We start from the raw sequence: 105,911 nt of genomic DNA, 5'->3' as shown, positions 1-105,911 counted from the left end.
GAACGAGACAAGCTCTCATTCATTTATCTATGGCATGACATTTTCCTACTGACCAAAATATTTACAGATTGACACTGAATTGGTGAAAAATCGACCTACCATGTCTATATTTTGGATTTTTTTTAACAGAAAAGCTCAACAGGAAAAACCAGTAAACTTTTTACTAGCTTAACCATTTATTTGAGATTTGATGGTTTACCAGGCGTGCTTTGTATATTCATTAATTTCCTTGTCTAACTTTATAAAAATCGTAATACGTTAGGTGGTTACGTGTGGAAAATCATATTCTCATCGAAAGCGGATAGCTGTCCCAATGATATAATCATTAAGCATTTATTTGTGCGTTTAGTTAGACAAGTTTCTTTACACCCATTTGGTATGAAATGAAACGTTAGCTAAAGGTTACATAACGGTCACAAGAAATGAATGTTTTACCATAACTCCATCTTCAAAATTCTAATTTTGTAGCTCTAATCTCTAATTTAATGATAATTTTTACACATTATATATCATTATAAATTTATAGCGTTGTTTTAACCCTTTAACGGAACTGATCATCGTTTAGAATAAATGAATTCTTCTGCGTGCAAATCATTTAAGTTTGATCATAAACCATACTGATTGAACACTTATCATTGATTAATAGTTATGTTTTGACATGTAAGATAAAAAAAATATTAGTTTATAGTATCTAATTTGAATTAACCGTTAAATGAGATAAAGGTGCAAAAGATACAGAATTTAACAAAACAACCTTGGATTTATTTTGAAGTTCGAGACGAAAATATTATTGATTTTAACAAGTCTCTAATTTCATTTTTTCCCGTAGAAATGCAATAAAAACGTACGATACAAGTTTTTTTACTAATAAATCTGTCAATACAAATGTCAGGAAAATCCAGATACTAGCAATAGACAATACAGAATACACACTAGATAGCTATGTGGTATGTGTTTCCTTATACGGTACTTTTATTGTGTTAGTGCAACAAGATTACATTGATAAGTAGTGCATTCATAAAGCCTTGAACGGAAACTAGAGTAAACCATGTAAATAGATACATAATATGTTAATTGTGTTTCATTTCTTTGTTTTCTCTGAATCAATCATAAAGTAGCACGTTCTTCTGTTGTAATCTCGGGATTTCCCTTTAACATCAAACTAATATCATAGACGGAAATATTGGTGTGATGATGCTTGGAACGTTTAAAACAAATTGCCTTTTATTTTATAAGATTTTTTTATACAATTTCACACCACTTTTCATCTATTGACGAAGACAGTCAGGCATATGACCGTTGTTTTCCATTCATTTAATGTGTTCGAGGTTTGGATTTTGTCATTTGATGAGGAACTTTCCGATTTAAATTTCCCTTGGAGTTTGGTTTTTTTGGTATTTTACTTTTTTACATATTTTAAAGTCAGAAGCATTTAATTCAATGGTTGTGGTTAGTTTCTACCTGTCGTATTAATGTTTCGTTTTTTCTCTCTCTCATGATTTTTTGAATTGCTACTACGCAATTCCAGATTCTCTTCAACCTTAACATTCGATAAATATTTTGCATGACCTAACGTAAGGGAAACACCAAAACCCAAATTTACGAATTCTACTAACAAATGTGCATTGTTCATTATCTTTGAAAGTATTTGTTACAGATTTGAATAACACATGGTTGGAAATGTCCATTATTACATTGGTTGCAATGAATTACATTGGTTTCCCAGTGAAATAAAAACCGATATTTTCACATGTGAAATAAAAGTGGTTATTTAACTCCTCTGACGTCATACAAGAATAGGCGTTGTCAAGACGTCGATAACGTCGGATCAAAACAAACAGGGAATGCGTAGAAAAAGATACAGTTCCTTACATTTTCTACTTTAATTTCATAAAAAAAGCCTTTTGACAATGTAATAAAAAGAATAACTAATCAAAGAATTCAAATATCGAATAACTCGTGACCGAACAACACTGATAATTAACTCATGCACTGCGCGCATTCGTTAATTAATGTGTTGTTTGTTCACTCATTGAATATTTTTCTCTATTTGAATACTTCGATTAGTTATTCTATAATTATTATTGTAACTAGTCTGCAAATAGCAGAATTGATATCAATATCGAAAATTAGTCAAACCTATGAAAATGTTAATTGAGCTTTTATGATGGTTACGTACAGTTAATATAATGCATAGAAACGAAAAAGTGTATATTTTTTACTGACCGTGACTCTTGTTGCGTCATGGAGAGTTGTTTATTAATTCGTACTAGTATTTGTCGTTTCAAATACATCCGGGAGTAGACACACTATTATGTCGTTGCATCCGTAAGAATTTTTTTCAAAAAATACCTGTACTTAGTCACAAATATGGCAGATATTTCCTTTAGTTTGACTTTGACAGTTGGTAATGACGTTTTTTTTAAGCTTTGGAGATCAGTATTTTGATATCGTTTTTCTAAGGTACTAAGGAATGATCAAGTTGGGAAAAGTGTTAGGAATTTTAATGTTATCAGAATCGTTAGAATAAACCGATGATTATTTTTCTTTCATTAAATATCTGTCATTTTTGAACAACTTAGATCAGGCTTTTAAGAAATAATTCAATACCGTAAACTATATTAGAAGCAATACCATGTAGTTTCTCAAATGAAATAGTTGCTATAAGAATAAATAACTTTTAATTTACAGTCAGTATGTAACATAACATATAGACATACGACAGTACATAAAACATAGACAAAAAAGTTATAGAATTAAAGTTAACAGTAGTTTACCGATGTCCAATAGTCATAATGCGACCAAGTGAAAAAACAAACCGGGTAGCAAACAAAAACCGAGAGAAACACTAAAGACACGTTAAATTGTTTTCGTGTATAATACAGAAAGAACTAATGACATACGTAATAATAGATTTACCATTATGATTATTAGGCGTAATCAATAATGTGTTTTGAACGCGACGAAGCGATTTGTTCATGGGTATCCTTTTGTAATTATCACCAATCCGGGGTTCTGATGTTCTGTGTAAAGTTTCTCTTAAACTACTTGAATGTACATGTCACTCCATCAAAATGATTTACTGATTGATTTGTTTAAAGAACAGTGGCAATTATTTCCAGTAAAAGAAAACAAATGTTATGTCAGTCTCATCATCAGTACTTAATTTCAAGATGTTGTGTATATAAGTTAAATGTGAAAGCTTTGCATCATTTAGCAAAGTAAGAAACTATAATTAAAATCTTTACTGTTTCGAACCAATAACTACTAGGTGGATGGTAACATTTTTGGATACAAAATCTGTGCACCGAAATCGCTTTTATACATGAAGATATGATATGAATAAACTAATAATAGATACCAGGATTGAAATTTTATATTTACGTAAGACGCGCGTTTCGTCTACAAAAGACTCATCAATGACGCTCGAATCTAAAAAGATTGTTTGTTATTGGAAGATATTAACTATGATTGTGTATTTTTTATGATAACATATTTGTGTATATATCAAAAATACAAAAATGCATCTTGCTCGAGAAGAGCCTACACTCGTGATAATCATAAGACAAACAATACCTATTTATTTAGAAATAAAATAGTAAAGACCAACAAACGTGTTTGTGTGTTGTTGATGACACTTGTACCAATTTTTTTCCATAAAGAGCGCTGGTGTATCCGATGAGTTTTGAACATTATGGACCTGATTGCTTTTCCACGTTTCTTGTAAACGGGATGTTCGAGAGAAATGATTTTGTCATTGTGGTAAATAGGTGAATGCAAAGGTGTCTTTATTATAATGTTTGTCACATGAAACAATTTTATTTTCGAAGTTTCGACCATAAACATTGTCATACCAGCAAACGACAATATATGTGGTATAAAATAATACTATGATCTGGTTAGTGTTACGTGAAGCACTCTTAATGGTTTTTCCATAGTTTATATCTCAGCATACATTGTTACATATGACGTCAAAACCATCTTTTCTTTCAAGTAACCAATCAATTATTGAAATGTGAATAAAAATTATCTTATTTTTGTAAAGAGTCTGCCGAATTATAATAATTATGAATCATAAACTGAGATTTTGAAAACATTATATTTTATAATTTAAAAATTTTGACATTGATCGATGTTAAATACAATGATCTATAAATGATTGCTATGATAGAATACATATAACATATCAAATAAATTCTTTAAAATTTATGTCGTCTGATTTAACAAGCAAGGTCAATTTGTCGCCGAATAAGTAATACCTGATTCAGCTTTATCACACTTTGATTTGAAAATTGTCTGGAGCCCTGTGTTCCAGTATAGCTGATTGAAGAATTTTGCAAATTAGTCATAAGGTTTAAAAATGTTTTTGCATTTTCTTTTTTCTTTTTAAATGCATTTATTTTTTGAAAAAGTAAATCTCTGTCAGATTTTAATGTAGGTACGTCTTAATACTACATGAAGAATAAAATACAGTTTTCAAATTAATGCATGTACTTCCGCCCAATCTGTATTCTGATTCTCTTCCATGCCATGCTTCAAACTTGTTTTTACACAGGTAGGTTATATTTTTATCAATATCTTTATACCGAACATTAGGGAGGTGTAAAATTTTGACTTATAAAATTGCATGGCATGACAGAATTGGTTAAATTGTAATACAAAATCAGAAATTATGTACTTCGAAGGGATCCGTTAAGACAAGTTCGAAAGGCAACCATTTTTATTTGACAAAGATCGGCAGCGCACGTGTCTCCTGCTATGCATACAATTCTCGCATGTTGAAGGAATTTGTATCTACGATTCCTATGTTTGTACATAAATGTATATTTTAATAAAACAATGTAGTCGATCTTTCAATTGTGCATTGGGAATAGAATTTGGACGAGTCTGGTGTACAAAATTATAAGCCTTTGATGATATTTGTTTAAGTACTGTCAGAGGTTATCAGAGGAAAGGTGGCGGAAACATATCTTCGTACTTACGTCCTCGATATATTTAAATTCAAATAATGACCTCTAACTGCGATTTGACAATTACATATTTTTGTCTCAAAATATCGATTGATTACAATCGTAGTAAAATTTCTTAAGATTATAACACAATGTTGACTGTTGTACCCCTATTTCTAACATTTTTATCTATAATGTCTGTTTGTTCACGCATCGTTGTCAATATAAATGAATACGACTGTCAGCCAAGTGAGAGAGATTCAGCTAGCTATAAAACCAGGTTTAATCCACCATTCCCTACATAAGAAAATGCATGTTCGAATTTAGGAATTTGATAGTTGTTATCCATTCGTTTGATGTGTTTGAGCTTTTGATTTTGTCATTTTATTTTAGACTTTTGTATTTTCATCGGAGTTCAGTATTTTTGCGATTTTTTTTAAAACGTCGGTTGATTTTTGAAAGAGATAGTATTTCAGTAAATTGAGTTTTTGTGTATGTCTGTGGTATTTGTTATTGCTTGTTTTTTTTTTATTTTTGAAAAGTAACACCTTGTCAAATTAAACATTTTTGATTTCCTAGTTGTTTTTATATGGCAGCAATAAACAATAAAAACAAGTCATAAATTATATCCAAATAGTCATAAACTTTAAATTCAACATAAACCATTGATGCATTTTTATATCTATACCAAATAGTCTTGATAAATTGATGAATTGATGGAAATAAAAACAAACAAGAATTGCAAAATTTACATGTTGTTGTTTTTGATATATTTAGTCAGATCGTAGGTGTTAGCTTGTATAATTTATTATCTATTTTAAGCAAGATATCACTATTTTTATCATTATTAATTTTTCAAATATAACTTGTGTAATGTATCAACTGTATGACTAAATGTAAGGGAATTCAACCACAACTATCAGGCGTCCTAGATATTTCAATCAATTCAGTAAAATTGATTTTTGATCAGAGAGACGTCCCTTACTGGCAACGAAAAACATATATGAATCATAACAACAGATATTTCCAGTGTATTAACAAACCATTATGATTTTGTATGATATTTTCGAAAAATATTAATATTTAATAATTGCATAAATTCCTATGCCAAAGAAAAAGGCAGCAAAAAAAAACAACATCATAAAATCTATTCAAAACATCGGTTTCAATATATATGGCCAATGTTTATTAACTTTAATTGATATCTCCATATCATGAAATAGTTTGATATTCAAAACGCATTGCAATTCATTCTAAATAACGACAATTGGTTATAAAAGTAGAACTCACATTCATGGCGGATTTTTTCTATTTTCAATATCCATGGCACATTCTATGCAAAATGAGGACATGCCAGTACATATCTTATCGATACCTTGCTTTAAATAAGTGCCTTTCTCAAGAAATTTACATTTTCCATCATATATTTGACACAAATATAGCTAAAAAAGATGTAGATAGTTATCAAAAATTTATGACAGCCAATAATTTATAGTTTACAAATATCACTAGAAAGCATTTTCTTCAATAGTACACTTAGTCGCTGTAATGTAGCTTATATACCCGAAAAATGCATGAAAGAAAAGCAAAAAGCATATCAAAGTTCACATTAAAAATATGGAAAAGGCAACACTTGGATATATACGAAGATAAGAAAACAAAAAGCAGAAACAAACACGAAATACAAACCACGAAAACACCCCCTAAAATTAATAATGAGAATTATCATGATGCCATGAGCAAATTCAGGTGATTAGGAACAAGACAGTCTTTATCTGTGACGTCTTCTTTCATGGTCGCCTTTTTCGTGGCCTTATAACATTGTACAATGGAAAAAGTAAAATCACAAACATACTGAACTTCAAGGAAAATTCAAAACAGAAAGTCCCTAATCAAATGGCAAAATCAAAAGCTCCAATATATCAAACGAATAGTTAACAACTGTCACATACCTGACTTTGAACAAGCATTTTATTAAGTAGAAAATGGTGGATAAAACCTACTTTTATAGCTAGCTAAACCTCTCACTTGCACGACAGTCGTATAAAATTCCGTTATATTGACAACGATATGTGAATAGAACAAACAGACATAATAGGTAAAAAAGTCAAATATACAGCGGTCTAACTTTTTGTTATAATCTCAATCAGTATGAAACCAAACAAATATGTAACAACGAATTTCAAAATTCACAAATGACGTCGTAATTCAAATTTGACAAAGAACTGAGATCAAACGATTAGATTAAAAAAATCAATACACCAGGTCATGAAAAGTAAACATCATCTAAGAATTAGAGAAATATATTGATACATTTTTGCATTCAACCTAGAAATGTATATTGTTTAATGTGTAGTAGGTAAAATGAGTATGAAAATTTATAAGACAATATAGGAAGGGTGCACTGACATAAAAGGTCTGTAAACACACTAGTTCCAAATGGAGCTTTCGTAAGTAGAAGCCATACTAATCATGTGTATCAGTTTGGAATAAAATATTACCGTATCTATATAAATAAGGTGCAAATCTACTTCTGCTTCTGATGAAGGTCCCTTTTGAACCGAAACCGGTAAGGTTATGAAACAACATCAGGCGCTGTTAAATATGTGTATAGGCATACACTAGTTGTTTATTCTTTCATATGAAGATTTATTAACATGGATGAGACTTGGCCAATAAAAGTACATTGTTTGATTTATAATTATGTCCTTTTTTATTTAAAGTACACATAAATCAAACTTGTTACACGTGTATTTGGATTTTAATTTTAAAATAAACATTGTTATAAATCTAACCAACTGGTGGTTCTTTATTTCTCAACTTTGTTTCTCTGAACTTTGTCTTGTATTATGTTTTGGATTTCTTGCATGTTTTTGTCTGTATTTCAACGATTGATATTTTTTTTTCTGTCTCCAAGGAATCTTTTTTACTGTCTTTTATGTCTACAGTGATGCAAAGAACTAAACTTTGCATAATGTAAAAGTAAAGAAGAAATTACCAAGCTAATACCCATGAATCTTATGCACCACCACGGTATAAAGTTCCAATGTTGCCTAATTATTCATGTTCGATAAAGGGATTCCATGATTACATGGCAGTAGAGCATCATGCTAAGTATAACCACGATGACGAAGATGGCGAATGATGTAATGTCTCATTGTGGTAACCCACAGAACATGCTTTATTTAGCAATTCCTACACTTTTCATAGATCAGGTCAAATTTAAATATGGCTCTTCTGTGGTTTTTCGATTTTTTAAAACATTTTTCAAATAACAAAGCTTCATTTGAATTTTATTTTCGCACGTCGGTGGTTTTGTGGTAAGGAAAACTTTTACAATGCAACACCTATTTTGTATTCCTTTGTTTAGATCTAAACTGAGGCGAATTAGGAGGAAATAAACATGTTCGTGTGACAATAGTACGTTTTCACACTGTTTGTTTCATGGCGGTTTACTGTATCATGATTGATTGAGTTGGGTTTTTTTTTAAACTTTAAAACAAAGGTTCTATAAGTTTCTAACACCTCACCATAACATCAAGTTAGCCGCAAAAACCATTTTCTTCTTATTCAGATTCAAAGTACACAAAATATGTAAGAAACAAAACTCAGACTTTCTTTAGAAAAATATTAAAGCATAAGAATCCGAACAAAGGCTACATTTTCTTTGCTTGATTTCCTTAGTTAAAAAAAGTTGTTGAAATCTGAAATCTGAAATATTAAAAAAACAAATACGGACTTCTCTGTAATGGTGTGTGATAAATGAATATCCAAGTTTTCTCTCTGTGCTACACATAAAACCGAGCTAATCACACAAAAACAAAAGATTAACCAGGGACGGAAGATTACAAGGGTACATTCAAACTCACAAAACAGAGGTGAAAGATACCAAGAAATATCCAAGTTTATAAGCCGGAAAAAAACAATAGCATGGCAAAAAAAAGGTACAAAAATCACAACATAGACTTTAAAGAATGAAAAACACGAATCCCACTAAAACAGATGATAATCTCAGGTACTCCTGAAGAGTAACCATATCCTACTCCTCTGTGGCACATTTTGTGATGCTCATGTAACTACAAAAAAAGCATAAATCTAAATGGTATGTCATATTCAAGAACAAGAAGTCAACATTTTTGTTACGACAAATGAAACATATCTGTCATCATCTTGGAAACAGATATTCCATAACGGTCAATCAACTTGTCAATTTACTCGTAACGTTTATGATAGGATAATGTCAACTTCACCACATACAACTCTTGGTCTAAAATCTTCCTTGTAAGCAGCAACTCTCTATCAAGACATAATGTTATGAAATTCAATCTCTTGAAATCGTATAAACTAGCAGATGTATAATCTATATGCAGACGTTGCCAAAATGGTGATACACAGAATGGAAAGTTTATAAAATCATCTATGTGACCTTAAAGTTTGTTCTCAATCAACCCACATAAAAATCATAAAATCAGACAGAATAAACTTTATAAGTTGTATTCTTTGATTCCAATTCGATGGGAAACATGCGTTCAACATAATCACCAACCTTTGAATTATTTAGTGATATGTCATCATCTATACATTCTACTATATAAAGTCAGCCAAATATAGTTATAGGAACAAGTTAATCAGAGGATCACGGATGTATATCAAGGGAATGCACAATGAAAAACATGTCCTTATAACAAATAGTTTGTCAATCAAGGAATCAAGCATCTTGATAAAGTCATATTCAATGTTTTTTTTTGTTGGATTCAGTTTGATTTTTTTTTCTTCAGAATACGACTTTTACCTCTCCAAAACAATATACTTTTATCTTTGTTGGTCATTCTTATTTAATGAGATAAGGCAGTAACTTCTGTTTCTTTTTGTCTTTTAGATGGAAGTTGGATAACTTGTCTAAAGGGTAGGAAAATAAAATGACCTAATAGTATTGTAAGAGGAAATATACTTCGATTGGATGTACTCATATCTTTCGAATTTTTAAGTATCCACATCTGATTAACACCGACCCAAGATAAGTTAATTTCACAATAACGTTGACACCGGCTTTGATTGCTGTAAAAAATTTAGAGAGGTTTCGTAGAGCACCTTGAAGATCGCGCAATATTACAATGTTAGTAAGGATGCTTACGTTTAGGAATCTAATACAATGAAACAAAAGCCGTGATTACTAACACTTGGTCGATTCCCGTTCCGGGATGAATATTTCAGGGAGTGAATTTTTGGCTCTCCCATGACACAATTTGCGAGTATGGTCTTAAGAAAACGATGATAATTTGTCAGAAGGGGGCGATAAATGGCGGACATGTGTTAAGAGAGAGCCATATCTCTTGCACGTAAAAGACACCCTTCATTATTCCTGACTTACTCTTTTGCGGCTGTCGTTAGGTAAATAAACCCTTAATGAATACAAGATTTGAAATTTTGTAATTGCGCATGACACGCGTTTCGTCTACAAAGGAATCGATAAAAAAGATAAGATGACTAAATAAAGTACAAAGATGAAGAGCATTTAGGATAAAAAATATCCTAAAAGTTTTGCCAAGCTAAGGTAATTTATTCCTTAGGTAAAAAAAAAACTTTATATTTTTGACCAAACCAATGATAATTCGTGAAACATAGAAGTGTCGACTAATTGGCTAGTAATACCCTCGGGAATAAAACTCCACCAGAAGTGGCAACGACCCAGTGGTTGTAAATAAACTCATCATATATATACCAGTGTTGGAATTTTATAATTGCGACAAAAGATTACCAGACCAGGTGATTGATGAGTTTCTAAGTGATTTGTCAATCTTATTTCTTTAGTAAACAGCTTCAGTAAACTAGTTACACAAAAACAAGAACGCCATGGCGAAAGGACCAACAAATGCCTCGAACACTTCATAGAAAATAAAGACTGTGCAACCCCAAAAACTAAGGGTGTTTTCAGGTTCTCAATCTATGTAAGCAGATACTGCATCATTAGCAACACCTGTCATGCAATTTAGAGCGAGTGTAAATTTGTTGAAGATTCCCAATTTCAAACTATGAATAGAAGGTTATACCCTCAAACCAACACACATACATAGACCCAACGAAACTTTGCAATGCAGTTTGAAAATGAAAAACAGAACAGAAAATTAAATATAGATGCAGGAATTTTTAGTCATAAATTGCAGTTAATAATTTCGATGCCTTCGAATTGCTTTTCAATATTAAGCATCTCATGGAATGCTTGAAAGAAAAAGATATTTAAATACTTGAGGAGATTAGAAATAGCCCAAATCTACAAAGACAATTGCCAGAGAGAGCTGAAACATTCCTTAATCATTTCGTTTCTTTATCATTTCGTTACATATCAAGGAAAAAGTTACGTTATAAATCTAGTAAGCTGCATAGCACTGACAACTGAGCGAATGATGCTCTCAGGGACTAACAGTTAAACACCAACGGTATCATCCAGGTACTAGTTAATAATGGTTAATATTAGTTACACTTTATTAATTTGATACAACCAAAGGGTTTTTCTGGATTTAACAGGAACACTCACACTTTGAAGCCGTGGATTTGTGAATACTTGATGTATACTAGTAGTGCAACTAAAGTAAGCAGCCTACCAAAAACCAACAACAACAATAATAGTACAACTAAACAGAATGAAATGCGGAGTATACAATAACAGGGCGTTGTTTTAGTAACATTTATTCGATGCCGTTGATTCAATTTGAAGAAACGCAAGTCGTATCATGTATTTTTATTAAACAAAAGATAAGTTTCTAAAACTATAATGATAAGTGTACACAATTGTAGATGCTATGATAATATCAATGTTCTATTTACAGCTGCTATATGAGGTACAAAATAAAACATCGTTTACTAAAATGAAAGCAAAGAATCTTGGGACGCATAATAAATCAATCAAGGTGATCGACTGTAACAATTAGATACATCAGTAAGCATTTGATACCTTATGCTCGCATTTAACTTCAACAAATTAATATATACATAAATGAAATAACATTTTATACATATAAACAATAGAATATCACAGACGTGTTATTTGGAATTTACTTAAAGGAGATCATTACCTTCTTTTATCATAAACTTCATAGGTTCATCAAATCTCTAATTCTTTATCCAATTTAATACTTTTCATTCATATTTATCTTGATTTATTTACAGATGTGAAGGTCTACACAGATAGACTGCTACATAGTCTATTAATCCTGTAAAATTTTTAAAAAGTCTTCCAGCTCCTATTTGTAATCCAGCTTTTGTTTTCTTTATTTTACCAACTGCATAATCTTCATGTCTTATACCATTACTTCTACCTTCCAGTCTCAAACTGTCATGTATATAATAAACCTCATTCCAGTTATTATGAGGATCAGCCTGAAATTAAAATAACAATGTTATCTGTCTATATAATATTGCATATGATGAAATAATGAGCAAAATTAAACCAAATTGACTTAGAAGCGATAAAGAGTGACCGCCAAATAGGCATACCCTCAATGTATAGCTGATCGCAACTGCTCTCTGTATGCCTAATTGGAGTTCTTTTGTATTTATTCATGTTACGTTTTATATTGGTGTTACGCGTTTAATTTATTGTGTAGTTGCAACTATTGTTTCTTTTACTGAATCGTAATTTTTTTAAATTTCGAAGGATTTTTACATCGAATAAATCTCTCAGTTGACATCTTTAAAGAATTTCTATTACAATATCCGATAAAATATATTTTATCTTAATATACTAGCATGCTTAACAGGTGTTGTGTAATGGTTTAGGACACGAAGTCTGTTCTCATAAAGATAAATAATTCTGTTCATTCATTTTTTTCCAAGACATTGTTGCATTTGGCTATTCCACATCAATTTCTCATGATATTTGAATATTATACGAAATGATATATATCGATTAATACTTACGATTGATGGAAGATGGAAGGTGGACACTGAATCCTCTCTCGTCTTTTCATCGACTGTCTTTATCATGTAATGAACATTACGTCTACTTTTGACCAAAGCCATGGACGGGACATTGTCGCAACAGTCATCGCCATTACTAATCAGGGACTCTAATCTATCATTTGGAGTGTGTGAATAGTTCATCTTTATAACAAAGTCTGTTGACTCAAAATTGGCAAATCTTGGAATAACAATTTTGGAATTTCCATCAAAGTAACCATAACTACTACCATTGATCTTCCTTATTGAAACGTTATGGTTTTCTATATAATTGTTTTTACCGGAATCATCTTTGATTTCTGTACCATCGAATGATATGAACAACTCGGGTTTACATTCTGCCAAAAAAATCAAACTGTTTATTAGTATACATATATTTTGAAAAGGTGTTTAACTATTTATTTGAGAGTATTTATTTTCTTTCGTATGCTATAAAGTTTAGTATAAAAAATTGTCTGGTGTTACATTCTTAACATCATATTTTCGGTAATTTGACAAAGTTTGACACAATCCATCGCTGATATCTCGAGGTTTTTTTTTTAAAGTATTTAGTCATACGAATTTAAATAATCATAAGTAAACGTTTTAAAGTTGAAGGTTATTTGTTTATGAAATATTAAAAACGTATAATAAATATGCCCTTAAATAACAGTTTTATTATAATTATTACATTCTATGATTAAAATAGATTGCTATATACGGAATGTTTCAAAGTTACCAGAATAAAATAATCAATGTGGCGATGTGTACCATGTTAAACAAATCGATAAATGTCAATCATAATATCAAATCGGCTTTTAATAAAATATTTTCGACAACTGGTGTAAAAAGATATAATATATGGCATTCTTCTAATTGTTTTCTTCAATGCAAATTAAGACGCGTAAAACTCATTATAAACATCAAAAATCATAACAAAAGTACGCCCACAATACTAAGAAATAATACAAAAATCAGGTCACAATCAGTGTGCTATTGTGGTAAAAAATCCTTATTATTCCAATAGAAAACAAATGATGAAGTTCAAGGGGATACGACGCAACAAAGGACAAAAAGTTCAACAACCTCATGTATATCCAGCGTTATACTATACCAACTTGAAAACGAATAGAACAGAAAGTAAGAAAACTAGACAAACGCACATTTAGGTTTGAAAACTTATCAGAATCAAGTTGTGACAAATGTATGTTTATCTTGTTTATATCATCACCGTGTTGAAAAGTAAATAGTTGGAGCCGTATTGAGTACATGCATGTGCAGATATAGAAAGGCACGATATACTCGAGGCTTGTCAGACGGCTTAACTTTTTAAGAATTTCGATTACCAAACTGTCGATAACTAGATGCATATGTTTTGCCACTGGAATATGTAACACATCAATATTTTGAAACTTCCTACATTTACTGGCGAAAAACATACATATACATAAAATGCATACCATTGCTTATGTATGTTGGATAAAACAAACTGCATGCGCATTCGGTTGGATCATAGTGAGTCCCTGGTGCACATGGCATTCTTATCCAGTTTCCGTGAACTATTCTTTCGTAGTAAGTTGCATTTCCAAACACTGGTCTCATATCACAGGCTCCCTCGTGATAAACAATCGGAGGACAGGTTTCAGTTTTACCATTGAACTCAACACATCCTTGATATGGTCTGTACAAGTATCCCTCAGGACAACACAGAGAAACAGACTTTCCAAGGTTACATTTCCAATAAGCACGGTTGTTTTTTATATTACCGTAAGGATAGGACAACAAACCAGGCAGTCTGCATTTCTCTACAATAAAATAAATACAATTTAATTGACTCATTAAAATAATTTAACCTTTCATTCTGGTAAATAACATCCTCATCATTAACTAAGTTTCCCTCAAGTAACATTTAGCAGTACGGGATAATAATTGTCCTTGTAAATTGAGTTAAAGCAAAACGTTCAAAGTATTTATTTTAAATCACAAATGACTTAAATAAATAAACACGCTTCTCAAGTATGCCATTTGCATAGAAAAGGATACGACAATTAGCATTGAATGTATATATTACATACCCTTATGACAGACAACATTTTCAGCAGGTCTACAGGTGAGAACTTCTTGGTCCCAATATTGTCCCCATGGACACTGCCTGTAAGCGCCAACTATCTCATTATTTTCACCAAAGTAACATTGGATAAACTTATCACAGTCTTCTGGATGTGGATTGTAGCCGACTCCATTCCTCAATTCACAATGCTCACAAGGGCCTATAAGGATATACAGAAGTTGAAATTATATTGATACATAATTTAAAAAGTAACTACATGTACATTGTATTATGATAAGTGGCAATGATTATAAGAATTAGTAATAACATTATGCACCTTATTATTTAGCACATTTGAATTAAGGACTATTCTTCATTCTGTAATGCTGTCTTTGCATACAATTTATATCATTAAATCAATGAACTTGTAATGTAATTTCGTAAAATTTTCCTTTAAATTGCATTTTCCGCTTCCTTTATGTGTCTTTAATCAATATATGGGATTACATTACGATATAAAAGAGTTGAACGAGTCAGTGCCGGTATCATATAAAAGACGTGGTACTCACCAGATATAGGCGACCGTTTGGTACGTGAAGGTGTTGTTGTTTGAGGAGCCTGGGTGGTAGTTGTCGATGTAGTCGTAGTAGAGGGAATCCATGTGGTTAAATTTTGTGCTATAAACAAAATAAAAAAAGTATATTAATTAAAACAGTTCCTTTATTTTTGAAAATGTGTTTCTTAAAACAGCTTTGAGTTTATACATTTATAAATGTTGATAAATCAAGAGGCAATTTCTTCTCTTTTTCTATTTACAGAAAACCAAATACAGCATGGATTTAAGATAAGTGAGCATTATATACAGGGATAAAACAACCATATTACAATACAGACTAATCAAAACACCATGACATATAGCTAAAATAAATTTGTCATGGTATAAACAAGCAAAAATAAAACATCATTGAAGACAGATACAACAAATCCGTAAAAGCTTACAGGTAGAACAAAATCACCATGACATGCACATTAAACAATACCGCATTTGTTAATCCATCGTGTCATACAGGGAAAACAAAAGTCGTTATAAACAGGTAGAACAATTCCATCATTGCAAACATATAAAACTAAACCATACAGACGTATAGGTAAAAAGACCATAATGGCATACAGGTTAAACAAAATCGATATTGATTACATGTAAAACCAAACCATTAGTTCATTCAGGTACAACAAAACGATAATACCATTCAGGGTAAACAAAACGAACATGTCATACAGGTAAAACGAAACAATCATAGCAATATACTGGTTAAACAGAGCAATAGTGTGTGTTGATATTGGAAATTTTGAAAGAAACCAAGCACTTTACGAGTGGCACTTATCAAACTTTGCCCACAGGCTTAAAATTATGTCCAAATAAAATGGTCCGTTCGAATACTATTAGTTACACAGTGTGCAATTGTCCTAATACGAGAATTTATCGGGTCAATAAAATTCATATCGGGTGAGGCGAAGCCAAACCCGATATGAATTTTATTGACCCGATAAATTCCGTATTAGGACAATTGAACACTGTGTAACGAATTTATCCTGATTTTGTTATATTACATATTATTATATTCAAATTCAATGTTAGGACAATATCAATAAATATATTTTAGATATTAAATAAAAAAATGTGAAAAATAAAAAATATTATGACTACAAAGCAACTCAATTGTTTTTTTTTTCTATTAGGTCAATGGTATAAGGGAGATAATTCCAATTGACGTAATAAATAAGGGAGATAATTCCAATTGACGTAATAAATAAGGGAGATAATTCCAATTGACGTGATAAAAAATTGTACTGAAATTTATTAGGACAATATCAGCCAATCAAATTGCGAGAAATTACTCTAAATCAGGATAAATGTATTGCCGTCCCATAAAATATATCAACATGATACTATGAAGTAAAAATAGCAATTATCGATTACACACAAAACAGTTAGTCGGAGAGGAGAGTCCAAGACAAGAGTAAGTTATATATACATGTACTTGTCAAACGAAGATAAAGTAACAATGGCTTAAACAATAATGAAATAAGTGACAAAATAGCTATACAAGTGTTGTTCTTATGATAAACAATATTCACATATTTATATATCATATATGAACTGATACACCTTTTTCCTTGTATATTATCTCCTCTTGGTACTTAGTATTACAAATAATTGTATTTATATATCAAATGTTTGTAAAGGTCATTCCATTCACCAGTCTCTTTGCTTTTAAATCGTTTTGGCCTCTACATTCTTAGTTTTTTTTCCCTCTCTTAATTTACGTTACATTGCTGTTTCGTCTCCACACTAAATGAAACTTTTCAAAAGTGATAAACTTTATAATGAACCGATATGATAACAGACCAAAACTTTTCAATATCTAAAATGACTATTGGATTACATAACGACTAACCTGGACACACCATCGTGACAACATTTCCAACAGCATCTGCTAGGTCCTGGTACGTGTTGACCATCAGTACTTTGTCATCGGCATTAGCTACACCAGATAGTTCCGTCCTATCTGCGAAAGTAGATACTCCAATAGAATTCATACGAATTCCTTCATTTTTAGCTTCAAATGCAACTCCTATTGTTTGTCCAGGATCAGTAGAACGTTCGGTGGCAATAACAGTCCCTATTTTAGGTACACCTACACTTTTGTAAGTATCCGTGAACATTTTAATCATAGTTTGAAGTCCTGTAGCTATATTAACTCCTGTGCCGATCTGTTTAAGGTTACTTATCTCCCTTTTAAGTAATGCTTGGTTTCCGGTAACTGTGATTTCCTTTGTTACAGTCTGACTGAAAACAATAAGTCCCATCCTTGCTCCGCCTTGGCCGATGTGAAGTCGTTCTACTAGCTCAATAAGGGTGTCTTTGAGAATGTTAAAGTCTGATGGAGTATTGTGATCGGATCCATCTACCACGAATATCATATCCATTTTACCCTGGCATCCTGGAAAAAGATGGATGAAATAAGTTTTTGTGAATAAATATATAAATAATGTTTTGAAATCTTAAGCAAGAGAAGAACTTTGACATTTTAGAAATATTACCATTGGAATAACGAAGCTGTAAATTAGCTTAGTATCAAAAGAAAAAAAATCAACAAAATTTTATATACATGATTATATGTAATCTTACCTTTCAGCGGTATTGTATTTGAAGATACTTTACCATATAAAAATATAAAAGAACAAAACAATACTTTCATACATGGTAAGTTTAACATATTGTTAAAGTTAAAATAAATCTCTACTATGAAAAAATAATGTTTAAAGTTTAACTTTCAAGAAGAATATGATTTGTTTCAATTTTGGGGGAGAAATTTATATCAGAAACTATTCAATTAGCTTGCAGTTTTCTTTTTCCTTGTTCCTGTACAAGTCCAGTCATTTTAGCACACCTTGACGTAATTCCGTGGCTAATGTTACGTCAGGTGGACCAAACACAATAACCATGCTTCAATGCTCTATATTGATGACATACATGTATTTTTTAAAATCTTGTTTTCACATTACAGGTAAAATACACGTTATTGGAATAAACGATCTTAAAATAGTCACGTATCTATCTTAATCAACATTAAACAATTATCGAGACATTTTTCAAATTTGACAGTCCCCTAAATATTTTGTAGATTAAGATGAGGTCATGGAAAAGCCATAACAAATGTAGGAGGATTATTATTTATTATGATAATAATACAAACATGATTAAAACGACCGCTGAACTTTTGACGCTATTTTGTTCACCTGAAAATTTACCTGTTTAATAGTTTGTTAAAAACAAAACAGGATTTGCATTAATCTAAAAAGTCCCTAGGATTCACTATCTATTTATATGTCAGTCTTAGAAGGAGGTTGGTCGTCGCTGTAATGTTAAAAACCAATGTAATAATATCTGTCCATAAACGGAAAATTAAAACAAAGAATTACAAGAGTCCACAAATTAAAAAAGTAAAGAAAAAAAAAGAAAAAAATATAGATAAACAACCCGATCCGACGCTGAACTCATGTGCTACGAAAAGATAGACAGTTCCTGCTTCATAAATGACAACCGTTAAATTTCAGAATGAAATTCACAGAACGTGTGACCTGAATATACAATAATGTTTTTGTAAACGTTCGAAAATGACACAGACATTTGTACTTTAACGGTAAAAAAATATAGATATATAAATTCGTGTCAAGCCACTTAATCTTGTATTGGTACATTTATTACTGACTTGTTCAAAGATTGTCCGAAAAATGGCCAATTGATGATGCTAAGAGATAATCTGTTAGCTGGTAAATGTTATAGTTCTACGAATTTTTTTGCCACAAATGGTAGAATTTCTGGGAAAATCATCCAGGTGTTAACTGCAATGATTGATTAAATTTACTTATTTCTTTGCAAGACATTCATACATGTGTATATGCATATAATGGTTATTGATGAATAAAGGCAATAGTAGTATACCGCTGTTCGAAACTCATAAATCGATAGAAAAAAAATCCGGGTTACAAACTTAAACTGAGGGAAATGCATTAAATATAAGAGGAGAACAATGACACAACATTAAAATGTAACACACACAGAAACGAACTTAGCATTAGACAAAATACGATGAGAATAACAAATATAACATCAAAACTAAAGACATGAATTTCGGATAGAAAAGTACCATGACACGTATTATATCAATGCGAATTCACACTCAAATATAAGAGGAAACAAACTACAAACAGAAACACAACGTAAAATGTAACACACACAGAAACGATCTATAATATAACAATGGCCATATTCCTGACTTGGTACAGGACATTTTTTTAAAGAAAAAAATATGATTGGTTGAACCTGGTTTTATGGCATGCCAAACCTCCCGCTTTAATGGCAATATTAAATATAACATTAAAATGACAACATAACATTACAGGACTACAATACAAATAAATAGGAGAACATATTGGACAAAGAAACACACGAATAATAACTAACAAAGGGCACAAGTTTTAAAATTTAATACGCTTTGTCCACACAAGACTAACTAGTGACGCCCAGATACAAAAAAAAATGAAAGACAAAACAAGTACAAAGTTGAACAGCACCGAGGACCAAAAGTTCAAAAAAGTTGTGCAAAATACGGCTAGGGTTTTCTGCTTGGGATAAGAAAATCCTTATTATTTAGAATAATTTATACTTTTGCAAACAATAGATTTTATAAAATGACTATATATATGATATACATGATAAAATTGAAGTATTAACTAATTACAGAATAAAAACGGATATATTACATAAACCAACATAATCCAACACAAAAAAAAAAAAAAAAAAAAAAAACACCCGAGAGACAAAGCCTCAATGCAAAAAGTGACGTCACATTTGAAATTGTAAAAAAGCACAAACAATGACGTCATATTAAAAATTCTAAAACGGGGATGTGCCAAAAATATGGGTCATAATTTTGCGAGATTTTATATAAAAATGACCCTCCTTTTTAATGACATCCTATATTAAAATGCATTTACGTTTGATAACTGTATATTGATTTGGGGTATGATCTACATATCATATATAAATATGCTATTGATATGCACCAAACGATGTCAATTCATATATAAAAACTTAAGGGTAGCTGGTATATTTATGAATTATGAGTGATGATGAGTTAGTGCTTATATAAGCATGGGTCATATTTTAAATATTGTGTATAAGTATGGGTCATTCTTTCTTAAATATTTATATAACTATCGGTACTGAATTTCAGTGAATGTTATATTAAAATGGGTACGTTTTTTGAGGCAAAAATGGCACACCCCTAACAAAAAAATATCGACGTTACCCCCCCCCCCCGTGAGGCATCCCCGAAAAAAGTAAAAGCACAAAAATACTGAACTTAGAGGAAAATCAATTCGAAAAGTCCATAATCAATGACCGTCAGAAAGCTATTGGAATGGTTGATGCCGGAAGAGTGTTACTGACATCGTGGATCGATTTAATGTGAATAAGGCAACAGTTTAAGGACTGACAAACAGATATCGACAAATTGCATTTGCACAAGATAGGCCGATATCTCGTAGACCAAAAAAAAAAATATTGTCAAGGGAGGAGCGCTTCCTTCGCTTTACGTCAACACGTGACAAGTTTTTTTTCCGGCCACAAAAGTAGTGCATTGACTAAGGGCAGCTGCTGTTATGTCTGTCAATCCTTCATTGGTACACTTAGGGCATGGCTGAGAATTTGATTTTGAATAACACTATATTCATTTCCGCATTTTGACCCTCCCGCGCTACATAAGAAAATGTGAGTGATAAACATTCAGTTACTTCTGACATGTCATAATTCCATTTGTTATTATTAAAATTATGTGTTGCTATGATTTTGTAATAGAATAAAATTTCACATGTTTGCTGCTAAACTTTTTTGGCTCAGTATATTTGTACTAAATACTGATATTACATTTAATAACAATGATGAGTTCAGAACAAGCCGACGACACGTTTTAAGCTCAGAAATACCCAATTTACAGATTTCAGTATAATTATATGCTGAAGAATAGCAATGAAACCGCTGCTTTTCTATATATTGTCTTTTCTTGAAAAGATTTGTGTCTTGTGTAAATATTTTCTTTCCTTCTAGTTGAAAACTTGTTATGAATTCGATTCGTGCTTTGCAAAACTTTTCGGAATTTTCATATATCAATATTCTTCAACTTTGTATTTGATTTATCTTTTAAATCGTTTAGAATCGAGTGTCACTGATGAGTCTTATCTATCAACGCGAATCTGGCGTACCAAAAGAGGGACGAAAGATACCAAAAGGACAGTCAAACTCATAAATCTAAAACAAACTGACAACGCCATGGCTAAAAATGAAAAAGACAAACAAACAACAGCACACACGACACAACATAGAAAACTAAAGAATAAACAACACGAACCCCACCAAAAAAAACTAGGGGTGATCTCAGGTGCTCCGGAAGGGTAAGCAGATCCTGCTCCACATATGGCACTCGTCGTGTTGCTTATGTGATAACAAATCCGGTAAATAGTCTAATTCTGTAGGTCACATTCATGAAAGGGAAGGGGATTGTAGTTACGATGTAAGGAACATATCCGATATCATTTGTGAAACGGTTATTCCATAACGGTCAACCAACTCGTGATGGCGTCCGTAAAATTTACGAAGGGATGATTTCAACTTCACCATTTGGAACTCTTGGTTTAATAGCTTCCTTGTGAGCAGCAACCCTCTATCAAGAAAATCATGACAGGAAATGCAAGCACGGGAATATCGTATCAATTGGGAGATATATACCCCGTATCCAAGTGCTGCTGGAATGATGCTACTTAGAAATGGAAAGTTCACAATTGGAAAGCTGAAATCCTGTCTTTTGTCGTAAAGTTTTGTTTTCAACCGACCCTCATTGTCAATTTCTAGATGTAAGTCAATATATGAGGCCGACTTAACTGTATCTGTAGTATCCTTTATCTCTAGCTCGATTGGATAGATGCGTTCCACATAGTCACCAAATTTTGAATTATTTAGTGAAAGAACATCATCTATATAGAGAAAAGTAGAGTTAAAGGATATTGCTAACTTCTTATCTTTGTTCCTCAGAAGTTCCTGCATGAAGTCAGCCTCATAATAATAGAGTAACAAGTCGGCAAGTAGAGGGGCACAGTTTGTCCCATTAGAATGCCGACAGTCTGTTGAAAAACACGTCCTCCGTACCAAATTTGTACCAAATTATAATCCTTGTATTCTTGACTAGTTTTTACAAGCACTTGGTAGCCCACTTGTCAACACTTTTGTAAATTTACTCTTTATTAAGTGTTGGAAATATTGAAAATTCTATGGGTTTTCTACCCTAAGGTAAAGTTTTGGATATACGGATTTTTGCTATAGCAAAACATTTCGGATTTTTTTTTATTATGAATACTCATAAATTTTGTATTTGATTTTGCTTTCCTACTGTTTTTATTCGGGTGCCATTGATGAGTGTTATGTAGACGAGACGCGCGACTGGCGTACCAAATTATAAGGCTGGTGTCTTTGATGAGTTTCTATACCTCAACAAAATAAAAAAAAATCAATTCTTAAGTTATTTGTAAATACCAGAACTGAAGTTAAAACATATACAAAGAAAGAAATGAACATTTCTGACATAACTTTGTTTTGATATGCTTGTAGTTTTCACAAGAATGCCATCTGTTTGCTAATTTTATTTTATATATGACAGATTGAAATTAAAAGATGTTTAAGTTCAAACAAATCTAGGTAAACATTGCCAAATGTGTGTCATGTGTTTGTTCTAAACATCATCAACGGTAATCATTAATTCCACATGTAACTTAATGGTTTGTCTCTAAAGAAATTTGTTTGTTTTTATTAGTATTAAGATGTTTGTGGTACTTGTACATTATGTCATTAATGTTTATAATTTTCTCGTATTCTTGTCCTTCATTAAGCTAATGTGCTTTGTCTGTATGCCATTTGGTGTTTCTTTTAATACATGCTTGTTGCTCGTCTTTCATTTTTGCTATGTGCTTTGTTTATATACTTGTTTTTTGTTTCTTCATTACATATATGACGTTGCTCTGTACTTATACATACCGTTAATGTGTTATTGTACGCTTGGTCTGTATGCCATTTTGTGCTTTAGTTACATGTTTGTATGGTTCTTATTTTAGTGATAATGATTATAGTAAAACATTGACTGCTGTATTATTGACATTTTTTTTTCTTCACGCATCGTAGTCAATATCATGGAATTTAATGCGGCTGTCATACAAGTGAGAGGTGTAGCTAGCTATAAAACCAGGTTCAATCCACAATTTTCTCACAAGAAAATTTCTGTACCAAGTTAGGAATATGACAGTTGTTATCCATTCTTTTGAGCTTTTGATTTTGTCATTTGATTTGGGACTTTCCGTTTTGAATTTTCCACGGAGTTCAGTATTTTTTGTGATTTTACTTTGCACCAAGCACCAGTGTTATCCGTTAACTATAGACATTTTTGGACAATGGGCACTGTTCTACAAGTTCCCCGGCGATGGCTTATATATTAAGGTGTGATGGTATGCATAAAACCAAAAAAGCCGTTATATCCGAGAAGCTTTCTAAACTGTCTAAATCAACTTTGCCTGAGATTGTTGCAGTTACATAATTTAATGATCTGAAATTTGCATTCAAAATATCATTTAAACCGTAGTCTAATGTATATATTATATCATTTTTGATATCATAGGAAATATATCATTGTTGTTATTATATCAATCACTTATGGAATCTCTTAAAAAAGGTATTTTTGTAAGAATAGTTCAATGTCTTTTAGACTATGTAGATTATACTATTTCGCTTTCGTCATGCTCATTATCATTTTAATAAACATGGTAATTATGTCATGTATGAGAGGTTAGACCTGACATTAAATTGAAAATGATTGGTTCGTAGTTTTACTGTAAACAAAAACACATATGAGTTACTACAATGTTGATAATATTTTCATATTTGTGGCCTGTAAATTTTCAAAAATTAAAATATTAAGTGCATTTGCTGGTTTAAGAAAGAACAAGCGTGGTTTACAATATCTGTGACAACAATTTGCGTACATTTAATTCTGAAGGGCTACCGTTCCTGATTAAAAATATAGTAACTTGGCCAGAAGTTTCCACCTTTTAGTCCGAACTGATTAAAAAGATAATAACTTGGCTAGAAGTTGATACATTTGATCTACTACCCTAACTACTAATAAATGAGTTGATGTATTTTTACCAAATAAGTAAAAATTGGAAGATGAAATCAAATGACCGTGTTTAATAGAATTGTTCTTGAGCAATTGAACAATTGAACATATATAATTAGCATTTATGTATAGAGAAGTTAAATGTAAAAAGGGGAAAATATGTTCAAGAACTACAAAATAAAATCATAATCAACCTCAATAGATTTTGAGGTTGAAAACTGCAGTAGATACTATTTTCCCCAAATCAAGTGTTTTTCCATAAATTCTGCTAACAATTGCTTTGTTATAAATAATCCTCAATAGCTTCAATACTAGCTAGCTGATTTTTAACCTTAAAATGTGTACAATTTTCTTTTGAGTTTTAAAGAATCAATGTTGAAACTATAGGCAAATTTGTTTATACAAATGAGGTACCGTCTGTTAGTAAATTCTACCTAAAAGTGACCAAAATTCCAAATGAGGAAAATGGAAACAAATCATAATGCAGTTCCATGATAACAAGTGGATAACTTCAATATCTGTGCAATCTATCTTTGATAGTTTGACCTAGGTAAAACTGTCGAAGGAGTTCATAACCAAACTGATTCCCAATCCCACTGACCGTCCACACAATCGCAAGACATCACCATACTATAAACCGGATGTACACTATGTGCAAACAGGCCATAAACAGTCCATCAGCCAATCAAAGCATATTCATGTGATAAAAATCTGTATCATCCTGCATGAATGATTATTTGGTACATTTAAAAAAAACCTGCAGCAGTATACTTAACAGAGCACACAATTATATTGTACAGATCTAACATAACCATTTGGACGTCATATTAGGGAAAAAAATGAAACTAGAACGTCTGATTTATACTTAATTTTTTCATCAGATTCTCATACTTTGACATTGCAAAAGGACCTATGTGTCTGTCCAAAGTCAAGAACCTGTAATTTAGTTGTTGTCGTTTGTTACTCTCATACATATTTGATTTTTGTTCCATTATTTTTTACATAAATTAGGCTTTTGATCTTCTCGTTTGAATTGTTTTTCATTCGTCATTTCGGTGACTTTTATAGCTAAATATCTTGGAAGGGCTTATCGCATTGTTAAAAGCCGTACAAGTATATATACTTGTTAACTTCTGTGTCATTTGGTCCATTATGGAATGTTATCTTATTGGCAATCGTATCACATATTCTGTTTATATTAAGTAGTTCATTTTTCAGACTGATTATTAAGTCTTTTCTCTTTACCGCCCAAATATATATTGCATGATATTTCAGTGTTGCAGTAAATAGATTATATATGGAGTAGTTAAAATTAGGCTATTAGACAGCTTTAAGTAACTTCTAATACCGTTATATATAATCAGTACTTTTTGTCTCTGCTCTTTTTGTTTTTGTGCTTAGTAACGAAATCGACCCTGTTATTTGTCCTGGGAGGCTGCAATGTCCCGAGATGTTGCCTCGTGCCATTACAGGCATCCCCAAACCATTAAAACAGACTTTAGACACATGTATACATACTATAGGAAATCATGATTTCTTAACAACATTACAGTTTGTTGAGCTTGCTTTTAATTATCTGCCAAGCAAATGACAATTATGTTCTGCTTACATTCTTTAAAACGGTATAAAAAAATCATTTTCATATGTGTTTGTTTACATGTTAAATAGCGTTTTTCTTCAGTTTTTTTCCCTGTCCTATTGACGTTTATCCTACATCTCATTTCATTCATCGTTAAATAGCCAGAATTCTGGAAACCTTATTCGTACACACGCCCTTATCAAAGATAATTAAGTGAGTTAATAACTTTTTTTGCTTCTTATTGTACCTTTTTATGATATTTTTTGTTAAACCACTGATCGAGGTTGGTACAATTGACATCTTAAAAACAAGAGACATAGACATATTCATGTCTGTGGCAAATCAGGAAACACATTATTTGTAATATTGTATGTCATATCTTATTTTCAGTTATTTTGGAAAATTTTGTTTTTATTAAAACGCGTCTGTTTGATCTATTTCTAAAATTCATTAGTAACTGAAATCAAGTATTAGCTTTTATTACAGACAATGCGTTTCCCTCTTGAGGACGTTTTTCCAAATTTCCATTCATTTCTCTTGAAAAGATCAAACACTATGTTCTTACGTATGTACTAATCAAACGCAATTTAGAGGATAATGATTACAATAGTAATAATAGTAAAAAAATGATGACAATATAGAAAAGATTTTCTGTCTAAATCATGGCATATGAATGTAGCTTATATATAGTATAGTAATAACCACAAGAATAGAAAAACAAATAAATAAGACATTTCTATAGTAATCATTTGTCCGAAGTTAGTGGCTGCCGTTGATTGCTGTCGGTCGTATTTTTTTTATCTTATTGTTTTAGCATACATATTCCATTTTTCATAATGGGCGAATCTTTTTCCTACCATATGGTTTGGGTTATGTACGGTGACCTATAGTCTGTTTCTTACATCTATATCCTTTGATCTTTCGTAGATCTCATTGTCAATCATACAACATCTCCTTATTTAAATGTAGTGGAATATTTATATAAACTGGATTGTACAACAACAACAAAAAAGAGGGACGAAAAAAGAGAAACACACATAATAGAAGACATGGATATATAATTGATATTCAGATGTAGCGCTCAACTTCAAATGCAACTATTTATTTTTAATGACCAGAATATTAGAATTTGTTTTAATTTTAAGCAATTTACTGAAACTTTAATTTGTAGAATAAATCTTTTCGGAATTTTCATATATTTTAATACTCTTCATTTTTGAAATATATTTAGCCTTTAAATGATTTAGATTCAAGTGTCATGGATGAGTCTTCTGTATGTACACGAGTCTAACGTATCAAATTGAAAGCCTAGTATTTGTTTAATAGATTTTACAACTGCTGTATCTTCATGGCCCTTTAAAGATTTTACTACCCCGAGGTAAAGTTTAGGCAAAGATGGCAATTTTGCCGTAGCCGTATTTGGCAAAACTTTTCGGAACTTTTATTTATTAATGTTCGTCAACTCTGCATTTGATTTTGATTTGCAACTGTTTTTGTTAGATTGCTACTGATGAAAGTTATGAAGACGAGGCGCTCGTCTGGCGTACTAAATTATAAGACTGTTATTTTTTATGAGTTTTTACACCTCATTAACATTACAAAAAAGAAGCCTTCAATTCTTAAACGATTTTCCAAAGACCAGAACCGAAGTTAAAAAATAAACAAAGAAAGAAACGAACATAGTTGGAATTCAAACGTTTTTGACATAAATTTGTTGCTTATAGTTTTCATAAGAATGCCATCCTTTACAAATTGTATTTTACATATGACTGTTCAAAAGAATGCCATCCTTTACAAATTTTATTTTACATATGACTATTCAAAAGCTTGAGATCAAAATGTGTTTGAGCGCAAACAAATCTAGTTTCAATAGCACTACCATATGCTCATGTGTGTCATGTGTCTGATCAACGGTTACACAAGTATTTTTATGTTTTTGTCTTTAAATAGATTTTATTTTGATAGCGTCTGGATAAGGTTTAAAATATATGAATTCCCTGTCACGTATGGTCTGTATTTTTGTGGGAGGTTTTTCTGCTTTGTAATGATCTGTTGAGTTAAGCCATTTTGAACTGATTTGTATAATTTGTTCTTATCTTGTATCGTTACATCATCATCTCAGGTTAGGTTAGGGTTATGTATCATCAAGCTCCAGGTACCCATATAACCAAACTTTGAAAAGACCAAAATATTAAAGGTTTGGTAGTATGCAAAAAATAAGGGGCGTTATAAAAGAGAAGATTTTTAAACTGTCTAAACCAACGTTGCCCGAGGATATTGCAACTTTACTTTTATTACAGTTACATAATTTAACGATCTGAAATTTACATACAAAATATCATTTAAACAGTTGTCTAATGTATAAATTATGTTATTTTTTTTATATAATAGGAAATATATTATTTTTCTTATTTTATCATTAATCACATATGGGATCTCTTTAAAGGAGATATTTATGTCAGAATATTTCAATGTCTTTTAGACTATGTAGATTATACTATTTCTCTTTCGTCATGTTCATTATCATTTTAATAAACATGGTATTTATGTCATATATGAGGCGTTAGAATTGAAAATGATTGGTTTGTAGTTTTACTGTAAACAAAAACACATATGAGTTACTACACTGTTGATAATATTTTCATATTTGTGGGCTATAAATTTCAAGAAATTATAATATTAAGTGCATTGTCTGGTTTCAAATACAACAGCAGGAAGGGCTACAGTTCCTGATTAAAAATGTATTGAAGCTTCTCTGGTCTACGAGCATAACTTCTGATAAAAATGCTTTTAATATATCATTACCAAATTTGTATAGTTATGTCCATAACATTACAGTTTAGTGTATAAAATACAACACAATATTGTACAGAGCACAACAATTTATTGTATAGATCAAAACAGTGTACAGATCATACGAAGCACAACATTGTATTGAAAAAGACACAGCAGTATATTCTAAAGAGCACAACAGTATATAATATAGATCATATCCGTATAATTTACAGATCACAAAAGTGTATTGTATGTATTTCAACAGTATATTGCACAGAGCACAATCAATAGTGTCAATAGTGTGTCTTACAGAGAACACAACAGTAAATTGTACAGATCACAATAGTGTGTCGTACAGAGCACACAACAGTATTTTGTACAGAGCACAACAGTAAATTGAACAGAGCACAACAGTATAATGTACAGAGCACACAAGTTCATTGTTAAGATTACAACAGTATATTGAACAGAGCACAGCTGTATATTGTACAGAGCACAATAGTGTGTCGTACAGAGTACACAACAGTATTTTGTACAGAGCACAAAAGTAAATTGAACAGAGCACAACAGTATAATGTACAGAGCACACAAGTTCATTGTTAAGATTACAACAGTATATTGAACAGAGCACAGCTGTATATTGTACAGATCACTACATATATATCGTACAGGGCACAAACATATAGTGTAAAGATCACCACTCTATATTGTAAAGTGCACAGTAGTATAGTGGTCAAAGCACATAGGTATATTGTACAGAACTCTACAGTGTAGCACATTATTATATTTTACAGAGCACAATAGTATATCATTGGAGACACAATGGTGATATCATTGTGCCTTTCTGTAGGTTATCTCCTATAAAAGAATCTTTTATACCGTTATCTTTTCGACTGTGGAATGAAACTGATTTGTTGTTTAAAAAAACAGATTTTATCTCTTCATTCAAAAGCCACTTGATTTTGTCATGATAGAATTGTACCGAAGTACTTTTTATATTGACCGAAAAGTGTACATACGTACTATTTATATTGAACGAGAAAACTGGATATCAATCTTACTCAATCTTACTCAACTAAAATGCTTTCATCTTTCTTAAATGTTGACTCGTTTCGATTCTGGACTTTTTGATCTTCAAGTCAAAATTTATTTCGGTGGATTGCTATTTAACGGCTAGTCGGTAGGACGACGGGTGCTCAATGTGCTCCTACTAATTTTTTTGTAATCATGTGACTTAGCATCAGGCTACGTTCTTTAATCTAACTTTCAGATATATTGATGATGTCCTGTAACCTAATAACCCATATTGTAGTAAATGATTACATCTCATATATGTCATCAACTTCAGATTAAGTATTCTACAGAAACTAAAACGCCTGATCCATACTTTATGTTTTCCACGATAATAACACAGATTGAATGATGAGTCAACTAAAAACCATGACAAACGTGATCATTCTTTAACTTTTGTTAATTTAAAGAAATCATTGCCATAAAAGGCATTTGCATACTATCATTCAATGTCAACAGTGTTTATATTGGAATACTCTATTGCAACTGATAACATTAAGGAAATCTCGTTTGAACCATATCACGGTAGGATGTCGTAAGCAATGCTATCAGACTAAACTGCTACTGTAAAAAAAGTCTTAGATATTGTTTAGTGTGCTTGACGCGATCTTATTTAAAGGATTTCAAAGAGAGAAAATACGATTGTCAGTGAAGAATACCAAGATTATTAACACAAAATATCAACGAACAAACACATAATACGATGTTACCCCCCCCCTTTTCCCCCAAACCAGCATGACCCATATTACGATTGACCGTTATTGCTAATCTGTGTCACTGATATCCACAGCAATGTTCAAACTCCAACCCGTCCTCATTTCATCGATTTTGACATTCTCTTTTTAAAATATCGTCGAATTTTACTTACCATGTGCAACATGACGCAAGCCACATGTGTAAAAGAAGCAACTCAATTTAATTGAGTACTGATTTTTATGGGGTTAGTGTCTTTAGATTTCATTTTAGTTGTTTTTGGATCAGTTGGTCTTTTCGTCATTTTTCGACTTCTTCGACTTATGGGTTTTTGGTTTTCATATATGGAAAAGGGGAGATATGATAGATTGCAAATAAGACCACATATAAAATGGATGTAAGCAATTATAGACAACCAAATGGCATTCAATGACGAGAAACCCCCATACCGTATCGTATAGTCGGCAATAAAAGTCACCGACATGAAAAATATGTCTACTTGACATAAGGATACTGTTAATATCATTTAACTTCATAATTTTGTATTTTTTTCAAATAAAATCATTTTCCCTTGGTAATCATACTACATCCCCTTATTTGTGTATTCATAGCTATCCTATAAAACTATTACTTTAGTTTGCTGTATAGTTTGTTTTGAGCGTTGCACATGGTCGTGTCTTTCTGTAATGCTGATGACATTATCGTTTAAATACTTTATGAATACAAACGGCATGACAGTTTAGAAAGCATGATTTCTTAACAACAAAACATATCTTCTATAAAAAAAAACATTTTTACGTTAGCATTTTTAAAAAATGACGGCTAATGCTCATTTTTATTTGTGTGAATGACATCTTTCATACTATTTGTTTTTTTCATTTTGGGTCCCGTCTCATTGACGCTAAACCTATATATCCTTACATCCATTGTTAAAAAGTTAGACAGTTTGTAAACTTTGTTTTACGCACGTTTCAATCAAAGGTCAACATGTAAGTTTATAGCTTTTCTTGTTCTTACTCATATTGTACCTTTTTATGAACATTTTTTGTTAAACCACTGTTTGAGATGGAAAGTGCAAGATCGAGATCTGAAAAAGGGACATATTCATGTGTCTATTCCAAATCAGAAACCACATTATTAGTAATCTTGTATGTCATATCTTTGTTTTTGTTATTTTGGAAAATTTTGTGTTTTATGTCAGTTATCTGTTTGATTTATTCACTAAATTCATTGATTTAAGTCGACTTAGAGCTTGACATATCGTAGAGGCATATGACTTTTATTACAGACCATGTGTTTCCATCTTAATGTCTTTTTCTTAACTATTATATGTGTGGTTGGGGACTTTTAACCAAAATTTCTTTCAATACATCTTTTAAAAGATAATTACACTATGTTTTAAGCATGTACAAATCAAATGTAATTTAATTATAATGATAATATTATTAAAAGTTAAAGTAAAAACAAATTAGGATGAACATAAATCTTTTATAAAACATGGCAATTGAATGATGCCTAAATCTTATATTATAATAACAACAACAATAGAAGAACAAATGAATAAGACATTTCTTGTATGCAATTTGTCCGAAGTCAGTGGTTGCCGTTGATTGCTTTCGGTCATGTATATATATTTCAAATTTTATTGTTTTAGCATAAATATTCCATTCATCATGTTGGCTAGTCTTTTCTTACTTTATGGTATGGGTTATGTGCTGTGACCTATAGTCTGTTTTTTATATCTATATCCTTTGATCTTTGACGAATAATTGTCTCATTGGCAATCATACAGGATCTCCATATTCTAATTTGAGTACATAGGATTGGATAACAACGTAAAAAAGAGAAACAAACACCACAGAAGACACGGTTATATAATTGATATTCACAGCGCTCAACTTCAAATGCAGCTATTTCTTTTAAATTACCACACTATTAGCATTTATTTTAATTTAAAGTAATTAACTGAAACTTTCATTCGTAGAATGAACCTTAAATGTAGTAAAAGAAAGCTAAAGTTTAGGAAAACAGATACGCTTAAACAAGAGGTTTCGAAACCAGGCAAAAGACACAAAACGACACTCGATGTACAAAATAGAGAGTATTAGAAGTAAAATACATATAAAATAATCTTAAAATACATCCCACACAGTTAAAAAAGACTCTATGCTAATGGGTTATCCAGGCGCGGACTGTCGCCTTTTTCTAATGAAACAAAAAATCTAGAGGGTCTAAACGAGAGACCATATTTATTAGATAAATAGCCAATGTTTTTTGTTGCTCAGATTTATGGGGATTTAGTTAAAATACGTAGTGCATTGGAAGGGTACAGTTACGATTTTTTTTAGATTGGTTCTTAAAAGTTGAAATCAGCCATCCCAAACTAAAAATGATTGCATATTAGCACGACTTTTATCTGTAAAGGATTCAAAACTTTCGTATTTAGCACACCCATTACTATGCAAATTATTTTGATTAAAGCTCACAAAAGGAATGTGCTTGGCATTATTGGCTATCCCAACATTAGGATTAATCACCTTTTTCTAATTCTGATTGACTTATTTCTTCGGTAGAGATAATTTTAGACAGGAATGACATTCACTTTTGTTTAATTCACCTAAATTTATAAATCTTAAAAAAAAACATTCGAATCTAAAAAAGCTTTAAAATATCTTGGAAAATAATGAAAACTTTGTAAGTTCAGAATCACATAATATAAAGTACTTATAGAAACAAGACGGTGGAATGGTATAGAAAAGAAAAAAAAAGAAAATGTTTGAAATGTGATGATAACTGACCATCATTTGTCTAGAATGTAAAACATTTGAAATTGAATTGAATATTTGTGTGTGTTTCTGGTAAGGTCAAATGTACTTTTATATTACAAATTGACTGGTTACGTAATTTTTCTAATTTATCTTAATGTATTGTTCGTATGTGGGTGTTAATTGATAATTTTTCTATGCTTGTGGTAATGTTTGTTTGTCTTTTGTTACAATAGATAAGTTCGTGTTCATACCTATATGTATGTATATCTCTGTTGTTGTAACTCATGGATTATAATAAATTAATTAAGATTATTTTCATTATTATTATTATTATTGTTTAAGACTTTATACTGTAACAGTTGAATTTGATATTAGGTCGTCATCAAACAAAACTTTGTTATTTTATATCATTGAGGAACCACGATTTAAACAATTTGATTTTGCAGATGACATATCCAGTAGTTTTAAAATCGAAATAAATATATGTGTACTACTGTTGCGTAAGGTAAATTCGGGAAGTTAACATTTCTCCAATATCGACATATATATAAATGTACTCCACGATTTCAACCCCATAAAACATAATTAACCAACTTCCTTTGATGGTATTCCTCGCTGCATAAAGTGCGCCATAATCAGAATATAACCTGGAATGCAATTTGCAAGCGTTCATAAAATATACATGTCACATCACACAAAAAATATCTGTCTGAATAACGCTGAATGAACACATCTTAACATTAATTTATTCTATTTAATTCATTCATAGTGTGGGACATCAAATAAATAAGTTATATTTCATGATATAGAATAATCAGAGAAATCAATCACGACATGACACAGATGGACCTTGATGGACATTGATGGACGTAGTTTGACCTGTTGATCATGATTTATTCACAGTGACCTCTGGATGACATCTATGTATTGATACCTTAAAAAAAAGATAATTAATAATAAAGAAATTTTCTATTTACTATTGTTTAACATTAAAGTAATTTTTGTATGTATTGTTGTTAAAAAGTTACTTTATAATTTCGATAGAAGAATATTTCATTAGACTGTTTGATTTTAAAGCATGCAAGATACATTCTCTAAATCAATTCGGATTAGTAATAAATATTATGAATCATTTTCAACGTATCGCAAGAAAGCCAACATTGTGCCCTTTATAATGAACAAGTACAGTATCTATTAATGTTAAGATAAAAATATAATTATTGAAAAAAAAATCTGCAACACCCATTTGAATCATTAACCTTTGATTGGTATTTATCAGCATAAGGATGCTATAGTTAACTTATCACTTACAGAAAAAAAAAATATAGAACATAAAGACTGGCATATCCATACTAATACATGTTAACAACAACCACAGTGAACAAACGTGGTTTACCATACTTACTTCGTCAATACAACCAATGAAATTATCATATCCTTTACCCCACCCTATCTTCATGCCGCATTCTGATCGTGCAATTGCTCCTGTCAACGAGAAACACGTTCTATGATAAATAAACTGATCATAGATACCAGGACTAAATTATAAATGCTCCCTTTTCTAAAGATATGCATCTGAGGAGCCCAAAATCGTTATTTTACAAAGATAAAAATAACAAATTTATATTTTGTCTTTGATAGAAAATACTACAATATTAAACACTAAAGACATAATATCCTTATATACACAAGGAGAAAATAAAGGCAGTAGTAGTATACCGCTGTTCAATAGTTATAAATCGATTTATCTGAAACAAATTCGGGTCACAAACCAAAATTGAGGGGAAACACATCAATAATAAGAGGGAAAATACCCCGAAACATAACACTGACTTGCTACAAAAACAATCACCAAAACATTAGTATCTACTAACGAAGGCTTACCATTCATTGGAGCCATGTTTGTGTGGTCATTAGTTTGTAGAATTAATTCTCCTCTCTCAAATTTAAGCCAAACATCTCTCCAGTCTGTTAGTGGTCTCTAAAATAAAAAAAAGTATAAAAGTTTTATACAAACAGATTGGAAATTATATATGTATATATATTCTGCACTGCAATAAACAGTGGACCAAATAATACTGTATGAGCACACTTATTTGTTTAAACTTACATCAAATCTTCTGATTGTACTATATTAAATTTGAAATTGATTTTGCAATTTGACGGGCATAAATCTTTGAAAGCCGAAACATGAAAAACGTGACTGTCTGTGCTTAATAGCCCTGTTGATAGAGACAAAATTCTGGATGTCAAAATGGAAATTAGCTTTATTAACTTGCAATTATACATGTATACAGCAAAGTTTAAGAAAGGTGATCATGTTTGTCATGTTTCATTGGAAGGGACTTTTTTCTTTTTTACTAAAAGCTATATGCATTTGAAAACCGGAAGGACTGACGGAAATAAATCATCGATATGTAACTCGGGCGGCATTATATAAATATGACATTCCGCGTCATTCTACATGCTTGGTACACAAATAGTGGATACATGTTAAGTTTACACGACAACTAAGTGGAAGATACAAAAATGAAATAAAAGTTCGAAGAGAGACTGACATAATCCTAACAAAAAAAAAAGAAAAACCACAAAAAGACCAACTACGGTCACCAAACAGTGCACAAAATTAAAAAAAAACTAACTCCAATACAAACCGTGTTAATTTCTTTTGCCATGGAAGGGTTTGCATATCTTACTTCAAATGAAAAAATGTAGGCGAAAGTTCGGTAAAAAACAGGCAAACCCTAATGATAACTCTGCCCACAAATAAAAATTGAAACAAAAATGAGAAACAAAGAATAAAAAAAAAACCTAAGAAACTATATAAATTAAAAAAATAATAAATTCGAAATTCGAACAAAAATTAGACAGTAAGATGGAATAAAGGGCCTGTGTCGCTCACCTTGGTCTATGACTCTATGTGCATATAAAAACAAAGGACACAGAAGGATTCATGACAAAGTTGTGTTTTGGTGATGGTGATGTATTTGTAGATCTTACATTACTGAACATTCTTGCTACTTGCAATTTTCTCTATCTATATAGACTTGGCCCTTTAGATACAGAGGAAAATGTTTTGTAAAAATTTACAAAAATTTACAAAATTAATGAAAATCGTTAAAAATTGACTATAAAAGGCAATAACTCCTTAAGGGATAAACTGAACATTGTGGTCGTTTATTTTATTATTAGATCTTACTTTGCTGAACATTATTGCTGTTTACAGTTTATCTCTATCTATAATAGTATTTAAGATAATAACCAAAAACCGCAAAATTTCTTTAAAAATTACCAATTGGGGGCAGCAACCCAACAACCAGTTGTCCAATTCCTCTGAAAATTTCAGGGCAGATAGATATTGACTTGATAAACAATTAAACCCTTGTCAGATTTGCTCTAGATGCTTTGGTTTCAGCGTTAAGCCAAAATCTACATACTACCCCTATGTTCTATTTTTAGCCATGGTGGCCATCTTGATTGGTTGGCACGGTCACCGCACACATTTTTTCAACTAGATACCCTAATAATGATTGTGGCTAAGTTTGGTTGAATTTGACCCAGTAGTTTCAGAGGAGAAGATTTCTGTAAAAGAATACAAAAATTTACGAAAAATTGGTAAACAATGATTATAAAGGGCAATAACTCCTCATTGGGTCAACTGACCATTTTGGTCATGGATGACTTATTTGTAGATCTTACTTTTCTAAACATTATTGCTGTTTACATTTTATCTCTATCTATAATAATATTCAAGATAATAACCAACTAGAGGCTCTCAAGAGCCTGTGTCGCTCACCTTGGTCTATGTGCATATTAAATAATGGACACAGATAATTCATGACAAAATTGTGTTTTGGTGATCATGATGTGTTTGTAGATCTTACTTTACTAGACATTCTTCTTGCTACAATTATCTCTATCTATAATGAACTTGGTCCAGTAATTACAGTGGAAAATATATTCTAAAAATTTACAAAAATTTACAAAAATTTATGAAAATTGTTAAACTAGAGGCTCTATAGAGCCTGTGTCGCTCACCTTGGTCTATGTGAATATTAAACAATGGACACAGATGGATTCATGACAAAATTGTGTTTTGGTGATGATGATGTGTTTGTAGATCTTACTTTACTAAACATTCTTAATGCTTACAATTATCTCTATCTATAACAGTACTTTCTGTGGAAAATGTTATTGAAAATCTCAAATTTTAAGAAAATTGTTAAAAATTTACTATGAAGGGCAATAACTCCTTAGGGGGTCAATTGACTATTTTGGTCATACTGACTTATTTTTAGTTCTTACTTTGCTGTACATTATTGCTGTTTACAGTTTATCTCTATCTATAATAATATTCAAGAAAATAACCAAAAACAGCTAAATTTCCTTAAAATTACTATTTCAGGGGCAGCAACCCAACAAAGAAATGTCCGATTTATCTGAAAATTTCAGGGCAGATAGATCTTGACCTGATGAACAATATTACTCCTGTCAGATTTGCTCTAAATGCTTTGGTTTTTGAGTTATAAGCGAAAAACTGCATTTTACCCCTATGTTCTATTTTTAGCCATGGTGGCCATCTTGGTTGGTTGGGCGAGGCACCGGACACATTTTTTAAATTAGATACCACAATAATGATTGTGGCCAAGTTTGTTTAAATTTGGCCCAGTAGTTTCAGAGGAGAAGATTTTTGTAAAAGTTAACGCAGGACGACGACGACGGACGACGACGACGGACGACGGACGCCGGACACCAAGTGATGAGAAAAGCTCACTTGGCCTTTCGGCCAGGTGAGCTAAAAATGACTATAAAGGGCAATAACTCCTTAATGGGCAAACTGACAATTTTGGTCATGTTGACTTATTTGTAAATCTTACTTTGCTGAACATTATTGCTGTTTACAGTTTATCTCTATCTATTATAATATTCAACATAAGAACCAAAAACTGCAAACTTTCCTTAAAATTACTAATTCTGGGGCAGCAACCCAACAACAGGTTGTATGTTTTGTCTGAAAATGTCAGGGCAGATAGATCTTGACCTGATAAACAATTTAATCCCTGTCAGATTTGCTCTTAATGCTTTGGTTTCAGAGATATTAGCCAACATCTACATGTTGCCCCTATGTACTATTTTTTAGACATGGCGGCCATCTTGGTTGGTTGGCAGGGTCACGCCACACATTTTTAAAAATAAATACCCAAATGATGATTGTGGCCAAGTTTGGTTAAGTTTGGCCCAGTAGTTTCAGAGAAGATTTTTTAAAAGAATACTAAAATTTTAGAAAAATGGTTAAAAATTGACTATAAAGGGTAATAACTCCTTAATGGGTCAACTGACAATTTTGGTCATGTTGACTTATTTGTAGATCTTACTTTGCTGAACATTATTGCTGTTAACAGTTTATCTCTATCGATAATAATATTCAAGATAATAAGCAAAAACTGCAAAATTTTCTTAAAACTACTTATTCAGGGGCAGCAAATTTCAGGGCAGAAAATTTCAGGGCAGATAGATCTTGACATGTTAGATTATTTTACCCCATGTCAAATTTGCTATAAATGCTTTTGTTTTAGAGTTATAAGCCAAAATCTACATTTTACCCCATATGTTCTATTTTTAGCCATTACCGCCATCTTGGTTGGTTAGCAGGGTCACGCCACACATTTTTAAAAACTAAATACCCAAATGATGATTGAGGCGAAGTTTGGATTAATTTGGCCAAGTAGTTTCAGAGGAGAAGATATTTGTAAAAGATTACTACGATTTACGAAAAATGGTTAAAAATTGACTATAAAGGGCAATAACTCCTAAAGCATACAACTGACCATTTCGGTCATGTTGACTTATTTGTAAATCTTACTTTGCTGAACAATATTGCTGTTTACAGTTTATCTCTATATATAATAATATTCAAGATAATAACCAAAAACAGTAAAATTTCCTTAAAATTACCAATTTAGGGGCAGCAACCCAACAACAGGTTGTCCTATTCATCTGAAAATTTCAGGGCAGATAGATCTTGACCTGATAAACAATTTTACCTTGTCATATTTGCTCTAAATGCTTTGGTTTTTGAGTTATAAGCCAAAAACTGCATTTTACCCCTATGTTCTTTTTTTAGCCATGGCGGCCATCTTGGTTGGTTGGCCTGGTCACACCACTCATTTTTAAACTGGATACCCCAATGATGATTGTGGCCAAGTTTGGTTTAATTTGGCCCAGTAGTTTCAGAGGAGAAGATTTTTGTAAAAGTAAACGACGACGGACGACGACGGACGACGGACGCTGGACGCAAAGTGATGGGAAAAGCTCACTTGGCCCTTCGGGCCAGGTGAGCTAAAAACTGCAAAATTTCATTAAAATAATCAATTCATGGGCAGCAACCCTACAACCGGTTGTCCGATTCATCTGAAAATTTCAGGGCAGCTAGATCTTGACCTGATAAACAATTTAACCCCATGTCAGATTTGCTCTAAATGCTTTGGTTTCAGAGTTAAAAGCCAAAATCTACATTTACCCCTATGTTCTAATTTTAGCCATGGTGGCCATATTGGTTGGTTGGCCGGGTCGCCGGACACATTTTTTGAACTAGATACCCCAATAATGATTGTGGTCAAGTTTGGTTAAATTGGCCCAGTAGTTTCAGAGGAGAAGATTTTTGTAAAAGTTAACGACGACGACGGACGAAGACGGACGCCGGACGCCGGACACCGGACGCCGGCCGCCAAGTGATGAGAAAAGCTCACTTGGTCCTTTGGGCCAGGTGAGCTAAGAATGAAGACAAGAATACACAAGTTATCATAGAGCAATAACACAATGACGGGATGTATAAATACAGAGTCACGTCAAATGGATATAACCAAAAACAGAATAAACAGTAAATTTTGTATTCATAAAGAAATACTAAACAGAACACAAATACTGATAGCAGTATATGTTGCGATACTACGCACATACATGTTTAAAAGACCAAACCAGAGGTGTTAAGGGCAGTGAGGAAATAACTATTCTCACTTCAACACCGACGAATCAGAAAACGGCTTAAAGGACATATGAAGTTTAAAAACTAGACCAATGTTTAAGTAATTTGCATGTTCAAATGCATTTTGAGGTCTACAAATTATTGACCCCCATCAAAAAACCACTTTGTACTTTAAATAGATAGTCATTATAGAAACAAGGATTATAATTTATTACGTTATACGCCCGTTTCCTTTACAGAATACTCGTCAATGGTTCCTTCACACGAGGGTTAAAATATATAGTGTGCTATGCATAATATAGTATTTCAGATATTTACTCGAGTATAACCATGCATTAAAGGAACAGAGACTACTTTGTTAGTTTGTAATCTGGTCCTTTAATAATGGAAGGAACGAATCAATTAAGAAGGGATTTATTTGAATGTATGTATAAGTTTACGAAAAGATATTAACAAAAATATATATGTAAAACCATTTGCTGGAGAGATTTCGAACACAAATATGCGATCGAATCGGTTTGCCAGAATAAATTTAAGTTGCTGTGGTTATAAAGTATTCACGTTTCAAACTAAAACATTATTTTCTTTAAGTGTAAACCAATTATGTCTGCATTCGACAAACCTATATATACAGGCATGATTTTCAACGCGTATCCTTAATGAATTATTTGAAGACCCGAGACATATTTCGACCTTTGAAGTAAACGCTTGTTAATTTTATTTCATTAAGAGTGTCACAACTGACAATTATTTTGCAAATATTAAAATGAAACGCGTGACACTCACTGATTTATTCATGTCAAAGTTTAAATGTATTTAAATCGGAACAGACTTACTTCGGCTTCTTCATCAGGCAATGTACTCATATATCGAAAAGAAATATACTTTTGAATTTTATAGATTTAGCGATATTTAAATGCAGTTGTACACCTTTCTTTTCTAGTGGTCAGTCTATTTTTATCCTAACTTACGGGTATTGAAATGTAAGGGTTTTTGTTTTTATGATTTGATGTCGAAAGACAAAAAGTTTCAAAAACACCATTGTTTTTTCTGCTAATTTCTACCAATGACAAACGTTTTAATATTATTTTAATCAATAAGGTGTAAAAAATTATCAAGGGCTACTGAAAAAAACAGATTGTAAAAAAAGCCCACAAAAAACTTCACAGAAAACCTAAAGGCAGGACAAAAAGAATGCAAACAAAACCGGGATGAACTTAGATGCTCCGGAGGAATAAAAAGTTCCGCATTAACTATCAAAACGCTTAGTAAAAAAATCATTTATCACTGATTTTATAAACGACTGGCTGTTAACTACAACAAGTAGCACATAGCAACGACCAATTTACAAGCATTTTCCTTTTCTGTACTTTATCAGGTTAAACAAATACAAATTTTTTTGTGCACTTCTCTAAACGAAATAAAAAAATATGTCTTTATCTAATATCTTAATAATTGGCTCGAACGTAGTGATGATCATTTTAGAGAAATCCAACTTTATCTCATATTATGAAAATTACAAAAAAATATGACAAACAATACCCACTTCAAAGAAACTAAAAACTAGAGCAAAAACAAATAAATCCCGAGTAGATTTCGTTAAACGTAGTAGTATTATTTAAAAAACGTATATTATGATTGCTCGTTATAATTAGCTGTAGGACTTAACACCAGCTGTCTAATATTTGACACAATTGTTAAAAAATGTTTTTAGTTTAAGTACACCTGACCATTGCCAGTTTCATATTAGCTGTCCTTTTTGACAGTAATGTCTCTTGGTTTACTTATTAAAACAATCTACACTTTTAAGATACTGGTTTACCATATTATGATGGTCGTAAATTATTACAAGTAGGTCGCAAGCTTAATTTATTATTTCTTCATAAGGTACATAATATAGTAATAATCGCGTTTCCCTAAGCCTATATTATTCAACTAAGCTAAGTATAACATCCTTGTGACCCCAAAACCGATTTTTCTATGCCGACTTCTGGTTTAATTTCAAAAAGTTGTCGTATTTTTTTACCTGACATTGTCTTCTTAGAAACCTACCAAACATTAAAATAATTATATATCTGAATAAAAGAAACACACAAAAAAATAAATCTAGAAGTAACAACTGTCATTTTGAATCTTTTATCACAGATTATTTAATTCTAGCATACAAACTTTTAGACTGGTTTTCATTAATGACCCTTCCTATTCCATTTGCTTTACTCTTGTGCAAAATGAAGAAAACTTTAATTTGTGACTTATTACGGATAGACTTCTTTATTTAATAACTCAAGTTACTCACATTTTATTTGATTAATGTTTATAGTTACAATAGAAAGATTACAGCATATAAAAGACAACTATTTTTTTTTCAAATTATCAGTTTCATTTCGCTTCATCTTACGGTATTATACATCTAAAGTAACATGCAAGTAACTAAGCCCCTTGAAAATATAAATTTTTAAAAGAAGGCAAAACATCAACCACTCTTTGCATGATGGCATTTAATGATTGCCTTTCGGTTATCAAAGATAACACTGCATCGTTTACATCGTAAGTTAACATGTCTTCAACACAGTAGAACTAGTGCCTACCGCAAATGGCAATCTCTCAAGTCTACAATTTTTTTATTAAAAAAATAAATTTTGTGGTCATCTGGGACAGATATTTCATATCGATCATTCATTCTGATCATTGCGGTCACACAATTTTGGCCGGTTGGCATTTGAAAAGATATAAGGGAGAAAAAGCCATTCTAGTATAACTATGCCAACAAATGTATTGATGATTCAATTTAGGTAACCTCGTTATATTTAAACATTCAGATCGGGAATAATTACCTCGTTTTGATATCAGTATGTCCAATCACCTCTTATAACTAAGTCATACCTTTTCCGACTTACATTTCAACTACACAAAATTTGCAGGATCTCAATAGTGACACATACACACCAAAACATTCTATATGCATTTTTGACAGTTCCCCATTCATACATTATTAGGCTCATAACTTTATTACTTTTGATATATAGGTTTGAACATTGGCAACAACGTCTCTCTGCGATATACAACATTTGTTAAACACATTGTTATATTTCAAGGACGTTTTTCTTAAAACCCAGCGATATTACTACGGATAACCGACTGTGCGACGTACTATATACTGGAGATCCTCATAAAGAACAAACAGAAGGTATCTCTTTTAACTTCGCGCTCAACCATAAAGATGATGCCCACTCACTAAAAAAGTAAAATTTTGTTTGATTATGTTTAACGCATCGATATCATCGAATTAGAAAAAAGGGATACACCAATGAGAGTCTGAGGAGAAATAAACCATACGACTTCAGAGATGATTTCAACAATTCTGTTCTTATCTTTCCATGTTTATGTAAGACCATTCCAACACGACTTGCATATGTGGTATCCCCAAGTGGTGTGCCATTCCAGAGTTTTCGCTCCCTTTCATGATTAACTTGACAAAGGATTGCTGCTTACGGTGAAGCTATTGCACAAAAACTTCCTAATGAAATTATCCTATGCTCGTTTTTACGAACGCTATTATGATTTTGTTGGTGGAATATCGGTGTCATAGATAACCCTGGATAATTTTCTAACTGTCGAAAATACAATCTTATCCTCTGTGGCTTCATCAAATGAAATTCGTTACTGAATTCATATTTTCCGTGGGCAACACGACAGTCACCATGCGAGTAACGAAATCGGCTCACCCTCCCGGAGCATCTGATATCATCACCTGATTCTGATTGGGTTGCTAAGGGTTAACTGTTCTATGTAGCGTTTTATGGACTGCGTTTGATCTTATCGTCGTTTTTCATTTTTTGTCATCGTGTTGACAGTTTTTTTCGATTTTTGTACGATTCTATTTCAATCAGTACCATTATATCAAAAGTGGATTTATTCTAGGACACCAAAACCCATATATATCTTTTGATTTTAGACAGATGTAAATTATCAAAAAATATATTAATCTTTTAGTAAAAACAAGTGTGTACTTTTCATTTGGAAAGGTACAACAATTTAGACAACAGTAGTTTAATTATGTTCATATAAACATCAAGGTTATAAACAAAAAAACAAGGAAGCGCATGCATTCCTCAAGTGAAATGTTTTCTTTTCTTTGTTATGCATAGTAATGATAACAATATGGAATAATAATGGCCACACTTAAACATGTTAAATGTACTTTAAAAAATCAAACGTAAATACTAGAAAGTAAAGTTGTGTTTATATTACCTTTGATGAAACCCACATTTTCTTTTCTTCATTTAAATTTATAAGCAGAGAAAGGTGGTTCCCAGACATTTTCGTTCCTATAATCATTGTTGGAGTTTTATTACAATCGCCATTGAAGATAAGGGACTGTAGGTTAGTTGTTAGGTTTCGATGTTTGTAGCGTACATGTACGTGAAATGTACCACCATAGTCCATGTTGGCAAAAGCCGGAATAGCAATAGCACTTTTTCCGTCAAAACAGGCAGCTCCAGAAGTTAAGCTAGCATTGTCAACACGTACATACACATTATTTCCTGAATGATCTGAGAAATCATTGGTAAAAGGGAGGTAAATCTCAGGTACACACGCTACAAATCATATAAAATATTAAAAATCATAAAGAAAAAACAATCACAAAGTTTTATTATAAATGGCAACGTGCTATCATATGCTAGTGTTTAGCCTAGATCCAATTATGTAAAGTAATAGATATTAGATTAAAAACGTACCATAGCCTCGAACAGATATGAAAGTACAAACCGTTCGGAATTTTTGGTCCTTTAAAAGAGGGACGAAAGATACCAGAGGGAGAGTCAAACTCATAGATAGAATTAAACTGAAAACGCCATGGCTATAAATAAAAAAACAAACCGACAAATAATAGTACAGAAGACACAATATAGAAAACTGAAGACTAAGCAACACGAACCCCGCCAAAAACTTGGGGTGATCGCAGGTGATCCGGAAGGGTAAGCTTATCCTTCTCCACATGTGGCACCCGTCGTGTTGTTTATGATACTACAAATCCGGTAAATAGTCTAATTCGGTAGGTCACATAATGCTCTTCCACTTTGTTTTTTATTTGGCCTTAACACATCTATACATTCGAGCGTTAATGATGAGATTCTTTTATAGACGAAACGCGCGTCTGGTATCTTTGATAAGGTTTGTTATTTGTTTTTAACAATCATCATTATGTCGCCATTTATAGAAATGACCGGATGTCGGTCATTATGACAGCTAATGCTGTTAAACATTATTGTTTGTGCCGTTTTGTTGTTTGGAATTTACAAAAGGTCCTTTTATTATGTAACAAAAAGATATATAGTTTTATAACCTTCGTCAACGAGAAACAACATGCTAAACTATAAAAGCAATTTTAACATTAGAAATATTGGAAGTACAACAGAATTTCTGGTCAAAACATGACAAAGCATTGTTTCAAATAGTCCAACTTACTGTGGCCTTCAAATGTATAACTAGAAGGAACTATTTCGGATATTTTTGCACATTCGCATAATTCAATCTGGTATGTCCATCTATGGGGACATTTTTCTTTGATCCATTTTCTCCCATCTCTGCGTTCATATATATTTCGCTTCCCCAAAACAGGCCTTTTGTCACATACCCCTGAAATAAATAGGAAAAAAAATATTTTAAAATCCAAGTATGTAAAAAGATTCGTTGTTATATGTTCCATTGACAGGTATGCATGGTTAAAAGATACCAATATGTTTACAGCATATCTTTTTCAAAGCTGAATTTCGCTGATATCAAATCGTCCTTATTACTTAATTACTTTTCATATTTGAAGAACATTTGGCACAGTGGTAATGATAGATGATGCCAATACCAAAAGTATTGTTTTCAAATGTCTCAAAAAGGGACGTTTATTATTTTCATTGAAAGTGAAATACGAGTAAACCTATGAATGTCTTACCAAAAATTGTAACATAATATCAACTATGTTTTTTTTCAAAATTGTTCATTCCATTACTGTTTGTGAAAGTTTATTTTACTATTTCTATACTAGTATTTGTAGAGGAACCTTGATTAGGAGCATTTAAAAATTTGAATTATTTCTGCATATATTTCATTTCTGCATATATCATTTGTAAAATACTTTGATGAATAATCCTTTATCTTACCTCCCCATTCTATGAGAAGACTTTTATGATCTACACTACAAGCAACATCTGGAATTTCACATGTGGAATCCTCGATACAGCCACGCCCATCAAGATACGAATGTCCCCAAGGACAACACCGTGGTTCAGAGATTCCCCCTTGACACTCCCAGTATGACCTACATGTTCGTTTGCTGGCATATTGATACTTGTCAGTCTGGGATTTGCAAACCTCTACAAAAAGAAAATCATGTTAATAACAATCATTTGAATTTTTAAACAAGCAATGGAGCCAGTTTTTGATTGTAGATTTAGTAGCTGGATTTTATTCAAGACACTTTTATCCATGCTTATTACACCTGAATGATTTACAAACTACTTTAAGAGAATGTCAACGGTATTTGTTTTCTTCAAAATACACGATTAATTGTTCAGTTTAATGAATGAAGAGGAACAATCATGAGGAGCATCGAACTGGGTTGGATAGATCCTGATGTTTTATTTTCATTATTACATACAATATATTGCACTTGTTCTTTAAAATTGTTTTAACTGATAACATTTGGTCCCATTGTTGTATGGATGTAGCAGTGCAAAGTATGTACAAAAAAATACCATTTAGTGCAAAAAATATACCAATGAGCATTGCATAAAAAAGAAACTGGAAGCACTCAAAATTAGAATTTAAAGCATTAAAAAACTATATTATGTGTCTTTCATTATTCTTATAACAAAGATAAAATTGTGAAGATAAAGGTCTGACATGTAATGTATGTTTATATCGATCGCATTAAGACAAACATGAGATATCACTTTGATTGTAAGCATTAAGTTAGTGGGAGTACTGACATCCAAGGACCGTTCAATAACAATTTGAAGTATTGACTTACTGATATATTACATTGATATATAGGACTTTTAAGATTTATTTTGCCATTTGATTATTAGATTTTCCTCGGAGTTCAGCATTTTTGTGATTTTACTTTTTGATAACACGAAACACTAACCATGTGGACAGTATACATCTTTCGTTAGTCTACACGTTAGTGCTGACTGACTCCAGAATAAACCATACGAACAAAGCTGGGTAACAGGCTTCAAGATTCCTAGATCTGTTGGGTAGCAGACAACAAATCGGTCACATGATGTCGGATGATTTGTGTATCCAACACCTCCATCCATTTTACAACCTAGGCAAATATCTGGAAGAAAAAAGTGCGATGAATATACTTTTGTAAATGTAAAAAATACATTATACTCGTAAAAACGTCTATAATATCTGCATATTTAGTTAACAAAACCCAATGAACATATAAAATGAGAATGACACATTTAAAACTCATAGATGACATAAATACATATTTAGGTAAAACAAACTGAGTCAGTAAAGAACCTTATGTTCAGTGGTTGTCGTTTGTTGGTATGGTTCATAAGTGTTTCTCGTTTTCATATAGATTAGACCGTTCGTTTCCCTGTTTGAATGGTTTTACACTAGTCCTTTTTGGGCCCTTCACATCTTTATTTTTGGTGTGAGCCAAGGCTCATTGTCGAAGACCGTTCTTTGACCTATATTTTTTTTTATGATTTTACATTTGATTCATGTACTATTATACTTAGCAGTTGGCAACGACTGAGAGATAAAAAAAGTCTGTGTTTTTTTCTTCAATTTCTATAAATCCAAACGAACTTTTTACAGAGAAACTGGAATTTTTGAGAAATATAAAAATCTAGGTAACACTTTTTTTTAATATAAAGAGTTACAATTGCATGGTAAAATTGCATTGAAAAGGGGCAAATTATATAAATAGAACGTAAGGTTACAAAGGTGCCGATGTTTTGTAAGATAAATGTACTATTAGACTTACCAGTTGGCAATGGCTCAGAAAACACAAAAGTCTGTGTATTTTTCTTTTCTAATTCCAAGCGAACTTTTTGGAGAGAAACTGGAATTTTTGGTTTCGGTGGAATAAATTCTGGTAAAACTTGATGAAAAAGGGTTGTTTCCGGAATTTTGTTCGTATGTGAAAGTATTACGGTTTTTTCCTGAATAGAACTTCCGTTGTTCAGAACAACGTTCGAATCAATCGTATTTTCTTTGTTTTTGACATCAACAAATTCTGCAAGCTTTGTCAGAACCATTCCGTTTGTAATAACAGCTCCATCTTTATTAAACACATTATTACCAGGGATATTCCATCCGCCATTGATTTCATTCGTTCTATCTCCAAGAAATGACCAATCATTATGTACGCTATTTATTCCGTTTCCAATTGCAACAGGTAAAAACGTACTAGAAATTGCATGATCATTAAAACCGGTATTACCAAATGGACTTTGACTCGACAATCCTTCTCTCAAAACTTCCCCAATATTAACAGTACCTAAGTGTGCAATATCTAAACCACTTTGTTGATTGCCATTCAATAAATTAGGGGAGTCTAAGCCGAAAGATGAAGCTCCGTTTCCATGAGTATTCAATGTAGGAAAGAAAATATCACTACTAGATCCAAGTAATCCTCCAGTTAATACAGTTACGTCATCTGCAGTTGTTACCAAGTTTTCTCTAATTCCATTAGTTTTAGAAGAAAACGGAATACCATCTTTCGCAGATGTTGCTTTTTTAAGATTTGCATTTTGAAGAACAATGTCCTGACCAACAACCAATCCACCCGGTCCAAAAGTAGACAAATGATCATTACTTTTTGAAGTCGTATCTTTCAAAAATACATCACCGTTTTTCAACCCATTCAACAAATTACCACTCGAGGAACCATGATGACGCTCATGTCCATTTTTCAAGTCATTTATTTTCAAAATATTAGTTTGTCCAGTTTCTTTCATATTTAACAATGAATGTCCACCATTGATTGTATTCAAACCTTCAAGTGCAGAACCGACACCAGGATTAATACCACCTAGGTTGTTTTCACCAATGTTTGAATCAGTCAGGATACCAGTTCCTGTAACAACATTTGGTAAAACAGCATCGGCGGGTAACATATTTATGCCATTCAAGTTTTCGGGTGAACCAACATTAAAAGAAGACGGAGATTCAATACCAGTTTGAGAAATAACATCCTGGTGTATGCTACTGTCGACCATATTAGAATTTATGTCAAATATGTTAGTATTTCCAGAAAGTCCGGTTTCGAGAGAATGAGTAGAAGGAAAAACACTTTCAGACAAGATGTCATTTCTTATTTCACCTATCTCTCCATTAAATAAAATGTTATTAACAGTATTTGCATCTATGTTAATGCTATTTAAGCTGCCGGTATCGGTTCTCGGTACAAATGTATGTCCATGCTCTGCATTTATAACCATACTATCCTGTTTTGAATTGTGGTTTGACTGTGATACGGCTGTTCCAGTCAAAGGCTGTTTACTGATGATCCGCATATTATTTCCATTAACATTTGAATTCAAAGCACTTTCAAAAGGTATCGTACTGTGTAAGGTACGTTGAACATTCTGTAAGAAATCAGTATTCCTGTGAAATGTCCTTGACAATCTTTCTTCAATGCTGTTGTGAACAAAATCTAAATGTTGATGGTGTAGGTTTGCAGAATTATCAATACTCGCCATTGGCAGAAAAGGTTCTTTAAATGTCGAGGACTTTGGACGACGTTTGAATACATTTTTACCAACTGTTTTCAACTTGAAAAATCTAAACTTGTTTCTACGTATTTTCTTCAATTCTTTTCTTTGTTTGTTGACTTCACTTTTTCTTGGAAACACTTTTAATCTTTGTTGAAAGTTTGTTTTTGTCCTCATCTTGATGAAATTTCTCCTGAATGGAGATTGTTTCGCTATCACACGTTTATTTGATTTATCAATGTTTAATGGTCTGATAGGATGTTTTCGAAGTTTTAATTTCTTCACGTTGTTATATCTGTATATGTGTCTGTTGTTTGACATAGGATTAAAAGACTGTTCTTTAAACGGTAACTTGGATTTCAATTCAAACTCTGAAAAAAAAGATAGTATAAAACATTGTATCTTTTACCATGAAACTGGAAGTAACCAATTAGCATGACGCTTACAATCCAGTAGAAGTCAACAAATTAGAAACTGCACCTAATTTATATAAAATCGACACATGTTTAACGAGTTCGAATAATTTATCATATTTGACAATTAGATTGAACTATTATTTTCTTTAACTAGACGTGGAATATTTTATTTTCATTTATCAATAAGTGCAAGGCCTCACTGTGACTTCGAGAACAACAATGAAAGGGATGTTCATTTGCCTTTGTGTGTTTTGCTGTGTATGTACTTATTTGTCATGGATGGATACCCGTTATACTTTGCTTTTTATGATTTAAACTTCACCACTCCGTTTGATAAATTAATTTTAAGCAACATCCCTCTTTCAAAGAAATCATGATAGGAAATGGAAGACCTGCATTATCTTATCATCTGTTGCTACATAGAAAGGAAAAACAGAATAACCTGTTTCTATTGTATCCTTTATCTCAAGTTCGATAGAATTGATGCGTTCCACATATTATTTAGTGAGAGAATATTATCTTTATATCAGATGGTGAAGTTAAAGGATACCATTAACTTCTTTTCTTCCTTCCTTAGAAGTTCCTGTATGAAGTCAGTCTCATATGCATAAGCAACAAGTCGACAGGAAGAGGAGCACAATTGGTTCACATGGGAATGCCGATTGTTTGTTGAAAATAAGTTTTCCAAACGTAACAAATATTTTATCAATCAAGCATCTGGATAATATCAGATTCAGAGAATTTTTGTTTGTTTGAATCAGAGTTATTTGTTTCAAAGTCCCTCATTAGGACAAGATACTTGTATCTACGTTAGCCATTATTTTTTATGAAATAAAGCAGGACAAACTCTTTCAATTTGTCTTTTAGTTTGGAATAGGAATTACTTGGGTAAAGCGTAGAAATTATTATGGATAACTTATAAAGAGGTTTCGCGGAGCACTCGGAAGACCCGGCAATGTGACATAAAAATAAGAAAATGTGGTATGATTGCCAATGAGAGAACTCCCCATAAGAGAACAAATGACATAGAAATTAGAAACTTCTATAGGTCACCGTACTGCCTTCATAATGAGTGAAACCCAAACCGCATAGTTGCTACCAAAATGACAGTTTCAAAACAATTCTAACGTGAAAAATAACGGTCTGATAAATGCACAAAATAATGAATGAAAAACCAAATGTTAAATACAGCAACAATAGACTAAATAGTATTAAACAAAGGACAAATCTGTAGTTTAGGTGATTCAATACAGTGTTGGAAAATGCAGTTTTTCATCTTTTGTTGAAATTTCAAAGGAACATAGAACAGACCTATGATTACCCAGAATTTGCTCCTTGGTAAGTGTACATTTAGGGATTGATCGATTTTTCCGGCTTGGTTCTGAATTATCTTGTTTTGTATATGTGTCACATGGATCTCAATTTGAATTGTCCTTTTATTCGATATTCCTCATCTGCGATTGTCTGTTTGGTTCTACATTTCTTATCTTCAACTTAATTTTAGATTCGGGTTTTCCCTTTCTGCGGTTGTTATTTTATTCGGTCTACCCTAACCGCAGTTTTTCTTTTCATTCATTATTTCACATCATGCAGTAGTAACAATATTAAGGTAAAGTGCACTTCACTATTTAATGGATGTTATATCTAACGAAAACAAGACAAATCACCAATAGTAAATAAGATAGTTAATTACTCTCATAAAGGTGGAAGTTGTTTAGTGTGATAAACTACAACACGTTTAGGAAGGGTAATTTTTACGAGGAAATAACCTTAATCATGTTAATGTCCCACACTTACTGTTAGGATATGGTATTGAACTGGTTCCCCGTGTCTGGTGTCCTAAAAAAATAAAGTGTAGGAGTTAGTGATATATCTTTCAAGTTCCAGCTCTGTTCTTCAAGTTATTGTACAAATTTACCATCCATCTTTATCAAATATAGCTTGTTTGCAGCACAAATTTCCCCTTGAGATTTTATGATTTTCCCCATTACGTTTAATTATATGTTTTTGAATGAGCATATGTCAAATTTTGTTTAAGAAAGAAAATAGCTGGTTATAACAGTAAGTATTTTTTACTTAATATGGATGGATTGCGACAATTTTATTTGTTTGAAACAGTGATGAACTTGTCCCAAAGTAACTGCTATTTTGTACTATGCCTTCAAATTTTAGAAAGGAAGAAAAAGAAACTAGTTCAGTCTGAACGTATTATTTGACTTTGAATTAATGAATATTGGAGAATATAAAACCACCTATTAGAGTTCGTTCACATCTATAGTAAAATCGCGTAAATTCTGGAGGAAATTTGTCAGATTGCACCAGTTTAATCAGTATGCTACTAAAAAATAGCATGCATTTTTATCAATATTATTATTATTGTATGGTTAAACGTTGAAAAAATTAAGAGCATAATGTTGTAGATTTTGAAACGGAAAAAGCTTAATCATGAATAGGATAATTTTCTTTCTTGATATTTTGTTAGTTTTTTTTTCTCTATGTCTATTTACACTACAGAACACATGCTTGATTAGTTTGATTAAATTGTATCTCATTCCTTTTGCATATTTAAGCAAATAAGATATGTTTAAACTCATATATTTAAAATTATTCGATTTAAAAGAAATGTGGCGGTGTAACATCTTTTCTTTTGAGTGCATGTTTTTTTTCTTTTCTTTTACATTCCCGTTGTATGTAATCAACTAGTACATGATATGTTATGTTTTAATTTACACAATTGTGCAGTTAATGTTGTGCTATTACATCACTTTGTTGTTTAGAGGAAGACGTAATACATGTTTGTCTTGTGTTTTGTCATTAAAATCCCGTTTGAGAATAGCACAGAAAAATAATGATTCGAATGTTTCTAACTATAATAACTAACTAGTTAATGTAAACATATAGAATTATATGAAAAAGAACATTCATCTTTTCAAATGGTAAATAAATGAAAAATGGGCCAATTAGACAGAGTGTGCTCCTTTTTGGATATAACGTTTTACGTGGACATAGCTAGAGAACTGTAAAAGTGATGACCCCCAAAATCGATCTGAATCTGTGATTTTGGTAATAAGCACAGTGTTTAAGTGTCATAGAATTTGGTTGAGGCAAATTAAAGTAAGAAAGTTGAAACCAATTTTTGAATGAACATATCTATGATGAGTTTATTTACGGTCGGACAAGGTTACACTTTGATGCCTCATCCACTATGGCTGGGTATAAAAATAAATCAAAGGTTTTTAAACAAGAAGAATTTATGAAATTAACACTAAATGGTATCCCGTGCGTCCAGAGCGCTTCTCAGAATTTATATAAAGCCTGCTCAAACCTAAACATTTGGAAACCAGGATTGTATTCAGCACGTTTAGCACGCGTGACAGAGTTTACTTTAATATGAAGTCTTTAAGCACCAAATAGCTGAATGATATTATTATTGGGATAAAGAGTATAACTATAATATAATTTACCAATGAGGACGTGGACATACCAGTCTATACTTGATTATACAGGTGAAAACATATTAGCATATTATTTTATGACCACGACATGACCACAACAATAAAATGTCAAGAAACATAAGGTATCATTAATTTTTTGTATATGTTTGTACTTTCTAGTATTTTGTCATATCAGATATACTTAGGCCATTCAGAGTACGTCTTATAAACCCAAGAAATCAGCAGATATTAGGGGAGATTGTTTAGTAAAACATGAGTTGCCTGTATTAAGGCAATTACAAATTAATCAACAAAATAATTATCTTCTCAGGACATTTGATCAAAACGTTTCTTGCACTCAAACTGCGACTTTTTTTTTTTTAGTGTACTGGTATATCTAAAGTCATTAGTTTGACACATACATAATAAAGTACTACATAAATTAAATAGATTAGTGATATTTCGGTCATGTAATACTATAATATAATGTGAAATAAATATTTGTAAGACATGTAGAATTTCTATGAACTGTTTTTGCAATCGTTCAAGTTAGAGTACTTGTGATCAAGATGCTCTATCACTCTTTTGTTCTCGTGGTTTCCTTAATTTATTTTTACAGTATTTACATAAATATGTCGTAGAATTATTATTATTTATATTGAGAAATTAAGGATCAATGTCCTCCAAATTGTCAATTGTTAAGTACCTCAATCCAGACTTCCTTTCTTTGTTATATAACTAGAACAAACCCGTGATATAGCTTGTCCGTGACTGATTTAAAGTATGTAACTATGCGTATTATCTGATAAAGTCATGCCGATTATAAAAGCACAGTTTTCTCTGCTTTCAAAATCTTTCTGTTTGAACCCGTCGACCTGGAACTTATCAATTATTGGTAATATTAATTATTTGGAAAACAAAAGGGCCTGGAATGGAGTATTTTTAATCAACAGCATTGTCCTATATTAGTTATAAATAAATTTGAATTCTTTGATTCGCTGTTTTACGTCATGCCGGCTAACAAATTGAAAACTGTACCTATACGCCTCCCGTGTGTATAAAAAAATCCTACATACACCGCATGGTGGTGCGCCTGTCAGATGCGGAACGTACAAATAAGGTAATAGGTAACAGGTGAATATACTATTGGTATCGGTATCGGATTCGACCCGGAACTTGTTATTTATTGGCAATATTAATTATGTGGACAACAAAAGGGTCTGGAGTGGTGTAATTTTTAATCAACACCATTGTACTATATTAGCAGAGACATATTATATGTCTCTGATATTAGCTATATTTAATGTTGAATTCTTTGATTTGTCGATTTTACCCAATGACGGCTGACAAATTGGACCTCGTTATTTTAGTATTATAGATTATGTTTTGTTTCTCCGTGTACTATTGAGTCTCGTTCAGTTACACGAAAGAGGTAGAAGACATTAGGGAGGCATAAACACAATAGTCGAATAAATCAGACAACACTATAACCAAACATATTTAAGACAAACAGTCATAAAAATACTACATATGAAATAAAAAGATTGAAAAACATTACAGATGAAATAAAATGATTGAATAACACGCAATGTAATACAAAGTTTGCGTCACCATATATATCTGATATGTCAATCTGAGACTTTTCGTGCCCGTGACGACGTGTTTGGTGATTACAGAGAATTGCTATTAATCAAAACGGTTTTAAAAGTTTGAATATAGTTTCATGATGGTTAAAGTTAGTTCAACAACCGAGTTTGGAATGATTATTTTCTCAATTAAAAAGGTTTCATTATATCTTGAACCATAATAGTACTTTAAAGTTAATAAAATGAGGCTTGTACTGATAAGCAGACAAATTCAGGAAAAGAAGAATATCGTTAATAAAACACCAATGGTTCAGAAAAACTGCGACGATACGTGTAGCTGATATAGTGTGACAATTGGAAATTTTAGAAGAATAACTCTAGAAATACCCGAAACTGCGTAAAGAGAGTAATTTTGTCACAACTTCTACATATTTCATGTATATTCAGGAAAGGGATAAACTTACATTATATTGATATACTTTGCAAACTCGACTGACCTTGCGAAAAACGGAATGTCATTGAGTAAAAAAAACAAGAGAATAATTGAAAAGGTAACACAAAATATATCATAAAACAGGTCAAATATGGATCATAATAAAAAGCGGAGACTTTACAATGCAAAAAGTAGAACAACAAAAATACAGAACTCCTAGGAAAATTCAAAACGGATAGTCCCTTATCACGTGGCAAAATCAAATGATAAAATACATCACACGATTGGATAACAACTGTCATATTCCTGACTTGGTACAGTCATTCCCAAATGCAGAAAATGGTGGATTGAACCTGGTTTTATAGCGCTAAACTTCTCACTTGTTTGACAGTCGCATCAAATTCCGAAATATTCATTACGATGCGTGAACAAAACAGATTTAATAGGTAAATAGTTATCAAAAATACCAGGATTATAATTTTATACGCCAGACGCGCGTTTCGTCTACATAACTCTCATCAGTGACGCTCAGATCAAAATAGTTAAAAGGCCAAACAAATACAAAGTTGAAGAGCATTGAGGACTCAAAATTCCAAAAAGTTGTGCCAAATACAGCTAAGGTAATCTACTCCTGGGGTAAGAAAATCCTTAGTTTTTCGAAAAATTCAAAGTATTGTAAACAGAAAATTTATAAAAAATGACCATATAATTGATATTCATGTCAACACCGAAGTGCTGACAGGTAAAATTGTCAAAATAGGGATACAGCCATCATCACCGTGTCACATCTCAATAGAACAAAAGACAATTTGAAAAATATTTCAAATTGATACAGGTACAAATATCTATAAACAATCTACGTATGTATCTAAGGAAGTGAATACAAACCTTCCCACGGAAACCGACAACGGCAAAACTTAGCAAAGAACACCATTCCTCTTGGACAACACTGTAGTGTGTAACCTCTATATCGTCCATCGTCGTACGGTTGGAAGTAATAAGTTTGATGCTGCAGATTAGGTATTAGGCCGCATCTCAAATTAGAAAGCACTGTCATGTACGGAACAAGGTTCATTGCCATTGTTTTAGCAGTATTTCCAAATCTTGTTAATCCTTTCCATATTATAATTAAGTTAATAACATTTGTGATGTTTAACAAGTTTTCCGTCTGGATTTACACCTGAACATTATGTTAGAGAAAAGTGTACACCAACTATTTCCCTAGCCGCAAGAAACAAAAGGAAATAAATAAACAAATAAATACTGCTCCTACTAATGTTCGTAAAACGCTTGATTAATTCTGCCTTGTTCACATAAAAAGTAACCAAAGTTGACAATTACTGTCTGTTTTATTACTTATCAGAATTATGAAACTTGTCAGTAAGTCTATTTCCTTTTCCTTCTTTGCCTCGTCTTACAGTTTAAAAAGATTTTTGTTTCACACTCACATCATACATTAGCTTTCGTAACAATGCATCCTCCACCAATTTCACATATGTAGAACGGCCTCAATGCATATCCTAGTATGTAACGAGATCACTATTCTGCTTGTTAATAGGAAAGAAAGAATATGGAGTAATCATCCATGACACAAAATCAATCTACACACAGCTAAAAACACAAAAAGCAAAGGAACAGTTCTTTTATTGCTGTTTTTCATCTCAAAGGCACAGGGTAACCTTCAACACGGAACCAAAAGAGAAAACTGTAACCTCTCTTCAAGTTTAAGCTATCCCCTACCACCGGAATTATTTTTTCAGATCTTCAGATTGACGGTCACACAACAACTGAAAACTGGTACAACAGAATTGTTGCTTAAAAATGAAAAGTTCAAAGTAGGTTATTTTTATTTTTGCATGTCAGGAAGCGTTAATCTATTACAGGATTGTGATTATTAAATGAGGGAATTAAAAGAGACAAAATAAGGAAAATCAATCAGTAATTCATTTTTCTACATAAACATTACCTTGTCACATTTTTGCAATAACATTATTATAAAAATTGATGAAATATTTAACTTGATAAATAACATAAATTGTGTAAGTATGGTTGTCAAGAATGGGGGAGACACGTATATGAGAAAGTTACTTTTGCAGATTAAAATACAGGTTGTATGAATAAGAGAATTTTTAATATGGTATGATTGCAAATGAGACAACTCTCCACAATAGACCAAAATGACACAGAAATTAACACCGTGTGGCCTTCAACAATGATCAAAGCCCATATCGTTTTAATTTGTCACCCGAACATGTTCTCACTAAACAATGCCACATTCAGTTATATATTTGAAATGAGTATGATCAAACTAAATTTCCAAGAAGTACTCTTTCACATTTCTTCCAGTCTAGAATTTAGGATACATACCTACATTAAAACCTTAATCCTGAGTAGGTACCGTAAAATCAGGAATTGGTTTCAGGGATTGTTCAATATTTTTGTTTGTTTGAAAAAAAGCACTTAAATATACAAATGACAAACGTTTGTTTTCTACGTTGTATCAACATACAAAAAAAAAAGTCATAAGTTGCGAATACTCTCCGAACTTTACTAAGTGCTTTTTTTGTTGTGAGATGTATTGATTGACTGCCTAATCTCGTCTGTGTTATTGTTACATTATTCCTACTTTTTATCAAGCTGATGAGTAAATCCCTCTTCAACTGATTTTTTATTTTGTTCTTATGTTGTACTGGTATAAATGAGAGGCAAAAGATACCAGAGGGACCTTCAAACTCCACGAAAATTGGGGTTGATCTCAGGTGCTGCGGAAGGGTAAGCAGATCCTGCTCCACATGTGTCCCAGGTTATGGGGAGGGTTTTGCTCCAGCAAACTAGATTAACCCTGCCACAGTCTATATGTGCCTGTCCAAAGTCACGAGTTTGTAGTGGTCGTCGGTGGTAAGTGTCTGACATATTTTTTTATTTTTTTTTTATAAATTGTTTTGTTATAAGTTAGGTAGTTAGATTTCTCAATGAATTAAACTGTTCCATATTTTTCATGTCGTGGACTTAATTGGCCGACTATACTGTATGGGGTTTTCTCATTGATGCAGTTCGATATTTTGATATCCAGTAGTTGAATGGTTTAAGATAATTGTTTTCTTTTTGCTGTACGGCAACAATCTGCATGTATTTTCTAAAAAAATGCAAAAGAGGGCAAATATGTCACATATTTCCCCAAAATTTGACCCAAAGTAGAATTTCATTCCCCCTGAAGAGATACCTTTTACAGCTTTACATATATCTATCAAGAGATCAAGAGTGCATTTCTTTCTAACCAAAGTTTGGTAAACGTTGTGTGCCGTTTGTTATAGTTTGTTAAACGTTACAGAAGAAGAAAAAATTGCTTCGTTTAATCAGAGATTGCTGAACTGTCAAAACACAAGATCATTTTGTTGTTATTTAAACTTATTACGCGGGGAAAATAGCCCCCGTAAAAAATGTTATAGACACAGAGGACATCGCTTCTCTACGCGTATTTAATCTTATTGGCAGTTTTTTTTTTTTTTTTTTTTTTTTTTATCTTAATCAGATGACTGCATAGTACTAGTATGAAGATAGTGATGATAAAGTCTTTTTTTAAAGAGATATGTTCTTGTTTGTCATAACTCAAAATGTTGTGTAAAATTACTCAAATTTTCTTTCCTAGCTGGTATTTTAAAGAAAGAAAGGAGGGTGATATATTTGAGTAATTTTAGACATTGTTTTGAGTTATGACAAGCAAGAACACGATTAGATAATTGATTTAATATCAAAGTTAGAAAGAAATGCATCTTTTGAACTACCAAACGACGAACGACAATCTGTAGACGCATTTACAGCTAGTGTATAGGCTTTTGTCTCATTTTTGTGTGAAATTACGTCACAAAGTTCGAATGAAAAAAAAAATAACTGTAATGTGACCTGTAGTAGTTATTTATAATTTCTGTGTTATTTGGTGTTCTGTGAAGAGCTGTATCATTGGCAATTGTACCACATCTTCTTTTTTTTTTTTTTTATCTTACAAACATTTCTGAACAAACGAAAAATACGGGCAGATAAAACAGAAAATAGTCCATAAAATATAATCTTGATGTTCTTATAAACCAACTTTGAAAGATAACTTAGTCATCAGCAGTCTAATAATAAATGTTATTGCACAATTACTTTCATGATGAAAAATCCGCCGGTACCAAAATTGCAGGATTTTCTTCCCTTCCGGAACACCTGAGATCATCCCAAGTTTTGTTTGGTTACGTGTTACTAAGTTTTTAGTTTTCTATGTTATGTGGACTGTCGTTTGTCTTCTCGTCGGTTTTCGTTTTTCGCTATGGCTGTGTTTACCTTTGAGTTTGATTGGTCCTTTGGTGTCTTTTGTCTCTCTTTTAAAATGTTACGTCTCCTTGCAAAAGTTTATAAGAAACGTACTGTACATGGAGGAATTTTTGAACAATTAAAAAAATGTTGACAATATATTTTTGCGGAAGCAGAGTTATGAGAGTTAACCAGATCTGCACACACAGCAGTCATGTGTTCTCGTGTATGGCCGAATAGAGATTGAAAGGTGGTCGAATGTGATTGCAAAGGGATCGGGTATTGGTCGAATTGGTCTGGGATAAAATCAATATAGAAGTCGCGGTGATCTGGAAGCGATCGGGCAATGGACGAGTTAATCCGGAAAAGATCGGACATTAGTCGAGCAAAGGTCGAAATTATCGAGTACTGATCGGTAAACTTTTTGTATTCCGACCAAACTCGATCTCTACACGATCCTTTCTCGATCAATTCGACCCTTTCTCGACGAATTCTCGATCTCTTTTCGAGTAAATTGTTTCTCGATCCTTACTCGAATGTTTTTCACATGTCAAAAACTCTCGGGTAGAAAGTCAGATCGATGAAGAGCAAGGTAGACTATCCCGAACATTCTTGTCGATTGAGTCAGACCAGTCTCCTGATCACATAATTTGTCTTGATCGGGCTTGATCGAGTTGATCTGATCGGCAGTGTGAACCTAACTATATATAAATGGATTATTATCAGTGTTTGATTTCAATCCGGCTTTTCAAATGTCGTTTATGACTATTTTGGTTAAAGTTATTTCTTTTTATAAATTAGATGATTAAATTCTTTCGGATTATTTATTTGCATCTGTAAATAACGTTTATTACTTAAATGTTATAATAAGAAATAGAAAACGGAAATCTTTAACTGAACCGAAAATCCCGGATGCAGGTTTACATGCGTTGACCAATATATAAAACAAATACATATTGAGTTTGATCTTAATAAATATTATAATGGAACAATTCTCGAGATGTTTGTTTTTTCTCAGTTTTATAATTATATGCATATTTGAAATACAGGGGGTGAGTAGTCAGACTGTTGATACAAGATCCATTAGAAAATGTGTAAATAAAGCCGTCAGGATGGTTGGCAGAGGTAACAGTGGTACGATTGGCCAAGACTCTGTCAGTGAGTACACTTGCGACAATTAATTATTTTTTTTACTTATACATTGCATTTTGTTGTTATATCATCAGAAATTATTAATACCAGCTTTACAAAAAATAGGCTCTCATGAATCTGAAGCGCTCACTTGGCAAAACTATGTATTCTTTACATAAGCAACAGAGACAGCTATCTTGTAAGCACTAAGTAAGATTACGATCAGGTTTCATCCAGATCCAACTGAAGAATACTTTTTTTTATAATCTTGGAGCCTTTTGTTCATACATTAATGTTTTGTCTTCCGTTCACAATCCGGTAACTTTATTCCGTACTCAATTTTTCATTAATATTATTACATTATGTCATACTAAATATAATTTGTGTTTTTCAAATTTAAAAGATACGGTCTGCTATTATGTGTCTATATTGAATGATCGTAATTTTATTTTGTCAATCTTTAAAGCTATCTAACAATCAGAATAACATTATCATATGCAATTTACATCCCATTTTTTCCCAAATATATTTGCAATTATATTCTAATAAATTGTGATTTTGAAAGTAACACACTTTCTGCCATTACATTTTTAGCTGTCAATGACCCAATAAGTATGTTATCGCTATATAAGAAAAATCAACAAGACCCTAGAGTTCTTGCATCATTTTCAAGATCAGCAGAAATAGTCGAAATCGCAACAAGGAACCTGATACAAATGTATGTATTTTTTCTACGCTTTGTCTTTAATGTCTAAGACTTTTTAACAATCATTTAACCTCTCTATATGTTTACACCTGGCATTAATATTATATGCTCCCACCACAGGATGGAGTAGGGACATTAAGTTTTACCCTTGACAGTTCTACCTTCTCACCGTCCATCCTTCCGCCCATCCATGATGTCCGTCCAATTTTCGTTGAAAAGCACGCTTCAGCGAGGGAATTCGTGTCCTCATACACATTCGTCAGTTGTTTAAAAAGATTTTATATATATATTTTTATTCTTCGTTTTTAAAAATATAAATATTTCTTTTTAAGATATGAGTTTTGCAAAAAATAATTTATGATGCCTTAGAAATGATAAATACTGTTAATCTAATTTGAAGTTAACCAGTAATTTCTATATCGTTCATAGACTCAAAACGTTTTTTTTTTTTTAATTTTTCGCAAAAGATTTTTTGTCGCCTTCTGTGTTTTTTTTTTTTTTTTTAAATTACTTCTGACAGGTTAATTTCTTATTTTACTGATTAATTCGACAATACAGCGGATTTAAAACACGAGTATTATGACAACAGTTCCGTGATTTCAGGATTTCTTAAATTAGAAACTTTTAACTTATGAATTAGAATTACGACACAAATTACACGAACAAAGTAGATTAATCCTTAAGGATTTATCATAAAGTTCACAAGATCAAGGATACATAGAAATTTATATACAAGACCAAATCTTTGAACTAAATAAGAGATGTTTTAGTTGGTTAACTAGAAAATTAAAACGTAAATTAATCAATAGGAGAGGGTTGATATTTAGAATAAATTTAGTTCAACTGCGACACATGTTCTTGAAGACTTTTTCTTTCTTTAATTATCAAGGGTACCAGGATCATAATTTAATACGACAGACGCGCGTTTCGTATATATATGACTCATCAGTGACGCTCAGATCAAAATAGTTATTAAGCCAAACAATTTATGACTTTATTATCATATCTACAAACTGAACTAATAATACCACATAAGGTTTTCTTTTACAGATAAGATAAGATTAATAATAGTTTATTAAAGTGTCACATATTGATCTACATTAAAATACATAATAACATCATAAAAAAAGGATCAATACCCAGCTTATAAAGACTTACGAGACACTGTATATACAAATAAATAACAGGTTTTTTTTATAAAAAGGTATAGTCATGCATTACATGATTTAAAACTTATAATACTCTTCTGCTGTTGTCTGCCTTATGGTCGGGCTGTTGTCTCTTTGGCACATTCCCCATTTCCATTCTCAATTTTATTATTATCTATAAAACGATATGTTGATGCTAAGTGTAAAAAGAGATAGAAGATAAGGGACAATCAACCATTACAAGTCCAATACCTAGAGAAGAAGAAGAAGAATACAACAGACAAAACCACCACAATAGAGACAGACAAATAATCTAACAACAATAACATTTACAATCAAATTTAATTGGATGTGGTGAAATTCTTTTTATTTCAGAACAAAAGTAGTCGAATAAATGCAAAGTGTACGTTCTTTGGCAATATCTTGGATTTTAAAGAAATTTTTGATGTATTTAGAACATGTTGAAATGCATTTGAATATCGATAAAATTGCTTTATACAAACCTAAGTTTGAGAACTACATACACTAAAACCTTTTAAAGACACCTTTGAAGCTATCTAAAAAAGGATGAATTTTATTTTCAAGACAATTGTAAATTATTGAGGCTTTTCGTCTACCTGATCTTAGACTAAGATATCTCATTAGAGGCGATATAGTACGTTCACACACTAGACTCAAGATGGCAGCCACTTTTATCATACAGGAACAGTTTATCTAGGAATGTATTTCCTTGGTTATAAGTATATAATTATAATTTTAACAAATAAACAACAAAACCTTTTCATGGAAAGTCATAGTTTTTTTTCCGAGAAAATACATTTCTTCTCTTAATATCATTTGGAAGACGAATATCTAACACCAAACCAATTAAACCAGTACAATTTACAAATTATTGGTATACATTTTCATAGAAATGTAATATTTAAGATATCTTTGTATAACTTTATAGGACAGGTAGTGCTATTGACACACTGACACCAGATTCGGCAACTTCCAGTAGGTTTTCACAAATTGTAAAGCCATTTTGTGCCGCTAAAAATGTAACTTGTGATCCCTATGAAAAATATAGATCTTACGACGGAAAATGTAATAATCTTAGGAATCCACTATGGGGATCTGCTTTAACTGCTCAACCCAGATTCTTATCAGCAAATTATGGAGACAGTAAGTAATGTATAACAATGTATCCACAATTCCGTTTAAGCTTTATAATCATTCACTGTTTTCATAAAGCAAATAAAATGCTAAACATTGTTTAACATTGAATTTAATAATCTCGGAGTCCATTTTGCCAGTAAAAGATGCTTGACAAAAAGGTTCAAACAAAGTAAAATGCTTAAATGGCGTTGCATCTCAAAGACCTTCGCAAATGAGCAAAAAAAAAAAATTCAAAGACTCACTAGCATCGTAATTCTGTACTTCTGTACTACATTCAAAATGTTCATCAAAGAACACATGTAGATACGAGGTGATATCAATAATTACACAAATACAAATCTTATAAGTTAATATATATAAAAATTAATAAAAAAAAGATAGAAATGAAACAAAACATGCATTTTGACAACTATAGGACAAATAAACATATTTGGTAGATATCTTTTTTTTTTGATTATGGCAATTTTTAGCTATCTAAAAATGAGTAAACCAAACCCGAAAACATTAGAGTAAACACAGCTAAGTAATATGAGTTTTCTGATTACGTGATTTACAAGAATATGAGACAAAACATGTCGTTGTCTTGGTGAAGAAGTAATTCTTGACACAAAACCCAACATTGCAAAAATTAAAACAAAGAAGCAACACTTTAATTGCTGTTCTTGTAGATGGTCACAAGCACTTGTCTCAGAGGAAAAAAATCAGATCTCTATACCTGAAAGTGAGGTTAAGGTACATAGATATATTTTTTTCTGAGACAAGTTCGTGCGTGGATGACGAATAAATGACAAGGAATTCAACGTCACCGTAAAAACTATCATATTGTAGTGATGCTAATCAGTATACTTTGGTTCTTTGTTATATATTATATTAATATTCGTACAAAACAGTTACATGTATATATAATTTTCATCCATTTGTAGATCATTCTATTCTACTATTCTAATAATAGTGCAAGTGCAAGTGCATGGAGAATACTCCTCTGTAATAATTCGATTTTTCTAAGAGATTGGATTTGAGTAGGCAATCATATTTTCCCGCAAAACGAACTTGAGATATTCTTCCGCATGCGTTAACACAAATTTTCGGTATTCTTGATTTATTATTAGGTCTTTCAATTTTTCTGTGGAAAGACCTATTGGTTTTCTTCTGATTATTATTATTTTCTTCTTCTGCCACATTTTTACTTACGGTGCTTTGTGGTTTCGTAAGATGTCGCTTAGACTTTTTGCATATGATATCGAACAGTTGTTGGGATTTTGAAACTTACCATGTTAAGCCGAACACTTTTTATTGTTAGAGTTATCTCCCAAAACACTGTTTTTCTTGTGTGTGCATCTCCTTCGAAATCGTCAAAGATTACGAAAAAATCATTTTACCAAATCGCTCGTTATATCTTCGGGATCTTAAGCCGGCGTCATACATTGACGCATAGACCGACGTGCACCAGACGTACAGAGAAAATTGACTAAGTCCGTATACGTTAGATGCACGCAAGAGGAACGTTAACCAATCGTTAGACGCGCGTTGCACAAGTTTGAAGTACGTTGAAATGCAAAGGTATACGCTTGGTGAACGCTTTAAATACATGAAAATTTTATGCAGCATAAAAATAATCATCTAGCTCTAGCGTTTTTCAAGTGTATACCTGTTCGCTACACGCACGTAATACATTCGTTTGAAAACGCTATAGATAAGTTTGCGACACGTTAAGGGCACGTTGTATACGCCTCAAGATCGTTCGACTTTTACTTGGACTTTTAATTGAACGTAGGCGGGGCGTGTTTGTAACATAAGCATAGCGTAGTTTCAGCGCTCCGTGAAAAAAAGTAAAATCACAAAAATACTGAACTCAGAGGAAAATCAATTCGGAAAGTCCATAATCACATGGCAAAATCAAATAATAAAACGCATCAAAAACGAATGGACAAGAACTGTTTTTCCTTCGTAGCGTGCATTTTATATACGTTACACAAACGCCAGACATACGCCAACATACGTTACTTGAACGCCCGATAAACGCGTATTTACGCTTCTCGTACATCCTAACGTATAACACGCACCCGTTGTATATCAAAAACGTATTCTGACATTCAACGAAACTTGCTCTGACATTTATATAGTGGCATATGTCCGTGAATTTACAACACCATGTGTATCCAAAAGTAGTACAAACAATAAAATTAATAATGGAAATTGGGAATACATTTGTATGTCAAAGAGACAACAACCCGATCAAAGAGCAGATAACAGCCGAAGACCACCTATATGGTCTTTAATGCAGCGAGAAAATCCCGCACCCGGAGGTTGGCCTCATCTGGCACTATAACTAAAAGGCACTGGCTACGGTTACATGGAAATGTAACAATAACAAAAAAAATATTGTTACATTTGAAACTAATTCACGAAATGCAGGATTGGGTAAGGAACCGATTAATTACGAGTGTTACAATAATAATTGAGTCTACGGTTACATTGCGTTATTGTGACACTAATGCACTTTAATGTACACTGGGACTAGTAATCAAAACATTTATTTGAATTTTACAATATTGCACACATTTTTAATATTTTTTATTTACAATGACAGTTTATACAAATCCAGTATGCTGTTTTGCGAGCATGTTGTAGTCCGACGTATTTTGGTGAAACCACTTTAAGCAGCCAAACAAAAAAGAGTGATGCAGCAATGTGCACGTCTGTATTGCATACTGTACAATTCAATTCTGCACTATCCTTTTTTGAAGTTAAAGAAACTTTTAATGTATGTCATGTTCAGGTGAAAAATATTTGTTTACTCTTGCGATGTTTATATTTTCGTCCACTATTTTTGTTGGAAGCATGTAAGGTTGCAAATCGATTTCATTGCCGTCCATTACTGATTTGTTTTACCTCCGATTTCAATACCCAACTTAACATAGCTAAAAAAAAAACCCCAATAAAACTTAAAAATACAAGTCAATTGTGAAGGCAATTAATGTTAACATTTGCCAAAATGTTGAAACTGGTGAAATCAGTGTTTTCATTTTCAGAGTCCAGATATTTTGTGATCGTAACTTTCGTTGTTATTGGCGAATAAAATTAATCAACGGAACTATAGAAGGTTTTAGTTCAATAAATCTAGCAAACATTAAAGTACATTATTGTAACAATAATGCAATGTAACCGTAGACACAAATATTATTGTTACATTTGTAATTAATCGGATCCTTACCCAACCCTGTATTCCGGCAATTAGTCTCCAATGTAACAATATTTTTTTCAAGGGACGTTTTTCCTTCGTAGCGTGCATTTCATATACGTTACAGAAACGCCAGACATACGCCAACATACGTTACTTGAACGCCCGATAAACGCGTATTTACGATTCTCGTACGTCCTTAACACGCTTAAGGATATTCGCTGCTCTGTTTAAAAATAACAAGCTTTTAAAAAGACTGTTATGAATTGATAGTATATAAATAAAGAAACTAAAAAAGCAGAAAAATGGAGGGTCCGTGTTATTGTTTTCAAGATATAAGCCATTGAAAATTTGGCGGGAAATAATTCTCTCTAGATTTTTCATACATTTAACATTGGCACCTTTTTTGTATCAAAAGCTATGAAAATATAACAAGGATTTTATAAGATTTTGAAATATGGCTTTTTAAACTTTATGTAATAAAATTATGAAAAGAAAAATAGGGGTTAGAGGGCAAGTTTTTTAATGGAAATATATGGATAAAACCAGATGAATCCGAAAATCTGTCAAAATTTCACAAAATAGAGGAGCAAACATCCTTAAAGCTCGGTGTGAACACGATACAGATATGATTGACAAGTTGAATGCGTCCAAAACTACTACAGTATTTGCAGCGTACATGGTTTTTGACCACGCCCGGCGTACGTCGGTGCTATACGCTGATATGTGACGCCGGTATAAAGAATAATGTTGACTGAAGCGGTCCGGAGACTTTATTTCCCCTTTTGTATTTTAAATAAGAAAAATGTAATTGTAACTGGTAAACCATAAGGGATAGAGACCTAGGGTCTTTTGATTTGAGGTCCTTATTCTAAATTTTAATTTTGGCTTATTTTCACTTCTTTTCAAAAACCGTATAAGATATCGACAACATATTTTACTAGATATTTAGTTGTGACATGTCGTAACACATACATTTTGGTCCAAATGGTACACTAACATTAAATTGGACTTTCCTCCCCTTTTATATTTAAAATTAAGCGTATGGTGAGTTTATGGATGGAAAGCTTTCAATTAATCTGTGAACAATTAGTGTTTAATTGATATATATATTTCTCGAGACAAAACATTTTCATTTATCTATGTTCTTAAAAATTATTTTCATGAATATTTATTGATGAAATTGATATATAACAAGCGATAAGGAATGTTATTTTGCGTTCGTTAATCAGTTAAAAACGAAAGTCACGTGGATAGAAACGTCTGTGGCAATAATACACCGGAATTCCCTCACGGTCATCCGATGTAAAAAAAGAAGATGTAGCATGATTGCCGATGACACAAATCTTCACAAGATAGACGTCGCGTACGTTGTTGGTGATAATACGGGTTTTGCTTTCCAGTTCGCCTTTATTGCATTTGTTAGAAGTTTCGGAATTGATAACTATATAAATGTATATATCAAAATGTGCGTAACTAAAAGTAGAAATGGAATATGCCTTAAAATCAATACTTTTATTCATTTTGTTACTCGAATAATCCATAATAACACTGATTTTGAGCGTGTAGACAAGTAACACCGCGACATATGATCAGCGTTGCTTTGAAGTTATTCTTGTCATTTTTTAAACTTATTAAAAAAAAGTTGTACTCCTAGCAAGAGTAGCCTTTTGTGGTAATGGTGTATGTTTTATTTATGACGTCATCGTTAACTGGACGCGTCTGACCAGGACGAAAAGTTCACTTTGTTTTGTGGTCAAGCCGAAAATAGAAAAAAATATGGATAGGGGTGAAGTAAAGAGTGATTTTAAAAGGTAATTCAAATAGATTATTCCGAAAATGATATATCTTTTTGTTCCGTATATAATGAGGAAAAAAAGTAAAAAGTTTTGTTACAACATTTCAAAAGATCGTGGCAGAATAAATGTTTTTTTTAAAATTTGTATTTCTGTCATAAAACCCAAATCTCGCATATTTTTTGGAGCTCTTCAAAATTCGAACGAATGCTGCAGATCCAAACCACAATTTACATATCCACCCTGTGTCAAAATTATACAATAAATATACAACTTTCTATGTCTTCAATTAGTAAGTATTGTTTAAATTATGTCCTAAATTGTTCATTTTATTAAATCCGTTGAAATGTCACACTCGCCGTTTTCTGACGTTTTGGCGTATTTGTTAAGTGTCTTAAAAAGTAACAAATAGTTGCAGTCTTTTCTACGATATGAAATTTTATTCAAACGAAACTTTTTTTTTTAAGTGTATGGAAAAAATTGTGTCAAAGTTTGAAGAGAAAATATTGAAGAAAAAAAAATAATAAACGCGATCTTTTTGTTTTTGTCTAGTCAAAATGTCACAAAATGCCGTTTTTTTACATTTTTGTTACAAGTATGATAAGTCATATTATACAGTTTTGGAGGGGGGAAATTTGAAATTATATTAGCACAAAAATACTATATAACATTAAAATCTACTGTTCAGGGATTTTTTTGAACCCATTTTCGATCAATGTCGGAAGTATTAACGACACAGTCAGCGACTACTTTTGTCTAGTCATAATTTCACAACATCCGTTTTTACTTGTTTTGACGTTACGTTTTGTAAAACTTGACATGTAGTGCCTAACGTTGCAAATTACGGAAGCCTAAATACGTGCCATGCTAATTAACTTTTTTCCAATTTGATATAACGAATTATGAATTTGATATAACAGATTATGAATTTGATATAACAAATTATAAATTTGATATAACAAATTATGAATTTGATATAACAAATTATCAATTTGGTATAATTTTTATCAAATTATCAATTTGATATAACAGATTATCAATTTGGTATAACAAATTATCAATTTGATATAACAAACTATCAATTAGAAACAACAAATTGTCAATTGGATATAACAAATTGTGAATTTCTCTACCAATAGTATGATTTAATTATAATAATGAGATTGATTGAAACATTGCGTAACCCAAATTGGCGCATTTTTTGTGTATTGATTCATTGTTTATCTGACGTCCAGCGACTAATATGTCATTGAATGCTTATTCAAAACTTTCTTAACAGGTTTAATGTTTCTGAAACCCTCTCCCTCCCCTTTTATCTATTATTTGAGGCAGTTTGGGGGACTAGTTTGAACGTTCTCTATTCAGAACATGGGACCTTGTGTCTTAGAACGAACGATTATAATAGAAAAAGGATCAATTTATATTGCACATTTTCAAATAAGAAAGAATGAATAGTGTGTTTCTAGGGACGTAGGAATATGCATGGATAAAAAATGCTTCCCGTTCCTCAAAATCCTGGCATGCTTCTTTATCATTTTCGATGGGCACATACAAGGATTAATGAAAATCCTTAAGTACATCCTTGCATTTTTTTTTATATATTTGCTTCAATATTTATTTTGTTTGCACACTTTTTATCAAAAACAAAGACCCATGCGCGAGATCTAGAAGAGAAAACCCATGCACAATCAGTACAAAAGGGATCTGATTTATCAAATTTATAAATTTTTATTTCAAATTATCATAATTTGTTATATCAAATTGAAAAAATAAATTTGCATGGTCCTCAAAGACTTCTGTAGCAAATACCTTATCATGCAAAACCATTACTTTTTTATAATTTTTTTTATACAATATCTTAACAAATTTTCATCGAATATAATTAAAATTAATATCTGTATCTGTTTCGGCGCAGGACATTTTACCGCATTGGTAGGACATTTTAGTGAAAAAAATCTAACGTTTTAGCGCCAAAGTAAAGTCCATTTTGGCCCAAGATTTTTAACCCATTCGAGCGAAAAAGGAAATTGTCAATGCCCATTTTAGAGCAATGCTTTAATCCATTTTATGATTAATGATTTATGATCAATATGTTTTTTTTAAATAGAAGCAAGATAGCGCAATTTAAAAAATATCATGTCCATTAAAATATAACACTAAATTTTTAAAATCAAATTTTAAAAGTTCGTTCTAGCTTGGAATTTATATTCCAGAGAACGTACGTAATGGGTATACTCCCTGTCCAATAATGTTCATAAAGTTGCAGTAGGAACTGATTTTTCTCTTTATCTTGTCTAGATTGTGGTGCACATTCGTCTATACATTGTATTTTTTTTATATATGTTGTTGTTTGCAATTTGATGACAGTATCAAGAAAAAACGCAAATAGCTGAGTGACAACTATAGAAATACTTTTATTTCCATGATGAACCAAAGCGAACGTATATAATTATATACATACAACTTTAATATTAAGCCAGCATAAATTAATGCTCGTGGTTTTAGTACTATTCAACTAGGAAAGTTTTCGCTAAAATGGGCTATCGAAAATACAGCTGAACGGGTTAATCCTGTGCTAAAATGGATTCTAATGTCTGCTCTAAAATGTCCCGTAGTAGTTTTTCGCTTAAATTATCTGCGCCCATCTGTTTTCTTGCTCATAGTTGAGATTAAATTTCCTTTTGTTTATGAAATTGGCAAATTTGATTAAATTAATTTTATCGTGGTTAATTTTTAATTTGCTTTCATCTGTTGATTCTTTTAACATTTAATACAGGCGATGAAACAAACGATTCAACTAATAAAAATTTTATTCGGAAATTATCAAAAGCGGATAAAAGAATAAGCCCTTGACACCAGTTGCGAGTATGATGGTGTTGTGAAACAATGATAGTCCGTCGGAAGGGGTCGATAAATGACTGACCTGTGTTAAAAGAGAGAGAGCAATATTTCTTGCATGTAAAAGTCACCCTTTTAGATTTCGAAAAGAGCAGGCTTAGGCTACAAGGAAGCACTCGCACTCTCAAAGCGGAAACGGATTAATATAAGTTGTAATAACTTGTTTCCCAATCCACTATAAATAAATATGTTTAAACTAAAAGAAAAAGCAGCAGAAAAGACAATGGTTTAAACTTTTTTTTTAATCCTGTTTCAATATAAAGAAAGAGAAAATATCTTTGCTCCAAGGGGATACTAATTTAAATGAATATTATTTTTCTGTTTTAATTTAACTGTACTTAAAAAATATATGACTGCCGCTTTTGCATTTCGGTTCTATACGTAGTAAGTCAAGCAAACCGCTCATATAAATTATGCTGTATGATTGAGCTGTACAAAATGAAAAAAAGTACGACGTTATTTATACAATGCATAAAAAATAACGTCAAACTAACGTTACCAAAACTAACACCAACACCGTACGCGAAGTCATACCAAATGCCATAGAAATTAAGAACTATATAGTTCACCGTACGGCCTTGAACAAATATCGAAGCTAATACCACATTGTCAGCTATAAAAGGGCCCGAAATGACAAATGTAAAACAAGCCAACCGTACGAGGGCTGTATAGCCAGTCAAGGTCGTTAAAAACTTCCATCATCATGTAAAACAATTCAAACGAGAATACTAACGGCCTAATTAAATTTCGATCTTGCTACATCGTTGTATCGAAGAAGATAGATACTTTTAAACTTTAACAATTACTAACATTAACTTTATGCACGACTGGCATTTGCATGATAAAATCCTCCTTTTATCAATTCTCCCATTTGGAATTCCAAACTTTTTCTAAGTCATTTTAGCATGCATAAGTTTTCTTGAGACTAACAAGATTACATTTTGTAGGATACAATAGTGGAAGTGAGCCAAGAAAGAACAGTGTTCGCTATGGTAGTTTACCAAATCCACGAGATATAAGTAATACTGTACACAAGGATGGTACAACTTTTGCAAGAAGCTGTTTGTCCAATGTTGCTTTTACTCACTTTGGACAATTTATAGATCATGATGTGGTTTCTACACCAACAAAAAAATCAAAAAAAGGTTAGATATATTTAGAATACTAGTAAACAAATGGAGTAACCGTATCAATGCTAGACATTAGAGCTGAGTGAGGACTTTTATTGACTCCTATTCACTTGCACGGAATTCAATTAGATCCCAAATATATTTGATCTGGATTAAATGGCTCTATGCAATGGATATGAGAGAAATAGCAATTAAACGTAATCAAACTTCTGCCCAGGGCAAACATTTAAACCTACATGTATTGTATAATTGAGTACAACATGTACAATTAACAAACTAAAATTACATTTACCTTTTCATCAAATATTTTCTGAATTCAACTACGAAAACACAAAATGAATGGTTTTTGGTTTTCCAAGCACCGAATGTTCATATCAGATATCACTCTTACAGATAATAATGGCCAGTCCGTCGTCGTTGTTTGTCATCGTAAACTTTTTGTTTTTAAATCTTTTCCCATCTGAAATCACCTGGATAATCTGGACAAACAATCTTGCCAGTCTGGGACCGGTAAAAAGAAATTTTATTAAGAGAGGTCGTAAGTATTGAATCAAGAGGAAGATAAGATAATTCTAAGATCATTCAAAGAGTGTAAATCAAAGCTCCCTCGGGTTGTTCGTAGATCGGTCTTATTTCCCACTTAAGTTGCACCGTAATAGTTTTCAAGTTACGAGTTCCTTATAATTTTCTGGTGTCTCCGTTTTTGGTTCCTCGCAAAGAAATTAGAATCACCTTAAATGAATCATAAAAACGTTTTAATGAATGATAAAATGCGCATTACAATCAACTACCCATTTAACTTAGTAAGAAAAACAATTTTGGCCTCAGACCACCATTATTCTTGCCCTTTGCTACAATGCTTTTTTTTGTTGATAAAACACAAATTAAAAAGTTTGCACCGTTTCAAACATGAATTTAATTTAACTGCTTATAGACCATTATTATTTTAATAAAAATATGCTTGTCTCAGGACAATCCATCAGTGCTTTTTCTTTTGAGTGCCCTATTTTTCACCAGGCCAATGGAAGAATTTGAATCTTGTATAAATGACGTTATCTTATTTTTCTATCCTACTTTCATTTCGGTCAAATCACTACTATAATGGTTTACTTATATAAATTGTTATTTTGATGGAGAGTTGTCTTATTGGCACTCATACCACATCTTCCTATATCTTTTCACTTTAAACAATATTTTTTTTTCACATTTTGAAAGCCTTCTACCAAAAAAAAAAATCATAAAAATACTGAACTCCGAGGAAAATTCAAAACGGAAAGTCCCTAACCAAATGGCAAAATCAAATGATAAAACACATCAAACGAATGGACGACACTTGTCATATTCCTGACTTGTTACAGGCATTTTCAAAGTGTAAAAAAATGACGGATTGAACCTGGTTTAAAGAGCTGAACCTCTCACTTGTATGACAGTCTTATCAAATTCCATTATATTGATAACGATGCGTGAACAAAACAGACACAATAAGCAAAAATGTCAAAAATAGGTGTATAACAGCAACACAAAACCCACTAAAAACTTGGGATGATTTCAAATGATCCGGAAGGGTAAGCAGATCCTGCTCCACGTGTGGCGCCCATCGTGTTGCTCATTATATTACGAAGCCGGTAAATAGTCTAATCGGTTAGGTCACATTCGTGAAAAAGGAATGGGACTGTAGTTACGACATAATGAACATATACGATAGCATCTGTATAACGGATATTCCATGACGGTCAACAAACTCATGATGGCTTCTTTGAAATTTAAGAAATGATGATTTAAACTTCACAATTTTGAACTCTTGGTTTAAAATTGAAAAAGGTCACAAATTTCTCCTTGCTTTATATTTGACAATTATCTCAACAAGCCAAAATTGTAATGATTTACAATAAAGAGAAACTACCATCCTCCACATAGATGGCCAAGAAACCACTGATATATAATTTCCTATTCAGATGAATTAATAATTAGAAAAAAAAGGTTCTAAGGTTCACGTATTAACTTTTTCAAGCAACTTGTTCTATTATTAACAAGTGAATGTACAGCAAAGAGTAGTCGGGACCACTCTTACAAAAAATATCAAGTGAAGCTATTGCGAATTGTTCTTGGTACACCCCTAAGTTCTTAGTTTGTTTTAAGAACACTTAATAACTGACCAAAATTTAAGAATTATTTTGCGTTCCCAGAATTAGTAAGATCGCTTTAAGGTAGACGTAAGAATCGTTCTTAAATCAGACACTTTTTCAAAACATTAAGGGCTGTCAATCATTCTAAGGTAGGTCTGAGGTTGGGTCTTGTTACATTCTTTAATCTTAAGACGCCTTTTAGACGTTCGTAAGACATAAGAATGCTTCTTGTTACCGACCCCTGGACCAAACTTGACTTAAGTCATTCACATGGTGTATAGTAAGTGTTGCGTTGTTCAGTCAAGAAAAATGGCTATTATGACGTAAATAGAACATAGAGGTTAAATTATGCCTTATTATAGCTTATATCTTGGAATTATGACAGAAAGGGGAAAGACCAATCCTAAACAACTAATGATTAGCCATTCTTACTGTTTAACATAATGGAAAAATCTTTTAAAACTATATCTTTTTTTCAGGAGAAGCAAAATTGAAATGTTGTAATGGAAATACTCCTGTTAACAGGTAGATAGAGTTCTATATGTATTTGTTCAAACATTCAACAGAAACAAAAAAACTTATTCTACATCTAAGCCTTCGGCTTTACATTTGGCAGACTGCAACTATAATGTACTAGTAACTTCTACATTAAGTTTTCTTTAACGGAATGATGGTAACTTGCACCTATAGACAATTTACTATGAAGATTAAAATTCTTAATTATTAATTATCATGAATGTTCGATACATTCACAAAACATTGATGGTGTAAAGGGCGCATTTGACGAAATTGACAGAATTTTAGAGTATTTATTTAATTTACTACAATCCATAGCGTATGTCAATCAAATGGTGAGTTAGAGCTTGAATAAAGACAACAGTAGTATATCGGAATTAAAAAGTCACAAATCGATTGAGAAAAAACAAATCAGGATTACAAACCAAAACCGAGACATATTGTATAGATACCAACGATGGTTGAAAACTGCATTGTAATCTATAAATGACCTGTTGTTATTCATGTCGTATGGTTGTATTTTCTTTCGCTTTCAGACCTGAATGTCTATCGTTTAGTACTCCTGTAGGTGAATTTCAGACCACGTGTATGCATTTCGTAAGATCAGAAACAGCGCCTCGATCTGACTGCTCTCCAGGTATGAGAACTATTATTAAACTGATACTTATATATAATTTTGAAATAATTCATATGATAACATTCAGTTACCGTTTATATGTAAATTATCCAAACTGTAATTGCTAACTATGCTTTTTACTAATTTGAAAGTGAGGCACAAGATACCAAAGGGAGATAACCAAACTGACAGCAACCCATGACAAAAAACAAACAACAGATTTCAAAACAGAACAAGGCCGTACGGTGACATATAGTTGTTAATTTCTGTGTCATTTGTCTCGTGAAGAGAGTTGTCTTATTGGAGTTTTAATGTTTGTTTAAGTTTGTGATTTTAAATCTCATATTTCCACATTAATTTATTTGACATGTATCTTCATTCATAGTACATTAATTTTGAATATTTTGTTATCAATTGCAAAATTACACACAGGCTCTCTGTCAACAATTTAGTTTAATGAATAACGCGATCTGTGATTGTATCCAATTGTTTTCGGATATTCAAACGAGCAGGTTTAAAGAGACATATGTTATAATACAGACAATATTTTGTAGGTTACAGTGACCAAATGAACCAAGTAACGTCTTATCTTGATCTTTCAAGCACGTACGGCAGTTCCAAGAAAATGGCAGATGAGCTCGTGGACTGGACAACAGGTAATCTTACAAAGAAAGTATTCCATGCAGATTGTCATACCGACCAACAGAATGTGCTTCGTCAATCTGGCATTACTCGAGATTTTTCATGTACATAGATTTGATGCTAGATAATACGGTTGAATTGTGGGTGATTCCAGATTCTTACTTTGTTGGATATGTTTGCGCTTTCATTTATTTTCAGTCATGACTTTTTGTTTGTTTATATGTATTGATTTAATAATTGAATGCTTCATTTTGTTTGCTTTTTTTAGGGGTGGGGGGGGGGTGGGGGGGGGGGGGTTGTAAAATTAAAGCGTTGACCGAAGCACAGTTTGTATGATAAGCGGAAGCGCTCGATACTAAACAAATGACACGTTATACGTTGTGACAACTCAATATGATTATAACCAATCAACCGTGTGTGGAAGTATTAAAAATTACTAACAGGAAACATTTGGAGAAAAAGAGATAAATATGATGTAGATTATTGACGCAATTCAATATTATACAGGAAAATTGTTCGAGGGTGCTGGTGGTCTGTTACCCGATGGTGAAGGGGAATGTATAAAAGGAGCACAATGCTTCAAATCAGGTAATTTAAAAAAATAAAAATAAATAATAAAAATATTAAATTCAAATGTTAAAAACGAAATCGCTATCTTTTTATACATTAAAAAAGAAATAGAAAAAAAAAGACGTTAAAGAATCTATTTCAAAATTAAAACGCTCTTTAAATGATCATTACCAATATTTTCAATAATTCAAAAGTTCTCGTAGACAAAAAATACCCTCGCTGAGTAAAAAACCCTATACTATAATGTTCATTTTCTCAGGAGATATCAGGCATACCGAAGTACCAATGTTAAATGCCATTCATACTATGTTCATGCGTGAACACAATAGAATTGTGGGTATACTAAAAAAGATAAATCCACACCACGACGGACCAAGATTATACAACGAAGCAAGAAAAATACTAATTGGAGTATACCAACATATCGTATACAAGGAATTTATACCCAAACTATTAGGAACGACATTAGCACGTTATCATGGACTTCTCCCAACAACGTACGGACATAAGACACATTACAACCAAAATACAAACGGAGGAACGCATAATGGATTTGCAGGTGCCGCCTTTCGAATAGGACACACATTTGTTGGAAAATTTGTGGGAACTCTTGATGCTTACTATAACATTAACGAACAAGTACCTTTACAAGGCGAGTTTTTCAACCCAAGGACAATACGTTCTACACAAACATTTAGTGTGGATAAAATTTCAAACTGGATGGTAGAAAAATTTTCCGGCCAATCCGATCGTTTTGTATCGTCAGCCGTAAGAAACCATCTTTTTGAGACAAAACCTGGCAATGGATTCGATTTAAGGTAAATAGCTTATTTATTCATTTTCTTTTTTGATAGACGAAATTACCAAATTGTATATATCATACGAATGGATAACAACTGTCATATTCCTGACTTGGTACAGACATTTTCATATGTAGAAAATGGTGGATTAAACCTGGTTTATAGCTAGCTGGACCTCTCACTTGTACAATGTATGACAGTCGTATAATGTTCCTTCATATTGACAACGATGATTGAACAAGACAAACAGGCATAATAGGTCAAAATGTCAAAAATATGGGTACAAAAGAGGGACGAAAGATTCCAGAGGGACAGTCAAACTCATAAATACAACTGTCAACAAATGAATGCAATACATAAAAGATAAAAACTTATTTGTACGAAATAGTTCTATTATTGAGATGGTATCCTGCTGTATGTATGTACTTGTTTTCTCAGTTTTGTCAAAGATTTGAATTTTCCATCTGATCCAAATGTATTAGGGAAAACACTGAATTACTTTTAACATTGTCAAACAAAATTCGGTGCGGTTGACTGTTTATACTTGCATGCTTATCATTTTAGTGCACTAAATATACAGAGAGGTCGAGACCATGGCTTACCTTCCTACAACAAATTTCGGAAGTTTTGTGGACTTCGACCCGCACTTACATTTGGATATAGTACGCTTGGACTGCGAGACATGAGTTATGCATCAGCCGGTGCTCTGCAAAGAATGTATAGGTATTGTATTTGAATCATTAAAAAGATTTGAACAAAAGCCATGCGATGAATTATGTTTTGATAGCGAACAACAGGGCCAGACAATAGCATATTTGTGACAGTACAATCAAAATAAAAGTGTGCAAATTCCGCATTTTTAAATTTTGCGAAAATAGTTTGATCATATTGGCATATATATAAATAATAGCACATATTGTACGTTTTAAGTATGCCTTTGAATGAATTATTTTCATGTACTGACATGATTTAACAAACTTAACTAAATTGTCCGTTTATAAATTTTGAAATTATTATAAAACTTAGGTTTCAACTCCCTCAGGCAAAGTTGGCTTTAGAAGAATTTGGCTATTTATTTTAGGTATTTTTGACATATAGCTTTTCAACGATTTTCGGTACTTATCCATCTTCGGATTTCATGTTTGGCTATGAGCGTTCCTGATGAAGGTAATTCCAGAAAAGCGCTTGGGACGCAATAAATTATTAAACGTGTTGTTTTCCATTTTTTTCAAATCTAAGCGGCACATCATAAGAATAATTCCAATGTAAATGTTTTACATTTGTACTTGTTGAACGTGTGCTAGTTTTTTAAAGAGTACCTTCAGTATACACTAGGCAGTACACAAATCTGTCATAGTCATAAATATTTGTGCTATTTAAGCAAAAGATTTGGGAAGAAAAAGGGTACGTTGACGAACAAGAATTAGTAAATTGCAAAATGAAGAGGGAAAAAGAAATCTATCAAATTCTATGATAATAATTTTATCTTTACGACTATTAACATTAAGACAGCGAAAGCTGCATATATGTGTTTCCTTTATTTGAAGAGTAGTCATTGAGATCCACATTTTTGAAGAGAAAACTGTCAAAACTGTCTTTAAAATATAACTTCAAAAATAAAATATAGAAATTCATTTGAACTTTAAAATGTTATTTGGAAATTGCTGTGTAAAGAAGTTTAAAAAAGAGACACGATACAATTTTTAATTTTACCAGTTTTGCCCTCATTTTATAACATAAGATTACATAAAAATAGATCCAGTGGGAAGATGGCTGTGAGAAAATAAGGAATGGTTAATTACGTCTTCCTGAAAATGCATTCAAATCTAAATATCATCTTTCTAACAGGCATCCAGACGACATCGATTTATTCACTGGAGGATTATCAGAAACTCCTGTCCAAGGCGGACTTGTAGGACCTACTTTTGGATGTCTCATTGCCTTGCAGTTTAAGTATTACAGAAACGGGGACAGATTTTTCTATGAAAATGCATTTTCGAATACGGGATTTACTAGTGGTAAGACATAAAACTCCTGACCTTTGAGTTCTCCTATTATGGCCATTTTGAAAGCGCATTTGTTTCATTGGCTATTGGTCTCATGTACCAGATTGTGATACTCAACTCACTCCTTTTCGTCGTCTGTCGACCTAAACATAAAAAAAAGATTATTCCGACCTGTTCAACATTTGTTGGTTTAGTTGATATACATGTAGTACCGTTTCATCTAAAAAAAAAATAATTATATTTTGAAGGGTTTCCCCCGTGTAACCGATAATATTTAAGCCTACGGAACTGATTATGAGTAATAAGGAGCCAAAAAAATACTATAATTACAAAGTATGGTTAAACCTCACATGTTTCATTAAACCAGTTATGGTTTCTTAGAGCGTAGAATACTACGTTGTATTTATGTAATTGCTTAAATCAAGGTCATGGATATATGTATGAATGTTAGAATATGATAACAAGGATATGTGGTATAATTGCCAACAAGACAACTATACACTTGAGTTCAAATGACAAAGGTGTGAGCACTTAAAAGTAACCGTGCGGCCTTCAACTATAAGCATTAGTTAGCTATATATTTATGAATTAGGTGTTTTAACAAAGGCGCGATCCACAGGCCATTGTTTCTACATTTTCCCGAACAATATGTTTTTCAGAGACAAATACCTCTGTTGTGACCTAAGAAAATGCAATAACTATAAATAATTCAAATGAATTATAGAAAATAATTTTCGAATCTTCTTAGTTTTTAACAGAATTATGTTTCGAAGCATATATGGCCATGCCAAATGAAAAGGAGGTGGAAATTGTTCAGTCTTATTTGTTATTTCAGCACAACTAGGTGTCATCAAGAAGCAGACTATGTCATCATTGTACTGCCGTAATTTTAACTTTGCCCAAATTCAAGCAGATGCCTTTGTGTCTTCTAAATCTTCTACGTAAGTTACTTATTCTTTAGTTTTCTATGTTGTGTCATGTGTACTATTGTTTGTCTATTTGTCCTTTTTAATTTTTAGCCATGGCGTTGTCAGTTTATTTTCCATTTATGAGTTTGACTGTGCCTCTGGTATCTTTCGTCCCTCTTTTACAACAGCGCATATCATGAACTCTATACACGAATCAATTAACGCTTATATATTGGGTACAAGTATACTTATTCTTATCATAGAATAAAATCGCGCGTTTCGTCAACAAAAAACTTATCAGTGACACTTGAATTAAATACAGGTTATAAAAAAGGACAACTGTGATACGGATTGAAGAGCAGACGACACAAAATTCCGAAAGATTTTGCCAAATACAGCCAAAGTAAACTTGTCCTGGGGTAAAAATCCTTACTTTTTTAAACAGTAAATTTTTTACCATGCCATTGAAAATTCATGTCAACACAAGTGCTGACTACTATATGTAGTTTTATAGACTCAATATAAAAAACACAATTATGTAAACAGAGAAGGTTGCGTACTGGTGAAAGTAACTTCTGGTTAGATTAGTAGCAAATAATGCGGTTAGTCCCCCTTAATTGTTAATTTATAGTGCATTGAAGCTGGTGGGCTGACAAATACAAGCGCATTCCAGTTTATAGTACATTTCAACCAAATTATATCTTGAAATAACAGAATAAGGAAAGAAAACGAAATTCATATTCTCTGCATCATTCTATTCATTTTTGAACTTAGCTTTAACCACTGCATGCCGGATTCTTTTGCAAATTGCAACTTAAATTGTTCAAAGAAAGAAAAAAACGAAAGAAAATTACTTTAAATATATGGACCTCTCATTACAGAGATGATTAAGAGTATGAATGTTATTAATAATAGTATTCTTAATTTCAGCTGTAAACAATAGTAAGTATTTTAGTACAAATTACAACAAACGAAGAGCAAGAAAACACGACTTCAAATTAATGATGCCATAATATGATTCCATATATATATATATATATAGATATAGACAAATATATATACTGTTCCCAGCATAAGTTAAGCATGATCTGAAATGTTATTAGTAGTAATATTCTGAGAATACTTTCTGTGTAAAAGGCATACTGAAAACGTACAATATATGCTGTTATTCATAACTTTTAGGCTGTTTAAACTTGTATACATCCTTACAACAAAAAGACACTACTTACAGATTTGAAAGTACTTGCAGCTAATGACAGCTAGTTCAAAGCCAAAAATTACAGCTAATAAATTGAAGATAAATCATGCATCTAAGACTAAATGTATGTCTCTTTTCATCTTGGTCATACTAGGTCCGAGACCACAATTGACGAATATAGTCCCTAGTGTTGACAGTGGGTTACTTGCCATTATTTTTTATACCCTTTCCAAATTTATTTCTCCATGTTTAATGCCTCAAATTGCAAGTAGGGGGTGAAATTACACTGTAAAAAAATTTGGGTCCAGAATTTTAAAGGAAAGTAGTGATTTGGTCCAGGTGAAAAAGATTGAAAATAAGCACTTCGGAAGCTGTCAAAAGATTTCAAGACGCCCTAAACATAAAATTGTCCATATTTTGAGTTAGAGCCGATGAAGTTTTCTATAATTTTGATATAATTTGTTCCAGAAGTAGTACAACACACTGTAAAATTTTCTTAGAGAAAGCGCAGGTGGGATTTTTTAAATTATCATTTATGTTCCAAAAGAAATGCACTACAAAATAATTGTGGTCTCGGACCATACGGTTTAGCTATTTGAAGAAATTTAACAAGACAATCAAACAAGTTGTTGGTGTAGTGCATTTGATTGGAAGTTACATTTAATTTCATCAATTTTGTGTAAATAGGGGGAGGAAAAGAAAGAAAGAAAACCGAAAAGAGAACAGGTCTACGTATTCATATTCCTGTATCCGCAATAAATTTGAACGACAAACCGTGTACTTCTAAGGTAGTGTTTTTATTAAATGAACAACTTAATATGAATCTAGACTTTGATACTGATAATACAGAGATATCAGTTTGAATGCAGTAGATGTTTATTTTCAAGTTAAAAAGATTTTAAAAATGAAATATCTCTTTATAGCTTTGGTGCATCCGGAGTTCTTTCTGGATTTACCTTCACAAGGAACTAATTAATTATTAATGTTATAAATGCAAAAGATCATAAGGCAGTAATGGTAAAGAGAAGGAAAAAAATATGGTAAAATAAAGACATTGAAACATGATATGTGTCATACAAAAGATGGACTATGTTCTTATACATTCTACATTAAAGTTATTTTTAGTCTTTGGTTTCAAAGGTTCATTACTAATAATACTTTTAATAGAATTACATTGCCTATTATAGTATAAGTCGACGTCACACTTATTTGGACTAATTGCATATGTGCTCATTTTAATGGGTATACAATTCTTAAGGTTTGTTTTGGATATATTTGTGTGTCTCTTTTTTTGTCATAGCATTATCAATTTATTTCGGCCATCTGACTTTGAATAACCTGTTGGTATTATTCGTCTCTTTTTTATACATCTTTTATTTGGTTATTTTAGCACATATCGTCAAAGATGCAATTATCTTCCACAACTTGGCGAGAGAGAACTATTAGCATGGAGGGATAATACATATAGATACAATAGATTCAATCGAAATGGATAGAAAGAACGAGGAACTCAACAGACTACAAATATGGAAATGATACATGTCTTACTATGTTACATATAACTGGTTTATACTAAACCTGTCTATATAAAGAGTCATTCTCCGTAAGCATCAAAAGATATGAAATATTGATGGCCACTCATACTCTCATAGTTATGCTATATTTGCATAACATAAAAACAATAAAAATAGATTTAAATTTGAACAAAATATATTTTGTTGCCATGGTATCATACAGTAATATAATTTGACATCTGACCTTGCTGGGAAATCAACAAAAATGGTAAAAACTGGTACTTTTTTTATGTAATGTCAATATGGATATATGTCTTGCTATATTATATATAACTGGTTTCATATTAAACCTGTCTATATATAACTGGTTTTATATTAAACCTTTCTATATATAACTGGTTTATATTAAACCTTTCTATGTTAAAGTTTATTTTTAACCTGTCTATTTTAAAGTTTATATTAAACCTGTATATTTTTAAACCTGTCTATATTAAACCTGTCAGTAAAGGAGTATTGAAAATGATTGCGACGTAAAAAAAATATATTCTCATGAGTTTCGAATCAGGATACAGATTATTTAATAAGATTAATTATTATGACAGTTTTTGACTTCAAAGACACGCGTTCAGTTTTGCTCTCGCATGCATACACTAGATTGGTTGATTATTTGTTGCCATTTAACGCCACTTGCAACACTCAGGCTATGTCGTGCCGGTCAGTTTTAAATAATGGAGGAGCCTACGAGATGTAACACTAGCACATAAAAAATCCGGCATAGGGCGTCTGTCTAGTCATTCGTATAGCATTAGCATATGAATCGTCTAGGATTTGCTTTTTTTACGCTGGACTTTTAACAGAAATCAAGGCCTCGATAGCTGAGTGGTCTAAGTAGTGGAGATACTGTATCACTAGCCTGTCATTACTGAGGTTGTTATTTCGAATCCCACACGGAGCAAGTGAACTCGACTCCAATCTTAATTGACTATGATTGTCAGTTTTCCAAACGAACGTAGGTCGTTCTCTCCGTGCACTCAGGTTTCCTCCGCCAATAAAGATGACAGCTGCGAAATAGCACAATAGGGTAGAAAGTGGCGTTTAACACCAATCAATCAACCAATTAATTTAGTCCTTATTATCATCGTCGTTATCTTGAAATATGCGCTAAAAGTCAGTTTGTATGAATTTTAAGATTGATCTTTGTACATTAACAGCGATACTGAAAACCCCGACCATAAAAAGAAGCAACCACCACACCTATCTCAAGGATACTTATTTAAAGTGTTATTTACACTAGTGCTTTTCAATAAGGCTTTGGTTTTGTAAGTGATAATATCTATAATAAATCTTTTTAAAAAACACCACTTGAAGACGGTGCATTAAAATATAGAATCGTGACATCAGACTGAAACCGTACTTTTTTTCTCAACTTCATCAATGGTGGTTTTATCCAATTAAAAATTGCATTGCACCTGTATAATTGTCGACTACAGGTTATTTGCAAAAAATAATAACTTTTTATTTCTTAACTGTTAGTGAAGGCGTTCTAGGGTTGAAATTTAGATAAAAGGAGATGATATTGCATATTAGCTGCTCAAATTGTGTTGTTTCCTTCTGATACCGAATAAATAACTAAAGGATTTTATTTTATAAATTAAAAAAAGATATTGACATTTTAATCTTCAGGGGGTTCACGTAACGGGTTCAGAAACTTGGTTGATGTTTGTAAACTTTGTAGTTTGAGGATGTCAAAGAGATATGCAGTATTTTAATGAAAAAATAAGTACTAAACAAAGAAGTAAGTTTTTATTTGTCCTCGAAAACTTTTACAACCTGCGTTATTGGTCTATAGTTTTATAGTACTCATCCTGAATATCAAAATATGCCAATGAGGATTATACAAACATTAATCAATTTTGAATTTTGCTGCCTCTGAATAATTCGTCAAGTTTGCGCATGATCAAAAATAATGTTTGTACAAAGAAACTTCAGATTCTTGAATGATTCGTCAATAATTAGGGAGAAGTCCCATCGAAGAAATGAGAACTTCTTAATTTGGTACGTTTAAACTCCAATGTGTACTGCCAATTGACTACAGATCAATTCATAACTGTTGTAACATATATACCAACACACACAAACACACACACTTAAACAATTTCCTCTTAAAAAGGGCAATGTTTATTTTGTGTCGTACAAAGGTCTCCAATCAACATGTACTGTGCATAAACTTTTCTTTTACATTATTCTTTATTTACAAGCCAAATCATTTAAAATTAGGTTATAAAAGTACTTTAATTATTGAAAATTAAATACGATCAACCCATTTTTTGTGATTCTTAAAACATACGTCTTTCATACAAATTAAAATCCGCCTACTTATTTACCAAGCAAATGCGGCTTTTCTTACATTTTGTTTACCACATATTGGATTTTTTTTTATTATAAAAGTACATACAGTTAATGCACATTCATTTCATAATTTATAACTTAAAAGATTTTTTTTTCTTTTACTAATAGGAAAAATAAGTTCCCCTATTTTCAAACACTTTGAAATATCGTAGCTGATTATCGATATATATATATATATATATATATATATATATATATATGTACGTCTAGGAAATATAACGAAATCTTAAGTCGGTCTAAAGTTGCTTATTAAAAAGCAACTAGGCAATGATATTAATTGTTTATTATACATGCCAAATCAGATTTTTGACGACTCAAATTTCGTAATTCACTGAACATGAAAATATGATAGCTCGATCGGGGCATGGTATCCTATGGACACCCGTTTTTGTTAATAATCATACTTTTTCTCTATTTTCCATCCATTGCTGTCTTATCATGGTTATGATGTTTTGCGTTTAGAATATTGCTGAGAATTTAAAGGTCATGGTGGTTTTCAACTCAATATCTAACATAGTTGTTTGATAAGGCAGCAACCATTTGATTTTCTGGGGAGGCTATGGTTTTTTTTTCTGGACAAATTTTTTTTTCCGCCTGCGGCGAAAAACAATCTATTTTTTTCGAGACAAGTCGAAAACAATTTTTTTCTTTCAATTTTAGCATTACATATAGTGGCAGCTGAGGGTGAAACAAACATTTTTTTTTTCTCAGAATCAATAACAAATTATTTTTTTCTCCAAAAACTGGAAACAAACTTTTTTTCCAAAAAAAACCATAGCCCCCCCCTCCAGAAAATCAAATGGTTGCTGCCTAAGATACAAAATATAGTATGTGAGTAATAAACTATGAAGTCAGAGATTATGGCTTTTGAGTCGGAGATTATGGCTCAGCTATTTGTGGGCAGCACTGGAGAATCAATACAGTGAAGGATAGTTTAATTTCCATGACAATATACATTGGCGTTGTTAATTTTCTCTCAGTAGATTGATGACTTTCGAACACCGGTATAATACTGTTGCCTTTACAAACTCTGGTCAATAGTCATAAATCGATCAAACTGAAACAATGATTCCGGGTCACATACCAAAACCGAGACTGGAAAAACATCAACTACAAGAGGAACACGACGGAATGATGGTTTGTTTGTTGATATGGTTTTGAAACCATCAGTTGTTATACAATGGATAAAATATTTTATAGCTTGTCCAGATGTACAAAAATGTAAAATTATTGTCATAAAGTCTTTTGACTAATGGGCCGTGAAAATGGTATAAAATAAAGTGATGTGGTATGATTGCAACGAGACAAATATATTTTAAACTCTGACAAAAACCCATAACTAAGCGACACTTTGGATTTTATTAATTGTATCTGTGGCACCGTTAAAGTCCACAATTCCTCTAAAGTCCACAACACCGCTAAAGTCCACAACAATTTTCCGCTAAAGTCCACAACGCCGCTAAAGTCCACAAAATTTCCGCTAAAGTCCACAAAATGACCTCCGCTAAAGTCCACAAGAAAACACCGTTAAAGTCCACAACAACAAGTTCCTCTAAAGTCCACAAAAAAGCACCGTTAAAGTCCATACATTTTTTTTTTCATTATCAAAAGAAAATTTTCTGTTTTTTACACCCGATATTATAGATCTAATTAAAAGCACGGACTTTTGTTCTTAGAAAGTATTTCTTGTCAGCATAAATTCTATTTTGATGAATGAAAAAATTATAGTATTTGCTTTATCAATTTTTATGCGATTTTCTATCAATCAAACAGACAACATTTCTGAAAAGTTATCTAACTATTATATTCTTTTTATTCTTTAGTAAATATTTGTTCATCCACAAGAAACTCCAACATAGCGTTCTCTTTATATATATGCTGGAGACATAATTTGGAGCCTATAGTTGATATTTAAATTTCCTTTGCAATATCTATAAAACATAAGTAAGATTTCCATTCAGTGTCTGTTAGGTTCCACAGCAGTCAAAACGGTCCGTAAATCTCAAAAATAGACTTGGATCCATCATGTTCTTTTTTGAAATCAAAATAATGATAAAGAATACCACACATTCATGCATTTTGTGGTGCTCAGCAGATTTCCATCACTCTTTGGTTTGCATATAAAAAAGAAGATATGGTATGATTGCCAATGAGACAACTGTCCACAAGAGACCAAAATGACACAGACATTATAAGCAACTAAATAAAATTGAGAATGGAAATGGGGAATGTGTCAAAGAGACAACAACCCGACCAAATAAAAAACAACAGCAGAGGGTCACCAACAGGTCTTCAATGTAGCGGGAAATTCCCGCACCCGGAGGCGTCCTTCAGCTGGCCCCTAAACAAATATATACTAGTCCAGTGATAATGAACGCCATACTAATTTCCAAATTGTACACAAGAAACTAAAATTAAAATAATACAAGACTAACAAAGGCCAGAGGCTCCTGACTTGGGACAGGCGCAAAAATGCGGCGGGGTTAAACATGTTTGTGAGATCTCAACCCTCCCCCTATACCTCTAACCAATGTAGTAAAGTAAACGCATAACAATACGCACATTAAAATTCAGTTCAAGAGAAATCCGAGTCTGATGTCAGAAGATGTAACCAAAGAAAATAAACAAAATGACAAAAATACATAAATAACAACAGACTACTAGCAGTTAACTGACATGCCAGCTCCAGACTTCAATTAAACTGACTGAAAGATTATGATTTCATCATATGAACATCAGGCACAATCCTTCCCGTTAGGGGTTTAGTATCATACCATCATAACATATATGAACTGTTTGTTTTGTTTTCAAAAAGGAAAATGAATTTGTTTCAGAATGAAAGATGAATTGAATAAATTATACGCGGATGTGGTTCTGTATTGTGTATTATCCATGATGAGTACAAGTATAAGTTTTTTTTTCTACAATGCTACATGTATATATATATATATATATGTTCCAGACAATATGAGTGTATCTGATTTGAACCCTTATGCGTACAATGTGGACCATATAAGTATACCTGAACGTATACTCGTACCGTATGAGTATACTCGTATGGTTTAGTATGAGGTCGACCATACATGTGCATTTGTCAAATTTATCAAGAGTCAGAAAATGAAATAAAAACTTTAACCAAATAAACTAGAGTCTCTAAAGAGCCTGTGTCGCTTACCTTAATTTACTGATCCTTTGGAAATCATGTAAAATAAGGTTAAAATCATAATTTATAGTATAAGATATCATTTATATTTAGATACTATAATTATATCTAAGATAATAGCAAAGAACTCAGGGACAGCAACCCCTTCTGAAAATTTCAGGGCAGATATATCTAAATCTGATGAACATTTTTGCCACCGTCAGATTTGCTCTAAATGCTTCAGTTTCAAAGATATAAACCAAAAACTGATTTTACCCTATGTACTTTTTTTTAGCCATGTCTGCCATCTTCGTTCGCGGGCAGGGTCATCGGACACATTTTTTAAACTATATACTCTTATGATGATTGTGGATAAGTTTAGTTACACTTTGTTTAAGTAATTTCAGAGGAGAAGATTTTTGTAAAAGTTAACGACGACGACGACGACGCCGGACGACGCCGAACGCAAAATGATGAGAAAAGCTCACTTGGCCCTTCGGGCCAGGTGAGCTAAAAAGTGACGCTACATTTTTTAGTATGAAATTAAGTTCAAATGCTCAAATTGAAGTTATGGAAGTACATACATGTATATTTTGGAAGATAAGTTTTTAGAACATTTAGGAACGTTGTACTTCAAAAACCGATAAGCCAGTGAAGTAAAATGGTCAGAAGTATTTGTCACCTATAATTAGTTGTTATATATATCATGAAATCTACGGATATTTATCATAACAAATATTTAGGAACTATTTCATGTAAGATTTTAATCAAAATTAGTACCAATAGAAGCAGACCTCTCATAGGTTTATTTGTTTATTTGGTAATTTATCTATTTTGAAGCGTTTATTCTCAATTTCTGATGATATAACACAAAGTTTATATCTTATCCAAAAATTTGATTTACACCAAAAATGAAAAACAAAACTGACCGAAGAAAAGTATGACCAAATAAAAAAAAACTTGCCGACGTATTTGTGGGTTGAGAAATACAGAACTAATAAAAATAAGTGTCTATGAGCATTGGAGGGTGTGGATATAGGATAAAGACAGGATGTGGATATAGAATAAAGGCGATAGGAACGTTCATCTTGCATTGAGCCCGAGCACCAACAATTGTTGAACTATCCTACAGTCATATTGATTGATAAAATGTACGTCACATCAAAGTTCACGGTATCGCTTTCAGAGTTAATTTCGTTTCTTTATTCTCTTTTAAAGATACTTTTTTTAGTATTTTGAAAAGGCTAAATGGAAGACTAGTATGAAGTTTTAAGCTGAATCTTTTACGAATTATATAATATCAAAGAATGTTTCTGTTCTTTTCAATACAATTTTATTGGTTTAATACTGTATAACAGATTTAGCGTTTTGTGAGTTTATAGAAATTAATCTTGTGAGTAATTTTACATGTGATTAAAACACTTTACCAAGATAAACAACTAGTGTATGTATATTTTCTTAAGCCCCATTTATGGGCATTGGTTTTTCTTTTGAATGGTTTTACACTTGTAATTGTTAGGGACTTTTATAGCTGGCTGTTCCGTGTGAGCCAAGGTTCCGTGTTGAAGGCCGTACCTTGACCTATAATGGTCTTTTATAAATTTTAACTTGGATAGAGAGTTGTCTTATTGGCACTGTGACTCATACCACATCTTCCTATATCGATCAAATCAGGTTTTGTTGTGACATTTTGGTAGAAACCCATTCAACGCATCGATATCTGATACTAATCGATAAAAATATAACTTAAAGCATAGAATATTTTCTTTTTTATTTGGAATTTATCATACTGGCTTCATTTTTCCGTTCTGAAAATCATAACAGAAATTAATAACGTTAAACGTTGGTTAAAAGTTTTGCGACAGGAGACCAATCGGAATTCATAAACTTAGTATTTTTTTTTGTTTAATGATATAATCAAGATTGTTGCATGCCGTTCAAATGTTATAGATTAGGAGCCACCTTTGCTTTGTACGTTAATTATGTCAAAAAGTGATTATATGCAAAGAATAAGAGAAAAAAATAATTGTTGAATGCAGTAATAATAAATAACGAATTTACAAACTTTTTAGAAATGATGTTCAAATTGGCCATCAAGATCAAAATTGATAAAACAAAATCATATATCGATACTGTACTTTTTTCATGTTTCAAACTGATATAAAAAAAAAATACTACCGAGAAGAAAGGCCAATGCTTTGTATTGTACTAACGGGATAAAAATAACGAATAATATGTTTTTAACAATAAAAAAATTGGTGTGGACTTTAACGGTGCTTTTTTGTGGACTTTAGCGAAACTTGTTATTGTGGACTTTAACGGCGTTTTCTTGTGGACTTTAGCGGAGGTAATTTTGTGGACTTTAGCGGAAAGTTTGTGGACTTTAGCGGCGTTGTGGACTTAAGCGGAAATTTGTTGTGGACTTTAGCGGTGTTGTGGACTTTAGAGGAATTGTGGACTTTAACGGTGCCACAGTATCAAAATGAAGATTCAAGTCGGTATAAAGTTTAACAATTTAACAAACGATCCAACGAGAATATAAACGATGTTACAATATTGAGTCCGGTGTTTACGACATAAATGTCTCAGTTTTGAACTATATTGAGGTCCACTGTAATACAATTACCAGAGGTATCATAACTAATGTTTCACAGTTTCATGTTGATGAAGAACTATTTCTGTACCGATGTCTGCTGTATAGCGGACATATCATAATGCATTGAAAAAACAATTATTGGCAGAAGTCATATATTTAGTCTGAGTTTTTGATGCAAATATGAACAGATGAATTAATGTTATGAAAATACAAATTACGAACAGCAGACCCTTTAAATATTTTATATACTAGAAAAGTTATTAAAATCATCACATTTGTTAATGCATAAAAAATTCCTTACAAAAAAATCTCTCTTACATGTATGATAATTTTATAAGTAATGTCGCTCACATATGAAACGTTACCAACTGCTCTTTTAGACTATTTCATAGACTAAAATGTTGAGAGAAATAGAAAATAATGCCCTTTAAAAATTTCTATTGAAGTTAACAAACGAAATATTTGTATATCAAGGAAATGCATTAATAAAGTGTCTAATAGCTGTTAATGAAAACATATTAAATGTCAAAAAGTTGCTAAATCGTTCAATTATTATATTGAAATAGTTTTATCAACATAATATCATAAATTGTAATGTATGTTAATAAAATATTTAATGTATGTTAACAAAATATTGATTCAGTCATATAAAGAATCCATTACAGTCCTACAGTTGACCTAAGCATGAGCATGGAAGTGTATTATATTGACTTATATAATACTTCCATGACCTAAGTAACAGCTGTGATAGTGGAGTCCTATAAATGTATCGATTCATAACCGTTGCTCCTTTTTGTTAAGATATTTATTAAAGAAATAAGGCGTTAATTAGTTCATGATATTTAAACTTGTATGTATGAAAAGTAGACCTATTTCATGAAATGAATAAGCAAAAATACAACAATAATAAAATCTGTATGGTCGATAAGTACCAATTTTGAATCTTTAAAATCAAGGTTATCAAACAATGATAAATCAGTTTTCAGATTAATGAAATATAATTTTTGACAATAATAACTATTATAATTCTTATGCTATCTTTTTTTTTAAATTATCGTTGAATAAGACAAAAATAAATAATACACTAACAGATGCAATTCAAATTGTCATTTTTTACGAAAACGTAGGGATCTTCTTTTAAACAATACAATAAAAGGGCGAACATGCAGCAAAGAAATTGTTACACCATTTGTTCTGTTCTTTTAATTAAATGAATTATAGTTTGATGTAAATGGTTTGCAATTTTTATATATGTGCATTATATATGTAATGAGACTCAAGACTTAGTATAAAGATATTGCAAACAGTTTCGGTATTCGACTCTGTTGTGAGGTATTGCACTTCACTATTTTCGGTTCTTGTCTTTGAAGTAGTATTGCAATGTAATAGTTTCAGTCCTCGGCTCTGACGTGTGGTATTGCACATTACTATTTTCTGTATTCAACTCTGTTGTGGGGTATTGCACCTCATTATTTCCGGCCCTCTGCTATGGAACGCCGACACTGTCTTATTATGACAGTTCTCATTATATGATGTTCATTTGCCTGTATATGATGTTATTTTACCCTTATATGATGTGCAAATGACATTATATGATGTGCACTTGTCCTTATATGATGTACACTTGTCATTATGTGATGTGAACTTGTCCTTATATGATGTACACTTGTCATTATATAATGTGAAGTTGTCCTTATATGCTGTCCAAACACATTTATATGAGGTACAAACATCTTTACATCATGTCCACAATTCATTATATAATGTGCTTTTTCCATTATGTCATGTGATTGCGTCCTTATATTATGTGATGCTTTCCTTATACGATGTAGAAACGGCATTATGTGATGTGCAATCACCTGTATATGATGACAATGTGACATTATCTGATGTGCAAATTATATTATATGATGTGCAAATGGTCTTATACATGTATCATGTACAGATGTCGTTATAATATGTGTAAACTTCTTTATATGATGCGAACGTATCCTTATGTTATGTGCTAACATCGTTATACTGTTATATGATGTGGTAATGTCATTATATTATGACAATGTAACATCATAGGGTGTGGTTCGGTTTACATCTTTATAGGGTGTCAGAACAGCAGTATGATGATGTCGAAACATCATTATGATGATGTGCATTCATCGTCCTGATGGTCAATGAACATGATTATGATTAAAGCGATTACTCACTACGTCAGAACTGATTCCGATCTGCTTCTACAGAATTAATATAAACCCGGATCAAATCTTAAGCTATCGTTTGGAAAATGGTTGAGATGTAAAAAGAAAAAACCTTGACATGTTTGTTCCTTGATTAAAGATGAAAAAAATCACACCAGATATTATTGATGGAAAATTGTCAAATTATGAATTTTTATCGATGGGTCTACAATAATGAATATACGGGATCTACAATAATGAGCATATGTAGTTAACTTATTACGTTTTAGAAATAGATCTTTAATCTTTTAAGCGAAAGTGCATTTTTAAGATAAAGTGAGACAATGCATTTTAAAAATCACACCAGATATTATTGATGGAAAATTGTCAAATTATGAATTTTTATCGATGGGTCTACAATAATGAATATACGGGATCTACAATATTGAGCATATGTAGTTACATGTAACTTATTACGTTTTAGAAATAGATCTTTAATCTTTTAAGCGAAAGTGCATTTTTAAGATAAAGTGAGACATTTGCATTTTAACAAAAAATAACGTTTCAAACATTTCGGCGGAAGATTAAGATCAATTGATACAGGAACTAGTTGAAGAATTTCCCTGCAGCGGTGAAAATATGATAAAACAAATTTTGTGGCTCTTATTTATAGCTTGCTGTTCGGTTTGAGTAAAAGCTCCGTGTTGAAGGCCGTAATTTAACCTATAATTGTTTCCTTTTACACATTATGACTTAGATGTAGAGTAGTTTCTTTGGCACTCATATCATATCTTCTTATTTCTATTCATTCCAAAAGACACCAATGAACTCAGAGTCAATTTTAAAAATTATTAATAACGATAGCTACAAAATTATCCTCTCTTGCATTTATAATTGTACCGGTATGGATGATTGGTTGATTAATATGTTGATTGATTGCTTTTTAACGCCACTTTCAACACCATCATGCTATATCGTGGCGGTGAGTTTTTATATTGATGGAAGAAGCCGAAGTCCCCGGAAAGAACCACCGACTTTCGGTAGGAAAAACTAATAATTCTATTAAATTAAGATTGGAGTCGAGCTTACCTGCCACGTGTGGGATTCGAACTCACAACCTACATGTAAGTGTTGACAGGCTAAATACTTGGACTACTCGCCAACCGAGCCCCCCCCCCCAACCCACCCACCCCCAAAAAAGGAATTAAAGGAGATATGGGATGACCTTCAACTCAGTGCATGACACGTGATTGCATCTTTTTATTATGTTTTCGTGCATTTATTGCACACTTACATGATTATGAATGTATGCTTGACGTCCATCGGAAAATTGAAATATATATTCATTATCACTGAACCAGTATATATTTATTTAGGGGCCAGCTGAAGGACGCCTCCGGTTGCATTGAAGACCTGTTGGTGACCTTCTGCTGTTGTCTGCTCTATGGTCGGGTTGTTGTTTCTTTGGCACATTCCCCATTTCCATTCTCAATTTTATTATACATATATATAAAAGACTATGTGTTATGATTGCCAATGAGACAACTCTCCACAAAACACCAAATGACACAGAAATTAACAACTATAGGTCACCTTACGGCCTTCAACAATGAGCAAAGCCCATACTGCATAATCAGCTATAAAAGGCCCCTTAATGACAAATGTAAAACAATTCAAACAAAAAAACTAACGACATAATTTATGTACAAAAAATGAACGAAAAACAAAAACCGGTATGTAAAACGTCAACAGACGACAACCCACTGAATTACAGGCTCCAGACTTGGGACAGGTGCATATTCGTACGGGAACATATTAATGTAAAATGAATATTAACCCTGTTTTGTAATAGACCAACATCCTGAGTCGGATTTTTAACATGCTACTTCACAGAAATCCATTTCACCTTACCCGGACAGATTATTCTGATAAATATGAGAAAATGAGAGAAAAAATAAAACAATAGTGTTTGTCCTGGAACAAGGAAGCACACGTCCTCCTGCCCACATTTCATGTTTACATAACGATGACCGTGAGGGCATTCCGATGTATTTTCGCAACAGAGATTTGACTTTCGACTTTGACTGGTGCATGTTACCGATCGTATAAAAACGCAGACATAACCGAGTGCAAAATAGCTTTCCTTGTCGCTTCAAGTAATACTCATAAAAATTTTTTTTAGAACATATTAAATTAATTATATGAAAATGTTGCGTCGTTAGAAATATATTTTTAAGTTATAAGTAAGTTATATCTAGGCACACATACAGGACAATTGTGTTAACGCATTCGGAAGAACATCTCAAGAACGTTTATACGGGAAAAATGAATGCCTACATAAATCCAAACTATTAGAAAATCCGAATTATTATAGAAGTGTTTTCACCATGCACTTGCACTGCACTATTATTAGAATAGTAGAATAGAATGCTATAGCATTTGGATAAAAATAATGTATACATGTAACTGTGACTTTTAATATTTTAGGTTTATCTTTAAAACTACAATAGATTAAAAAAAAAAAATACTGCAATGTGTCGGAATATATTTTATGGTAAATTTTAAGGTCCCATTTTGGGCAATTTTGGCTCTTATGAGTTTTGTTGTTTTATTGCCTTTTATCTTGATACTTATTTATAGGGAAACCTTTTCTGAGCAAAATAGTTTTCTCGTTTGAATTGTTTTACATTGTCATTTCGGGGCCTTTTGTACTGACTATGCGGTATGGGCTTTGCTCATTGTTGAAGGCCTTACGGTTACCTATAAGTGTTAATTTCTGTGTCATTTTGATCTCTTGTGGAGAGTTGTCTTATTGGCAATCATACCACGTCTTCTTTTTTATATTATAAGAACAGATTTAAAAATAAGTAAATTATAATTATTGTCATTTTCATCATTGGTGGTGGGGACGGCGTAGGAAAGATGGGAATTACTTTAATTTATTTTCCAAGTTATTACAGTGAAATAGGGAAAAAAACAAATCATTACAAAGACATAAACTTTTCACGACTCCCCCCCTCTAAAAAAAACCACAAGAGAACAATTAAACACACCTTTCTCAATACGTTAAAAAAATGTTCATTGAAATAAGTTGAAAACAAACAATCTGTATATACAAATATGTGAACATTACCAAACCTGACCATTTTGCATTTCGCGGGCAATACGTGGATTAAGCATGCAGTCTTCGAATTTGGATATTTTGGCTTTTTCTGAGGAAAAAAAGATTGTTTCAAAGACAAATAAAGGAAGTATAAAACACTACATGTATACGTCATATCACAAATATATCCGACTTTGTATGGTTTTGGAGGAGTAACACTTAAGAATTGAATGCTTCTTTTTGTAACTTCATTGGGTTGTAAAAGCGTTGACCGAAGTACATTTTGTATGAAGCGCGGAAGCGCTTCATACTAAAAATGTGCACACGGTCAACGCTTTTACAACCCTATGAAGTTACAAAAAGAAGCATTCAATACTTAGAATGAAATTCAAAACAGTGTGGTTGTGGCCATTGATTGACAGATTAAATTCATCCATTGACTGGGACAATTTAGGTGAACGTTTGTATGCAACGATCACTGCTCACTATGTACTTTTTAAAGACACTTAAACTATGGGGTCACCAAAGGTTCTCAACAGCTTAATAAAGTAATTCGAAAAATTAATCAGAAATAACACGATGTTTTGATTTATATCAATTATATAAATCAAAACATAAAGGTTATTCCTGATTAATTTTTCGAATTATTTTATAATTAAAGGCGTTAAGAAACCTTTGGTGACCCCACAGTTTAAATGTCTATCGTAGGTACGTCGTGAACAGTGGTCTTTACAGACAAACGTTCACGTAAATTGTCCCAGTCAATGGATGAATTTAATGTGTCAATCAATGGCCACAGCCACACTGTTTTGAATTTCATTCTATAATTACATTTTTTTAGCAATTATCATGAAAACACGAATTTTATTAGTTTTATTTAATTCACCTGTGCACTTTATTGTGGGATCACGTGTTATCATGAATGAAAAGTTTTATTGAGCAATACAATTGCTTACGGAATAACCGTGACGTGATGTGCAGTTAGCCAATCAGAATAAAGTATCATAATGAAACATACATCTAATGTAATTATTACATCCTACATCTTACCATTTATATTATTCAATAACAGTTTATAAAACAAACCATCTCGCCATATTATGCATGAGTAGATAATGTTATAGCTATCGTTGTGAAATATTTTTAACACTGACTGAGTTCAATGATGCATTTTGCAATAAATAGAAATAAGAAGATGTGGTATGAGAGCCAATGAGAAAACTCTCCATCCATGTCATAATTTGTAAGAGTAAACACTCATAGGTCAAAGTACGACATGCAACACGTAGCTTTTGCTAAACCCAAATAGCAACCTATAAAGAGCCTCAAAATTTGTTTTATCATATTTTCGCCACAGCCGCAAATTTCTCCAATTAGCTCCTGTATTAATTGATCTTTAAGTTATCTCCCTCTGAACTGTTTAAAACGTTGATTTTGTTAAATTGCATTGTCTCATTTTTCCTATTAATTGCACTCTCGTTAGCGATGGACACATATTTGAGCCGGGTTTATAGTTTACAGAAGCAGATCGGAATCAGTTATGACGTAGACAGTAATCATTCTAATCGTAATCATGTTCATTGACCATAAGGACGATGAAAGCACATCATATAATGACGTTTCGACATCATATAATGAAGTTAACCAAACCACATAATATAAGATTACAAGCACATAATATAATGACACAACCACATCATATAAAGATATTTGCTCATAATATAATGATATGTACACATCATATAAGTATATTTGCACATGACATAAGTATATTTGCACATCATATAAGGATCGTTGTACATAATATAAGTACGTTTGCACATCATATAAGAATGTTTGCACATCATATAAGTACATTCGCACATCATATAAGTACATATGCACATCATATAAGTATATTTGCACATCATATATGTATATAAGCACATCATATAAGTATATATGCACATCATATAAGTATACATGCACATCATATAATGATGTTTGCACATCAAATAATGATGTTTGTACATCATATATGGATGTTTGCACATCATGTAAGGATATTTGCATATCATATAATGACAATTGCACATCATATAAAGGTAAATGCACATCATATAAAGAAAATGGTCATAACAAGACAGTGTTGGCTTTCCATACTCTGCTCTGTTGAGTGGTATTGTACATTAATATTATCAGGTGTTCATATGGATTGATATGGGAGGAAAATGAAAATGTCCTACGTTTGGATGTCAGAAGCGATTCTCAGGATATTACATTTGAGAAAAGCTCAAAACCAAAATCGGATATTGAAGAATGTATGATACACACGAATCTACTTGATCAAAAGGAACAAAAGGCAACGCAAATTTGTCTATGGTCAACTTTGCCAGTGGCAGTTTCATAATATTAATAGGATTAAAAATGAGACAACTACCAACCAGAGACCAATGACAGGGATGTAAACAACTGCAGAGAACCACGTACTGATTTTAACAATGAACAAAACCAATACCCTATAGGAGTCTATAACAGGCCTCATTTCCTGACTGTGTCACTGAACAAACTATGCAACTCCAGCATTACATTTAACACCCCAAATCCAATATTAAAAAGCATCGACCTTTGTTATACAAGCAAAACGTTTGAAGTATTCGCTTTGATTGTGCCCAATATGTTTATTTGTCAGATTGCTCTGCTTTGAGTACAAAGGAAAATTGAAGGTATGCAGAATCACTTATTGTTAAGTACACGCAAGAAAACGATAAATGCTAGGTTAAATATTGAAACTTCGGAGAGAAAAACAATCGTGCAAATATTTTTGAAGCATTTTGAATATAAAACATTTAAATGTTTGAATACGCAGTAAAAATGTTTTCTTTTGCTTGTCAATAGTTTTTAGAGGTAACATTATTTCCTAAACACTAGCTTGTCGTCAATCAATTAATGCTGATATATTTGCACCGATTATTACTAAATAACAGGTCAAGCATTGAGTTTGAAAGAGTTGTCCAAATTTGAGGTTCACAAACATTTTTCTTTTTAATATTTTAATCAAACCGCAATGAAAAAAATGTATACGATTTCCATTATTTTTCTTATTTCTTAGTAAATCTTTATATATATACACTGTAGTTATAGGCTAAACCCTCTTCTTTGGCAAGATAAGACATTTATTAGTGTGAAAAAAAAACAACCAAAAACGATTGCTTCTAAAATAATGAGTAACATAAATAAACAATTTAAAAAAATAATATTTAAAAAAAAATATTCTACGTTTTTTCCATTGCTTTCAACTTACATATTAGACATCAAAGAAGAATGAAAAATATTACATTTGGAAAACATTTATGCTGGATACCTCTATTATATTCTTTCAAATATAAGGTTATTTTTTTAAAAGGAAAAAAGGTCTACATGTAAATTCAACAATTCATACAAAAACTAACAAACACTTCAAACAGACTTATTCAGAAGGGATATAGTTACGATACTGTTGTCAGGTCATCAAGAATGGAATATTTTGGTATTAATATTGATTCACACATAAAGTCTTTGCATTAGACATATTTAAGCACATTTATTCTAAAACCAGTTGTTTGCATGATACGGGTTATGTTCTTCTCATATATTTTATGATGGTATGATACTAAATCCCTAACGGAGTGGATTGTGCTTGATTTTCATATGATGAAGACAATAATCATTCTAATCAGTTTATATAAGGGCTTGAGCTGGCATGTCAGTATAACTGTTAAAGTCATGTATCATTGTCATTTTCCATATTTATTTGGTACCTATTATGGCATTGAACTCGGACTTCTTTTAAACTGAATATCAATGTGCGTATTACTTTTTAGCTCACCTGGCCCAAAGGGCCAAGTGAGCTTTTCCCATCACTTGGCGTCCGTCGTCCGTCGTCCGTCGTCCATCGTCTGTCGTCCGTCGTCGTCCGGCGTCGTTAACTTTTACAAAAATCTTCTCCTCTGAAACTACTGGGCCAAATTACACCAAACTTAGCCAAAATCATCATTGGGGTATCTAGTTTAAAAAATGTGTCCGGTGACCCGGCCAACCATCCAAGATGGCCGCCATGGCTAAAAATAGAACATAGGGGTAAAATGCAGTTTTTGGCTTATAACTCAAAAACCAAAGCATTTAGAGCAAATCTGACAGGGGTAATATTGTTTATCAGGTCAAGATCTATCTGCCCTGAAATTTTCAGATAAATCGGATAACCTGTTGTTGGGTTGCTGCCCCTGAATTAGTAATTTTAAGGAAATTTTGCTGTTTTTGGTTATTATCTTGAATATTATTATAGATAGAGATAAACTGTAAACAGCAATAATGTTCAGCAAAGTAATATTTACAAATAAGTCAAAATGACCGAAATGGTCAGTTGACCCCTTTAGGAGTTATTGCCCTTTATAGTCAATTTTTAACCATTTTTCGTAAATCTTAGTGATCTTTTACAAAAATCTTCTCCTCTGAAACTACTTGGCGAAATCAATCCAAACTTGGCCACAACCATCTTTGGGGTATGTAGTTTGAAAAATGTGTCCAGCGACCCAGCCATCCAATCAAGATGGCCGCCATGGCTAAAAATAGAACCTTGGGTAAAATGCAGTTTTTGGCTTATAACTAAAAAACCAAAGCATTTAGAGTAAATCTGACAGAGGTAAATTTGTTTATCAGGTCAAGATCTACCTGCCCTGAAATTTTCAGATGAATTGGACAACCCGGTTTTGGGTTGCTGCCCCAGAATAAGTAATTTTAATGAAATTTTGCTGTTTTTGGTTATTATCTTGAATATTATTATAGATAGAGATAAACTGTAAACAGCAATAATGTTCAGCAAAAAAAGATTTACAAATAAGTCAACATGACCGAAATGGTCAGTTGACCCCTTTAGGAGTTATTGCCCTTAATAGTCAATTTTTAACCATTTTTCGTAAATCTTAGTAATCTTTTACATCTTCTCCTCTGAAACTACTTGGCCAAATTACACCAAACTTGGCGAAAATCATCATTGGGGTATCTTGTTTAAAAATGTGTCCGGTGACCCGGCCAACCATCCAAGATGGCCGCCATGGCTAAAAATAGAACATAGGGGTAAAATGCAGTTTTGGGCTTATAACTCAAAAACCAAAGCATTTAGAGCAAATCTGACAAGGGGTAAAATTATGTAACAGGTCACGATCTATCTGCCCTGACATTTTCAGATAAATCGGATAACCTGTTGTTGGGTTGCTGCCCCTGAATTAGTAATTTTAAGGAAATTTTGCTGTTTTTGGTTATTATCTTGAATATTGTTATAGATAGAGATAACTTGTAAACAGCAATAATGTTCAGCTAAGTAAGATCTAGAAATAAGTCAACATGACCAAAATCGTCAGTTGACCCCTTAAGGAGTTGTTGCCCATTTTATTCAATTTTTAACAATTTTCACTAATTTGGTAAATTTTTGTAAATTTTTACAAAATATTTTTCACTGTATCTAAAGGTCCAAGTTTATTATAGATAGAGAAAATTCTAAGTACCAAGAATGTTCAGTAAAGTAAGATCTACAAACACATCACTATCAGCAAAACACAATTTTGTCATGAATCCATCTGTGTCCTTTGTTTAATATGCACATAGACCAAGGTGAGCGACACAGGCTCTTTAGAGCCTCTAGTTGTTTCTTTATTGTACCTTGGCTAGAGGTATAGGGGAGGGTTGAGATCTCACAAAACACCGCATTTCTGCGCCTGTCCCAAGTCAGGAGCCTCTCCATGGCCTTTGTTCTTCTTGAATGTTTTTTAATTGTGGTTCATTTATATTTTTTGAAGTTTAGTATGACGTCCATTTACACTGAACTAGTACACATTTTTATCTAGGGGCCAGCTGAGGGCCACCTCCGGGTGCGGGATTTTCTCGCTGCATTAAAGACCCATTGGTGGTCTTCGGCTGTTATCTGCTCTTTGGTTGGGTTGTTGTCCCTTTGACTCATTCCCAATTTCCATTCCCAATTTTACAATTGCTCATATTGTTTCAGTAATTATTCATCTCACTTATGCCATTAAAAATGATTATCAAAATTTCATATTATCCCCAAGAGAAAACAGCATAATTTGTTTTCCAAATAACCATTGGAATAAAACTAGAAATTGTTTAAAAAAAACATCATTAATCATTTTCGTTCTACAGTTATTGAGTTGTGTACCCATTACTGCAATTAATGAAAATCATCTTCTTCACCATATTACAAAAGTTGCACAATTTATTTTCTAAAGCTGTTTAATTATATACTCACCATATTCAATAACTTTAATAGCTAATCTAAATTTGATAAAAAATATTTTTCAAGTTTATATTTTCTTTTAATTTTCTGTAAGTTCTTAATCTTTTTTCATTAGTCATCATTAAAAAGACCTTTTTTTCCAAAATGTATTGAGATTTCCTTCATGGAGAAAGGGTTTATGTTTTGAAGGAATGTTCCCGGGAGGTAATATGCCATTTCGATAATATACTATCAACCCCTTTTGAATGAGAATACTTCCTTCTTTTAAACTATTTTAAAGACACATTTAAAAAACTAAATATTCTGAAATCTGTAATTAACTTTTATATTTACAATGCAATTAAATTGTTTACTTAATGTCATTTCTTAAAATTTATTGTTGTCGCTTGAAATACAAAATGTAAATTCATTTAAATGAATATCGACCCCCAAAACGCCTCTTTTCAGCATTTAAATAGTCAAAATATATTTGGATATTTCCTAGTATTAATTTTTACAATGAAGTGTAAATAAAAATAGATGAAAAACTTTCATATATTATTCACCATACCATTAGAGAAAAGGGGAAAACATTCGTTTACAATATCTTTATGCTTGTTCCAAGTCTAGAACCTGTAATTTTGTGGTCGTCGTTGGTAATTGTCTGTTATATATTTTATACTTTATTGTTAGTAGCATAAAATTAAGCCGTTGGTTTCGATTTTTAAAACAACTTTTGACTTGCTGGGGCATTTTTTAGCTTACTATGCAGTATGGTTGTGCTCATTGTTAAATATTGAAGGCCTTATGGTTATCTATATGTATTTACGTCCTCGTCCTTTTGGTCTCTCGTGGACACTTCGCTTATTGGAATTAATACCACATTTCTCAATGTTCATATTACAAACAGATACAAAAGCAAGGTCAACGAAAATGAAAAAAAAAAAAAACAAAAAAAACAAAAAACAAAAAAACAGTTGTACATAAGGCATATCAAATAAACTATTCAAATTTGTTTTTTTTTCAATCTTATATGAATCTTACAGTAAATGACTGTTGCAAAAGTAATCCAGGTCAGATCAAGGGTGCTGACTTCTGGATTATGTCAAATCAAATACGACTTTGAAGACCATTGAAAACCTTAAATTCATATATTGATTAGCTCTGGTATAAAAACCTTAGTACTTCAAATAATACAATATATTTTGAACGGAAGATCAACGGAAAATTATTTCAGTTAGCAAAGGAGGTTTTTAATATAAGTATGAATATCAAAGCAATGACCAATAAAATGTCACCACTCGGTTTTCATCAATGAACAAAAACTTACTCTGTGTTGAAAGCTATAAAAGGCCTTTAACACTAAGCACAGAACGACAACCACTGCATCACATATTCTTATCTAATTAATATGCGCTTAAAGGGACAACTTCGTTATTTGATAAAATATCTGTATCTGTATCTATACCTAGACAGTACACTGCCTTGAAAGTAAAAGCAAGTTTTTATTCTGCCTTTTGTTTATTAGAAACACAAAATATTTACAAAAAAGAAAAACAAATCGTTCCAGTTTCAGTATGAAATTAGACCTCGGAACTTTCAAACTCTTTTTAACAGTGACATTATTATAAAGCCATTCATTATACTTTTCTTCAACTCCTCCAATCTTTTATAAAGTGGTCATTGTTTTCAATGAACTCCTAACAATTCTTTGGA

The 105,911-nt window shown here is 32.0% G+C and overlaps 3 protein-coding genes across 4 annotated transcripts; 1 reads left to right on the top strand and 2 right to left on the bottom strand.

Annotated features, from left to right (window-relative positions):
• Positions 1–11,757: 11,757 nt before the first annotated feature.
• On the bottom strand, positions 11,758–17,934 carry LOC143081577 (protein PIF-like). The gene is made up of 6 exons (XM_076257374.1): positions 17,394–17,934; positions 15,504–15,611; positions 14,960–15,154; positions 14,345–14,689; positions 12,867–13,243; positions 11,758–12,326 (listed from the first exon to the last, which is right to left on the bottom strand). The coding sequence occupies exons 1-6, from the start codon at positions 17,923–17,925 to the stop codon at positions 12,111–12,113; spliced, it is 1,773 nt and encodes a 590-aa protein (XP_076113489.1). The 5' UTR covers positions 17,926–17,934; the 3' UTR covers positions 11,758–12,110.
• A 16,395-nt stretch (positions 17,935–34,329) lies between these two features.
• On the bottom strand, positions 34,330–57,600 carry LOC143082597 (uncharacterized). Of its 2 annotated transcripts, XM_076258343.1 has the most exons (10): positions 57,082–57,600; positions 52,538–52,579; positions 48,593–50,695; positions 47,735–47,929; positions 46,749–46,961; positions 46,060–46,230; positions 44,842–45,188; positions 35,490–35,586; positions 35,011–35,090; positions 34,330–34,539 (listed from the first exon to the last, which is right to left on the bottom strand). In XM_076258343.1, exons 1-10 carry the CDS (start codon positions 57,272–57,274, stop codon positions 34,492–34,494), a joined length of 3,489 nt encoding a protein of 1,162 aa, XP_076114458.1. In that variant the 5' UTR covers positions 57,275–57,600; the 3' UTR covers positions 34,330–34,491. The 2 variants fall into 2 exon arrangements, with proteins under 2 accessions (XP_076114458.1, XP_076114459.1); XM_076258344.1 differs by lacking the exon at positions 52,538–52,579.
• A 3,872-nt stretch (positions 57,601–61,472) lies between these two features.
• On the top strand, positions 61,473–82,761 carry LOC143084160 (peroxidase-like protein). Its single transcript, XM_076260566.1, has 13 exons — positions 61,473–61,538; positions 62,212–62,335; positions 64,421–64,635; positions 73,452–73,649; positions 76,240–76,285; positions 76,813–76,913; positions 77,447–77,548; positions 78,042–78,122; positions 78,364–78,922; positions 79,469–79,627; positions 80,753–80,922; positions 81,746–81,851; positions 82,749–82,761. Exons 2-13 carry the CDS (start codon positions 62,232–62,234, stop codon positions 82,759–82,761), a joined length of 1,854 nt encoding a protein of 617 aa, XP_076116681.1. The 5' UTR covers positions 61,473–61,538; positions 62,212–62,231.
• Positions 82,762–105,911: the final 23,150 nt, after the last annotated feature.

The sequence above is a fragment of the Mytilus galloprovincialis genome, chromosome 7 (genome assembly GCF_965363235.1).
Source record: "Mytilus galloprovincialis chromosome 7, xbMytGall1.hap1.1, whole genome shotgun sequence".
Classification (NCBI taxonomy): Eukaryota; Metazoa; Mollusca; class Bivalvia; order Mytilida; family Mytilidae; genus Mytilus; species Mytilus galloprovincialis.
Note: the sequence above shows the minus strand (reverse complement) of the source record. Positions and strands in the feature narration are given on the sequence as shown.

Bases quoted from the DNA above. Each gene is read 5' to 3' on its own strand.
- LOC143081577 (XM_076257374.1), bottom strand. From the start codon at position 17,925: ATGGATATGATATTCGTGGTAGATGGATCCGATCACAATACTCCATCA. The intron at 15,155-15,503 runs GTGAGTACCACG...ATATCCTTATAG, and splicing joins CAAACGGTCGCCTATATCTG to GCCCTTGTGAGCATTGTGAA. The intron at 14,690-14,959 runs GTATGTAATATA...ATTTTATTGTAG, and splicing joins AAATGTTGTCTGTCATAAGG to AGAAATGCAGACTGCCTGGT.
- LOC143082597 (XM_076258343.1), bottom strand. From the start codon at position 57,274: ATGGCAATGAACCTTGTTCCGTACATGACAGTGCTTTCTAATTTGAGA. The intron at 46,962-47,734 runs GTTAGTGTTTCG...TTCTTTTTGTAG, and splicing joins AGATGTATACTGTCCACATG to AGGTTTGCAAATCCCAGACT. The intron at 34,540-35,010 runs GTAAGTATGGTA...CTTTTTTTTAAG, and splicing joins TCATTGGTTGTATTGACGAA to GTATCAATACATAGATGTCA.
- LOC143084160 (XM_076260566.1), top strand. From the start codon at position 62,232: ATGTTATCGCTATATAAGAAAAATCAACAAGACCCTAGAGTTCTTGCA. The intron at 64,636-73,451 runs GTAAGTAATGTA...TACATTTTGTAG, and splicing joins ATCAGCAAATTATGGAGACA to GATACAATAGTGGAAGTGAG. The intron at 73,650-76,239 runs GTTAGATATATT...TCTTTTTTTCAG, and splicing joins AACAAAAAAATCAAAAAAAG to GAGAAGCAAAATTGAAATGT.